The following is a 144,179-nucleotide window of genomic DNA, read 5'->3' as shown; positions in this document are numbered from 1 at the left end:
ACAAGAGCTCCTTGCTGGCCTACCTACTTCCACATTGGCCCCTCAATTCTCTCCCCATAGCCAGGAGGTTCTTGCTAGGCTCTGCTCTTTCTGGCCCTACAGTGCCATGCCAGTCTGCTTCTCGCACCCACTCTCTCTACTGTCCAAGCACAGTGGCGTCAGGTATACCCAGACTGCCTGCTCCATTCCACATAGGCCCTTCACCTATGCTGTTACCTGGACCAGGACATTCTTCTTCACCTCTTTATCTCTAATTCCTCCTGTCCTTCAGATTTCAGTTCAAACTTCACTACCTCAGGGAACATTCCCTGGTCAATGAACTCAGTCAAATCCCTCTGAAGCATATCTGCAGAGGACCATGAACCTCCACTCCAGAACCCTCTTTACAGTTGTACAAGTAAGTTACTATCTCTACCTTTAATAAGGCTGCAAGCCCATTAGAAAGGGCTTGCATTTGTTTACTTTCCTCAGCAATTATGGGATCTCTCGTTACGCCCATTAAAAAAAAAAAAAGAAAGAAAGAAAGAAACGAAAGTCTCAAGACGTTACATGTATTTTGTTTAGTGCCACACCACTCCTAACTGATAAACCTAAAATTTCAAACCCAGGCTCACACAAAAGGCAAAATGGCATGAACAATATGATTACATCTTGGTAGGAATACAGACACCAGTGGTCCAGAACTGAAAGATAATATGCAAATACAAGAAAAGTTATGTTAAGTTGGTAAGACTGTAAGGTGTTTTTTGGTGGTGGTGGTGGTGGTGGTGGCGGCGGCTGTTGTGTTTTGTTTTTTGTTCTCCTGTTTTTTTATTTTTGGGGGGATGAAAAAAATTATCATTGTAAGAGTTTAATGGCCCTGGGCGCCTGGTGGCTCAGTTGGTTAAGCAACTGCCTTCAGATCAGGTCATGATGCCAGGGTCCTCGGATTGAGCCCTGCATCAGGCTCCCTGCTCAGTGGGGAGCCCGCTTCTCCCTCTACCTCTGCTGCTCTCTCTGCTTGTGCTCTCTTGCTCTCTCTGTCAAATAAATAAATAAAATCTTTTTTTTTAAAGAGTTTAATGGCCCTTCAGAGCCACTTTCTTCATCTGTGAGCCAAGCCACCCACTTAGCAACGTGCAACACAGCAGGTGCTCCCCGCCTCTACTCTAAGCCTAGTGCAGACCTGTGCTGGATTGCAGATCTCCTACAGAGAATGCTACTGCTTTTGGGGCACCTGGGTGGCTCAGTGGGTTAAAGCCTCTGACTTCGGCTCGGGTCATGATCTCAGGTCCTGGGATCAAGCCCCGCATCGGGCTCTCTGCTCAGCGGGGAGCCTGCTTCCTCCTCTCTCTCTGCCTGCTTCTCTGCCTGCTTGTGATCTCTGTCTGTCAAATAAATAAATAAAATTTTTTTAAAAAAAGAATGCTACTGCTTTCAGTGAGTCTCAGGAAGAGATGACCGACTGTGGGGCAAGCTGCACACCCTTTTACTCTCCTATCCCTGGAATCTCCACTATACTGATAGATCAGACTTTATTAACAGGTTAGATATAACCAAAGGAAATTATAATGTGGGGGGTAAATGTTTTTAACCACATGGTAGATAAGACTGCCATTAAAATCTAAAGGGAAAGCAAAAAGTTAAAACTCTTCAGTGCTGTCTGTTGGTTACATCCTAGTTTCTAACCTCATTTCCTTGTCTTCAACAAACCCCTAGATTGGGACTCTCCATCTACTTTTGGATAACCTTATCCTCGATACTGTTAAGAATTGATCTTGTTGTTCTCACCATCTTTTTAAAAGCATAATCTAGTCCGTCAACAGATGAATGGATAAAGAAGATGTAAGGGGTGTGTGTGTGTGTGTGTGTGTGTGTGTGTGTGTGTGTGTGATGGAATATTATGCAGCCATCAAAAAGCTGAAATATTGTCATTTGCAACAACCTGGATGGAACTAGAGGGTATTATGCTAAGCAAAATAAGTCAGTCAGAGAAAGACAAGTATCATATGATCTCACTGATACGAGGAATTTGAGAAACAAGACAGAAGATCATAAGGGAAGGGAGGGAAAAATGAAACAAGATGAAACCAGAGAGGGAGACAAACCATAAGAGATTTAATCTCAGGAAACAAACTGAGGGTTGCTGGAGGGGAGCGGGGTAAGAGGGATAGGGTGGTTGGGTGATGGACACTGGGGAGGGTATGTGCTATGGTGACTGCTGTGAATTGTGTAAGACTGGTGAATCACAGACCTGTACCCCTGAAACAAATAATACATTATATGTTAATAAAAAATATAAAATAAATAAAAAGGGAAAACATTTTTAAAAAGAAGGAGAAAATAAAAATAAAAAATATAAAACCACAATCTAGCAGTTGTATTTGTATGGGGTCCTCCCTGCTCTCTTCCATCTTATCGTTCCATGAAACGTCCATTGTCAGAATGTCCCATTCCACCAACTCCCAAAATACATGGCTCCACCCAGGGTCCCCCCAAGACACAGAACAAGAAGTTTCCATAATATTACAATGCCCCCACCCAATCCCAATAAGAACAATGAGGTTGTGAAAATAGCTTAAAAAAAAGGAGAAAATGTCCAAAAAAAAAAATGAATTGTTCTTGTTCTAGGGTACATCCTTCCAATTTCCCACCCACCCCAGCTTGGAGTAAACTGTAAGATATAGTAATCACTCAAGAGAATATTTCCCTAAATCTGAGTTATTCAAACTAGAATATCATCACTGGGGACTACTTTACAGCCATTCAAGGTAGGTTTTGGCAGCTCACACCTGGCTTTTGGAGTCTTCCCACAACTGTGAGAGGCAAGTGTGCCTTCTTATACTTCCTAATCATCCAGTGGTTAATTACGGGCTCAAAAGCATATATATTCACTTCCCAATGACAAATATTAAGCCTCAGAGTAAATATAGCCCAAACCTAGACAAAATAACTCTAGTGGCTTTCCCTATGTATATAATCTCTCCCTCTGTCCAAGTAAAGACAACAACTTACATTACTGTAAAGAATTATTTCTGTTCATCCTCTTACTTTCATCCTGGGGTTTACAAATGAATAAGAAACACCTAAGAAACAAAATCCATTAAAAATCCATCTATCCCTTGTTGTTACTCCTTAGCTAAACAAATCTCCAGATGAAACCATGAAATTAAAATGCTTTAATTTAATTTATGGATTAAATTTTTGAGACAAGTACTCTCCAACAATCTGTCAGCTTACAGTTTAGTTGAATATGTAGAATCATAAGTTGGCATCTATTAAGTTATCTTGCACTAACATTTTAAAGATGACATTCCATTTCCTTCTGGCATCTATTAATGCTGAGGAGAAGTCACTCTCAGTTTAATTGCCTTTAGTAAGTACTCTCTATTTCTCCTCTCTGGAAGAGAGAGAAAATTTCTTTATCCTTGATCTACAGATGCTCCACAATGCTTCCAGATAGAAATCTGGCTTTATTTACCTTGAACAAGACTAATAGTCTCCTTTAATCTGAAAATTCTTTTTTTTTTCAATTCTAGAAATTATTAGCCACATCTCTTCAGATCTTGCCTCTTTCTCATTTTCTCTATTCTTCTGCTTGATCTTATTAGATACATGTAGGAAGTTTTCAGTTTAATTTCTCTTGGATTTTCTCTTTATATACTATATTGAGTGATTTTCTCAAATCTATCTTCCAATTTATTAATGTTCTATTCAGCTATGTCTAACCTACTACCAAGTTTTCATTCCAATGTCTCATATTTCCAAAAGTTCTACTTAATTCTTTTTCTAATCTCTTGGTTCATTTTTCATACTCTCTTGTTCTTCTATTAGCTTCATTCCTTGTTTCTTCTCCTTAAAAATGTTAAATACAGTAAGTATAAAGTCTATTTTAGATAATTCTATTACCTCCAGTTTCTGTGTTAACTCTCTTATTAGTTGTATCTGCTGGTTCCCCTCCTGGGTGATTCCTTTCCTTATGGGATTTGCCATTTCTTTTCTCTTTAGTAAGGTTGTTTCTGCGGGAGTCCCATGTATGATCTGTGATCATCTCTAGAGAACAATTTCCCATTTGCCTCTGCTGAAATTCAGTTTTTAAATCAGTGTATATGTTAATTTTTCAACTTGGCATCCCACCAGAATGATAAATCAGGATGCTACTCCCAGCTGGTGAGTCACATTTGTCCCATCCCCATTCAATGGGCTGGGCATAGTTCTACAAGATTTCCAGCTCCATGCAGCAGTCTCAGTTCCAGTTCCCTATCTTGTACAGTCCTGAGACCTCATCTACTGACTTTGAATGAGTGTTAAAATTCCAGACTGTGGCCCAAAAGGACTTTACCATATCTAACAACCTCAAGTTCTACTTCAGTTTCACAACCCATTGACACTTTAGCTTTATATTTCCTCTACATTACTTGCACCTGAAGATTTCCATTATTTTAAGCCTGGCTCCATCTTTTTAATTTAAATTATTTTAATTTATATTATATTTCTGTTTTTCAGAGTTAAATGCTTTTTCTTTATATTTGGTATACTGTATTAGCCAAAAATTATTCCATAATCTCTATCCATGTGGAAAGATGGTGTGAGGATTGACCTTTCTCAAGAAATAAATGTTCCTTACAGTTGGAATTAAATTTTATGGAGAAAGCAAGAGGCAGGACCTATCTCTGAGTGAGTAGGTCCCAAGGCTCAGGTTGAAAACTTTATATCCCAAACCTCTGTAACACTGAACATAAATGAAATGCCTTGTCCTTCATCATAGTCCAGCATAACCAGGGGCTGTCAATCTAGACCCTCCATTGCCAGAGGAGTAATTAATTATCCCAATACTGCAATATCTCCAAGACTATTAAAATTTTTTTCAAAATGCAAAAAAAGTTGGGGTGCATGGGTAACTCAGTCAGTTGAGCATCCAACTCTTCATCTCAGCTCAGGTCTTGATTTCATGATCATGAGTTCAAGCCCCACACTGGGCTCCATGCTAGGTGTAGAACCTACCTAAAAAAGAAAGAAGGAAGGAAGGAAGGAAGGAAGGAAGGAAGGAGGGAAAAGGAAGAAGTAAGTGTTGGGGATTTTTACTATCCTTTGTAATGTAGAATTTAGTCATAGAAACAGAAGCCACACTAGATTTTTTAGTAGGAAAAAGCTTAATATAGGGAGATAGAGGTTTTTACTACTAGTGGAAGGCTGGGGATCAGCTTTGTCAAGAATGTCAATTCCAGACATCTCCAAGTACAGGAAGTTCAGACACCTGCAGCAACAAAATAAGCAAACTTTAGAAAGTTGCTATTGCTGGTGGAAGCCAACACCAATAACCCCAGGACAATATTCAACCACCATGAGCAAAACTCAACATCCGCCAACTGCTAATGACTATAGGCCTGATGTAAAATAATGGCTTCTTTCCTTCCATCTTCTAAATCTCAGTTGAGATTTCATGTGTCTATTAACCACTTGTGTATCTTCTTTAAAGAAATGTCTGTTCATGTCTTCTGCCAATTTTGTAACTGGATTATTTTTTGGGGGGGGGTGTTGATTTTGATGAGTTCTTTATAGATTCTAGATACCAACCCTTTATCCAATATGTCATGTGCAAATGTCTTCTCCCGTTCTGTCAGTTGCCTTTTCATTTTGTTGATTGTTCCCTTTGTTATGCAGAAGTTTTTATTTTGATGAGGTCCCAAGGGTTCATTTTTGCTTTTGTTTCCCTTGCCTCCGGAGATGTGTCTAATAAGAAGTTGCTGCAGTCAAGGTCAAAGAGGTTGCTGCCTGTGTTCTCCTCTAGGATTTTGATGGTTTCCTATCTTATATTTAGGCCTTTCATCTATTTTGAGTTTATTTTTGAGTATGTGTAAGGAAGTCGTCCAGTTTCATTCCTTTGTATGTTTTTGTCCTGTTTTCCCAACACCATTTGTTGAAGACACTGTCTTTTTTCCATGGCTATTCTTTCCTGCTTTGTTGAAGATTAGTTGACCATATAGTTGTGGGTCCATTTCTGGGTTCTCTATTCTGTTCCATTGATCTATGTGTCTGTTTTTGTGCCAGTACCATACTATCTTGATGATTACAGCTTTGTAATACAGATTGAAGTCTGGGATTGTGAGACCTCCTGCTTTGCTTTTCTTTCTCGACATTACTTAGACTATTTGGGATATTTTCTGATTACATACAAATTTTAGGATAGCTTTTTCTAGTTCTGTGAAAAATGCTGGTGTTACTTTGAATGTAATACCCACAGTTCTTACTTGTCAAAGAATTATTTGACAAGTTTAGAATCTTGTTTAGGGGTTTAGAATCAGAAACTATTCATGTCTACTAAGAACAAATTTAGGCTAGGGTTTATCCCACACATTGTTGTCATGATTTGTTTTAGGTGGAGATGGAAACCGACAAGCCTAACTATGTCACTGAGAAACTACAAATCAGCAGAGATTATACTCTACAAGGACAGTAGGATCACAACAATTTGACAGTTCTGCAAAGACATAGTTCAGCACACACTAGATAAGTGTTTCAGAGCTAAAGTCTTCTCAAGAATCTCCCTCTTGGGGCACCTGGATGGCTCAGTGGGTTAAAGCCTCTGCCTTCGGCTCAGGTCATGATCCCAGGGTCATGGGATCGAGCCCCGCATCGGGCTCTCTCCTCAGCGAGGAGCCTGCTTCCCTTCTCTCTCTGCCTGCCTCTCTGCCTAATTGTGATCTCTGTCAAATAAATAAATAATCTTTAAAAAAAAAAAAAAAAAAAATCTCCCTCTTAATGCCCTAACCCTTAGTTTCTTTTAAAGTGGTGGAACAGTCCCAAAACAACTATCTCCCAAGGTGAAATTTATGGTACAAACAGTCATGGAAAACAAGGATGGCATATAAGTATAAGAATAGCTGAGGAAAACAAGAAGGACTTTGTTGAGCTTTGTTCTCAGCAGGAAAAACAGTGATAGGAACTGTTGGGGGAAGAGGGTATACATTTATTCATTTTCTAGATATGAGAATAGATATAAAGTACCAGGCATTACAACAGATGATGAAAATGCAGTGATAATGACACACTGTCTCTGCTCTCAAGGGGCTTACACTCTAGTATGGTAGGAAGGCATAAAAGGTGACAAAGGCAAATTGAATTATTTATCTATTATTTTCTTTCTATAAAATAAAAGCAAGCTTTGTTCTGCATAGGGTTTGTCTTGTCTACAATAAATTGTCCAGCATCTCACTGCAGATGGGGCAATCCAGTTAGTCTTGTTTTGTATCACAGAACCTATTCAACAATGTCCAGGTAGTTCAATCAGGGCATTTAACACAGAAATATCTCATCTATAAACTATCTGCAAAAACTGAAGCTAAAAAGATGCATGCAGAAAGATAAGAAGAAGGATTAGTAAATCATAGCTTCAAGGAAACTGAAACAAATAAGCAAAAGCAATTAATAAATATACATCTACCACATAAAGAAAGGAAGCCAGATTAATGAAAAAAGAAGATGCAGGAAGATACAACTAAGAACTTTAACTTCTGGTCAAGATGAAATAACAGGACCAGATTACCCTCCCATCTGAAAGAACCAAAAATCCAGATAAATATATTAAACAATGGTTTTCAAGATACTGGACATCAGGCAATGAGAGACACTAAACCCTAAAAGATGGGAAAGAAACAAAGTGAGCTCAACAACTGCCCCCAGCTTCATGCCTCAAGAGCGTTTCCAGACATTCAAGAATGGGGCACCCAAGTGAAGCCTGGCAGACTCTGTGAAGTGATGAGACAGAGCTGGGGATAGAGGCAGCCAAGTCAACAAGACCTCACATGAGACGGTACCAGAGAAAGAAAGTTAAACAAATTGATAATTCTGGACATCTAAAGAGGGTTCTCCTCTTTAGAGGAGTACTGATCAGAGCATGTGTGTGAGGAAACTACCTAAAGCGGAAAAAAGACACACCAGAAATTAGAAGTAACTGTTAAGGTACTCCAGAGAAACAGAACTAATAGGACATGAATATATAGAGTGAGAGATTTGTTTTAAGGAATCGACATAAGCAGCTGTAGAAGCTTGGTAAATCTAAAGTCTTTAGGGTAGGCCAGCAAGCTGGAGAACAAGGGAAGATTTGCAGTTTGAGTCCCAAGGAAATCTCCTGGAAGAATCCTTGTTCCAGAAGTCAGTCCTTGTTTTATCAAGGCCTTCAACCAACTAAATGAGGCTTATCCACATTATGGAGGGCAATTTTCTTTATTAAAAGTCTACTAATTTAAATGTGAATCTCATCCAAAATCCAGCTTCACAGAAACATTCAGAATAATCTTTGACCAAACATGGCCCAGCCAAGTTGACACATAAAATTAGCCATCACAGTAACAATACCTGGTGCTCACACCTGCCCAGGAACAATGACTTTTTCTACCAGCCACACTTAAAAACAAACAAACAAACAAAAAGCTCATAATTCATACAGCATCAAGTAGAGTGCTCAGAAGGGTCTTCCCTCAGTAGTTGGGAAAATGTAGCCCTAGACTGAACTCTACTCTGTTCCTATCTAAAAAAGATTAAAAGCAGGACCCATGAGGATCAAAGTGTTTCCAAGAAATGCAACTGGAAAACAAACAGAAAAACAGAAAAAAATTAAGAATATTTATAGGAATATAAAAATATCTCACACCCAAGAAGTTAAAACTCATGATGTCTGAAGTCAATTAATAATTACCTAGCATGCAAAATAAAGTAAGAAAATATAGCCTATAAAAAGGAAAAAAAATAATCAAAACTGGTACATGTATTCAATTCATACAAAGTACATTCTCTGACCACAAAGGAAATAAATTATAAATTAATAACAGATAAGTGGAATACTCCCAAATATTTGAAAACTAAGTAACACTCTTCCAAGTAACCCACAGATCAAAAAGAAAACTGAGAAAAGATATTTGCAAATCACATGTCTGATAAAGGTCTTGTAACTAAGCTATATAAAGAATTCTTAAAACTTAATAATAAAGAAATAAATAGTCTAAAAATATATGGATAAAACATTTTAATAAGCACTTCACCAAAGAAGATATATTAACAGCAAATAAGCACATGACATGTTCAACATCATTAGTCATTAAAGAAATACAAATTAAATGACAATGAGATGCCACTACCCTAGAACAACGAAAAAATTAAAAGACTGACCACAGCAAGAGATGGAGAGAATGTAAAGTAACTGGAACTCTTACATACCTCTGGTGAGAATGTTAAATTATACAACCACTCTGGCAACAGTTTGGCAATTACCTGAAAAGTTAAGTCTACACCTACCACGTGATCCAGGCATTACATTCCTATCTATTTACACAAGAGAAATAAAAGCCTGTGTTCACATATAGAAAGACTTGTACACAAGTGCTCATAACACCTTTATTAGTAATGGCCAATATCTGAAACACACATGTACATCAACATGTGAATAAATAAAATGTAAAACAAACATGCAATGGAATGCCACTCAGCAATAAAAAGAATGAACTAGTGATACATAAAATAATATGGATGAATCCCAAAGCAAGTATCCCGAGTGATAGTCAGTCCAAAAAAAAGGGCAGACTATGACTCCATTTATATAAAAGTCTAGGAAACACAAATGAATCTACAGTGACAGAGAACACATGGGGACAAGAGTAGGGGGAGGCAGGGAAGTTATACTTCAACAAACCTGTTAAAAAACAGACAAACAAAAAGACACAGGAAAACAGAGCAAGTGAGAGCGTCACAGTCTCAATTTACAGAGTCAAAAGCTGATGTGATGGTAGATAGAAGACCTTCGAAATGCTGCTGCTTAGGACATGCCCACAGACAAAAGCCTCCATAAAATTCACTTCTCTGCTCTTATGATCTTTTCTGTCTCTGCTACATGTAAGCTTCTCCATAATCTGGAGTTAACCTGACTGATTCTGCATTTCTTAAAACCAGGGATCCAAACTAAAAAGCTCTTCAATGTAGAACTAGAAAGTCAAGGCAGGTGGGCATATTATAAGAAGTACCATTTAACTGGTTCATTAAAGGAATTTGAGTTTTTAAGCTAAGTGAATTCCTGTCCCAGAAGCCAAGAACTTGTAAATATGAATGAAGTAAGTACTATTGTATGGTAGTCAATAAATGTTGAACTATTGTTACTCTCTGAAAAAAAAAAACAGTGTGAACTAGAAAAGGGTCAAAAGATAAAAGATGGGAAACTGTTATCTTAATTTCCCAAATTTGAAAAAAAATAGTTCTACAGCTTTCAAATCGTGAATTTGACATCAATTCCAGGAAGAATTGTGGGAGACACAAAATAAAGCAGCACTGTGAATGCATTCAAAGGGAGCATCACTAAAAACCAATTTAGCAAGTCATAGCAGTCCAAAATTGTTTACTTTATGAAAAAATTCACATTCTGGAAGATCAGCAGCATGTCTTTCTCTTCCTGTTAAGTGTTAGTTTTTCTCTAGAATTCTATCTTTACCACTGAGACAAGTAGTTAATTCGGTAAGAAGTAAACATGGAGCTTCTAAGAAGAAATATGTTGAGACCCCTTCTGGGAGTGAAGAAAACACAAAGAAAAACGGAGGTAAGCAATGAACACAGAGCTCAAATGATAAATGAATCCCTGGATCTCCAGCTGTACCTGAAGGTAGACCTACCTCTGACCTTTTAGTTGTTAGTCAATATCTCCCCTCCCCTTAATTACTTACCTAATCTGTTTGTTTATATATTTATTCATTTTGGTAAGTGGTCTCTTTGCACTTCATTTTATCAGACTCAGTTAGAAGCACTGTGTGGGGTGCCTGGGTGGCTCAGTGGGTTAAGCCTCTGCCTTTGGCTCAAGTCATGAAAACAGGGTCCTGGGTCATGATCTCAGGGTCCCAGGATCAAGCCCCACATCAGGCTCTCTGCTCAGTAGGGAGCCTGCTAACCCCCGACCCCCCGCCTGCCTCTCTGCCTACTCATGATCTCTGTCAAATAAATAAAATCTTCAGAAAAAAAATTAGAAGCACTGTGAATCATTTTGGCCACTGACTTTTTTTTGGGGGGAGAGGGGAGTTTCAAAATAAGATTCTTGTTCCAATGCAATGCTTATAAAAATGCAAATGAATAAACATGAATAGAAGAAGAATCTAAAATCCTACGTGAAGTTTTTATAGAAACATTAAATCAATTCTGAAGTCATTAGAGATATCAGATATATCTAAGCTAAATTTCTTTGAAAAATTTCAAAATAAATTTTTTTAATGTAAAGCATTTATTTATCATAATACGTGGAACAACTGTAAGTCTCAGTATAGGCCAACTGCTATTACTCTTTTTTTTTTTTCATTTTATTTCTTTTCAGTGTTCCAAAATTCATTGTTTATGCACTACACCCAGTGCTCCACGCAATATGTGCCCTCCTTAATACCCACCACCAGGCCCTCCCAACCCTCCCCCCCACTCTCCTCCAAAACCCTTAGTTTGTTTCTCAGAGTCGACAGTCTCTCATGGTTTGTCTCCCCATCCAATTTCTCCCAACTCACTTCTCCTCTCCAACTCCCAATCTCTTCTGTGTTATTCCTTATTCTCCACAAGTAAGTGAAACCATATGATAATTGACTCTCTCTGCTTGACTTATTTCACTCAGCATAATCTCTTCCAGTCCAGTACATGTTGATACAAAAGTTGGGTATTCATCCTTTCTGATGGAGGCATACTACTCCATTGTATATATGGACCATATTTTCTTTATCTATTCGTCCACTGAAGGGTATCTTGGTTCTTTCCACAGTTTGGTGACTGTGGCCATTGCTGCTATGAACATTGGGGTACAGATGGCCCTTCTTTTCACTACATCTGTATCTTTGGGGTAAATACCCAGTAGTGCAATTGCAGGGTCATAGGGTAGCCCTATTATTTATTTCTTAAGGAATCTCCACACTGTTTTCCAAAGTGGCTGCACCAACTTGCATTCCCACCAACAGTGTAAGAGGGTTCCCCTTTCTCTACATCCTCTCCAACACATGTTGTTTACTATCTTGTTAATTTTGGTCATTCTAACTTGTGTAAGGTGGTATCTCAATCTGGTTTTGATTTGAATCTCCCTGATGGCTTATATGATGAACATTTTTTCATGTGTCTGTTAGCCATTTGTATGTCTTCTTTGGAGAAGTGTCTGTTCATCTCTTCGGCCCATTTTTTGATGTGGTCATCTGTTTTGTGTGTGTTGAGTTTGAGGAGTTCTTTATAGATCTTGGATATTAGCCCTTTGTCTGTAGTGTCATGTGCAAATATCTTTTCCCATTCCGTGGTTGCCTCTTTGTTTTATTGACTGTTTCCCTTGCTGTCCAGAAGCTTTTGATCTTGATGAAGTCCCAAAAGCTCATTTTTGCTTTTGTTTCCTTTACCTTTGGAGACATATCTTGAAAGAAGTTGCTGTGGCCAATGTCAAAGAGGTTACTGCTTATGTTCTCCTCTAGAATTTTGATAGATTCCTGCCTCATATTGAAGTCTTTTCATTTTGAGTTTATATTTGTGTATAGTGTAAGAGAATGGTCAAGTTTCATTCCTGGTGCTGGGAAAATTGACTTTTTTTAAAAAGATTTTATTTATTTATTTGACAGAAAAAAAGCAAGCAAGCATAAGCTGGGGGAGTAGAGCAGGAGAAACAGACTACCTGTCGAGCAGAGAACCTGATGTGGGGCTCAATCCCAGGTCACTGGAGTCATCATCCGAGCCAAACGCAGATGCTTAACGGACTGAGCCACCCAAGTGACCCTGGCCACCGACTTTTACAAACTACTTTGTAGGGGCACCTGGATGTCTCACTCAGTTAACCATCTGCCTTTGGCTCAAGTCATGATCCTAGGGTCCTGGGATCTAGCCCTGCTTTGGGCTCTGTGCTGAGTGTGGAGCCTACTTAAGATTCTCTCTCTTCCTGGGACACCTAGGTGGCTCAGTTGGTTAAGCATCTGTTTTAGGTTCTGGTCATGATCCCCAGGTCCTGGGATCAAGTCTCGCATGGAGATCCTTGCTCAGTGGGGAGACTGCTTCTCCCTCTGCCTGCCCCTCTTCCCCTTGTGTTAGTTCTCTCCCTCTCCTTCTCTCTCTGTCTCTCTCTCTTTCTCTCTCTGACAAATAAATGAATAAAAATCTTTAAAAAAAAAAAAAAGATACTCTTTCTTTCCCTCTGCCCCACCCCCTTTGTTTTCTCAAAAGATAATAATAATAAATATAAAATAAAACTACATTTTAAAGTTGTATTCCATCAAAAATAGAGTGGCCACGGTGGTGAAGATTCTTAAAACTAAGCTAGATAAGAAACTGAGGGTGCTTACCTTATGGAAAAGAAAACACAATTGCTATCTTCAAATAGTTGAGAGGATCTTAGGTATAAAAGTAAATAGATTTGCTCGGGAATGCCAAAGAGTAAAATTTAGAGCAAGGCAATTTTAGCTCACTTTTGCTGATTTTGTGCTTGATTCATTTTCTACCCATCTGTGAAGATCCCTGAAGAGGATATACATCATTCCAATCCTTTCTGACAGTGAGATTCTCTGATATGAATGTATTTTTATTATATATTCCTCGGGTAAGAATAGCCCTAGGCAAAATTCAGATATTTCCTGAGTGTTTCCTTTGTGCCAGAAATCAGATGTCTTTACACATTATTTCCTACATCACTCCATCCCCAGTAATATGGCATCTCTGCAAGACTAAAACCATTTCAAGGCTACCAACTTCCATATAATCCATAAAAATACACTAATTTTCTTCTTGTTAAAAATAAAGCAAGTTCAGGAAATAAAATATAACTCCCACTTAATTTGCATACCAGATTTGGGAAAAGACTCAAATACTCCTCAATTAGTCCATAATCCAATTTTTCCCTATGTGCAACCAGGCATTTTAGAATCCACATCAGATATTGTTAACTGCCATTCAATAGCTATTCTCCCTTCTTTCTTGTTAGGAAAAATGTGGTGTGATTAGATCAGCAAAGTCCTTAGTCTCAATTGATGAATCATACATTCACTCCATAAATATTTATTGAGTACATACCTCCTATGTGCCAAGAACTCAAGATTCTAAGGATGTGAGTGGAAAATCAATATCTTGCCCTTTTAAGTTACTATTCTAGTAAAGAAAGAGAGATCAGAAACAATAAATATAATACCTAAGTAAATTACATGGTTTATTAGAAGATCAATGGCATTATGAGGAAAAAGTAGAGCTCAGTAAAGGGAATGGAAGTGCCCGAGAAGAGGCGGGAGGCAGGTTTCAATATTAAATAGTGTTATCCAGACAGGTCTTACTGAGAAGGTGAGATTTAAGTAAAGACTTGGAAGATGTACAGGAGTGAGCCACGTTGATGTCAAAAGGAAAAGCATTCTAGACACAAGGCTCAGCTAGAGCAAAGACCCTAAGGTAGGAGTACAACTGGCATGTCAGAGGTAGAGCAAGAAGGCTGGTCTGGCTAGCTGCAGTGCAGAGAAAGCAGTTGATGACAAGATCAGAGATGTCACAAGGGTCCACATGAGGCAAGACCCCATGGGCATTATCCAGTCTTTGGTTTTTTACTCTCAATGGAATGGGGACACTTCAATGACTTTTGAGCAAAAGAGTGACACTCCTGAATCCAAAGCCCAAGTTGGTGACTCCTTCCACTTTGCATTTATCCAGCTGTTCCTCTAGACCCACCATCCAAAAATCAAAGAAGTCATTTAGGTTCAACCAATCTGCAATAAAACACCAACTAGGAACGTTCTTCCTTTTATTTTTTTTAATTTTTTAAAGATTTTATTTATTTATTTGACAGAGAGAGATCACAAAGCAGGCAGAGAGGCAGGCAGAGAGAAAGGGGGAAGCAGGCTCCCTGCTGAGCAGAGAGCCTGATGCGGGGCTCGATCCCAGGACCCTGAGATCATGACCCGAGCCGAAGGCAGCAGCTTAACCCACTGAGCCACCCAGGCGCCCCACGTTCTTCCACTTAAATGTGTAAGTGTGGTAGAGCAGGTTTTCTTCCTCCCTGCTTCCCATTTATACATATTAATACATTTAATCATCACAACAACCCTGCAGATTAAGTATTATTATAATTCTTGTTTTATAGATGAGGAAACTGAGACAGAGAATTTAAGTCAGACAACTATTAACAGGAGAGCCAGAACTGAAATCCTGGCTGACTGGTTCAAGAGACTGGGCTCTGAATCATTACACTAATCAGCTTATGCTCGGGTAGAGACCTGCCAAGAAGATCCAGAGATACTTTCCTGACCCAACTTCTCTCCCTTCCAATAACCATCACCCAGACCAGAGACTGAGCAGACAGACGCAAGTCCCTGGACAAGCACTGTCCGGTGCAGGAAGGCACTGCGAGAGGGGGCAGGATTCCACAAGAGAGAGGGTCCAAAAGAAGGAGAGGAAATTTTTTCCCTAATTACCATAATAGATATCACTACATGGCATGACCCTGAGTGTCTAGAACAAAGAACTTACTCCCTCTGACTCAAAGTATAGTTTTTTACCTCTTCATTAACAATCTTGTATGATTAACTGGCATATAATATTGTTAATAATAGGTGGTAAGACATCTCTCGTACAGAAAGGGCAGAGTCCTGGAGTTACATAAGGAACATTGTCATGCAAGAAAGTCAGTAGATTAGGGCATTTTGTCTGAAGCCCCTCTGATGGCGGCCTTCTCATAACAATTAGTAACAAGGAGCCCTCTGGGTTGCAATGTGAATGTCTCACATAGTTATTTTACCTTCAAAGGGATATTTTTCCCAAAAAGAAAAAAAAAACAAACCTGAATCAAAAGGTTTTTTTTCCTGCCAAGGTCATTCCTTCAAATGAAAAGGACAACTCTGTCCAGCCAAGAGGACAAAAATTAACTTTAAAAAAGTAAAAAAAAAAAAAAGGAGGTCACCTGAAAAGCCCTACTCCTTGGGTAAATTAGGTTAGATATCTTGATTCTGTGCCTAACACAGAATATAGTCTCTTAAAAGATTTAATAACTCTTTCACATCAGGCTCAGTGCTATTGCCCTCATAGCCAATAAGCCCTTCAGGGAAAGTCAATAACTCTAAGGTCTTCTTGCAAAAATAACTCTGCTCTTCACTGATTCCAAATACTCATATCTCCCACCTCAGTGGTTCTCAAACTGTTAGATTCACCCTTTTCTATAGCAAATATTTTTCAATACACTTATACAGTCCTAAAATGAAATCCATAAAAATTGTAACCTACCTACACATACAACTTTTAAACAAAACCAAAAAAATGCCCTGACTATAACACAAAGGAGAAAAAAATAGAATTTATAGTAGAAGAATGTGCATGCCAATATGCTCAGACATAGCCATACCAGAAGACTAATGAAGCAATCAATGTATCTACATGTGAAATTTATGGGAAGTTGATATCTGCTAACAAATTAAGGTATGTTGTATTGAAGATCCAAATACCAAAAGCAGCATGGCCATTGGGCAATGTGATTTTCCAAAATGCAGAACAACTCTTGGTAAAGTCTGAAGCAAATCAAGTATACTCTTCCTTCCATTTATAGATGTTTCAGTTATGGAAAATTCAGCCTATTTTTAAACCATGCAAAAGATATTATGAGGTAATGTAAAATGTTATTATGTTCTAGACTCATAATTATAAACAAGTTTTCATCTACCCAAGTAATAGGTGATTCAGTCAAAGTTATGCAGAACATCAAACAATTCTTCCTTGTGTAGGACTGTCCTACAAATTGTAACTTTCTAATATCCCTAACCTTTGCCCAACAGCATCCCTTCAGACAACAAAAATACTCCTCAATTTTCCAAAATGCTCTCTAGGGAATAGTATCATTCCTATTGGTGAACTGGGGGAAAAAAATACTTATATATATGTATATATGTATACATATGTATATATACGGGTATATACATATATACATACATACATATATATACGTATGTATGTATATATACATACATATGTATAATTTATTGTATTATGTTAGTCACCATACAAGTACATCATTAGATTTTGATGTAGTGTTCCATGATTCATTGTTTGTGTGTAACACCCAGTGCTCCATGCAATCTGTGCCCTCCTCAAACCCAGGAATGACTGCAAAACTTAGACATGTTTCCACTCTTCTGATATCAAAGCTAAATCTGAGAAATTGAACTTTAAAGTGAGATTTCTTTTGAAATGTTTTATTTTTGTAAGTGCATGAAGAATATGTCTTATAACCAATAGGAAGCCTCATGGGGGTCATTGACATGCATTAGGAAGTTACTATTGATCTCAAGAGAATAACCTTCATCATTGGAAGCCTTTTGCTTGGTCAGGAATAACGTCTCTACGTGACATCAGCCTCACCCCTACTATGTTGGCTACAGACTGTGGCGAGACTACTCTGTCCCTCACCCAATCTACTGACCTGTCTGTCCACCTGCCTTGACAGGGCACGGTGGGTAGGTGGTGCCTTGGAAGTCCTACTGGTTCTTGTCACAACATCTATAAAACATTGGAATTAGAAGCAGCATAGGAAAACAAAGCCATAGTATCTCCTTCTGTTTGTAGTGCACAGCCAAATTGTTGTGGTCATACCGCCAAGCTGGTACAGGTGAAAAGGACAAAAGTGAGCTTTCCATGGCCCCTAACTTGGAAATGGGCAATATCTCTCCTCTTTGTTCTTATAATTACTCTCACTTTTGTAACACAAATTCTTTCCAAGCCACAGAGGGAAGTTACAAGACACAAATCTATATCTTCTCTTTCTATTCCTTTTCTACAGTCTTCTTGGCCAAAAAAGGTATGTATATGAAGGAGGGAAGGTGGGAGGTCTTTACTTTCCTAACATCATATCCTCCTACTTCTTGATGCTTATCTTGTGAAGACTTAAGTGTGTATAATGTTGTCTTCTCTATACAGTGGATGACCCTCTATGATCTGGACTTTCTGGGCTCATCTAGTGATGCACTAAATGGGAAATAAAGTAATTAAGTAAACCCCCTATCTGCACAACACCTGGCTAAGAGGTCAAGAGATCACTTTCTCTTTCTCTACTATAGTAAATCTCATGGTTCTCCCATAGAACTTTTGCAATAAAACATGATGTAAGAAGGAAATTCAAATGCATCCATAAAACATTTGCAAAAACATTAAGCCAAGAACATTTATTTTGTAGGCTGGTTTCAAGTTTTGGTTTTTAGGTTCTTTCTAATTACCCTATCTTTTACTTTTGCAATTCTTGAGTTTATACAATATCCAAAGCAATTAGAAAAGAGAACCTGCACATGACTATTCAGGGATGGAATTAGCTCTGCTCTAAACCTCCTGCCTGGATCCCAGCTCTATACCTTTCCCTGAATGGCCCACTAGGCCCTCAGACTAAGCATCTCCACAATTGAATCCATTCACCTTTTCCCAAAACCAGCTTTCCTTCCTGACTTTTTTCTTTTATCAGCAGTAGCAAATAAAGTTAAAATAGCAGCTCCCAAAATTTCCTCCCAAAATTTCACAGCATCCTTAGTATCTTGTTAATTTTTTCAGTGTCCCTAGACCAAAAGAAATACTTAATACTTTCATTTCCTAGGCAGTCAGGTCCAAACAACTTTGTAAGTATGCGTGCCCTAAAAACTTAATTACATTTGAATAATAATACACATGTATTTTTAACATATTTTATTTCATCCTTAAATAACCATATTTATTTAATAATCAGATCTCTGCACCTGCTGGGCACTGTACCACTTCTGCAATCTTGGACTCAAATTGGGCATCGTCACCCTTACTCCCTCTTCCACAGTAATTTTCATGCAATACTTTCTTTTTATCACAGTAACCATGAAAAACCCAGCTTTGCAAAGATACAACAGCACCAAGAAGAATGTATCAGTATGATGTTGACAGCGTGACCTACATCTAGCTCATTGTTTGCATGATGTCTAACGATGATGGAGTATAAATAAGTTTCCCTGGAAATTTCTAAATGCCCCATAATTCCCCCTGTGAATTCACTGTATTCACAGGGGTTATTATGTGAATAGGGGGTATTGCAGGGTTAGAATGATAGTTCAGAACATACTGTGATGAATCATTGCAGTTATGACCCCAATAAATCACATCTCTTTGTACTCATGCATTAGAGCCAATGTGACTTTGTTTGGCTAATGGGATATCAGTAAATGTAACAGAGGCAGATATTTGAAAATTACCTATGCTTTAGAGTTTTCCCTCTCTTGCTGCTGGAAGCCCTTCTGCCACTGTACGACACATGGGCTAGCCCCCTCAGAGATAAAAGACCTCACAGAGAGAGGCCCAGTCATCTCACCCATCCCAGACACTTGAGGAAAACCTAGACCATCCACCTCTAGCCAACCTGACTCAGACCAAAAGAGCTGCCCATTGAGCTACAGAATCTAAAACACAATGAAACTTTATTTTTAAATCACTGTGCTTTGGGTGTTTTTTTAGGCAGCCTAACTGACAGAATGTTAAAGAAATTGCACTTCATACTTTAGGTGATGGAAAACCAATAAAACAATCATTTTCTTAATTAAGTTGAATAGAGGGACACCTGGGTGGCTCAGTCAGTGAGAGTCAAACTCTTGGTTTCAGCTCAAGTCATGATCTCAGGGTCATGAGATCAAGCCCCACCACAGGCTCTGTACTCAGCAGGGAGTCTGGTTGAGATTCTTTCTCTCTCGCTCTCCCACCCCCTCCCCCAGCTCATGTGCACATATGCACTCTCTCTCAAGTAAATAAATCTTTCTTAAAAATTAAGTCGAACAGAGTTAAAATGAATGAACATGATCATTCAGTCGCCTCCTCGGAATTCTCTTACAAATAGCTTGTGATTTCCAGTTTTACAGCCTCAGGAGCAGAACCTGAAATTCATAAACATTTCAATTTTATTATAAACAAAACTAGAAAATTGACTTCACTTGTTTGAACCACAGTTTCTACAATTATAATGTAAGTGATCATTAATCTATAAGGAAGCCTGTTTGTAATGAAAATGTGATTTTAATTGGTTTATCAAAAAGGTGACTGAACATCTTGTAAAATACAAGGATGGCCCATTCATCCACAGTTCTGAGTATCAACCACTTTCACCACAGTGGCTGAGACCCAACAGCAAACCCAAAACCAAACGAAAATGGCCTCACAACAGCAGAATTGTGTCCGTTACAAGATACTACATCTTAATGCTAATCAGAGCCCTTATCAACCAAAAGCTAATTCAACATAGCAGGATCTCAACCAGAGCTCACAGAGGATCAGTGGAACAGTTTTCAGCAGGGAAGTAGGCTGACCATCTAAAAAACACAGGCAGGACCATGAAATTAAAACCAGGAACTGCTCTTCAGGACTACATAGTTTAATGTAGTCAGAGAGCATCCCCATTCTACAGAACAAGAGCACATGTTTTTTATAAGAATGAGACTGAGTCATTAAGAAAATGTTGAATGTTTATGAAAATAAATTGAAAGCCCTTTAGCAAGATTTCCATTAAAAATGATTAGGAAAAACAGTATAGGCTCTTAAAGTGGTAAATGCTAGCTATCTAGAAACTTCACTTATTTGGAAAATTCCAGTTCCCAGGAGCCTTTGCAAATGATGATGATTTTGGCACCTCCATGAATTGGAGGTAATTCTGTACATCATCTCACTCTGGACTTGGTGTTATCTACAGTTTTATCCTCTTGAGTAGGAGAATTCTCCCAACCCTCAACAGCACGAAGATGACAGAGGCACTGGTTCTTCTCAGACAACAGCTCCAGCTTCCTGAGCAGAAGACAGAATAGGGCACTAGAGGAATAAGATGATACCACTGCCTCATTTGGGCCTACAGATGAGCTCCTTTCTGACTAGATGAGTCTCTGCCGAGAAGATAGAAAGTGAAGCCAGTAACCACAGATCACCAGCGGCCAGACATCCTGTGAAGCGTGTCTATGTAACAAAGGTGTCTGACTGGGATAAGTTGACCCAATTCCAGATTTCCTGTTCACTCCATCAGGGAAACTCCCTGTGGGACAAAAGAATAAGAGAAAGCACACACCAGCCACCATAAACACAACAAACATGGCCATAAGTACAGCCTATACAGCAGCAAAACATGCAATTGGCCTATTTGTATGTGGTTACAGAAGCTTTAGAAAACAGAGGGGAGGAAAGAGAGAGAGGAAAGAGTGGTCTACATACATATATAATAAGTGCCTTCATTTGCAAAATGCTGTATTAGAATCTTCTTCATTTATCAATATATACATCAACAGAATTATTTTGGATTGTTGCATTATTTCCAATTTTACAGCCTTACCCTTCTAATCAATCCCACACTTTTGGATGTCCAAATTCTATTTTGCTGTTGTTCATACTCCTTAGGGGTGTCAGGAAGCCCTGGTTCAATACTAAATGATTAGGTGAGAGGAGTCAGACAGATAGAAATCAAAATATCAGCCTTGTTTTTTATAAAAGTTGGATGGAGTACATGGATCAGGTGTGCAGCCCAATGAGATTCCTAACACAGTATGTGGAGTTCAGGAGTTTCCTAGACAGGCACAGGTAGAGTTGGAAAACTTCCCCAATGTGGGGAGGACTTCCCCATAAAAGCTGCTCTTGGCAAAGAGCCAATGAAGGCAGGTGCTCTGCAGGCAGAGCGATCAAAAATGCCAGAACAGAGACAGCAGAACCCTGAGTACAACCAAGCAAGTTGCTCCTTTCCCCTGGGGTGGAGTGCTCAGTGGACAAGGGCCTAGGAGGATTCCAGAAGTGGCTGTCCCTCCACACAGAAAGGCATAAGCAGGTTACTCACCCAATGCCATTTCAAAAACAAGGCTGCAATAAATATGCTTAAAGGTATGCCATTCTGCACTTCTCCTATTATTTTCCTAGAACAAATTCCTACAAGTGGGATTCCCAAGTCAATGTTAAAAGCACTTTTAAAGCCTTTCACACATAACTATCAAATTGCAGAGAAGACTACAAATTACACTCCCAACAGCAATGGATGAAAATGCCCACTTCTTCACACCCTTTACTGTTGAACTAGATTGAAATGGTATCTCAATATTGTGCTGGTTTGCATTTTGTTGCTAGTACTGCTAAAATTTTCCCATATATTTATTGGCCATTTTTATTTTTTTCTGACTCCTTTAATAATGCCCTTTGCCCATTTCTTTAGGGAGATTTTCATATTCTTATTCATTTGTAAAATGCAAAAATATTTAAGCAAGTCACTCTTCTTAATCTTACAATTATGATGTACTGGATAGCAGTTAGAGTCATAAGCCTAACAAAGCAGGATACTGAAATTGAGACTGATCATTTCCATCTTTATTAAAACTTTTCCTTATATCAAAGCAAGCACCTATTTGAAGAAGGGACAGGTTTTTGGAAAAGGTCAACATCTACATCCCACAGAAGTGCTTAGATTTAATATCCTCTGATATTTAATCCACACACTGACATTTTTTTCTTTTTTACATTTTTAAATTTTTTTCAGTGTTCCAAAATCCATCATTTATGCACCACACCCAGTGCCCCATGCAATACATGCCCTTCATAATACCCACCACCAGGCTTAACCAACCCCATACCCCCGGCCCCTCTAAAACCCTCAGTTTGTTTCTCGAAGTCCACAGTCTCTCAAGGTTTGTCTCCCCCTCCAATTTCCCCCAACTCACTTCTCTCCTCCCAATGTCCTCCGTGTTATTCCTTATGCTCCACAAGTGAAACTGTATAACTGACTCTCTCTGCTTGACTTATTTCACTCAGCATAATCTCTTCCAGTCCCATCCATGCTGATACAAAAGTTGGGTATTCATCCTTTCCGATGGAGGCATAATACCCCATTGTATATATGGACCATAACTTCTTTATTCATTTGTCTGTTGAAGGGCATCCTGGCTCTTTGCACCGTTTGGCGACTGTGGCCATTGCTGTTATGAACATTGGGGTACAGATGGCCCTTCTTTTCACTACATCTGTATCTTTGGGGTAAATACCCAGTCATGCACTGACATTTTTATTTCAAACTTTAAGAAACCTAATAATTATTGATCCAGAAATTTAAAAATTAAAAAAATTCTTAACAGATAAACTTTATTTCAAACATATTAAGTTTAAAATTCGACATTTTAAAGGAAAAAAACCTCAGTGTTACTTGTTCTCTTTATTAAAAGATTGCCATCAGAAACATCAGGTATAAATTACTAAGGTAAGGTCCACTGTTAAAATGATTAAACTTGGGGCAGCTGGGTGGCTCAGTTTGTTAGGCATCTGACTTCTGCTCAGGTCACGATCTCAGGGTCCTAGAATCAAGCCCCTGCCTCGGGCTCTGTGCTCAGCGAAGAACCTGTCTGTCTCTCTCCTACTCCTTCTCCCCCTCCCTCTGCTTGTGCTCTTGTGCCCTCTCAAATAAATATTTTTTTTTAATGATTGAGGGGTGCCTGAGTGGCTCAGTAGGGTCAGCATCTTCCTTTAGCTCAGGTTGTGATCCCCAGGTTCTGGGATCAAGTCCCGCATCAGATCCCTTGCCCAGGAAAGAATCTGCTCCACCCTCTGCCCCTACCTCCTGCTCATGATCTCTCTCTCTCTCTCAAATAAACAAATCTTTTTTTAAAAATGATTGAACTCATACAGACCGTTTTAGAGTTAACAGGTACTTCTGTGGATTTTGGTCCATAATTTCCCAAGGATAGCTACTTTATGATTTTTGGTAATACAATTAGCCACTAACAAACAGAATACTCTTTAAAGAACTTTTAATGCATTATTCAATAATATTTTTGTTATTTAAATTCCAGTTAGGGGGCACCTGGGTGGCTTAGTCAGTTAAGGTTAAACATTGAACTCTTGATTTAACTCAGGTCATGATCTCATGGTCATGGGATCAAGCCCCAACTAGGGCTCTGCACTCAGCCACTCAGTGTGGAGTCTGCTTATCCCTCTCCCTCTGTTTCTCCATCTGATCCTCCCCCCACCCACCCACCCACTCACACTCTTCCTCTCTCTAAAATAAATTTTTTTAAATTTCACTTAGTTAACAGTGTATGTTAGTTTTAGGTGTGCAATATAGTGATTCAACACGTCCATACATCACTCTGTTCTCATCACAAGTGCACTCCTTAATCCCCATCACCTATTCCACCCATCCCCCACCCAGACACCCCCAGTAATCATCAGTTTGTTCTCTATAGTTAAGTCTTTTTTTTGTTTGTTTGACTCTTTTTCCCCCTTTGCTCATTTGTTTTGTATCTTAGCTTCCATATATAAGTGAAATTATGTGGTATTTGTCTCTCTCTGGCTGACATATCATTTAACATAGTGCTCTCTAGCTCCATCCATGTTGTTCCAAGTGGCAAGATTTCTTTCTTTTAAAGGTTGAACAATATTCTATTGTAATATACACCACATCTTCTTTATCCTTTCATCAGTCAATGGACACTTGGGCTATTCCCATAGCTTGGCTATTGTAGACAATGCTGCTAAAAACATCAGGGTTGCATAAAAATTGGGGTGCATGTATCTATTTGAAATAGTATTTTTATATTCTTTGAGTAAATAACCAGTAGTGTGATTGTTGGATCATAAGGTAGTTCTATTTTTAACTTTTTGAGGAAACTTCATACTATTTTCCAAAGGTGACTGCACCAATTTCATTCTCATCAACAGTGCAAGAGGGTTCCCCTTTCTCCACATCCTTGCCAACACCGGCTGTTTCTTATGTTGTTGATTTTAACCATTCTGACAGGTATGAGGTGATATTTCATTGTATGACAGGTGTGAGGTTATATTTCATTGTAGTTTTGATTAATATTTCCCTGATGATCAGTGATGTTGAACATCTTTTCGTGTGTCTGTTTGGACATTTGTATGTCCTCTTTGGGAAAATATCTGCTCATATCTTCTGCCCATTTTTCAATTGGATTATTCATTTTTGGGTGTTGAGTTTTATAAGTTCTTTACAGATTCTAGATACTAACCTTCTATCTGATATGTCATTTGCAAGTATCTTCTCCCAACTCATAGGTTGCCTTTGGTTTTGTTGGCTGTTTCCTTCACTGTGCAAAAGCTTTTTATTTTGATGAAGTCCCAATACCTTATTTTTCCCTTTTATTCCCCTTGCCTCAGGAGACATCCTAGAAAGAAGTTGTCACAGCTGATATCAAAGAGATTACTGCCTGTGTCCTCCTCTAGGATTTTTATGGTTTCAGGTCTCATATTTAGGTCATTAATCCATTTCAAATTTATTTGAAATTATTTTTGTGTATAAGAAAGTGGTCCAGTTTCATTCCTTTGCATGTTGATGTCCAGTTTTCCCAACACCATTTGTTGAAGAGGCTATCTTTTTCCCATTCGATACTTTCCTGCTTTGTTGAAGCTTAACTGACCATATATTGTGGGTTTCAATATCTTTGTAAGAGTTCTTAAAGTAATGGATATGGAGCTAATGGTAGTAAACAACACCTTAACCAAAAAATGTCTTTAGTCATTCTTTCCATTAAGAAAATTTACATTCTTGGTGCTATAGTAAATGGAATCGATTCTCTAATTTCCCTTTCTATATTTTCATTGTTAGTGTATAAGAAAGCCACTGATTTCTGTACATTGACTTTATATCCTGCCACATTACTGAATTGCTGTAGTAATTTGGGGGTGGAGTCTTTTGGGTTTTCCATATAAAGAATCATGTCATCTGCGAAGAGAGAGAGTTTGACTTCTTCATTGCCAATTTGAATATGTTTTATTTCTCTTTGTTGTCTGATTGCTGTTGCTAGGACTTCTAATACTATGTTGAACAAGAGTGGTGAGAGTGGGCATCCTTGTCGTGTTCCTGATCTCAATGGCAAGGCTGCAAGCTTTTTCCCATTGAGGATGATATTTGCTGTGGGTCTTTCATAGATAGATTTTATGAAGTTCAGGAATGTTCCCTCTATCCCTATACTTTGAAGTGTTTTAATCAGGAACGGATGCTGGATTTTGTCAAATGCTTTTTCTGCATTAATTGAGAGGACCATATGGTTCTTCTCTCTTCTCTTATTGATTTGTTCTATCACATTGATTGATTTGTGAATGTTGAACCATCCTTGTAACCCAGGGATGAATCCCACCTGGTCATGGTGGATAATATTTTTAATGTGCTGTTGGATCCTGTCTGCTAGGATCTTGTTGAGAATCTTAGCATCCATATTCATCAGTGATATTGGTCTGAAATTCTCCTTTTTGGTAGGGTCTTTGCCTGGTTTGGGGATCAGGGTAATGCTGGTTTCATAAAAAGAGTCTGGAAGTTTTCCTTCTGCTTCAATTTTTTGAAACAGCTTCAGGAGAATAGGTATTATTTCTTCTTTGAAAGATTGGTAGAATTCCCCAGGGAATCTGTCAGGTCCTGGGCCCTTTTTGGGGGGAGGTTTTTGATCACTGCTTCAATCTCATTACTAGATATCGGTCTATTCAGGTTGTCAATATACTATAGGACCAAGAATCATAAGATACCTGGGAATAAACCTAACCAAAGAGGTAAAGGGTCTGTACTCAAGAAACTACAGAACACTCATGAAAGAAATTGAAGAAGACACAAAAAGATGGAAGACCATTCCATTCTCTTGGATTGGAAGAATAAACATTGTTAAAATGTGTACACTGCCTAGAGCAATCTATACTTTTAATGCCATTCCGATCAAAATTCCACCGGTATTTTTCAAAAAGCTGGAGCAAATAATCCTAAAATTTGTATGGAATCAGAAGAGACCCCGAATTGCTAAGGAAATGTTGAAAAACAAAAATAAAACTGGCAGCAACACGTTACCTGATTTCAAGCTTTACCACAAAGCTGTAATCACCAAGACAGCATGGTACTGGCATAAAAACAGACACAGAGACCAGTGGAACAGAGTAGAGAGCCCAGATATGGACCCTCAACTCTATGGTCAAATAATCTTCAACAAAACAGGGGAAAAATATACAGTGGAAAAAAGACAGTCTCTTCAATAAATGGTGCTGGGGAAACTGGACAGCTATATGTAGAAGAATGAAACTCGACCATTCTCTCACACCGTACACAAAGATAAACTTGAAATGGATAAAAGACCTCAACGTGAGACAGGAATCCATCAGAATCCTACAGGAGAACATAGGCAGTAACCTCTTCGATATCAGCCACAGCAACTTCTTTCAAGATATGTCTCCAAAGGCAAAGGAAACAAAAGCGAAAATGAACTTTTGGGACTTCATCAAGATCAAAAGCTTCTGCAAAGCAAAGGAAACAGTCAACAAAACAAAGAGACAACCCACGGAATGGGAGAAGATATTTGCAAATGACAGTACAGACAAAAGGTTGATATCCAGGATCTATAAAGAACTCCTCAAACTCAACACACACAAAACAGATAATCATATTAAAAAAATGGGCAGAAGATATGAACAGACACTTCTCCAATGAAGACATACAAATGGCTATCAGACACATGAAAAAATGTTCATCATCACTAGCCATCAGGGAGATTCAAATTAAAGCCACATTGAGATACCACCTTACACCAGTAGAATGGCCAAAATTAGCAAGACAGGAAACAACATGTGTTGGAGGGGATGTGGAGAACGGGGAACTCTCTTACACTGTTGGTGGGAATGCAAGTTGGTGCAGCCTCTTTGGAGAACAGTGTGGAGATTCCTCAAGAAATTAACAATAGAGCTTCCCTATGACTCTGCAATTGCACTACTGGGTATTTACCCCAAAGATACAGATATAGTGAAAAGAAGGGCCATCTGTACCCCAATGTCTATAGCAATGGCCACGGTCGCCAAACTGTGGAAAGAACCAAGATGCCCTTCAACGGACAAATGGATAAGGAAGATGTGGTCCATATACACTATGGAGTATTATGCCTCCATCAGAAAGGATGAATACCCAACTTTTGTAGCAACATGGACGGGACTGGAAGAGATTATGCTGAGTGAAATAAGTCAAGCAGAGAGAGTCAATTATCATATGGTTTCACTTATTTGTGGAGCATAATAAATAACATGGAGGACATGGGGAGATGGAGAGGAGAAGGGAGTTGAGGGAAATTGGAAGGGGAGGTGAACCATGAGAGACTATGGACTCTGAAAAACCTGAGGGTTTTGAAGGGGCGGGGGGTGGGAGGTTGGGGGAACCAGGTGGTGGGTATTAGAGAGGGCACGTATTGCATGGAGCACTGGGTGTAGTGCAAAAACAATGAATACTGTTACGCTGAAAAGAAATTTTTAAAAATTTCCATTCTTAAAAATGAAACAAGATGAAAACAGAGAGGGCAACAAACCATAAGAGACTCTTAATCATAGGAAACAAATTGAGAGAGTTGCTGGAGGGGAGGGAGGGTGGGGAATGGAGTAACTGGGTGATGGACATTGGGGACTGTATGTGCTGTAATGACCACTGAGTATTATATAAGACTGATGAATCGCAGACCTGTACCCCTGAGATAAATAATACATTGTACGTTCATTGAATTTAGGTTAAAAAAAAGAAATTTTTCATTTATTTAAATTTCCATTCTTAACAGCAACATACATACTTTGAAATCTACCAAATCACTAAACTTCAGAATTCTAAAATTCTTGCTATTATGCATTGTCCCAAAATATTCCATCATTTTTATATTTTCCCATAAAGCATAACAATACCTCTTAGAGCCCTCATCATTCAACATTAATTCAATAAACATTTTTGAGAACCTGCTAACAAACATTCTTAAAAACTAGTCAGTGCTACATTAAGAACTAAGGCTAAAAAGACAGGTAAAACATGGTCAAGCAAAACGTGGTCTAGAGTTTAGACCAGAGTTTAGATAGTCTAGCAGGAACAAGAGTCTATAGTTTACAGTGGGGAAGACAGAAAAAGAGAATTCACTGTGGTATAATCAAGCACTGACACTGAGACAGCCCAAGGGAACCGTCACTAAACGTCACGAACTGAGGCTGAAGGAATTAGAGGAGGCTGCCAGAAGGAAAGTGATGAGTCACTGAGTCCTGGAGAACGAGGAGGATCTAGCCAGGAAAAGAGAAAAAGAGTGATTCAGGTATGTATAAAGGTACAGAGGCAGGATGGGGTATAACAAGGAGAACTAGTAGTAGAGGAGTTCAGTTCAGACGAAGCATAGAGTTGAGGTGGGCACTAAGGAAGGAATATTATATTTTTACATCTCAATGAATGCTGACAAAAGTTAATGAGGAAAGTACTATTCTCAGCCTCCTCCCCCATTTCATAGTTAAAGAAACAGAAACCCAGTAAGAGTCAGTGACTTGTCCAAAGTCATACATTGGAGAAGTGGATAAGATAAAATTCTAACTTAGAAATTCTGATTCCAGGGGCACCTGGGTAGCTGAGTCATTAAGTATCTGCCTTCAGCTCAGGTCATGATCCCAGGGTCCTGGAATGGAGCCCCATGTTGGGCTCCCTGCTCAGTGGAAAACCTGCTTCACCCTCTCCCACACCCCTGCTTGTGTTCCCTCTCTCACTATCTCTTTCTGTCAAATAAATACATAAAATCTTAAAAAAAAAAAAAAGAAGAAGAAGAAGAAGAAAAGAAAAAGAAAAATTCTGATTCCAGAGCTCAGGCTCATCTGTTAATCATTAATGGATTGTATGCTATGCTAAGGAATTTGAATTTTATCCTGAAGGGCATGAGAGGCCAACAATTTTTGGCAGGAAAATGACAGGGTCCATTTTGCCTTTTAAAAGTATGACCCAAGTTACTGAAGGAAGCAGAGCTAGACTGGAGATGGAACTATGTACAGTTCTGCATGTTGTACCTCAAACTCTAGGAAGAGCCATTAAACATGTGGTCTATGAATAGCACCCATGAAGTTGTGCAGTGCACAACCTACATGACCATTTTGATGTAATCACAAGTTAGGGGCTACTAAAGTATTCCAGTCATAAAATGTATGAGCAATTAAACTAAGAAAGAACAATGGCAGAGAAGGGAATGGCTTATAATGCAGAAATAATGATGTAGAATCACCAGGAGTTGGTGGCTTGTTGGATGAAGGTGGTGACACAAAGAAAAAGAAAATGGTTTTATTTTGTCTCAGTCTAAGTTGGGACTATATTTTTTCATCTTCTTCCCTATTTGGTTCTGGGTTACAAACTTGCACATGATTTGTAAAGTGAAATGAAGCAGCAGCCTTTATGCTCTGAGGGTCATCATGGTTAGAGGTGAGAAGAAAGAGATGCAGAGAAGCAAACAGGTCCCAGTTTGTACTTGCTGTTCCCCACTCTGCACTCTCTTCTGCTTCCAGGTCCAGCTGTTCAGGTCAGATGTCCATGTCCATCTGCCTGCCCTGTTGACCAGCAGCAACCCACCACAATACCCAATGGAAAACTCAGAAAGGCAACTATAAGAACCAGATCACAGCCCAGCACAGACTTCCAAAGTCCTCTTTGTGGACCATTTCAGCAGATACCCCTTAAGCTCTGATTTGTCCACCCTGCCAGTGCTTTGGGAGGACTTCTTGGTGACTTCCTGCTCCACCTACTCTCCTCTCCTCCCTCTTCACCTACTTCTCCAGCTTCAGTTCCTGATCTCAGCAGAGGTTTTTTCTGTAGCAGTTGAGAAGATTAGTCTGAAATTTATATGGAGCTTCAGCATAGAGTTGAGGTGGGCAGAGAATATATAATAGTCAAAAAAGCTTTGGAAATTTAAAAAAAATGGAAGATGTCAGGACTATTATAAAGGACTCTATCACAGAGTTGTAAAAATGAACACCCAAATTACACAGGGACAAAACCTGTGTTAAACTGGCCTAGGATAACTTGGAAAGTAGACCACATGCCCACTGAGACTGTAACTCTGGGGGAAGCGGTTGGCAAGAGAATAACTCTGGGCATACGTTTATTTTGTATGTCAAGCAAAGTATTGTAAGAAAGGAGCTCAGGGAATAATTGGCCAGTTTGTAAGAAGCAATTGAGGGTCCAGAAATTGGGGGGGGGGGTCTGACTAGGAAGGATATATGAAAACTATTAGAACCCAAATTTTAAGACAATTTTTGAGAAAAATATTTGAACACAAAATCCCATTGAAACCTAGCTTTGCTGCTGCTATTGAGGCTAACAAAGTTAGTTGTAGTGGGGTTTGGAGGTAAGGACCCTGACTGAAGATGTAGGACTATCTCCCACTGTCCCTGACACCACTGCGAGACTTCCATCCTCTCATCATTAGAGAAACACAGTCCTGATGCAAAGGAATATGGATCAGAGAAAACGTATTCAAGGGTCATGCCACCCTCTAGGAACTGTGGACAACGCAGCAGCATCAACCTCCCAAAGTGCTCATGCAACAAGATAGACAGGAGAAGGCCTTGCCTTCATTTCTGAGATGTTCTTATTTAGATGATCCCCATGCCTAAAGGATGTGTGGAAAATCGAAGCTTCAGAAACATGGGCTTCTAACAACTTCAATGTATGCCAACAAAAGCACTGTAATTTGGGCTTTTTCTAAGAAAAAGTGCCCAAAGATTCAGTACACTTGGTTACTTGTATTCTTGGCAGGATCTTTTTTTTTTAATCTTATTTTTTCAGTGTTCCAAGATTCATTGTTTATGCACCACACGCAGCGTCCTCCTTAATACCCACTACCAGGCTTACCCATCCTCCCTGACTCCTCGCCCTTCCAAAACCCTCAGTTTGTTTCTCAGAGTCCACAGTCTCTCATGGTTTGTCTCCCCCTCCAATTTCCCCCAATTCGTTTTTCCTTTCCTTCTCCTAATGTCCTCCATGCTATTCCTTATGCTCCCCAAGTAAGTGAAACTGTATGATAATTGACTCTCTCTGCTTGACTTATTTCACTCAGCATAATCTCTTCCAGTCCCATCCATGTTGATACAAAAGTTGGGTATTCATCCTTACTGATGGAGGCATAATACTCCATTGTATGTATGGACCATATCTTCTTTATCCACTTGTCTGTTGAAGGGCATCCTGGCTCTTTCCACAGTTTGGAGATTGTGGCCATTGCTGCTATGAACATTGGGGTACAGACGGCCCTTCTTTTCACTACATCTGTATCTTTGGGGTAAATACCCAGTAGTGCAATTGCAGGGTCATAAGGTAGCTCTATTTTTAATATCTTAAGGAATCTCCACGCTGTTTTCCAAAGTGGCTGCACCAACTTGCATTCCCACCAACAGTGTAAGAGGGCTCCCCTTTTTCCTCTTCTCTTTCATTTTCAGTCACTTTATTACAACTTAATCTTTATAAATCCTACTTTGGGTCATTCAAGCTTCTGGAAAGTACTTTGGATTACCGGAACTACAGTCTTCATTCTGAAAGTCTTTTTCATAGGCTTGAAATGCCTTATTTTATTGGTACCTTCTTTCATGATGCTTTTTAAATCCAAGAATTACTGGTATGCGTTCTTAGAAGAATTGTATCAGTATAAGTGAATTTTGTTCCCATATCTGTTTTGTTCCATTACCTTATTAACCACAGGGAGTTTGGTAATATAACTAGAATCTTCAGATGTTACTAGCTTTATTCTACCTCATTTTAATGTTTTTGGATTTTTTTTTTAAGATAAGGATTTTCAGACAGGTTTTGTGAATATTCTTTACATGACCAAGCTACAAAGTGACTTGTTCAGATGATATTTGACCAATATGTCAAGCAGAATTTCATAAGATTATTTTTCCCATCTGTCAGTATATATTTCCCAAAGAATGCATTACCTCATGGTTTCGTCAAGAGAATGTCCACTAGTCAGAACTATGATTTCAAACCACATAACCAAAAGGAAAGATGGAGCTACTTCATCACACCTTCAAACATAATTAAGTCCTATAAACTATTAAGACCATGAAATAGTAATTGTATTTGGTTGTAATGACTATTACTAAAGTCACTGGGATAGATTTCTTTGTTAAAAATTAAGAAAAATGTTTCCAGTGGTGTCTGGGTGGCTCAGTCAGTTAAGCATCTGATTCTTGATTTTGGCTCAGGTCATGATCTCAGGGTCATGAGATGGAGCCCTAAATCAGGTTCCACATTCAGTGGGGAGTCTGCTTGAGATTCTCTCTTCCTCTCCCTCTGCCCCTCCCCACCACACTCTCTAAGATAAATAAATCTTAAAAAAAAAAAAAAGTTTGCAAACATTTTTGGAGCATTAGAATAAGATTTTAGTATCTCATTTTAAAAAAAGATTTTATCTGTCAGAAAGAGGGCACAAGCAGGGGGAGTAGCAGGCAGAGGGAGAAGCAGCTTCCCTGCTGAGTGGATGCAGATGCCTAACTGACTGAGCCATCCAGGAATCCCAAATATTTCATTTTTTTAATTCAAATGAGTGAAAAAAAATTGTTTTAACATATGTAAACAATATTCCACCTAGTATCTATGTCAACATTTATTCTATTCTAATTATTTGACATATGATTACAGTATAAAACTGTAAATGTATTTTCTTACTAATGTTATTGAAAAGAGCCACTGGATAACTAAATAGAATTAGTGGTTTCAGAAGAATTCAGGTATTCTTTTCTGATAATGTTTCAAAATAATAGTTATAATAAAATTTATAGCCAAAATCTCAAAAATTCTTAAAATGTTCATAAAATTTATATTTTTAACTTTAAGTCCTGTATATATTACCTGTAAAAAGATTTTCTAAGTGAATATTAATTTATCAAAGATGATATATTTTAATATACTACTCTTTGAAATATTAGCAAACAATAATATAAATTGTTTGAAATTGTCAATATTATTACAAAGATTACATTAATGGTATGACCTCCACCCAAATCTACTGACCTCAAGGTAGCCACCATTAAATTGAGAAGAAAGGTCTTGGGGGAAAAAAGCAAATAAGACTTGAGAATGACATCTAGGCAAAATTTTGGATATATTAACTGGCACATGGAACTCACTAGACACTAGCAAATTGAAAGCCTTCTATGTTTCTGAGTGAATTGTACTGCCAAATAAACATAATCCCAACCTGAAAAAGCCTTGGACTACTTGAGCATCAGAACAATCCTCTGGACCTCACACTTGCACAAACAGGACACAGGCTATGAAAGTTATATAGCCTTCAAGAAGAATACACTCCCAAATGTACTCCTTTAGGTATAGCCATGGAAAATAGGACATGGAAGACCCTCCCAGAGGATGGACCAAGGACCATGGACAAGGGAGTTCTACCAGGAGAGCAAAATCAGAATCTAATCTGGGAAGGAACTTCCCACCCCATCTTGTGAGGACAGGATACTATCCTTCATAATGCCTGTTCAGGATTTCATATATACTAGCAATGAGAGATTGCTAAGTGTCTTGCATTCTTCTGTTTTCCAAAAGAGGTTGGGGGAAGGGGGTTGTTTGGATTTTTTTAGCATCATCCTGTACCTGACTTAACCACTGTACATTGAAAAGGAGAAGGGATGAATCACCTTTTTATTGACAGATTGCCACAAGAAGCCACATCCAGACACCATGTTCATCATCTGAAGATCTGAAATTTGTGCCACTTTACTGACTTCATAGGTCTTTGGGTTATCAAGAGAAATGTGTATGCTCAATGAAAGAAAGGAGGAATGGAATAATTTGTGACCAGAAGGAAAGACTGTGGAGGATACTGGTTAGCAAGTCACCAAAAAACATTTCCTTTTTCTCCTGGAGCATTGCCAGATTATGCTTACCAGTCTCCCTTGTGGCTAGAGATGGCCATGTGTCAGTTCTGACCAATAAAATGTGAGAAGTAACATCTGTTGTTTCCAGGCTTGGCCTGTTTGGCCCCATGACTCATGACTCTCATGCATTTTCCCTTCCAGCTGGCTAGCCTGGAGATGATGAGGACAACCTTGGGAGTCATGGTGTGAACATGGGGGAGCCACAGGATAGAAGAAACCGGGATCCCTGAAAACACGTGGAGAAAGGACACCCTCTAAGAGTGATTGCATTCCACTCTTATCTTAGCAAAAATAAGGATATTTTAATCATATTAAGCCCCTGAGTTTGGGAAGTTTATTACAGTCACTAACGTATATACAGCAGAGGGAACACCACAAAGATAGGAGGACTGAAAGAGATGATGGCACCTGTGGAGGGTGAGGGGTTCTCTTTAGCTAAAACGTAAGCACAAGAGGGAAAACAGCAAGAAACAAGAGGTTATTTGGGCATATTGCTATGGGTCTTAAATCCCATGCAAAATTTTGGACTTTATTCTGTAGAAATGGGGACCATCAAAAGTTATAGATAAATGGATAGTTAGATAGATAGATAGATAGATAGAAATATATCTTCTATTTAAAACTAGTAGAGTGAATGCTGCCAGTAATCTGTAATTTCTGAGACAACTGAGTCCAAATCTTTCACACACTGTTGCCCCACAAAATTGAGAATATAAAATATAATCACCAAGCTGACAACAGCTTTTGCAGTCTTCAAAGCTGCAACTCATACAAAATAGATCCTGCCAAATTCAGTAAGAAAACTGGGAATCAGTAACCTTCAGAGGAAAAAGTCAGCTTTCAAAACATGTTTCCTTTGGAAAGTGTGTGTGTGTGTGTGTGTGTGTGTGTGAGATGGGGAGGGACAAGGAAGGTGAGAGGGAGACGTCTTTTCAGGTCATGAATGTTATTCCTGCAACAAAACAAAACTTAAGATGGGCTTCAATCAATTCCACATGGACTAAGCACCTTCCATGTGGTAGGTGTCCTGCTAGTTATCTACGATATAAAGATAAACAAATGACTTACCAGGACTTCAAATTACTCACAAAGTAATATAATTAGTAGGCATATAAACAGAATAACCAGTATACATTAGTACACATACTATTAAAAAAAAAAATGGGACCCTACAGATCTACAGGGCTTGGGGAAGAATCATGGATCACAGAACTTTCTTAGCCTCATCCTGAAGATCCTCCCTCCTCAGACACAACCTACCATGGCAGACTGAAATTTCAGTACCTTTCTTCACACAATCACTTGCTCTCATACCTGTCCTCCACCTTCCCACCTCCACTGCCTTGCCTTCTGCATCAAATGCTCTCCCTGACCCACCGCCGGCCACCCCTAAGGCTCCACAAGTGAAATCTTCCCTGGTTCCAGCAGGGTGGGTTCTCCCCCTTCGCAGGGTTCCCATCTGCGCCCTCTCTCAAGAGGTTACCACTCGGCATCAAAGTTGTTTTCCGATCGCTGGTCTCCTCCGATCTCCATCCTAAATTATAAGCCCCTGAGTATCAGGAATGTTGCCAGAATAGCACCTGGTACATACATAGTTGAAGTTTAATGAGTATTTTCTGAATGTTAGATTTTAAACCCAAAACCTACTCCCTGCAGCTGCTGACTCTGCACTCACCAGTAATCACTGCATTTTTTGGTCCAGAACTAAACTGTTGGGTACATGGTCTTTTCTCATGGGAAGACTGTAAGAGCATTCAGTAATGACAAACAGAGGAAATAAAAATAATGCTTACACCCCTGGTTTTAACTAGTGCCTAGTTTATACCACAAAAATTAAAATTGTCCAGTGGGCCAAAATTTTTGCTTACTGATTAGAAGAGATTGAAATCTCCAAGTTTTCTTTACTGCAAAACAAATCTTTCACAGAAGAATTTCTATTAATGTCATGTCAGCATTTTCTCCTAAACAACCCAGAGAGGAGAAAATGGACAGATGCCTTCCTTTCTAATATCAATGCAATTAGCAAAATGTATTGACATGAGAGCAACTGAAAACATTGACTATCTGTAATATTCCCACGCTGGTACCATAAGAGCTGGAAGCTAAAACATGGGGACAAATCAGCATTATTCAAGATGGAACAGCTAAAGCCAAAGGTAGAAAAGATCAATGCCTATAAAATATTGAAGTATACTGAATGTGTTCACTAGGGCCTGGAATGTAATAAAGGAAATACATGCTTAAAATTTAAGTGGAGACAAGGGTGCCTGCGTGGCTCAGTGGGTAAGCCTCTGCCTTTGGCTCAGGTCATGAGCTCAGGGTCCTGGGATTGAGCGCCGCGTCAGGCTCTCTGCTCGGCGGGGAGCCTGCTTTACCCTCTCTCTCTGCCTGCCTCTCTGCCTACTTGTGATCTCTCTCTCTCTGTCAAATAAATAAGTAAAATTTTTTTTTTTAATTTAAGTGGGGACAAATTTAGGGTAAATGGAAATATGCACAATTTTTCTTAAGTGGGATGAACTTTAGGTTTTTATTAAGACACAAGAGCAGATAAGAACGAGAATATAAATAAATCCATGGACAATGTCTTCATAAAATATCAATAGTGGAGAGATTTTTGTGAGTGGTCCCCAGTCTGTTAAGTCCTGGGGCCCCCTGGTCACTGTAATTAGTACCCGGAGACCTTAAATACATACAGAAAGCAAGCCCTGTCTGTGGTTTGTATAAACAATATGCATAACACATAACTACTATCATTGGACGCAAACACAAAAATGTTTTTACTGATGAATAACAGAATGTCAGACAGGTTGGGGAAGCTAGGCAGTCTGACCTAGTAGGGACACACTCTTTTGAGAAGAGCTGTCAGAGGGAGGGAAAACTCTACTTGTGGGAAGATGGGGGGCACATGATCTTTGGGAAGGATCCTGGCAAAAGCATGGGCTTTGAAAGGCCCTGAGCAGAAAACAGAGGGCAGAGCACAGCAAGCAGGCTATGAAGTAAAGGAAACTCTCAGCTCTTTAGGAAAATTACCACATTCACAAACTCTTTATGGTTGATTTTTTTGGGAGCAAATGGCCAAGGGGCTGAGCTTCTGGACTTGACCCAGGGCTCATCACAAATGGCATAAAAGTGGAAGTAAATGTAAGCATGAGGAATTAAAGAATGGGAAATTCAAGGAAACAAGAGGAGCACTGTGCTGTTATAGGCTCTACAAGAGAGCTCAAGCCTCATGTAGTCTGGCATGGAGGCCTTGGGCAGTATCTGAGTCTCTTACATAAATTCACATAAAAGTGCTCCTGGTGGCCCCTGGATGGCTCAGGGGGTTAAGCCTCTGCCTTCGGTTCAGATCATGTCTTGGGGTCCTGGGTCAAGCCCCGCATCACGCTCTCTGCTCAGCGGGGAGCCTGCTTTCCTCTCTCTCTGCCTGCCTCTCTGTGTACTTGTGATCTCTGTCTGTCAAATAAATAAATAAAATATTTTTTTTAAAAAAGTGTTCCTGAATTCTTAGAAGCTGTTTGTCATTATGGGTTTCCTTGATTAATGGAATAATGCAAAAAAAAAAAGGGGGGGGGGAAGTGTTATATTAAATAAAATGTTTATACTACAGGAGTTCAGAACCACTATTTTCAGAGTACTGGCCTGTTATGACTTAGCTTCACCAGAGAGGGAAGGCTGAACTGGGCCCACCAGAGAACCATGAAATGCCATGTAGGCCATTGTCTTTTCTGAGAGTATCCGCAGACCACATCGAATAAATAGGAATGCTGGTCACAGGAAATCGTCTGCTCTCCTTTCCTTTCTCCATCTTATTTAATCCTCACAACCACATTATATGGAAGTTAACATTATTATCCTATTACTAAAGATGAAGAAACTGAGGCACAGAATTGACCAAGGTCACACAGCTATAAGTAGCAGAGTCAGAGTCCAAAACTTTGACTGTGAAGCCTGTAAGCATAATAATTAATAAATCAATTAGTTAATTACTTATTGGGCATCTGCAGTGTGCTATGTGTTAAAATAAGCATATGTTATATTTGCTTATAGCAAATGTTATATTACTGTATTAGGGTTCTCCAGAGAAAGAGAACCAGTAAGATGTGTGTACACACACACACACACAGATTATAAGAATTTTTTCACGTGAGTATGGATGCTGAGAAGTCCAAACCTGCGATGTGGTTCCAGTCTGAAGCAGGTGCAGGCCCAGGAAAACAGATGGTACAGATGAAGTCTGAAGGCAGTCTGCCTGGAGACTTGTTCCTATTACTCCAGAGAAAGTCAATCTTGTTATGCTGTTTAGACCTTCAACTGATTGGATAATACCCACCCACATTATAGAAGGCAAAAGACTTAACCCTTTAAAATATTAATCTCATCCAGAAATATCCTTGCAGAAATACCCAAGATAATATTTGATGAAATTCTGGGCACCCTGTTGCACAGTCACATTGATCCATAAATTAACCATCACAATTACTTTCAAAATGAACTTTCTGTCAACCCTTTCTTATCCTTACAGTACCTTTATGATTTACATACTTTACTAGTCTGGAATTTAATAGAAGTACTTTTTAGTCTCAAATACTTAAGAACCCACAATTCCCTTTATAGCAATTAGGGATATAATTTACATTTGTATCTCTTATTTTTAAACTTTAAATTAGATTTTAAATGTAGACTTTCAATTGCTATGTCCTCAGGGAACTCCTAGACTTAATAAGACATAAATTTGAAATTAACGCTTTCAGAATTAAGCTCCTTTCTGATAAAGATGAAGTCTGAAGGCAGTAAAATTTACTTACTTAAGTAAATTTTATTATTTTGCGCATTTACTATAGAGATAAAGATAAGGAGCAAAAATGTCTCAGTCAGGGAAATGAGTTCTGAGGAAGCAGAAAGGGCTATTTAAATCAGGAAGTGACAAAATTACAAACAACAAATAACAGAATTCCTGGTTTAAAAAAAAAAAAAAAAAAGGAAGAAGAACTTCAGAGCTATGAGAATGATACCTAGAACCAACACTGAATCCTACACCTTGCTGTCAAGAGCTAAGTGTTAGTGCTAGAGTTAGGGCTAGGTCTTCCCTAAGGCAAGAATCACATCTTTATGTCTCCCTTTCCACCCAACATGAGATGTAATACAAGCCATGCATAATAGATGCTCAATAATCTTTTGAAGTAAAAAAAAAAAAAGAATAGATATTTGGAGGAAAGTAATTTAGAAAAGGGAATAAAAGAAAAAAGAAAGGCCTATGCTCTCTAGGCATGTGATATGGCTTGTTATAGGCTTATTAGGTAAAAAGGCTGAGATCCCAAGACCTCTTTGGATTATCAAAGCAGGATTTACATGAAGGCACATTTCCAAGATTTGAAATGCTTACTTAGTTCAAGAAATACTTACATTCTTCCCTATGGCAATAAAACATATCAAAAATTAGTCATTTAAAAATCCCCACTACATCCCCCACCCAACAGGCCTTTTTTTTTTTTCCTTAAAAACCTAGTAACTCTACTAAAGAGTAACTCTATACTAGCTTTTTACTTTACTTTTTACTTTACTAGCAACTCTCTAGGTTACTTAGGAAAATAGAATCTTCATTTGCAATTCTCCTTTTCTAATATTTCTACTACCTTCAAATATTTGGGTTTTGCTTTTTTGGCTTTAAAAAAAATCTTTTTTGAAACATACACACTAGGATTTATGTCAGTCTCAGTTCTGATTAGAAAAACAAACTCCCCCCAGGTGGTGGGTATTATGGAGGGCACATATGGCATGGAGCACTGGGTGTGGTGCATAAACAATGAATTCTGGTACGCTGAAATTAATTAAAAAAAAAAAACTTAACTCAAAAAAAAAAAAAAAGAAAAAGAAAAGCAAACTCAGCTTCTCTTTATATGCAGCATTATGGGAATCCCAATGCAATCAGAGATCAGATATTCCTTCAAAGCCACAAGAATTCTCACGTAGACATACATATAGCAATCTAAAAACCTTTTCACTTTGTATAGTACATTTCCTGGGAAGAAACCCAAAAGTTCCATAAACCACAGAAATTGGTAAAGCAGCCATTAAGCAAAGTTATTGTTTCAAAGCTTTCAGAGAAAGAGTAAAACTTCCTGCCTAAAACACAAGGTCCAGATCTTTATATCTGAGAAAATTGCCTTGAGATCCTTAAAATTCCAATATTCCATCTGAGAGAATACACACAGCCAATCATGTGGACACAGAGTCCGCAAATACAGGAGCGCCTAGCTGGCTCAGATGGTAGGGCATGCAAGTCGGTGTTCGTGAGTTCGAGCCCCACGTTGGGTGTGGAGATCAGTCATTTTTCTAATCACTCTTACAAATGAAATCACAGAATCTCTAGGATTGGAGAAGGTGTTAATATGTAATCCAGATTCTAGAAAAAACACTGCATCAGATGTATGACTACCCACATTTTGTTAATTCAATTCTTATGCTTAGTGAAATGTATTTGGAAACAAGCAAAAAAAAAAAAAAAAAACCTGAATTTAGAATTTCTTTTTAAAGACTTTATTTATTTATTTGACAGAAAGAGATCACAAGTAGACAGAGAGACAGACAGAGAGAGAGAGAGGAGGAAGCAGACCCCCAGTCGAGCAGAGAACCCGACTCGGGAGTCGATCCCAGGACCCTGAGATCATGACCTGAGCCGAGGTCAGCAGCTTAACCCACTGAGCCACCCAGGCACCCTGAATTTAGCATATTTTAAGGTATTGACATTCTTACTTGAAGTTTGAATTTTAAAAGAATGACCTGCCAAAAACCAACGAAGTATGAAACATTAAGGAAGATAGTTATTTAAATATTTTTTAAATTTTCCAACTATTTTTTTTAAATATTTTATTTATTTATTTGACAGACAGAGATCACAAGTAGGCAGAAAGGCAGGCAGAGAGAGAGGAGGAAGCAGGATCCCCGCTGAGCAGAGAGCCCGATGCGGGGCTCAATCCCAACACCCTGGGATCATGACCTGAGCCAAAGGCAGAGGCTTTAACACACTGAGCCACCCAGGTGCCCCTTAAATTTTCCAACTATTTTTAGACTGATTTTAGACAACAGAGAAAGCGGCAAGATTAAAAATCGTAAGGAAGAAGGCTGGAAAAGCTATGTGTACTACTACTATATTAAATGTGAAACATGATCATGACGTGCGTCCCTGCTGCTTCTAATGCCCACAGTGAGATCTCTCCCCCACTGAGAAAGGTCAGCTACTTGATCCTTCAAGCTCTGCTAAGGCCAACAGATGCAGTATTTTATTATAATATTTCTCCTTTTCTTTACAACAGCTATATTTCAAACGATGATTTGCTTTTCCCCTGCAATCCAACTGAGACTTTGTCTAAATGAGGAGGTCATAGATGCTCAATACTTCTTAAGCTGACTTCCACTGGTCAGTCACTTGGTTCAACTATTTAAGCCTTTTTGTTTAATACTGGATAGAAATGGCCCTGATGAGATCTTCTGGAGAATAATGTGCTATTTGCCTGGGAGAACTAGCCTTAAAAATTACGCCCTCCTTTAGCTCTGAAAATTTATCATTTATGTCTCAGAAATAAAGCACAGCATGAAACAAAACACAAATGTTATCCATGTAACCTTGATTTTCTGGTATAGTCCAAACCTCATGTATTAAAATACAGTATTAAGTGTCAAATAGACATTTGGTTAAATAAATTATAATATGTCATACAATAAGTAACTCTATAGCCATTTAAAAGATGTGTGGAAGAAAATGAAATGGAAAATGTGATATGTGTTTAGGTTAGAAACCAGGTTATTATAAAACATTATTAAAGTATCATCCTGATTTTGTAGAGACAGGGAGAGGACTGTACACCAAAATAATAATTGTAGTTCTATTTGGGTAATAAAATTATATGTGATTTTTTACTTTTTCTTTGAACTTTTCCATATTTGCTAACTTCTATAGAAATGCTTATTAAATAGACAAAAATAATTGTAAAAAGAAAACACAGTCACTATTATCCATTCAGCAAAAGATACCCGAAAGAGTAAAAGCTGTAGTGTTTCCTATGACCTTCATATCTGTATCTTTTCTATGATCTTTGAATTGCCCCTTTTTCCTGATTAAAACTGTATTACTTTCTCATGTTACGTTAACAACTTACCCCAAGTTAAGCAGCTTGTAACAATGCACATTTATTATCTCACAGTTGCCGTGGTTCGTGAGTCTGGGCACAGCATATCTGGATCCTGTGCTTCGTGGTCTGTCAGTCAGGGTTGGTCCAGGATCTACAGTCTCACCTGAAGGTTCAACCGGGAAAGATCGACTTGCCAAGCTCATTCAGTGCTTGTGAGCAGCCTTCAGTTCCTCCTAAGCTGTTGGGCTAAAGACCTCAATTCCACACTGGCTATTGGCCATAGGTTTCTCATTTCCTCATCACATATGCCTCTCCCACACAGCAGCTTACTTCATCAAAGTATCAGGCCAAGAGGACAACAAAAACGATTTTCTAGCAAGATGGAAGTCACCATATTTTGTAACTGAATCACAGAAGGGACAGCCCATCATCCTGCCATAGCTATTGCTTAAAACCAAGTCATTAAGCCCAGCCCATGATCAAGAGGAGAAGATTAAAACAAGGACTACAACACCAATAGGTGAGAATCACTGGGAACCATCTTAGAAGTCTGCCTACCACATTATTCTTTCTAATTAACCTTTGTGTAATTTCTCTAACATACCTTAGAATCCATTCTTTCAAATATCTTCCTTCACAGACTACAAATTTATAAAACCAGATATAACAAAAATCAAGTTTTCTGTTTCATACCTTAAGGATTTTAAAGAAAAATAATTTTAAAATATTTTTCTAATGAGAAATTGATGGATTTTTTGTATGTGTAGGTCTTTCAGGGATTTTGTATTCCTTTAATGGGAAAAAGAAGAACTATCACCATGTTACTTGTAATACTGACAAGCTATTTTAAAAACCTCAATTTTCATATAAATTATATATGTGTGTATATAAATTGTGATATAGTAATCAGAAGGAATAAGACATAATAATTAAAACTGTGTTGTGGAAAAACATTTGTGACATTAGAAACACCTTCTATATTGTTAAATGAAAAAAGAAATCAAGATCTAAAGCAATATGGAGAATATGATCACAATTTGTTAAAATATATAAGTAAACAAATAGGAATATTACTGGAAGTATGCATAGTAAAATATTAACAATGTTTATTTTTGAGCATTAAAATCTCAAGTAACTTTTCCCCTTCACAATATCTTCAGAATCTGAATATTTCATTAAATTATCATATTTATTATTATTTAAGTCAGTGTTTTCTTCTTTCCTGTCAACAAAGTAAAACCTAAAATTACATGTTTATTGCGAGCATTTAATACATGTGATCAATATTATCCATGAATTCCTATAGAATCTTTGAATAATCCTTACAATGCCAATCCTTATAATACCAAATTTTGAAATTCAAGTAATACAGATTTTTTGAGAGAGAGAGCATGCAGGGTGGGGAGGAGCAAAGGGAGAGAATCTTTTAAAATGTTATTTATCTTGGGGCACCTGGGTGGCTCAGTGGGTTAAGCCTCTGCCTTCAGCTCAGGTCATGATCTCAGGGTCCTGGGATCGAGCCCCACATCGGGCTCCCTGCTTGGCGGGGAGCCTGCTTCCCCCTCTCTCTATGTCTGCCTCCCTGCCTACTTGTGATCTCTGACTGCCAAATAAATAAATAAAATCTTAAAAAAAAGTTATTTATCTATTTATTTTAGAAAGAGAGACCATACATGTGGGCGGGGAGGGGTAGAGGAAAAGAGAGAGAGATAATCTCAAGCAGACTCTGCATTGAACATAAAGCTCAATACAGGGCTCATCTCATGACCCTGAGTTCACGACCTGAGCCAAACCCAAGAGTCAGATGCTTAAGTGACTGAGTCACCCAGGCACCCCTCAACTTTTAAAAGTTGTAAACTGGGCGCCTGGGAGGCTCAGTCGTTAAGTGTCTAACTTTGGCTCAGGTCATGATACCTGAGTCTTGGGATCTAGCCCCACATCAGGCTCCCTGCTCAGTGGAAGCCTGCTTCTGCCTCTCTCACTCCCCCAGCTTGTGTTCCCTCTCTCGCTGAGTCTCTCTCTGTCAAATAAATAAATAAAATCTTTTTAAAAAGTTGTAGAATATTGGGAAGCCTGGGTGGCTGAGTCAGTTCAGCTTCTGCCTTGAGATCAGGTCATGATCCCAGGGTCCATCAAGCTCCCTGCTCAGCGGGTTGCCTGCTTCTCCCTCTCCCTCTGCCACTCCCCCTGTGTGTGCATGCATGCTTTCTCTTGATCTCTCTCATTTTTTTTTAAGTTGTAGAATACTGAGAAAGCTACAATGATCTTATACAGCAAAGAGAGTATTATCTGTTAATACTGAGAACAAAAAGGACAATAAATACTCTACAATTCTTCCAGATTAAATCTCTTGGAGCATGAGTGAGTAGAGTACAAATTAACATAGCTTGCAAACAAATTTTTTTATATACTATTTGAATGTCTATTGTGTGCAACTAGGTACCTCTAAAGCTCTAAATTCAATTTGTTAACTCAGGAACATAAAATCTAAGTTACATGTAGAATTATCCTATTTGCTATTATAAATCCTTTTTAGCTGGGGTATCTGGATGGCTCAGTTGGTTAAATCCTTTTTTAAATGTCTAACATTTCCTAATTAAAGTACTGAATTTTTGTTCCTACCTTAAACTTTCTTTTTAAGATTTTATTTATTTATTTGTCAGAGAAAGAGAGACAGAGAGCATAAGCATGGGGAGAGGCAGGCAGAGGGAGAAGCAGGCTCCCCGCTGAGCAAGGAGCCCAATGCAGAATTCGATCCCAGGACCCTGAGATCATGACCTGAGCCGAAGGCAGACACTTAACCGACTGAGCCACCCAGGCATCCGCCTACCTTGAACTTTTGATAGAAGTTACTTGCTTTTCAATTTTCAATAAGCCAACCTTCTTCCATTTTTGTCACATTATGAGAAGGGATCAGACCAAAAAATTAAAAGAGAAAGCCCACTCATCACCTAGAGAACACTGTTAAATTCCAAATTCAGTTCCTCCACAACTTTTAACAGATAAAACTCATTTGCTTAAAAAAAATTCTTTTCTTAATTTTTTAAGGAACTAAATAGAAAATGAAGCAAAAAAAAAAAAAAAGCTCTCTGAGGATAAAGTTAACCAAGTGAAATTATCTAACCAATCTTTATTCATAAATATTATGTTTTATTATATCCTTCATGACTATATTTTGATACAGCCACTGTCTTCTTTTTGATTAATGTTCCTTTTCTGATCATAGAAATAATACATAATCAGGGGCGCCTGGGTGGCTCAGTGGGTTAAAGCCTCTGCCTTCGGCTCAGGTCATGATCCCAGCGTCCTGGGATCGAGCCCCGCATCGGGCTCTCTGCTCAGCGGGGATCCTGCTTTCTCCTCTCTCTCCCTCTGCCTGCCTCTCTGCCTACTTGTAATCTCTGTCAAATAAATAAATAAAATCTTTAAAAAAAAAAAAAAGAAATAATACATAATCATTGTTGAGATTTGGAGAATAAAGGTACAAGGAAGAACAATTGTACTGCCCAGATTTTACTGTTGTTTGTATTTCTATTATTACCTTTGTTTCATTGTTTGTTTGTTTGTTTGTTTGTTTTTTACTCTGTAGCAGCTTCTTTCTAGATAGCCTTTCGGCCAAGGGAAACAAAAGCAAAAATGAACTATTGGGACTATATCAAAATAAAAAGCTTTTGCACAGCAAAGGAAATAATCAAGAAAACTAAAAAGAAACCTATGGAATGAGAGAAGATATTTGCAAATGACATATCCAATAAAGGGTCAGTATCCAAAATGTACAAAGAACTTCTAAAACTCAACACCGATAAAACATATAATCCAATTAACAAATGAGCAGAAGACATAAACAGACATTTCTCCAAAGACACCCAGATGGCTAACAGACCCATGAAAAAGTGCTCAACATCACTGATCATCAGGGAAATACAAATCAAAAACTGCAATGAGCTACCACCTCACACCTGTCAGAATGGCTACAATTAATGACACAAGAAGCAACAGGTGTGGTGATGTGGCGAAAAAGGAACGCTCTTGCACTATTGGTAGGAATGCAAACTGCTGCAGCCGCTGTGGAAAACAGTATGGAGTCTACTCAAAATGTTAAACATGGGTTTACCCTATGATCCAGCAATTGCACTACTGGGTATTTAGGCAAAGAATACAAAATCACTAATTCAAAGGGATACATGTCCCCAAAGTTTAAAGCAGCATTATTTACAACAGCCAAGATATGGAAGCAGCCCAAGTGCCCATCGACTGATGAATGGATAGAGAAGATGTGGTATATTTCTACAATGGAATATTATTCAGCCATAAAAAAGAATGAAATTTTGCCATTTACAACAACATGGATGGAGTCAGAGAGTATTATGCTAAGCAAAGTAAATCAGAGAAAGACAAATACTGTATGGTTTCATTCATATTTGGAATTTAAGAAATAAATGAGCAAAAAGAGAGAAACCAAGAAATAGACTTTTAAATATAGAAAACAAACTGATGGTTACCATAGGGGAGGGGTGCAAGGGGCTGGGAGACGTTGGTGACAGGAATTAGGGAGAGCACTTGTCATGAGGAATACCAGGTGTTATATGGAATTATGATTCACTATGTTGTACACCCAAAACTGATATAACACTGTATTTTAACTAACTGGGATTAAAATGAAAACTCAAGTCAAAAATATGTTTTTTAACAATTGGATCCTACTGAACACAAAGTTACGTTCCCACTCTTTTATCTTTTTTAAAAATTTTATTTATTTATTTGACAGACAGAGATCACAAGTAGGCAGAGAGGCAGGCAGAGAGAGGGGGGGAAGCAGGCTCCCTGCTGAGCAAAGACCCAATGTGGGGCTCAATCGCAGGACCCTGAGACCATGATCTGAGCTGAAGGCAGAAGCTTTAACCCACTGAGCCACCCAGGCGCCCCATATTCCCACCCTTATAAATAAATAGTATACATTTTCTCAGACATTGTCTTTTGAATACAGTATTTTAATGATATTCCATCATGATACTCATCTCTGTATTTAAATCTCTATTCAAATATTCAAATCTTATCAAGTTTTATACCATTATTATACTACACTTGTAAAGTAATTGATAAAATTTTAGCATGATGTGTCTATGCTCTGCAACAGTTTCTATAAAATAAAAATTGTCTTTTTCTAAAATAAAAAACTTGGGGAGCCTGGGTGACTCAGTCATTAAACATCTGCCTTCGGCTCAGGTCATGATCTCAAGGTCCTGGAATCTATCCCTTCATTAGGCTCCCTGCTCAGTGAGAAGCCTGCTTTCCCCTCTCCCATTCCCCCTGCTTGTGTTCCCTCTCTCACTGTGTCTCTCTCCATCAAATAAATAAAATCTTCAAATATAATAATAATAATAATAAACAACTCACCTTTTCTGTCTGCACATAGTCATTTAGTAGATGAAGGGAATTTCTCCATGGTTATTGGACTATTCAAGTTTTCTACTCACATTGAATCAATTTGGGTAATTTTTTCCAGAAAGTTATATATTTCAACTACGGTAGAAATTCCTTCTCAAGTAGGGCAGATTGTTGCTGAATTGTCTGTTTTCCACATTCTTCAAGATGATTTAAATGGGAAGGTCAGAGAAGTCAAATCAGGCACTTCTAGCTAGCTCCTATCATATTCAGAAACCTCTCTACCAGTTTGTGAAAATTCTGCCTGGATGTATATCAACAATAATAAATAAATTTATTAAATATTTACAATGTTCAAGATAATACGCTGAGCATTTTAGGTGTATTATTTAATGTAACCCTTACAATGACCTCACAACACGTTATTATTATTCCCATTTAAGATATGAAGAAATGGAATGTTGGAGAAGTAATTTATCTAGCCTGTAAATGGTGGAGCTAGTCTAGCGTCCAAGTTTATATAACTTCAATCCATTTCCATATGCACTATTTCATTATGTAGTATTGTCTCCCATTATGAGCCATTTTTCTCTACTATTCTTTAATATACTGCTTAATTTGATATGTTTAGTGGTATTAACTATTTCTCTCTTTGGTAGATGATAGAAGAATCTGAACTAGAAAAGAAGGATAAAGAATCTGATGCTATTAGATACAAAGACTTTACCATCATGTTACAAGAAGGACAGACTAAGAAAACCCCAGACTTTTCTAACAAACTGAAAATGTTATACATTCTACAACATGTTCTAGCCAAAATAAAATTATAAGTGCAGGGCATTAGAATTGTTTGTAGCACTGTAGCATTAGAAGATATAACAAAGATATTTTCACTAACCTTTATATCTTAGAGTCAAGAGATTTCCAGTAACATGAATTTCTCAGTGTATGGAACATTTAAAACATTAATTATCTACATTTTTTTCCAAACATTCATTCATTCTAGAAAGACAGAGGGAAGGAGAGAGAGAACAAGGAGGAAGGGCAGAGGGAGAGAGAATTTCAAGCAGACTCTGCACTGAGCACAGAGTCAGACACAGGGCTCAGATCTCAGGACTCTGAGACCATGACCCAAGCCGAAATCAAGAGTCAGATGTCCAACCAACTGAGATACCTAAGTGCCCAAACTATCTACAGTTTTTAAAACAAAAGTAAAAATACCTATTATGAGAATGGCTGAATGAGTGTCTCAACAACCAAACAATGAGGGATGGAATTATACTAAAAGCCAGTGACAAGGGGCACCTGGGTGGCTCAGTCATTAAGTGTCTGCCTTCCTCTCAGGTCATGATCCCAGGCTCCAGGGATAGAGCCCTGCACTGGGCTCCCAGCTCAGCGGGAAGCCTGCTTCTCCCTCCCCCACTCTCCCTGCCTGCATTTCCTCTCTTGCTGTGTCTATCAGATAAATAAATAAAAATCTCTTTAAAAAAAATAAAAGTGACAAAGAACAGTAAGTATTTACAGAGATCAGTACTTAGCACAAATAAAGGAAAAATCATATGTTTAGCATTGCTTATAAAATCCAATTGGGAAAAAAAAATCCAATTGGAAAGAAATATGTAATTCATTGAAAAGATGCTTTAAAAATACACAAGAGGGAGGCAAAAAAAAAAAGCCATTTGTTCATTTAGATCAATTAACAGTCTATTAGTTCCTTAATATGATTTGTCTATTTCTTTTGCACCAAGACACTATAATAATGAAGTAAGCCTAATAAAATTCTTTCAAGCAAACCATTATTTGTGTAGGAACAAAGGATTATTTTTTTTAAGGAAAAGAAAACTGGAACATTCTAATCACCCAGTAGGGAAAGTAAAATGCAAATGTAACAAAAATACAGTGGATGGTTGCCCACTGAGTCCCCAACTAATAAGCAGCCATGAAATGGGTCATATCACCAACAAGAAATGCAGAGGAAGGAGCATACTACCAGGTTCCCTCATGCCAAGCAACTCAACAATCTATAAAACTCACTTTTACTTCATGTCTTCAAGAACAAAATCCTCTAACATAGATTATGTTGTTGCAAGGCAATAGTATCGGCTGGGTGGTATTGTTTTATTCTATGTCCAATATTTCACCAACTTTCACATAAGCCTCAATAAAAGATGTTAGCTATTTCTTATTCATTAAACTACTGATGTTTAAAAAACAGCACTGACTTTTAAAAACTAGTTTACCAATCTATATAAATTTATTTGGGCTATCTGCTTACTATGCATCATGCCAAAAAAGGCTGGCTGGTTTTTTGTTTGTTTTTACCAACTAGAGGAGCTGGGTTGCTTAAAGAGAAGTCTGACTTAAATGGAGACTATTGGTAGTAGCAAATATCATGGGTTGGCTTGCTCAACATCTATTCCAATCTCACTGTGTTATCCTTCTGATTCTACAATGGCCAAAAAACTTTTTTCCCCAGGGTCCCTTGCAGCTACAGATTCTGGATATGACAGGTCTGCCAATCACATGCATTCAAGATTTGAATTCAGAAGGTTACCCATGAGAGAAGCAGGGCACGTGACATCGTTTGTGCTGAGGCAGATACAGCAGAAGTGGTATGGCCCAGAGTTGTCACAGATTTAGCAGAAACAGCTTCCTGACCATGGCAGCAGCTCCACCAGCAGCCCAGTTGGGGAGGAAAGCTTTGGGAATTCATCCTTGTGTCTGCCTCCTCAGCCTAGAGACTTAACTCTTGAGTCCTAACAACTCTGGGACCTACCCAATAAACCATATTACATCACTTTCTGTGTACAACACTTTGACAGATTATGTTCTCTGTAACTGAATCCTGACTAACAAGATAACTTATATAAAATTCAACCTAGAGAGACCCAACGACAATGAGATGTCTCAGGTCATCAATCAGGAGAGGCACTCTCTCACCAAGACAATTGAGATGGAAGCTCGAAGTGGAGAGCTTGAAGAGATGAACCATAATCCCCCAGATCTGCAGAAAATGAGGCACATGGATAGACTTCTATGAGTGTCAATAAGAGACATGGTCTTTCACAGGCTAGTGAAATCCAAATCCAACATTTGGTTTGTATATTTGGTTTCAACCATGTGGAACATGCCATATTAATAAAATATTGCGGACAGAGGAAATAAACAGAAGTGCAAAGATGAGCCACAAATCAGCTACATTAAGGAATCTAACAATAGATTAATGACCGACATTCACTACCTAATTGTCTATGTTTTTCCTGGAATCAATTACTAAGCTCCAGAGGTTATGAAATCCTTACTATCAAGGCAACATGAAGAATTTGGGCATTTAAAATAAGACTAATGCTTACAACGGGGCTTTTCAGGAGGTCTAATAAAGGGACATTTTCTAGAAGCCACTGATTCCTTCCAACTTCCTCTTTGGTTTAATATCTCTGCTCTTCCCTGTGAGTCTCTATTATACTGTGACCAGTTATAAAGCCCAGATAAATTATTTTTAATTGTGATTCAGCTGCTTCTTTCATGGGCCACTCTACTTCATACACCAGCAGGAAATTACTCATATAGACCCTGAATCTGAACTGACAAGGATGATCTATAAGGAAGCAGTTCTGTATTATTATAATTACAGGAAAATTTACAATTCCAACTTTAAAAAGTCTTGTTTCTAACAAATGTCATTTAACTGTAGCTAATGAGTGTCCTGAATAACACAGTTGATCATAGATAGGATATACAATTATTAAGGGGAAAATATCCTATGATAAGTACAAAGTATCTTACCTCGTAAGTATTGGCAAATTGCCTAAATATAAAAAACATTAGAGAGAAGACAAGTTTGTTCAAATGGCAGCTGTTTAAACAGTAGTACATAAATCAGTATCTGACCAGAAATCCACCTCCGTGGAAAGAAGGTCTTTTCATGATGTGAATCATCCACACAATGTTAATTACTAAATATAAAGAAGCTTGCTTTCTTCATTCAGGTAAAGAACAAATTCACTATTAACTGTTTGCTTGAAACTTGTTTAAAAGTTTTGAAGTCATTAATAGGTTTTAAAGTTTTTAATGTACCTAATTTTATGCTTGGTATGAAGCTGTCCATAACTTTTACAGGATATTAACCATAATCACCTCCTACAGTACGTCGGTGCTCAGTCATTTCTTTGCCTCTCAGATCTAGAAGAGCCTTGGTTGGTTTTGTAGAATTAGTCATTTGCTATGAACACTCTCGCAGACCACATGATATAAACTCCAAGATTCTGAGGAGAAACTCGGTTTCCAAGACACTTCCACTGTCAAAAAGTTACCCTTAGTAAAATTACAAAAGAGCTCAAAAATCAGGCTGGACAAGTCAGAACAGTTACAAGAAGAAAATAAAATACCTGACTTGGTATTGAGGGTTACAGAAGCAGCAAATGAAAAAGAGGTAGCCACGAGGGCAGGCAATGCCACCTACTGGTCAGAGGAGGCAAATTTTTTAAACTGCCTGGTGAATTCCCTTCTGCCATCAAGTGACAAGGTGGTGAAAAGCTGGGTAGTCTCCTTCTGAGCACTATATCACCTGGGGTAATCTTTCTGGAAGCTAATTAATGTATTTTAAAATATTACACCAAGGTGACTAACAATGTTTATCAAAAAAGTCAGAAAGGAGAGTCACAGACATACTCTGTAGAATTTTAAAATGATCAGTCCTGAAAACACCACCTATCTCTATTTCAGTCAGTATATCTTCTTCAGAATTTCCTTGGACCTCATTTTCTTTTTAAAGAAGGCTCAAGGGGCACCTGGGTGGCTTAGTCAGTTAAGCGTCTGCCTTTGGCTCAGGTCATGATTCTGGGGTCCTGGGATCAAACCCCGTATCAGGCTCCCCACCTCAGTGAGGAAACAGCTTCATTCTCATTCTCTCTCTCTCTCCCTCTCTCTCTCTCTTTCCCCTTGCTGTTCCTCCTGTTGTGCTCTGTCAAATGAATAAATAAAATCTTTAAAAATTTAAAAAAAAAAAAAGAAGGTTCAACACAGGGCTTAAACTTACAACCCTGAGATCAAGACCTAAGCTGCTGTCAAGAGTTGGACATTTAACTGAGTCACAAAGGCACACCTTGGACCTCATTTATTTTTTTAAAAGATTATTTAAAGATCCTCTGGAAAGGTACATGATTGACTTCATTTTTTAAATTACTACAGTTACAAATAGTCTTACTTTGGGTTTAAGATTGAGGGAAGCCTCACAAATATTCCTTACTCACTAACTCATAAGTTAATATGTTGAAACTGACCACTCTTCTGTATAGAAAAGAGCTGAAAGGGAATATATCCAGGGTATTTATAATCATCTCTGTAAACTCAACCCTTTGGCATACAAATTAGAATTTTTTTTCCAGAAATGGACTTTTGGAGCAATGTAACTTTCCAATTCATTTCTCAGAACTCAAGTATCTTAGTCTTAAAAATGGTTAATGATAAGATTCCATGCTCCATGAAACCTCAAATGCTAATTATATTCTCAAACAGTAAATGGCACACAGAGCATTTGATAACAAGCAGCTTTATTCAAATTTGTTTCACAATATTAAAAAAAAAACAAAACTAAAGAACGCAGTAATCATCCCTTAGTAGTTTTCTGAAACAACGACTCCAGAAGCAAAATACCCACAACCCAAGTCAAAACAACTAAACCACAAAATCATTTAACCATATTTGAAGGATTTCTAAGACTGATCCTCATTCTCTAAGAATGGTCAAGAACTTTCTTAATCTTTCTTTTTCCTTAGTTACACCAGGAAGAACTTATTAAGCCAGTGACTACCATGTTTTTTTTTTTAAATCCAGACTTTACTATTGCCAGTTATATTTTTTTTAACCTAAAGAACCACCAAACTCTCTCAGTACATGGTTTCTAACCCAAAATCCATCACTCAACCATTTAAGTCCACTTCTTGGCCTAACCTCAGAGTAGCTGCTCCCTTACTCAGGCTGACAATAGCAGCTAACTGAATCTACAAACTTGTTCTCCCAGCTTGAATCCCCTCCACAGCTTTCTTCAGTTGAGTGACTCAGACATTGCTCTCTGGTAGAGTATTAACAGGATCAATTTGGAAGAGAGCTCAGGACTTAAAACTGGGTTCAAATCCTTTCTTTGCCACTAATGAAACATGTGCCTTAGAGAAAGTTATTTAATTTCTCTGGACCTGTTTCTTCATCTTAAAATGAAAATAAGCATTACCTTCTTCAAGGGGTTGCTGAAGATTAAGTGAGTTGGTCTACTTCCAGGAATTGAGCACACAGTAGGCACTCAATTTTGCTAAAGTTCCTCATTAATGATTATTTTGTTAGTGTTTAATATACACCAGACTCCCTGCTAAGTGCCCAGGGTATAATAGTGAGAGATATAAACAACCTCACTCGCAAGAAACTGATATCCAAATGGGAAATATAAAATAAAAACTAATAATTTAAAATAATAATGAGCTAAGATGAAAACAAACAAGGACTGAAATCAAGAATATGGAGAGGAAAAAGGTCAAAAACATCTTTGCCAAAGAAGTGGCATTTACACTAATAAATGAAGGATGACAAGGACCTGGCCATCCAAATAGGAGGAAGGGTTCAAGACAGAGAAAACAGAAACTTCCTTCTAAGGAAGGAAGAACTTAGAAGTGAAAAGCAAGTTCAGTGTAACCAGAGCACTGAGTTTGGATGAGTATGGTGAATGACGTGGGTAGGGCTTTGAAGGCCACTGTAAAAAAGCTGGAAGGGAAGTGATGTGATTCCATTAGCATCTAGCAAAAATGCCCATGTTCCCATCAAAGCTCTTGTGCTGGTTCAGTTCATCTTTCCAAGTATAAAAGCAAAGGTTCCCCCCAACACTCCACTAGACGCAAGCAAGGGACTGTCTCTCTTTTCTACAGTTTATGTGTGGATCAGGTCATTGCCCAAAATGGGAAAAAAAAAAAAAAAAATCTGAGAACAGGGCATCCACAGGAATAAGCCAGAAATTTGGGCTGGTGTGGTGACTCTCCTGTTAGACAATAATGGGCAAAACTATGGACAAACACTAACAGAAACAAATAGGGGATGGGAAGTGCTGATTCTATGAAGGCTGATGGGCTCTGCTCAATGACTCAAGCTTTCACAAGGGAATTAGGTACTCAAACACCACCCCTAACTGTGTGTCTTACTGCCTCTGCAATGATGAGACACCAGGAGTCTTTGGAAGGCTCTTTTTCCAGTTGGTCTAAACACTCTATCGAGCCATCACAAGCCTGCAAGAAAACGAGGCACCATCTTCCTCTGTTAGGACCTTTAAAGACCTCTCTCTCCCTTTCCCCAACACATCCATACATCCCATAGCCTTTAGTCTCTGTGAGCCCTTTAGCAAAAGCAGAATCATCCAAAAACTAGTGCCCCTTCCCTCAAAGACAAAAATGAGCATAAGGTTAAGTCCCTCCAGAGAAGAAAACAATAAGACCCTTATATTTTCATTTTCAAGAAAGCTGAACACTCATGGCCTACAATCAATGTTTTCAGAGCACTCGCATTACCAGGTGGAGGAAGGCAGGAGTGGAAGGTGGGACAGCCATGCAGAGTCTGAAGCAGCAGCCCAGATGGAAAAGAGGCATGGACTGAACAGGTAACACTGAAACAAGAAAGAAGTAGATATTTGGGAGATATTTCCAGAGATACAACAAAAAGAACTTGCTGCAGAATTAGACATAGTAGGTGAAGAAAGAAACAGTGAATTATGATGACACTTTCTGTCAGAGAAAATTGAAGACAATAAGACAAAAAAACTTGGGTGCCACCTGGGTGGCTTAGTCGGTTAAGTGTCCCACTCAATTCTGGCTCGGTCATGATCTCAGGGTTGTGAGATCAAGCCCCATGTTGGGCTCCACGCTGGGCAGGGAGCCTGCTTAAGATTTGCCCCCTCCTTCCCCCTCTGTCCCTCTCCCTTCCCTAAAAAAAATTTAAGTTTCATCCTGGACATGTTCAAGTTCTGACACACAAGTTGAGATGTCAAGGAATCAGTTGAACATCTGAGTATAGAGCTCAGAAGAGAGATATAAATGGGAGATATGTTTGGGAGTTGTAACTATAAAGATGCTTAAAGCCACAGGAAGAGATGAGTCCTCTGAAAAGAGGGTAGAGTCTGAGGCCTGGGGACCCATGGATGGAGAGTGGGTAGGGAAGACCCAGGAAGGGATGCATGGAGAAGAGGGAAGGACATTACAGGAAGACAGCAACAATGTTCCCATCTTCCCTTTCCCAAAGCTAACGCACCCTATAGTTCTTCCACCATTCCTTAACCTTGCAGGATTTTACTTCATTTTTCTCCAGTGCCATTGCAGAAGAAAAAGTATTCCTTTTGCTTTATGGGGAAGAGTTTGGTTTACTTCATTTTTTATATCTCTATTTACTTTTCACTGGAAAGCCATAAAAATAAAATTAAAATCATATCAAATTATTTTTATAACAACATCCGAATTGGGGGGGGGGTAGAAATTCTTAGAGAAACCACTTTTTCAAAGCTAAATTCATTTATTGGATCTACAATTGTCTTAATCATAAATATTATTCTCAACAAATTTTTAGATGACACATAAGATAATGAAACATGAATCATATTCACTCTACCCCCTACATGAAGGAACCTAAGAGAAAAATCCACACAAGGAGACTACAAGCAGCATTTTTATAAGCTTAGTTTCTCCATGATCAAAACCACAGCATAACCACAGGTTACTCCCATTGAGAGAGATCAGTCATCATGCATGTCAATCCCACTCTAAAAACCGTGTCTAAAAGGATCTTTATCTACAAAACTAGAAGAGAATACCTAATAAGGGCAAGATAAAGAGCCAATTTTTATTTGTATCACTGGTAAGCATCAGATATTACATATAAACAAAGGCAAAACTATCACCTGGATTAATCCATAGTGCACCAATTGGTTAGTCTACTTCTCCAAGAACAAAGTTCTCTAGCATACCAATTTACATTTAGAAAATCACCCACTTGGTGAAATTAAAAGAAATCTTACTGTCATATATAGCTTCTTCCCATACAATTTTACATCCATTTTAGCACTTACCTAATCCTCTTGGAGAGCTCTTTGAAATCTCTATCTTGACAGATGCTGAGTTCTTGAAGTCATGTCTATTGTTCCTACCCAGTGCTGGTCCTGATTGTCAGGGATCTCAAAGCAAAGGTCTAGGATTCACTTCCATTGGAATCATCTGGAGGATGGGTCAAAATGCAGATTTCTGGACCCCACCTCCCAACAGTTGGAATTAGCATATTTTTAAGGATTTCTAACAGCTCTAAGAGAGCCTTCAAAATGCATCAAGGAGAAATGAATCCAAAAGGCATAACCACCTAAGAGCTACGGGCTGGTATTTCTTCTACTTATGCTATTGTTTGGAAACTACTGCCATAAAATTGGTTGAATAAAGAAGAAAATGTCACCCCGGGTAAACCTCTATTTTATAAACAGAAACAACTTATGACTATTTTACCTTAGAGTATTCTGGCAGTGCGTAGCTCATATATTTTTACTGAATCAAAACACTTAATTTTGGGATTTTAAAACTAAGAGACCTTAGAGATTATATCTCATATGAAATACATTGAGAAAAAAAAAATTCCAAAATGTATTAAAAACATAAAGGCCAGGGCACCTGGGTGGCCCAGTCAGGTAAGCGTCTGCTTTCAGCTCAGGTAATGATACCAGGGTCCTGGGATTGAGCCCCATGTCTGGGTCCCGGCTCAGCAGGGAGTCTACTACTCCCTCTCCTCCTGCCCCTCCCCCATCCGGTGCGAGCACGCACCCTCTCTAATAAAAAATCTTTAAAAATAAGGAAAAAAAAGACCTAGACATTTACTTGTGTTATCCCTGAATCATTTATTTAAATAAAACTAAAAAGTCAAACATTTAAAACCCCAAATATTTTTTTCATAAAAACATTCATCATTTTTTTCATGAAAAGGTTATTTTAAGGAGTTATATTTTAAATATTATAAATTATGCCTCTATAATCACTCTTTGATCAATACATAAACATCTGTACAATCTATAAGTAGAAATACAGTAAAGTTTTAAAAATATGTTATAATTTTACAAATTAATAAATTTCCAAAATTCAATCTCAAAAACATTTTAAAGTATATGCTATGATTTTTACAAAGGACAGAAGCTTTTTTTCCTCCCAAAACATAGAATATTTTACCTGCATAGAGTCAATACCATTGTATGACACAAATAGTTCAAAATATAAAATATTTAAAACTATTAGAAAATTTATTTTCTTTTTGTTATGGCTTTAAAAAATATCTGTGGCTATACTTAAGTTTTATAGAAGCTTAACATCTCAAATTGAGATAAGGATGTCATATGCAATTTTCACCCTCCCCGCAGATAATAACCATGAATCTTTTCTTAGAACTAGGTTTTCAGGTAAGAGGTGGGGACAGGCTGTGCCATTTGTACACTTTGAAATCTTAGAAACATAACCATGACATGCGTAAGGACTGGTAATTACTCTGATGTCCCTTCCAATCTGTATCAAGAAGATAATAAATGTACATTTTACACAAAGCATTAGTTCTTGGGACTGTGAGCTGAACAGCATCTCCTATCTTTTTATTCACTCATAGTTTGGGTAGAACATCGAACGGTCCTTCTAACCCATTACTTCCACCAAAATAATAACAATGCTATCAGTATTCATATATTGCTAAATGTATCAGAGGGTGAAAGGGTCATTATATGATCGATCTTTTACATCTTTGGCAGATAACTGTGCCCTATTTAGAAGAACCATTATTTTGAAAACTCTTTTTGCAGATGACATTCATTTTGCAACTATGCTAGAGAGGCAATGGTAACTAAAGGATGCCAGGAAGGCTCTCTCTAGACTTGATGAAGGTCTAGCAATAACGTGGACCTAAAGAAAGTATGCTTCACTTGGAAAAAATCTCTATTTGTTAAAGATATGGGGGAAATACAGCAAAATAGTCATTTGGAAAAAATAAGTTGTTGTTTTTTTTTTTTTGGTCAGTGATGGCTTTTTTTTTTTTTTATAAACATATATATATATATATTTTTTTTTTCCCCCAGGGGTACAGGTCTGTGAATCTCCACGTTTACACACTTCACAGCACTCACCATAGCACATACCCTACCCAATGTCCATAACCCCCCCCAACCCCCCTCTGCCCAGCAACCCTCAGTTTGTTTTGTGAGATTAAGAGTCACTTATGATTTGTCTCCCTCCCAATCCCAACTTGTTTCATTTACTCTTCTCCTAAATAAGTTATTTTTAATTACCTGTTAACATTACAATATTGGATACAGCGGCCCCAAGTAGAGGTTAACTGATTAGTGCTTTTATAATTTAATTCTTAAAAAGTTTCACATCATGTAATTATATATTTTTGAAATATCACAGAAACCCAAAATATACCTATTTGGAATCATCAGAATGTGTATACTTGATCAGGAGCAAGTTATGTTCAAGGCCCCATTGAGCCCAAAGATTGGTCCCCACCTACATACTCTGCCGCAGAGAACACACAGTGTGCTCTTAGTGCCCCTGAAAAATGCAATTTTGGATGGAGGGAAATCAAAAATAAAACAGTCTTCCTCTACTGGGGGAAAAAAAACAAAATAACAAATAAAAATAATAACGAAATAAAACAACAGAGGCCTTCTGGAAATGTTTACTGGCATCAGTGAAATAGCATGTTTAATGAAAAAAAAAATAGACCTTGTAGCAGAAGGGTAGAAGGGTAGCCCACACTGTAGACAGTGACAGCTAAAATGAGATCTTGCTCTTTTTGTGCACCAAGAGTTACCGAATGGCAGGAAGTTCACAAACAGATATATTTTCAGGGAAGGGAACAAAATAATACAAAGAAACTGACCTTGTTATCAGCTTAGCAACAGAGGTGAGAGAGAAAGACATTTCAAGGAAAAACCTATTAGGAGTAAAGAACCTGTACCCAGCTGAAGCCCTGAATGATGATAACTACCATTTAACCCTAACAGACAAGCAGAGTTACCACTGTACGTGGACACTGGTACCTTACACATCGAGATTCTAGAAAAATCATGGTGAGCACAGCTCACTTTGTGAAAATGAGATTCCATAAATCACAGAGAATCAGTGTCAATCTTCCTGCATGCCCAAAAATGAAGGAGGAAGAAGACATTCATCAACAATAAACAAGGACTCTTCATTTCAAATCTAACATCTAGTGCCAGGAAATTTTTTTTTTGTTAAACTAAAGTGCTTCTATGGGTCTCAACTTTCTCATCTTCAGAAATATCAACTCTTTGGGTGTCCTCCTAAGAGATGTGGTATTAAGAATCAGTAGATATCTTAAAAATAGAAATTAAAATCAAAAATTAAAAATAATTTAAAAAAATAATTAATAGATATTTGGAGAGCTCCCAAAGAAATCCATGAAATGAATAACAACAAATCATAGCCTGAGTTGGGTCCCATTTTCAAATGATGGGCAAGTGCATTAAGACAATCCATGTTCTAACTCCTTTAGTTACACATTAATGACTAAAACAGGGTTTCTGTACAGGACTCAGATTAATGAGACAAAGAGTATCCGCTTCAAAGCATCAAACTTCTGTGAGAGAGGAGTGGATGTTAGCAAAAGTAAAGTTGCGCAGGAAAACAACAGTTACCGAAGCATTAACTCACCATGAAAAGGAAACTATTTCTGATTTCCTGGAATACAGCCCTCGTGGGTCATTATTTCTGATTACCATGGCAGCACACAACATTTTCCATCTAATACTTTAGAAAAATGCTTGGTCACACCATCCTCTGCCTTATTAAATGATCTGTGCTGAAACCATTCATTTCCATTCTCTGACAGCCATAAAACGTCACATAAGAGTGATAAGACAGTCATTTGCCCTCAATTTTCTCAATAATGTAAGGTTTTAGAGAAAGTATGTTAGAACTCTAAAATAATAGACTAATATATTTTCTCAATTCCTCCTGTCCTCCTTTTTTTCCACCGAGGGAAATCGATTTCTGATAGCATCTCCTCTAAAGTTTAGGGGGCTTAAAACGTTGCTCTTTCACCCCCAAAAAAAAAAAAAAAAAAAGTTCTCAAACAAGTTATTTTCTGAGTAAATACCTTTCAAAAGAAAAGTTCTACAAAGACTATAAAAAACTTCCCTGGAGTGCTTATGAAGCATAACATAAAAGTGGGTATGAGTGGAAAAAGAATGCTTTAAGAACTGCTTTAAAAAAAATCAAATTTAAGTGCTTTCTACCCTATCTGCCTTTTTCATCCTTCTTCCACACAAGCAAACACATACACAATATAATAGATTTTAACAAGTTTTTAAAAAGGAGCAATTACAAAGAACCAAAAAAATAAATAAGTAAAATCAGTCCTTGCTTTAAGAAGAAAGAAGGCCACAGATATCAAGAGGCTGTAGGAATCTTCCTCCCCTTACTCAGTGGATTAAAAAAACAAAAACAAAAACGCTTTCTAGACCCAGAGTGGGCATAATTCACACATCCTGAACACACCTAGATCAGGCTGGTATTAAAAAATGAAGATGCTCAGAGGCAAATCATACTCTAATCCCAATTTCCCTGCATTAAGATTTTTAAAAAGAGCTACAGAGCTATTGCAATCAGCTACTTGCATGTGGGTGGAAAAGAAAACACAGACATTTATGGGGAGCAAAATCCTCTCTAGAAATACTTCCTAAAACTTACTTTAAAAAGACTCTTGAATGAATATTAAAATTGATCATATTTTAGGTGATTTATTTTAAGCATACCACATCTGCAACCACATTAAAAGGTACCCAGAAACCAAAAGTGTATTTCAAAGAATGTATTCCATATACATCAGACCAGAGTCTATAACAGTGTCTAAAAATCAGACCTTATGGATATTTTTAAAAAGAATGTTCATTTCTCCAGAGACGGATCATCCACGTCATCGTCATTCTCGTTTCGCATCACCAATGACTCCCCAAACATCAAAGACAAATTCATCTGGGAACGCAAAGTCTCCAAGAGTTTCGTCAAATGCCTCAGCAAATTCATCTGGATTACCTTTGTCCTTTCCAGCTTCAAACATTGTGGTAGCTATCAAAAACAATTTTTAAAAATTAATGATACATGACACAGACCTGTACCCCTGGGGGGAAAAAAAAAATATATATATATATATGTTTATAAAAAATAAAATTATAAAAAAAAAATTAATGATACATGAGACAACATCAGAGAACTGAGAAAAATGGCACCAGAAAAATTACTTTCTCAGTGTAACATGCGTAGATCTATTTCTAGCACAAGTTATAACAGTAACATACTAACAACATACTAACAGTAACATACTAATATACTAACATCTGTCAGGGTAGCATTTAAACAGTCTGTCCACTGTACCCAGATTGGTCACCCCTGGCCTCTCCTCCACCTTGAAGCCCACCAGTCAAGAACTACTGGTATTCCACCAAAAAGGAAACCCTGTGGCTAACCCTGCCAGGAAAGTCAGGGTACATCACCCCTCTTCCATCTGCCCACAGTCACTAGCTCTCTCTGCCCCCTCTACCAGTACCCCACTGCCAACTATAATGGAACCTAGTACTCCCTGTTCCTCCAAAGAACAAAGACGAAGGATAACAGTTCGCAATGGGAAAACCAAGCTAGGGTGAAGAAGAAGGTATTGGTCTACTAATGGAATCAAGGTAACTTTTCCTGAGCCCCTTTCTAGTTTGAGATAGAAAGTGAATGTGGCATCTGTGTTCTGTTTTTCTAGTAAATTGCCTATGCCCGGTTCTTAATCTGGGGAACCAGCATCTTCAAGAGTACACATTCTCACAGGACCTGCTCCAACTGGCTGGGAGCCCATGAGGCTGAGCTGTTTTTTCTCAGCCCCTTATAAGCACCAGCAACTGGAAAGAGACAGTGTGGATGTGATTTAGGACTTGGATGAAGAAACTCCAGGTTAAAAAAAAAGAACAACAACCAAATCTCAGCATCTCTGTTCCTCCCAGGTTAAGGCTGAACAATTCAACACTTGTAAGATTTCTCTGAATGAACCAAGAGGTCTGGTCTTTCAGCTAAAATCCACTAGGGCTCTTAAGAGCATTTAAAAACTGTGCCTTGTCTCAAACAGCTCTGTACTAACACAGGCCAAAGGGAAAGGAGGAGATGTGGCCCAAAGAAATGACTGACAAATGGACAGAAGGAAGGAAGGAAGGTACGATCATGAAGAACAGGATATTTACATAGTTTCAAAGTATCTCTCCACCAAATACTTATTACGGAGAATAACTTTATAATGGAGACAATTAGCAAACACCACTTTGAGCCATCAACATGAACAATATCAGAAATAGAACAAACCAAATCCTATGCCTCCTGGCAAAATGTAATTGAAAAGAAGAGGGGATCACATTCGATATTTTTACAAGAGGTATGACATAAACATAATTCCAAAAAAAAAAAAAATCAGACAAGCCAGAATTGAGGAATATTCTATAAAATAACAACCTGTACCCTCCAAAAGCATCAAGATCATTAAAATTGAGAGTGGGAAACTGTTCCAAATTGATATAAATAATAAAAGTAACCTATGATTTTGAACATACTCTTCTGCTATAAGGGATGTTAATGTATTTAGTGAAACATAACACATGATTAATAGGGGATAGTAATTTATCAATGCTAATTTCATAATTCTTGCTTATACTGTGCTTAGCTAGGAGAATATATTTGTTCATGAGAAATATGCACTAAAGTATTTGGGGGCAATAAATATTGTTCATTTATTCCCATGTTCAAAGAGAAAAAAAGTCTTTGTGCTATATTTATAACCTTTTTCAATGTTTAAGATTGCCTTAAAAATACTTTTTTTTAAAAGATTTTATTTATTTATTTGACAGAGAGAGAGATCACAAGTAGGCAGAAAGGCAGTCAGAGAGAGAGGGGGAAGCAGGCTCCCCGCCGAACAGAGCCCAATGCAGGGCTCGATCTCAGGATGCTGAGATCATGACCTGAGCAAAGGCAGAGGCTTAACCCACTGAGCCCACCCAGGCACCCTGCCTTAAAAATACTTTTAAAAAGCAGTTATGAGTGAGGACGAATTGATTCCTTCTCATCATTATCCCTCTCTCTCTCTCTCTCTTACTCTGCCTCTGGCCTCAGCCCTGACCCAAAAGCTTTTGCATTTATTTTCAGTCTAAAAACAAATACTTCAAAGAGGAAGAAGACTTCAGTTCAGCTCCAGCCAAAACGTTTGGCCAAGTTTATTGCAACTTTTATATATGTTTTATATGGCATGCCAATGCTAGCCAGGATATAGTGAAGCAAACATTCAGATACATACAGGCTTGATTCGTAAACTTAGCTTGTGAAAAACAATTTGACAACAAGTACAATTAAAATCCTCAAAAATGTTCACATCCTAGGGGCACCTGGGTGGCTCAATTGGTTCAGCATCTGACTCTTGATTTCGGCTCAGGTCATGATCTCAGGGTCATGGCATCAAGTCCCTGAGACAGGCTCCATGCTCAGAGGGGGGTCTGCTTGAGATGCTTTCTCTCTCTCCCTCTGTCCCTCCCCACCCTATACTTGTTCTCTAAAATAATAAATAAATAGGGGCACCTGGGTGGCTCAGTCAGTTAAGCATCTGCCTTCAGCTTAGGTCATGATCTCAGGGTCCTGAGATCAAGCCCCACATCAGGCTCCCTGCTCAGTGGGAAGTCTGCTTCTCCCTCTCCCTCTGTCCCTGCTTGTGTGCTCTCAAATAAATATCTTAAAATTAAAAAAAAAAAAAAAAGAAGAAGAAGAAGAAGAAGAAACAACTCCCAACTCATCTTGAATAGCCTACTCAGTCTTTCATGCCCATCGGAACAAGTTCAATGTGTTATGAACTGAACGCGCTGGAAGATGCACAGGAGGCTGCTTTGTAATTATCTTTAAATAATTTTTGCTCTGACACAGTTAACGTATATTGGAGAAAGCAAAACCCAGAGGTCTGGTCCTGTAGCCAGGCTGTGGAAGAAGAGTAACCAAAACTTAAAGGTAAGTATTGCAAAAGCAGAACTCAAGTTCAGAATTTTGCTAAGTCTACCATTTTAAATATTTCCCATAGTCTCCACAGATAGCACTTATTGAGACAGTTACCTAAAGATTATACTAACATGTGGGTGATATACAGTCTAGCAGAGGAAGAAATAAGATGCACACAGAAGGTAAGAAAATCTACAGACTGTTCAGAAGCAAAAACTAACAGTGCAGAGGAATGATGCTCTTAAATGCTGGGGGGACACAAGGACCACAATCATATGTTCACTGATGGGCAATGAGTCAGCCAATCTCTCTCTCACACACATACACATACCTACTTGACTGTAAGAAATAACTTGGTACATGGCTGTTTGGTACCTCGGGAAGCTCAGCAGCATTGTCTAGTGCACTGAGCCCAGGAATGATATATTCTGGACCTTGCCTACTCTGACTTGCAATCTCTGGCTTGGGTTCCTTAGTTCCTCAGTTACAAAATGAGAAAAATGATGGTCTAAGAGGCCCATACCACAACCTCCAACCACAGTCCAAACTCTGTAATCTCACTCATGTGCTCATGCTGGCACAGCAGAAAAGTAAAACTTCCACATTAAACACAGTCCCAGAATTGGTCAGACCTCCAGGGATACAGTCCTACCTCTATTACCACTACCATTAGTACTAGCAATAATTATTAGAGATCAATGCTAAAAATAATAATAGCTGTACCTATTATTTATGATGTAACAGGAACTTTATACCTATTATTTAATTTAGTGTGTTGGAAACCCTGTAAGGTTTTTATTACACCTCTTTTACAAAGATGTGGAAATTAAGGTTTGAATTTAATAATGTGCCCAAAGGCTAAAGTTTCAAACTTAGGAAGTTAGGATTCATACTCCCAGTGAATTCACTATTTTTGTGCCTCTACACAGTCCGTCAATAAACATTTACCAAATATTTACTCTAGAAGTACTGTAGTAGGAGCTGAGATTAAAAGCAATACAGTATCTGCCCTCAAGGAACTAAAATATCAGTAGTTCCTTGGGACACTGTGTTACATATGTAGTTCTAACACCTTAATGAGGTGTTAGAGCAAGTAAAAGTAACAAAATACCAATTAGGCAGCTTCATTAAGGTGTTAGAAATACATATGTAACAAAGTGTCCCATAAATCTTTTAAAATACAGTAATTTGCTATATGAATTTTCAAAGAAATTAAGAATGGAGCATGCATTAAAACACGCACAAATTTTTCCTAATGAATAAAGTATAGGGGCGCCTGGGTGGCTCAGCGGATTAAAGTCTCTGCCTTCGGCTCAGGTCATGATCTCAGGGTCCTGGGATCCAGCCCCACATCGGGCTCTCTGCTCAGCAGTGAGCCTGCCTCCCCCCGCCCCCCGCCTACCTCTCTGACTACTTGTGATCTCTGTCAAATAAATAAATAAAACCTTTTTTAAAAAATAAAGTATAAACACATATTTTGAAAATTCTTAAAGGAGAAGTAAACTGGTATAATTTTATCTTTTTTTTATTAAAACTGTATCTTTAAGAGAAAAGCAAAATGAAGCTTTTAGCAAAAAAAAGCACTTTTTATTAAGTCATATCACATTAATATGACAACTACTAAAATACTTTTCACCTATAATGGATCTGCAATACACTGTAATAATATTTAAAACCTAAATGCAATCCAGGAAAAAAAAAAAAAATCCCCTGAAAGGATAGAATTGTTCTATCACATACAGCAACTAAGTGCTGACCTCTACTGGCCATTTTGAAAATACCTTTGTATCGTTCCCACAACTGAACTTCCATATCATTTATTAACAACAAATTTATTTTTGTGATATAGGGCAATCTATATTTCCCACTAAGTTTTTAAATACATAAACTGAACTTTTAAACATAAGATACTACTGCAGATGAAAAATCTTGGCATAAAAAAATTCCAGAATTGAATCTCAGCTTTTAATTTGTTAGCTGACTTTGGGCAAGTAACCAAACGTCTCTGAATCTGTTTTCAAATCTATAAAATGACACATAGCAGGATTGAATAAAGATTAGTCCTAAACACTGTTAACCATTAAATCTATAGTTGTACCTCCTATGGGAGGTCTTTATGAAAAGTCTGTGGGAAATAAGTGTTAAATAAGTGTTCCATTTCAAGGAACTCAGACAGGAATCAAACATTAAAAACATAACCAATGTTGATTACGGTTTTTTGTTAGTGAAAACCTATTTCCAAAATCATTGGCTTTACCTAAGATGGATGACTTTCTACAGTATTCACTGTTTTGAATTCACAGAAGAAAGGAAATCATCCTAAGAAGAAATATAACTAACTCTATTAAAATACCATTGTATTGGGGCGCCTGGGTGGCTCAGTGGGTTAAAGCCTCTGCCTTCGGCTCAGGTCATGATCCCAGAGTCCTGGGATCGAGCCCCGCATCGGGCTCTCTGCTCAGCAGGGAGCCTGCTTCCTCCTCTCCCTCTCTCTGCCTGCCTCTCTGCCTACTTGTGATCTCTGTCTGTCAAATAAATAACTAAATAAAATCTTTAAAAAAAAAAACAAACATTGTATTTTTTAAAGGAGCTAAAAAAGATTTTATAAGAAAAAATTACTTAGAATCTATCATTCAAATTTATTTTCCACACATTTCTGACCTCTTCATAAATTAGAAATCCTAAAATTCTGACATGGCTAGGGTGAGCTCCAAACTCCTAAACTGGTATCGTCAGGACATAGTATAGTTTGATATATAATTAACACAGTTGCCTTAAATATTCATAAGAAAACTTACAGGATACAACTTTTTCATTAAGTTACCTCAATCTCCTAAAATATGTTACAGGACTCAGAATCTTCCAGAATCCATTTTTCTCCCACCATGGATAACATTCCAAGGCCACATGTTGGCACTGGGTCAGTAGAAAAGTCAGTTCACAGCCTAGCTCTACAACCAAATAAAGTCCTGTCATGTGCAGGGTTACTTCCTAAACTCATTTCAATTACTTTCCATTTTCAAGTGGTAAATACATCCCAAAGCTTTGTGAAGATAGTGTTTTGGTTTTTGTCATTTTATTGCATATTACCTTTCTCACTTTTTAATGTAAATTTATATTAACAACTCTGGAATAACATGATGTGGCTACAATTTGCCTTAAGACTTAACATTTCTGACAGTTAAGATCACAGGACAAAAACAAGCAAATATATTCATTTCTCTATTGAATCAGGATCACATTTGTGATTTCTATTTCATGCTAATCAGATCTGAATAATGACAGAAATTCCTAATTTAACAATGATTGACATTCTTCAAATAATTACTTTCCTTAAACTTTACCTCCCTAGATGACTGATCACATTGCTAATCACGTATAATGATAATGACTTTCCATGTCATTGGAGGAACTTGCTACAGATGATTAACTTTACAATGGGATTACAAGTTAATTTACAAGGAATTTGTGAGGAATGTTTAGTGCCCTGAATTTATCAAAGTGAAATAAATGGATTCTTAAAGAATTGTTCCTTAATTCACCTAGAATTACTCCACTGTCCATTGTTCTTCCATGTATACTTATACATATATATTTTTTTTTAAGATCCTATTCATTTATTTAATTGACAGAGAGAAAGCAAGAGAAGAACACAAGCAGGGGAGGTGGGAGAGGGAGAAGCAGGCTTCCTGCTGAGCAAGGAGCCTGATGGGGACATATCCCAGGACCCTGGGGTCATGACCTGAGCCGAAGGCAGACCCTTAACAACGGAGCCACCCAGCCACCCTGTTGTATACGTATATAAATTTAATAACAAAAGAACAAAATTAATTTATTTAACTATTTCAATTTTATACTTAATTAACTATAAGGCCTATACCCAAAATTAAGATCTAAAGACTATTTTAAATTCTCCCCTTTGAAAAGTGTGGTTCTCCCAGCATGGAGGTTCCTCAAAAAGTTGAAAATAGAGCTACCCTATGACCCAGCAATTGCACTACTGGGTATTTACCCTAAAGATACAAATGTAGTGATCCGAAGGGGCCCGTGCACCTGAATGTTTATAGCAGCAATGTCCACAATAGCCAAACTATGGAAAGAACCTAGATGTCCATCAACAGATGAATGGATAAAGAAGAGGTGGTGTGTGTGTATAATGGAATACTATGCAGCCATCAAAAGAAATGAAATCTTGCCATTTGCGACGATGTGGATGGAACTAGAGGGTATTATGCTTAGCGAAATAAGTCAATTGGAGAAAGACAGCTATCATATGATCTCCCTGATATGAGGAAGTGGAGATGCAACGTGGGAGGGTTGAGGAGTAGGAAAAGAATAAATGCAAGATGGGATTGGGAGGGAGACAAACCGTAAGAGACTCTTAATCTCACAAAACAAACTGAGGGTTGCCGGGGGTGGGGGCGTTAGGGAGAGGATAGTGGGGTTATGGACATTAGCGAAGGTATGTGCTATGGTGAGTGCTGTGAAGTATGTAAACCTGGTGATTCACAGACCTGTACCCCTGGGGCTAATAATACATTGTATGTTAATAAAAAAATAAATTAATTAATTTTAAAAAAAGAAAAAAGTAAAGTGTGGTTCTCCTAAATCTGAGTTCATCAAAATCTAGCACTGATATGTTAGCTTCTGAATCTTGTAATATTCAATTATACTGTTAGAAAACTTCTCAACTAAATAGAGATATATATTATTTTTCCAACCCATACTGCCTATTCTGCGTTTAAGTGACTGCCATTGATCAATCCCCTTTGCTTTCATTTGCATAATTTTCATAGGCCCACCTCACTGATGCAAATCTGTGTCTTTCACACGCAAAAGGGTTGAGGAAAAGGTTTTACAGGAAAGTTTTAAGATGCTGTCTTGCTACAGGATAATCTCAGCTTTAACTTCTTGTCTGTGTGGAGCAAGTATCTATTATATACAAATTTTATACTTTGAATCAAGGAATTAGAAAAAAGAGCATCAATATTCCTTCAATTACAGACAGCGTCTGTATATCCACCATCGAAATTTTATTTTCAAAGTTCAGAAAGGCAAGAAAAATGTAAGAACAGACTCTGTAAGAAAAAAGTAAGAATGAATGGAAGTAGAAGTGGAATAATGAGTTTCAAATATTCTACCTGAGCCAGAGTAAAATTCCTCACACCTGGTAGCAGGGAAACAGAACAGTCCCAAGTGTTCGGCGTAAAAACATGGAGGAAGTACCTGGTCCACACAAACACACTCCCCGCACACAGGGTGCATGCAGACACGAAGCCCACCACAGGGCACCGTTACTGTTTCCCCACCCAGCATCCCTCTGCCCTTCTCAAGGGCACTTTCTTCTGGCTTCTACATGGGAGGGGCCAGGACCTTTCACCAGCTCAGGCCTAGGATTTCAGTCACTCTCAGCTCCAGAAGGAAAGCATCTGACCCAGACCTAAGCATCATCCCCACCACTACCACCTCAGTGAGCCCATCAGAGCAGTCAGGGTCAATCCTCAGCATTTTGTTTGAATGACTTGGAAAAGGCCCTCCCCCTTTCCCATCACGCTTGACACTAAGGTATAGAGGATGGAACCAGTGAAGGTGCCAACGGACACTAGCGAGCCTAAAATGCAGCCTAAATGGAAAGAAGGGAAGCCACATCCTGGTGATAGCATGAGAACTCTGGATCTAGGCATTCTGGAAGCGAGGATCTACCTCTGAAGTTTTCAGGTATAAGAACCAAAACATTTCCCCTCTTTTATCCTGTAAGTCAGTTGGAATTCAGTTTGTTGTTACTATTTTATTATCTGCAGTTGATAAATCAAGACCCTGATATCCTAAGGACGACATAAGAAATACCCATCAATTCAACTTCTCAACTGCCCTGATCAGTCTCACACCAGCTGAGTCCTTTCTCTTCCTCTTTCTGATTCATTGCTCACAGGCTCTCAGTAATCTATTAAGTGCACACAATAACATATGATTTAATCAATGTAGATCTGATGTATCAAATACATTCCATATGTGTCATTTACAAAATCTATTCATACGTAACTTTTAAATCCATAAAACAAGCCTTTGAAGGAAGGCTATTATCATAGTTTATAGTTTTCAGATTAAAAACTGAAGTTTAGAAAAGTTGATTTGACTTGCAACTAGTAAAAGGGTAAGGGCCAGGTCTTTATTCATTATTCTTTTATGTTTTATATCCTTATTTTCATTACATTTTTCTCATCACTTTCCAGTATTTACCTTGAAAAGTATCATTGAGTGTAAATGCAAGCAAAACAAAGAAGCACTAAATTCAATTAAGAAATGTAGAGACTTAAAAAATAGTATCATCTTACCTAAATTGGTATCTTGAATTCCCATGTACAATTCAAGAAGATCATCAATCTTTTCAATTGCTTTTGTCTTGGTTTCAGAGGGCTTTATCAAAGAGAAGAGAAATGAGATATTTTTACATGAAATCTCTTGAATGTCAAGGCTAAAGGTAAGGGAAATCTGATGAGGAGCCAGTTCATGGTTGTATACATCAGCTCATTTGGATGGAAACAGATCTACAGTGTGCTCTGTAGCTCAATACAAATCCATACAGCAAATACTTATTTTTACTCTTACCATTAAGTGTTATGGATTCAAAGAAGAAAAGCCAGAACAGAGTCTCCAAGTCTAGAAAGGGAGACAAATCTGTGAAAATAACTATGTAATAATAAGGAAAAGTTTTTCAAGGATGTAAGAGCCATCTCAGGCAAAGTAAATTTAAATATCTTAAGAGTCACAGAAGACTTGAGAAAGGGGACTTAAAAACTCTTTTCAAAGATACACTGGTGGAAGATAAGCAGGAGAGGGCGCTGCAAATAGAAGTATACAACAGGCATGCCTGGCTGGCTCAGCCAGTGGAGCATGTGACTCTTGATAGCAGGCTTGTGAGTTCAAGCCCCACAGTGGGTACAGAGATTACTTAAAAATAAAATCTTTAGGGGCACCTGGGTGGCTCAGTCATTAAGCGTCTGTCTTCAGCTCAGGTCATGATCCCAGGATCCTGGGTTTGAGCCCCACATCTGGCTCCCTGCTCAGTGGGAAGCTTGCTTCTCCCACACCCCCTGCTTCTGTTCCCTCTCTCGCTGTGTCTCTCCCTGTCAAATTAATAAATACAATCTTTAAATAAAATAAAATAAAATCCTTAAAAAAAAAAAAAAAAGTACTGCAATTGATATGCAATGTCTATGTGAGGTCACAGAGTCTGGTAAAGAGTATAGCCAGGGGGGCACCTGGGTGGCTCAGTGGGTTAAAGCCTCTGACTTCAGCTCAGGTCATGGTCTCAGGGTCCTGGGAGCAAGCCCCACATTGGGCTCTCTGCTCAGCGGGGAGCCTGCTTCCTCCTCTCTCTCTGCCTGCCTCTCTGACTACTTGTAATCTCTATCAAATAAATAAATAAAATCTTTAAAAAAAGAGAGAGAGAGAGAGAGAGTATAGCCAGACAGGACTAGATCTTAAGGGGTCTTGTGTGCCAGGAAAAGGGCTTTGGCCTTCATCTTACAGATGAAGGGTCTCCAAAGCTTTCAATGGCTTACCCCAAGGTGACTCAAAACTTCTGAATACATACTCTTATTATTTGTTTATTTAATTTTATTGTATTGTTGAAATCACTTTTATGCCCAAGATGGATCTGCGCTGTCCAAGGTGTCATGTTATCTATCTTTTTCGTCCCTGTAAATGCTCTGCTTAATCAGAAACACAGTATAATCCAGTTGGCCAATCTATAAACACAAGCAAGCTCTGGGAGTTCTCACCCCAGACAAGACCCACTATGTGGGCCCAACCAGTCAAATATTTTCTATTTTCCTCTCACTTGTTCTTTAATCTTTATCCTATCAAAGCTTCTTGCCTTCTACCCCATTTTGCAATTCTATGAGACTGTTCACATCATGAATAAAGTTTGTTTGTATCACATAAATTGTCTTCTTTAATGTTTCTTTTTAATTTTAATAACATTCTTTTGTATTTGTTTATTTTTTAAAGTAAGCTTTATGCCCAACATGGGGCTCGAACTCACAACCCCAAGATGAAGAGCAGCATGCTCTATGGACTGAGCCAGCCGGGCACGCCTTCTTAAATTGTTTTTTAACAGTATGTATCTTTCATAAACTATACATATTACTATATGATTGTAAACATTATAAAAAGACACAAAAAATAGAAATGTTATAAGGATGAAATGATGAAACAATCATTTTGTTATTGTTAAGATTTTATTTATTTGAAAGAGAGAGAGACAGCAAGCAGAGAGGCTGAGGGGGAGGTAAAGGGACAAGCAGACTCCTCACTGAGCATGGAGCCCAACGAAGGGCTTGATCTCATGACCCTGAGATCATGACCAGAGCTGAAATCAAGAGTCAGATACTCAACCAACTGAGCCACCCAGGCATCCCAACAGCAATTTTTAAGTAATTTTTGTGTATTAATGGTACCAAAATAATTGTGTTCTTCCTAAAACTATTACTAAAGGTTTCAGTGAAAAGCACGATTGGATGCATTTTATCATTCTTTGAAAATCTTAGTTTAATGCTGGCAAAGTCTGGTTCTACATTCAGTTTAATATTTGGTTTTAAATGGCTTCCTAGCTGAAAAAGAAATTACCCAAAGATGTGAAATAATCAACTACCAGTGCAAGTGCAGAATTCAAGATTAGCTTGTAAGAAATTCATAGTACTTTTAATACTGTTAAAAATATATGTTGCTTTGTGTTCTCCAAACTTATTAGAAATATGCATTTTATTATAAATGTCAATTTTTATTTCCTTGTGGATTTTATTACAATTTTCTCATGTTCTTATTTATATGAACTAAGCCTTAAAAACAGTAACAGATACGATATACCACTCTCGCCTTCTTTATGGTATATTTTGGATGTGCTGTATAAAGCAAATTGGTTATGCAAAGAAACTTGAATGTCCACCTTTGTATCCAACCAGCCATACTGTAAGTTTTCATAACAAACATCAGTACTTTGTATACACAATCAAACATCAATACGTTACCGTTTTACCTCCTAAATAGCTCTTGATCTCATCACCTCTTCTCCACTCACATTCTGATTGCCTGGGTTCAGCTCTCATTTTTTGGCATTTGCAGAAGTTTTCTAATTTTTCTCCCTGCCTGAAATCTTCACCCCCCTCAAATCTACCCTGCTTAACAATCCATCTGCTAGAAACAAGGGATTTTTCTAAAATGTAAAACTGGACATGTTCCTCTCCTCACAATTCTTAAATGGCTCCCCCATTTCCAAGACCTTTCCCATTCTGACCCAGGTCTCTCGCCCCCCACCAGGTCCCTCCACACTCCAATCCCATGGACCCTCACAAGGTTCCCCAAGCCCATCATTGTTTCAGGCCTAGAACATTCTTCTCCCCATCTTTAACCAACTCAATCATTTCTTCAGGATGGAAATTCCCCCACCTCTCTCTCTTCCCCCATCCCTGACAGCAGCTGATCGGCCCACCTCTGTGACATTAAACCTATTCCCTGGTTTTCAAAAGTTTCTTTCAACACCTCTTTCCCCTTAAAGGAGAAACAAGGTCTTTATTTAACTTTGTATCACCAGCACCTGGACTGTGTCTGTCTCAAGAAACACCTACTGAATAAATTTATGAGGTATGCAGGTGGAATTCTTCCACAGTTTTCAGGATTTGTGCTGGGTTATAAGAGGGTGACTTGTTTCGAATCTATAAATTCTTTAGATAAGCCATTTGCAAAAAATTAACATGAGTACCAAACTAGCCTTTTCCTTTTATGACGAGCTACTTTCAATTACCCTATTTAATGAAACATGCCATGCAAATAGGAATGGAGTTTTAGATGTTTATCTTTAAATGAATCTTTCCTACCTCCTCAGATAGATCTTCAGCTTCTCTTTCTCACCCCAGCACCTTATACATAGCAGGTGCTGTACACATATCAATTATACTAACTACTCAATGACCCTCCTTCTGAAGGAACATGGAGTTTTCCCCACAGCCTCTGCCTCCTCTTTAAGTGGTTTTAAGATCTGTCGTTTGTTCCTCGCAGCCTGGAATGGGAAGCAGTGGGCATTCTCCTGGCTCCCCCCGCCAGCTCCCTCTCACTGTTCTTCCATTCTCTTCCAGATTCCTTTCTTCTACGCAGGTTTATTCATTCACGCAGCAATATGCCTCAGAGTATGCAGGACACCAGGAAAGTAGAGACTCAGACTGGCCAGATGTCCCTGTCCTGAGTGTTTCACATACCTCTTCATATTTCATTTGCAAAATGCTTCTGGTCCTCCTAGGTCTCTTCCTTGCCTCCATGTCAATCCCTTCACTTACTACCCAGTACCCAGGAACCCAACTCAGAGTCTATCTCTGGAGTCTCCCCTGCTGAAACATCCTGGTTGACTCAAACATTCAAAAGCACAACCTCAGCTTCATGGTTCCTTGAGTGTCTGTTCCAACAAGCCACCCCCATGACTGACCCTGGATATCGTCACCCAACAAGCTCTGGGATCCTGCTCTGTGAAAATGGTCTCACTGTTCACGGGTCTCACTCTTTTGTTTTGTTTTTTTTTCTTATTTTCAAAAACATTGTTTTGTTTTTCAAAAACACAGGAGAATAGGAACACACAACTAGCCAGGTCTGGCATTGTACCCTCTGCCTGCAGGAACTCCCTAGCCTCAGACACAGGCCTGACGCCCCCTCTGCCTATAGGACAGCATCATCACCACTGTCTTCACTGGCTAAGCAGACCACCACTTGCCGCCTTGAGCCCTTACCCTGTCTCCCTTAACCCCTACTGTTTTCTCCTTCTACCTTTCCTCCCTCCGTTTCTCTATTCCCCTTTTGGCATTTTTCACTCAAAAACTGACTGAGTCAATCACAAAACTCTATTATTCTCAAGTTTAAATGCATCATTTATTAATTAATTCAACAAAGGTGTGAACTCCTTTGATATGTTGGGTACTGTTCTAGGTGCTGGGGTGACAGCAGTGAACAAGATGTGAGCAAAGGAACTAAACAGACAAGAAACAAAGGTACAATGTGTCCTACTGTGCTTAATGCTTTAAAGAAAATTAACAGTAAGCAAGATTGGGCAGGGGGAAGGGTGGCAGGAATTGCTAATTATGCAAGATACTCAAAGGCCTTTTAGATAAGGTGATATGTGGACAGAAACCTGAAGAAGTCAGTAGAGCCATGTCCCAAAATGGGCAAGGCATTCAGATAGAGGGAACAGCAGTACAGAGACCCTGAGTTGTGACGCATCCAAAGTATTTAGGGACAGCAAGGAGACCCATGTGGCTGAAGCAGCGTGAGCCAAGAGGAGAGTGGTGGGAAATGAGATCAGAAAAGAAATGCAGAGTCAGACCATGTTCGTCACTCTGAGAACTTTAGCTTTTATCTTGAGTGGCATGGGAAACCACTGGAGAGTGTGGACAAAAAAGTAACCACTTGTGTTTTTTAATTCTGGCTATTGTTCTGAGCACAGAGGGAAAGAGGGAAGGGTGAATGCAGGAAGACTGAATAAAGGTGACTGCAATATTCAGGACAAGATGTAGGTGCCCTGGGCCAGAGTGATGAGGGCAGAGATAGTGAGAAGTTGCTGGATTCTGGTCTATTGTGGAGGTGGACCCACCAGGGTTTGTTAATGAAAGGGACATGGAACATGAAAGAGAAGAGTCAAAGATGACTACAAAATGTTTTACCAGAGGAGACGGGAGTCGTGAGTATCTATCACTATCAAAATCTTAACTATGACTGCTACTACAGGTGGCCAAGAGAAAGTCTCCTCAGAGCATTTTGGTTAAGTTTTTGAGCCATTCCAGATGTTTACAGATTCTACCAAACATTTTCTGCAGGTAGCTGAAGATGGCTATACATCATAATTTCTTCTCTTGTATCTATTTTCTACATTTCCTTCTTAAATGCTTTCAGTAACTTTCACATTGTTTAGGTAGGCAATGAATTAAAGACCATACTTTAATAGGGTATATGGTATTTTGTTTAACTTTGTGGCTTTACCCTTATTTCCAGCTCTAATAAACATGAACATCCACACATTTCCAAGCAGAATGGGAATTAAATAAACATAACCTACCATGTCTTCGATGGAGGCAGGACCCTTTGATCTCAGGCGAAGTGTCTCTCTTCCAGTGCCAATTTTTTCTGATGATTTTCCAGCTTTTGACCTTGGCTCTACTTCTATAAACATACAATGGAGGAAGAAAGGTATGTATACTCAGTTTCAACAGATTGCTATAAAAACAAATGTAGTTTCTATCATAAAACTATATATACAATTAGAGATCTGATAGAAGGTATGCCTTCTTATATAATTTCCTAAACAAAGTAAATTCTCCTGCCATCATTCTTATATTCCACATACAGTCTAGCTACAAAAAGAAAAGGGAACGATTTGAAGTGTACAGTTGGGAAAGACTGGAAATTATAAGGAATAGAAAGTTAGCTTTATTATAAGATTAAAGGGGTGTAAAGGAACAGGAGAACAGTGGCAAATGTTCAGCCAGACTTCCTTAAGGTCATGAAGAAGGAAAAGTCATGTCTTGATAGAAGAGAGGGATGGAGGTGCCACTGTTTGAGTACCTACCTTCTGCATGACGTTCTATATACAAAATCCCATTTAATACTCCTATCAACCCAGGAGATAAATTATAGCCCTCCTTTTACTGAAAAGGAAATTGAACTCCATAAGAAGCAGAGCAGGGATTCAAATCCAGGTCTTGTGACACCAAAGTCTGTATTCTTTTCCCAGTGACACTCCAACACTGTCCCTCTTGCAACCACAGGGGACATATTCAGAGGTGTCATACTGAGAGAAGCAGGATTCTATAGAGGCTAGGACCAAGTTAGGAAGGAATTCCCCTCAGAAGGCAGGAGAAAGAACAGGAAGCAAAATATCCATGCAAAACCACTGCTTTCCTTAGGCCTGTTGTCTTTTATTTTTCTTTTGTTTTTCCTATGCACCAAGAGTCACCTCCTTCCCCAAGACCAAGTAGTAACATAAATGAGTGAAAGGCTAGGTAGGGTGGGGCCCGAGGATAACTCCAAGGTTCACGACCTTTCTAGGCCACTCCAATCATGCACTGCCCTGGGGAAACATAGGCCCTGCGTAACTGGAGGGACATGTATTCAAAGAAACTGGATACTCAGAGTTCTCTACGAATCTCGTCATTTCTAAGTTTTGTCAAATAAGTCAAACTTTTAAAAACAACATATTGGCAAAAGTAAAAGATCTGGGGATCCAATTCTGGCCACAGGCTACCAATTTATAACTTTGCAAATATCCCCCGAGTACTGAGAATGCTATGTGGTAGCAGTTTGGGACAAGGGACAGAAATGGGGGCAGGGAGAGGCCATACGAAGAACTGTAGATAATGGAGCACCAACAAGGAACTACAGGATGCGCTGGAACATGCAAGTAGATAGTGAGACAGATGTCTCAAGACAGACATCAAGTGGACCACAGAAATGTGTTCTAACGGACTTAGAACCTAGAATAATTCCGGCCCTCAGCAAGTACTGTTTTACTACTGGGAATCTACTCCTAAGCGATTAAGGATTTTACATATTAATTGTAACCTGCATTTGGGGAAACAATCACCAAAACATAAAACAAGTCTTCTTCTGAGAATGAAATTATTAAAATTATAAGAATTTCTATACAATTCATTATAAATGTACAAAAAAATTAAAATTTTTACTATAAAAAATTAACAAAAACGCAACAAAGAAAAACCTGTGAGTAACGGCTAAGGATGCTAATGCTAATTATGGTGCTCAGACAGTCTCCAGAGACTAAAGCTTTATTGGCAAGTCCACAGCATTTGCCCTGCCAGTCATACTATGCCCTGAGGGAAGAATGAGTTAATGGAAGCAAGATGCTCTGCACAGAGTTTCCAAAAGAGTGCCCAGAGGAAAAGATGAGGTCTGTCATCAGCACTGCCCAGCAACGTATTCCCAGCTCTGAGTCCCACATAGACCTAAAGTGCTCAAGACAGTCTCAGCTTGGGGTTAAGCGTCTGCATTCTGCTCAGGTCATAGTCCCATGGTCCTGGGATCAAGTCCTGCACTGGGCTCCCTGCCTCCTGCTGCTCTTGCCTGTGCGTGCACTCACACTCTCTTTCCTTCGATTAAATAAAATCTTAAGAAAAAAAAGGCAGTTTCAGCTTAACAATACTAACCTTCAAGATAAACAACCTTACACCCCCCACTCCCTCTATGACACACACACCACCGCGGTGACTTCACCAAGCAACCTACTTAGTGTAATCCATCTTCCCATACAAATTTCCTACAGGGTAGAAAATGAACTGCTCAGCTAACACCTGTGTTTTGGTCTCCCGCTACATACACATTTCTACTTGTAAAGTATTACACTAGCATTCTGACTTAACAAGTTTCTTAGAAGTTTAGTGAGCATGATATAACCCTGGAAAATTGAACACCTCTGGAAATAGTAAAAAAATAAAAGGTTTTTGAGATTTACAAAACTAAGCACCCAGCCTCTGGAATGTGGGAACTCTATCAAAGGACTGTCATCCATACTGGAGAAGTCAGCCAACCCCCCAGATGACGGCTCTGTCTTGCCTTGCTCTTACTTGCAACACCAGTAGCTAGAAGGGAAAATGTAGAATGGAAGATTTTTTTTAATAAGCTTTATTTTTTAAGGCAATTGTAGGTTCACAGCAAAACTTAAAGACAGATTTCCCATATACCTTCTGCCCCCACATATGTACAGCGTCCCCATTATGCCCGTCCACCAGCACAGGGGTACATTTGTTACGATCAACAGGCCTACGCTGACATCGTTACCGGAAGTCTGAGGTTTACGGTAGGCTTCACTCTTGGTGCTGTACATTCTGCGGGTTTGGGAAATGTCATGACCTAGATCCACCAAGACTGTAGCATCCAGAGTCGTTTCATTGTCCTAAAAATCCTATATGCTTCGCCGATTCACCCCAGCTTTTTTTTCAGTCATTATTTGTCAAACCATCCTTCTCCATTATAGAGTAGTTATCTCAAAATCAACCACTTGGTGGCACCAAAAGTTAAATTTTAAGTTCTGTCTTGGCCCAGGCTCCAGAAACCTGGCCTTCATAGCTGAGGAAACAGAAGCCATGCTTCTCTATGATCCTATGATTTAAGGATGTAAATCAACCAGTTTATACATGAAAACAGGCTAGATGGTCCTGTTCACCCACAGGGGAAAAAAAACAAGTTCTGGGGGCGCCTGGGTGGCTCAGTGGGTTAAAGCCTCTGCCTTGGGCTCAGGTCATGATCTCAGAGTCCTGGGATTGAGCCCCACATCGGGCTCTCTGCTCAGCAGGGAGCCTGCTTTCCCCTCTCTCTCTGCCTGCCTCTCTGCCTACTTGTGATCTCTCCCTGTCAAATAAATAAATAAAACTTAAAAAAAAAAAAGAAGAAGAAGAAGTTCTGTACCTCCGTGCTGAGTGTTTCGAAGGTTGTGAACGTTTCTCTCTCATCTGGCCTACTTTTGGGGTGCTGGCCTCAGCATGTCTAACCAACCAGGCCAAGCCCTAAATCAGTCCCTTCACTTTCCATGAACAAGTTTACCTGGGGCCTCTCCCGGGGCCGAGTGAGGAGAGGGATGAAGCTCATAAGGTAGACACTAGAAACCAGCCTGCAGCCGGCTAGAGTCACTAGACCCAGGGCTCCTCACTCGGCTGAAGCACACAGACTACCCGCCTGCTGGTCACGGAGGGCACAAAACACACAGCGTGTGGGACATGGCTGCTCCCACAGCTGAAGTGGATGGCACCAAGAAGCAGTCACATTTGTTCCCCAGCCCCTTTGGTGGAGACTGTATCTGTTACTCTAATTATGCAATTTAATTTAAAAGTACAGGCCCTGATGAAAAAAATGTGAACCAAAGAGTTATTATTGCTAGGAAAAGTAGGTTAACTGCTTTGGAAAGATTCCATGAGGCCAAGATAAAAAAAAAAAAAAAAAAAAATTAGGTGTGGGCAAGACAACACTAGATTACGAAAAATACCTTTAAACACTCAGCATTTCATATAACTAGTTTTTAAAAGTGAAACAGAACCCGCAGGCTTGCATTAAGGTTATAATTATAAAACTTCACAGAACTCCAATTTGTGTTCTCCACTCCAAGAAAGGGGCTTTTATATTAAAAAAAAAAAAAAACTAAAAGAATATATAGGTTTTAAAATAAGATGTTTATACACATTTGTATCATTCTTTATTATACTCCATTTTAAGTGGCATTTTCAAGGTAAAGTGGAGAAAATGGGAAGCAGAGAAGACAGAAAGAGGTCTGTCTCTAGTCCCACCCTGACCTCTAGAGAAATAAGAGGGGCTGACAGAAACTAAAGTCCCGTTTTCAGAAGGAGCACATACAACATGGCCTAGATCCCCAACTGACCCAGGGGGACACAGTGGGGAATAATTCTGCACAGAACGAGGTCTGTTCTGGTCCCATGAGGGCCCTAGCTGGGTATGGGTAGAATACGGATCATCACTTTCATAAGCAGGGACAGAGCCAGGATTTCAACAGGAGGTGGGCACAGGCAAACTCAGCTACATCCAACACTTGCTCAGGGAACAAGATGGACTTCAGAATCCGAAAATGTGAGTTTAAAACCCAGTTCTTCTGTTTACAAACTGTGTGAACTTGAAGAAGCCCTAATCTGGAAAATAAGAAAAACACCTAAATATGGTGTCGTTTTAAACATTCGCATGGCTAATGTATAAAATGTGCTCAGGCCAGTGGTCTGGTTCGTATTATAGAATGCTTCTGCTGATACATTTCAGTCTGGAGAGGAGAAATCTACTCTTCCCGATCTCCCTCCCCATTGGAAGTATTTGCACTGGTTTTCTAAGAATGTTCAGAAAAACGTCACTTCAAATACAGAGGTCTCTTTTTTATTCTATTTAATCTTTTCCATAAAACTATCCTTCCCCCCACCTTTACACCTCACAGGAGGGTGTAAACAGCACATGCCCATCCCACGGCTCCACTCAGATTCTCCAAAGTGGCTGAGGTTAGACCCGGCCCCTCATGGCGGCACTCTGTATGGAGCCCCTCCAGCGTCCATCCCATTGGTCATTTTCTCAGTATCCATCGGTTATTTGAGGATCACTGTGGTTCAGGGGAAGCTAACTGCTCCCAGCTTCAGGGATGGAAAACCTAATGGATTCCCTTCATCACAAGTCACTATTTCAGGGGTGGGCATGTGACCAAAGTCAGGTAAGCCAGAATGAACCTGAGGACTTTTGCTAGAAGTTCTGAGACAAGCACACAGTCCCAACAGTTGCTGACCACCACCTTGGGACACAGTGTCAAATTAACCTTAAAATGATACACAGAAAAAAAAAAATGATACATGAATAATGAAGCAGATACCTCAGGCAGCAGTGCAGAAAAAAAGAGCAGGAAACTGAGTTCCGATCACATTATACAGGCCCCACAGAGTTTTGCTAATGTCAGCATCATTCATGGACAACTGATTTATAAGATTCTCTTTTCTGCACAAGCCAGCTTGGAAGGTTTTCCACTGTCTCCAGCTAAAAGCCATCTCACAATGCAGAATTCTGTCTAAGCAGTAAAGCAACTTCTAAACAAGCCTTCCAATGCTTAGACACACACAGATGGAACTGCCTGTAAACAGCCTAAGTGCTCCCTACCCTATTTCCAAACCCCAACTCACACATGCACAAACGCACACTTCTTGGCACAACTGGCTAAAATCTAGCTTGTGTCCCAGAATCTAAAATTTTAACCGTACGTCCCTCTTTCCCATGTGTCCTTCCTCTCATCAACATTTCTCAGACTCCTTTACAATAGCTGTGAGTTTTTGTTTCTTAATTCAGCTGGTAGGATGCTGGGGCAGATGAAAAAAATGAAGTAGGTGCTACATGCACAAGGCAACAGTTGTCCACTGGGTCAAAAGGGCTGGCCACCTGTGAACCAACCCCACAAAACACACACACACACACACACACACACACACACACACACACACAGAGTTGCTCTTAACTGTTCCTCTGATGAGACTGAACAGTGCATGACATTTATGGGAAATGGAATAACTGTGACCCAAATCTTGTTCCTTAGTTAGGAGGTCATTTAAGAAAAACCCAGCCTTGTTTTTAACACTCTTTGAAATTACAGGCAAAAATTAATGTGTACCTCTGGGAAGAAGGTTTGTAGCTTTAATCCAGAGAGGAATGTGTTACAAAAGAAATTACAAACCTCCTATTGGAGAATAGGAGGGCGAAAAACTTAAGTGCTGGCTAAAAGACGTTAACCCTTTTAAATTTATTTTATTCCACAGTATGATTTAATCATAAGAATTTTTTAAAAATCAAGAGTTATTGTTTACTTTTATTACTGGTTTACTACATATTTTTCTACCAGCTTTCAAAAAAAAGGTATGAAAAGTACTTATAAAAACATACTTGGGGCACCTGGGTGGTTCAGTGGGTTAAACCTCTGCCTTCAGCTCAGAGTCCTGGGATCAATCCCCGGATCGATCTGCTCAGGGGGGAGCCTGCTTTCCCCTCTCTCTCTGCCTGCCTCTCTGGCTACTTGTGATCTCTCTCTCTCTCTCTCTGCCAAATAAATAAATAAAATCTTTTTTTTTTAATCTTAATTTAAAAAATTAATACAATGGAATATTCTACCACATTTCTAACACAGAACCATTTATAATATTAAAGAAAACTGTTTAAAATGAGAATAATCAGGGCACCTGGGTGGCTTAGTGGGTTAACCACCTGCATTCATTTCAGATCATGATCCCAGGGCTCTGGGATAGAGCCCCACTTCCAGTTCTCTCTCCCTGCTCAGGGGGAGCCTGCTTCTCCCTCTCCCTCAGCCCCTTGTCCCTGCGTGAGCACGTGTGCATATGCACATGCGCACACACACACTCTCTCTCTCTCTCTCTCTCATGTGCACAGTCTCTCAAATAAATAATTTTTTTAAAATGAGAATCCTATAATTAAAAATTATAAAGCCATTAAAGTAGAATGATTCAGTTTCCCTACTTCCTAGCCAGAAATGTTATCCTCTTTTTCTAAATAATTATTTTCTGGTTATGAAAGTTAGTATGCTTATTTTATACTAAATATGAAAAAAAAAATACAAGAATCCTAAAGAAAGAAGTCAAACTCACCACCTAAACCATTAAATTTCAATATACATACACTATAATTCATTTTTCTTCTACATTTAAAGATCATTTTTAGGCGGTTCCACAATGTAATGGTGAGCATTCTGGATTCTAAGGATCATTTTTACAGAAATGGGATATTACCACCCATTATTTTTATAATCTGCCTTTTCATTTATCAATCATTTTCCATACACAAAAGGGATAATCTCCCTAACTTTTTCTGAAAACATACCCTTACCACAATTTTGAGCGCAATTTGTTCGATCCATTTTCCTGTAATTATATGACAACTCTCATTGTACAAATAGTCTGGCAGAATATGTACTATTGCTATAATTGCTGTTTTTCTAATAAGTTAGATTATATTCATTTTTTTAAGTTACATGATATTCATATTATTAAGCCATATTAAGGAAGCCACTTATATTTTAGCATCATTTTTCCCCCTTCCTCCTACACTGTTATTACTAAGTTTAAGACCAGTTGAAAACAGGGGTTGCTGGGTGGCTCAGTCTGTTGAGCAGCTGCCTTCAGCTCAGGTCATGATCCCAGGTCCTGGGATCGAGCCCTGTATCGGGCTCCCTGCTCCCTCTCCTTCTGCATGCCACTCTGTCTACTTGTGCTCTCTGTCAAATAAATAAATAAAATCTTAAAAAAAAAAAAAAAAGACCAGTTGAAGACAGTCATGTCTTCTATTCATGGTTGTTGTTAACTCCAAATGCTCCTGAAACATTATAGTTCTAAGAAACCAATCACTGTTTAGGGTTAGTGTCTGGGAAAACAGATTACAAAGTTCTTAGTATTGTGGATTATAATTTCTCTTTTCTCAATTAAAAATGTCAGCATTTAATAAATTTTCTTTTAATGACAGTTTACAACTAGAATGGAAAGAGTGCATATTTAGCCTGAGTCTTTATTCAGCTGAAAACACATTTATCAGTTACACTCCGCATTCATCTAACACATCTGCCACACCCCCCAATAAAACGGAACTTAGCTCCTCATTTATCTTCTCCCATAGTAACTTTGTGGTAAATGCCAAACCACATCTAGCTGGAGAGAAGGACAGAACAAACTACGACATAAAAAGATGATTAAATGGCATGTTCTATCCCCCCGATTTATCACTGTGAAGACTTTAAACCTTTGCCAAAAAAAAATACGTGAAAGAGAGTGCCACTGTCAGATAAAATGCAACATATCAAAAGCTGAACATCTCTCACTGACTTGCCCCCAAACAATTTCCACATCCAAACCACCTCATTTCTAATCACTCTTATTACAGGGGCTCCGAGGATGGACATCTTGGGAGTGACATTTGCTTCTCAGCACGCTCTTCTCTTCACTCTTCTCCTTTAAGCAGCATAGGTCCACCCCCTCACCGCCATTTCTGCCTTGGCAATATTACTCAAGCTTTTTTCTCTCCTTCAAATGCCTGCTGCTGCCTCTAATCCCAGCCCTTATCCCTCACTCAGGCACTGATACAGGAGCCTGCTACAGTTTCTCCTCTATAAAGTATGGTCACATTGTTTTTCTAGGCTTAATTCCCTAAAAATCTACTTCATCGTATCATTCTTCAGTTCTAATACCTAAATGACTCCCTATTGGGCTCAAAAACAAGCTCAGATTCCCCCACCGAGTTTATGGAGCTCTTCTTTAAAGAGCCCAACCACTCCATCCGCTCACCCACCTCCCTTCCAGCAACCCTCCGCCTACTGCCTATAAGGTGCCTGGGTGGCTCAGTCTTTAGGTGTCTGCCTTCAGCTCAGATCAGGAGCCGGGGGTCCTGGGATCAAGTCCCACATTGGGCTCCCTGCTCAGCGGGAAGCCTGCGTCTCCCTCTCCCACTCCCCCTGCTTGTGCTCTCTTTTTCTCTCTGTCTCTGTCAAATAAAGAAAATCTTAAAAAAAAAAAAAAAAAGTCTCCCATCATTTGTCTCCCTCTGTGTCAGGAGGGCACTTGAAGTGATGAGCATTGTGTGTGGTATGCAACTGACAAATCACTAGATTCTACCTCTGAAACTAATACTACAGTGTATATTAATTAAATTGAACTTAAATTTAAAAATTAAAGAAAAAGAACCCAGAAACTGCTTTTGCAACCTGATTTGCTCCAATTCCTACAACCTCTTCACTGTCCTGAACGCCTCCCTCAGAAAACACTCCTTGCCTATACTTTTCTTTCCATCTACCAAGGCCAAGTTCAAATGCAATCTTCTCTAGGAATCTTTCTCAATGAGTCCAGCCTACTCCTATCTTTCCCTCCTCTGAACACCAATTTAAATTTCTGGAAAAAATGGATTTAAAATTTTACTCCACAATTCTGGGTATAAGAAATGTCAGATTGAACCAAACTCTGAGTCCCCCACTCAAGGCTTGGTGAGAAACTGACTTTTTGTTATGTAAATCTATCTTCCTCTCTGAGGAACAAGAGGGCTAATATGCTCAATCCAACGCAAACCCTACTCTGAAACTCTGTGTCCAATTCAATGGGTCCACTTGCAACCCAAGCCCAGGACACAGGTGTCCTTCACCTCAGATTGCAAGGCTGTGCACAGTTTTGTTTTGTTTTTAAGATTTTATTTATTTATTTATTTATTTATTTATTTATTTGACAGAGAGATCACAAGCAGGCAGAGAGAGAAGGGAAGCAGGCTCCCTGCTGAGCAGAGAGCCCAATGCAGGGCTCGATCCCAGGACCCTGAGACCATGGCCTAAGCCAAAGGCAGAGGCTTTAATCCACTGAGCCACCCAGGCGCCCCTGTGCACAGTTCTTAAGACTGTCCTGTCACCCCTCATGGGGAGCTCCATGGAAATAGGACACTGGCTCCTGATACTGTTGGGAACTACTGAAAACCATGGCTTTCTCTTTGCGAAAGTACCATCCCAATCTTACCATTTCTTCCAGCCCCCAGCACTCTCTAAGTTTTAGAACACTTCCCAGTCATGGAGAAGTCAGCTCTCAGCTGAAGCACACTTTGTTTAGGTCTGTATGACAGCACATGTCCTAGCTCACATCGTATTCTAGAAAGACAGTGCCATATGCTGCTAAGAATACATGCCTCATGGGGCGCCTGGGTGGCTCAGTGTGTAAGCCTCTGCCTTCAGCTCGGGTCATGGTCTCAGGGTCCTGGGATCGAGCCCCGCATAGGGCTCTCTGCTCAGCGAGGAGCCTGCTTCCTCCTCTCTCTCTGTGATCTCTGTCTGTCAAATAAATAAATAAAATATTTAAAAGAAAAAAAAAAAAAGACTACAAGCCTCAGGAACAAACAGGAATGAAGTACTGTACTTGCACTTCCTGTCCACCACTGGGTGACCTCAGCAAAGTATTTAACAGCCCAAAGTCTCAGTCTTATCTGAAAATGCCTCTCGGGAAAGGCAGGAGGATTAAAACAGGCCATAACAGTAGTCCTATTAAGGAATGACTTACATTTATACAGCACTATGTGCCAAGCACTATTTTAAGTGCTTTACATATATTAACTCATTTAATCCTCACAGCACTTTATGGATAAGGAAACAGGAACAGAGGAAGTAAGTGGTCCAAAATCACATAGGTAATAAGCAGCAGAGACAGGAATTTCACCCAAGCAATTTGTCTCAGAGTCTCTGCTCTTTATTGCTTCTTATAAGCATTCAATAAATGGCAGCTATTATTGTAATTAATAGAATTACCTGATTCTTAATGTACCTACATCCTTATATAAATTGTAAGCTCCTTGAGGACAGCAAACATACAGACTTATCCAAAACAGCTGTTAGAGAGCTGGCTCTGAAAGTTCCCTGCATGGGTTAGAAGCCTGCCTCCATCACGTACTAGCTGGCTCTGAAGCCTTGAACAAATGGCTTAATCTTTTAGCATGGGTGAAAGGATTACATGAATTCGTACTTAGAAAGTACTTAGAAAACAGAATGGCGGGTAGCTACCACTAGGACATATTTGATAGGAGATGTGATCTGGAACCGTGCCAGATTTCCCAACAAATACTTGCTAACCAACTCACCTGCATCTGAACTCAACTCATCTGAAGTTGAACAACTTCAAGAAAGGCTACCCTTCATAATAAGAGTAATAACACTTTTATTGAATAGTACCGTGTGGCAGGGACTAATCTATGATTTTTTTTCATGTGTTTAATCATTTAATCCTCAATGTGATAAACACTATTACCATCTTCTCTTTTGATATGAAAAAACCAAGCCACAGAAAGTTTAAGTAATTCATCCAATGCCACATTATCACACAGCCCATATAGGACAGAGTCTATACATTTAACTACTTTTCCTTTCTTCTTCTTTAGTAACTTTTATCATATTCCCCAGTATATTTTGTAGAATTCAGTATACATGAAAAGGCACAAAACATATTTGTTGGTTGAAACTTTTTCACTAGAAATAGCATGAAAAATAGACTTTTCTAATATTTAATACTTTCTATCTAAAAAATTATCTAAAACTTAAAAGCCAAAGTTTCTCTCTTGATATAAAATAGATTTCATCTTTGAAAACAAGTACATCAGTGAGCTGAATCACGAAGATGAGGTCCGAGTTTTCCAGCTGTGAATGACTCAAAGGACTCAGGCGTACTTCACATACTGAACATCCTATTCCGATAGACACATAGCACAGAAATGAATCCTCTAAAAGAAGACATAGTCCAGAGTTCTATTACAAAATCTAACCCCAAAATAAAGACTACCAATGTTTTAGGAGGTAAACTTTTTCTTTCAACTCCCTCTGATTTTGGAAACAATTTACAAAAATATTTTGGGTCTCCTTCTATAAACATCTTTCCATAAAAGGCAACACTTACAAACAAAAGAACTCCTCCAGGATAAATACAGACTCATCCAAGTAAAACAATCTAAGTTTCATAGATTTAACAGTTATTTTTCTGCAATTAAAAGTCCTCACAGGAAACAAACCAGTTGAACTAGTCTGGTCCTAGAGCTTAAGTTAAGAAGAGTGGGTTTTCATGGCCTTGGGAAAGTGTAGGTTTACAGGGCAAACCCTGCAAGGTTGAGCTCATTGTGGAGACATGTTCCTTTTCATTGGCAAAAGGGAACGGAAGTGAGCCATGCCCTAAAAAAAATACCACCAGAGACATTCCACCCGATACTTGATAAGGACTGGGAAGGCTGCCATCAACTCATGGCTAGAAGGGAGAGAATTTGGATCAGAAAGCAGCTGACCAGGAGAAACCATGTTAGGTATGGGAAATATTTCCCAAACTACAAATTTTTAACAAGGGAATCATTTAAACCAGTGGCTTCCAAATTTTATTTTTTGCTATGACTCATGATGGGAAATATATACATTATATCATAACACAATTATACAGATGCACATACATATATATCTGGAACACAAATATACAAAAACACATGTAACTTTTATGTACAATGTAACCTACCCTTACTACGCACAAAGCACTACGAAGTTTTCAATTCTACTCCCTGTTCTACACAGAGGTTGAGATCCCTAGATGAAAAACAGTGATATAAACTCTGGTCAACACAGGACAATCCGAGGGTGTGCCTTAAAGCAGCCTTTATTTCTCCCTCAGAGCCTGTCACCAACTTAGGAAAGTTGTAGTGAAGCACCTGCTCTTGGGACAAGCAATAGGTCCTTGAGTGCTTGGGAAAAGGCCATCCAGAGGCTGTCTCTTCTGTGTCTGGCCATTCCTCACTATGCTGGCTCCTCCTCTTTCTACTCCTTAATGCTGGGCTTCCTCCACAACTCTAGGCTTGGTCTTTTTCTTACTATTCTGAGTGATTGGATTTCCACAGCTTCAAATTACTCATAAATCCCATTCCCTAGGCTCTAGTTCTCTGACACATTTCCAACTAAATTCTCTCACAGGTATCAAACTCAGCAGGCCTAAAATTATATTGTAAGTACAGTGTCTCTCTTCTAGGTCTTCACCCAAATCTATTTCTCTTCCAGTTTTCCTCATCTTAAAGAAAAGCACTCCATTCCATTCCTCACCCAAGCCACAAATCTGTGGGTCGTCATTTGCAGTCTATTTTACTTCTACATTCAATGAATTTCCAACTCCACCTTTTTAATATTCCAACCTTCCAACTCTACCTTCTTAATATTCAGTGGTATGCAGATAAATGTGTAACCATCAACTCTCCAGGAAAAAAAAAAAATCAAATTTGCTGTACTTGTCTGTGTCTGTGATATAAACAAGCCACCACAGCCAATTTCAAGCCCCTAAGATGAGGTCACTGAACATGGAGTTTGGAAAAGATGTATACAAATGGCTCCAGCACACCACTGTCTATTCCTCCAATCTGTTTCTGCCTTCATTTAGGATTTCGTCTTCTCTCTCCTCAACCTACACAATAGAATCTTCAAGGATTTCCTTGGCCACGTGAGCTTATAAACCAATCCCATGTGACATAGTCTCCAAACTCTCTCACTAAAAGCCAAATCTCATCTACCGGCTTAAACCCCTTCAATGCCCACTCTTTATCGTCACATATAAGGCTCTTGATTATTTGGTCTCTACTGACCCTTGAGCTTCATCTCTTGCCACACAATCACCTAGAACCTCTATTCCAATCATACAGACATACGTGGTATTCCCATGCACAGGACACTGCTATACACCTCTACACCTTTGCTTATTCTATTCCTACTCCCACGACCTGGGACCACCTTCCCTAATTTGTTCACTGACCACACTTCTTAAGATCCAGCTCAAATATTTTCTCCTGGAAGCTTTTCCTCAACTCCTTAGGTTGACTTGATGTGGCCGACTTTTATGCCTCTGGTACATATTAGCACCACTAATTCTCTTTATTGAATTTTTTTTAAGATTTTTTATTTATTTATTTGACAGAGATCACAAGCAGGCAGAGAGGCAGACAGAGAAAGAGGAGGAAGCAGACTCTCCACTGAGCAGAGGGTCCGATGTGGGGCTCGATCCCAGGACCCTGGGATCATGACCCGAGCTGAAGGCAGAGGCTTTAACCCACTGATCCACCCAGGCGCCCCTGAATTTCTTTTCATATTCATCTCCTCCCACTAGATAAGAGCTTCTTGAAGGCAGGAACTAGTTCTTATTCATGTGATATACCAGGCAGGTAGTATGGTGATGGAATACAGTAGATGTTCAAGAAACTATTATTATTCCAGCAACTAATACTCTAAAACTAGCATGTACTAACTCCTCAAATATTTAGTCAATGAAAACATCAGTATGTTCCTGCCATCTACCCAAGGCTAAGGACAGCTAAGACATTCCATCTATACCTTCTAGATTATTAGGGAACTCATACTGCCACAGTCAAAGAATTTACACTGTAATTTTTCTTTAAGCCTAATGGCCTCTATGTTAGTTTCCTAGGGCTGCCACAAAGGACCACATGGCTTAAACAAAAGAAATCTATTTCCTTTGTTCTAGAGAAGTTAGAGATCAAGTCATCCCCAGGGTTGCTTTCTTCTAAGACCTCTCTCCTTGGTCTGTAGAGATCTACATGGTCACATGGCATTCTCCTGCTATGTGTATGTGTATCCAAATTTTCTCCTCTTAGATCAGTCTCATTGGATCAGGGCCCACCCTAATGATCTCATTTTAACTTCATGCCTACTTAAAGAGCTTATCTCCAAATACAGTCGCATTCTGAGGTGGTGGAGATTAGGACTTCAACACATGAATTTTAGAAGGGCACAATTCAGTCAATAACAGCCTTCTGCTAAACTGTGAGCTCCTCAAAAGGCAGTAGCTATGGCTTAGTCTTCTTTCTTAGTATCCACTGGGCCTAATGGAGCACATGGAACACAGAAGATTCTCAAGAACTTATTTGGGGGAGACATAAATGAAAGACCGTCCCAGGAGTATAGTCCCAATCTGGATTGTTGTCCTTTCCAAACCTGGTGGCCAGCACCAAGAAAAACGTGGCTTTTACTCTGCCTTAAAGAAAGCCTGATGCAGCCTGGCTGGCTCTGTCAGTAGAACATGTAACTCTTGATCTCAGAGTTGTAAGTTCAAGTTCCATGTTGGGTGGAGAGATTACATAAAATCTTTTTTTTTTTTTAATTTTTTTTATTTTTTATAAACATATAATATATTTTTATCCCCAGGGGTACAGGTCTGTGAATCGCTAGGTTTACACACTTCACAGTACTCACCATAGCACATACCCTCCTCAATGTCCATAACCCCACCCCCCTACATAAAATCTTTTAAAAACTTAATGCTATCAGTACCTCCAGAGAGTCCATTGCCAAAATGCCATTTACGCAGCACCCACAAACAGAAAAAAAAAAAAAAAAAATCTGTAAGACCAGACACCCAAAGCCAGCTGACAATACCCTGCCTCCCTCCAGATCCATTCTGATATATCCAGACTGACAGTATCATGCATGGATACATTCAGACTCAAAGTCAAGAGAAAACCAACACACTCCACTAAACAAGGTATATTAACTTAGGAGAAATGGCAAAACAGACATCTGCTACTTTTTTCCTACCCAAACGGAAACTTCTCCCTCACTGTTCTGCATGATTTTGGTGGCCCTATTAACCATGCCTGCCTTCCCACTATCAAGATGGGACATGACCTAATCAGTTTCCCCAGCTCTCCCAGGAATTTGAATCCTGAGTGAAGTGATATAAAGATAGGAAATAACAGGAAGGAGTTAATCAGGCCAGGGCCATGAAAGGTGCCTGGTTCATACATTCCTGAAATGGCCTTTATTCCTGACCTTCCTGAGGCATGACTGACACAGTCTTTGTTTCTGAGACCTACTTGATAATCTACCCCCAAAAAATGCCCTTTCATTAACCTGGAAAGTGTTTATTCTATAGCTCTCAAAGAATCTCAGCTCACATAATGGCTCCTGGAAGTGGGATGTGACTGGTGGTGGACCAAAAATATGCAAATAGGAGCAGGCTGTAAAGATTTCCCTATCCACAGCTGAAAGTTGTATTCATCATCCTTGTTATACCATTCCAAAGCAACCAACTATACTACTACTTGCATTTTAGGACACAGTCCACATGACTCCCCAGGTGAAATCTTTACGGAAGTTGGTAAGGAAATGTCAAACTACTAGAGTGTATGGCTATTTCAACAGCTTTTGGTAAAATCCTAGAAATGACTTCACTTCAGCCTAGATGGCCTGTGTGATCACAGAGACCAGAACATTCGGCCTCACCTACATTGGTCCTTTTCTCCTCTAGGAATCCAAGGCAATGAGAGACAGATAATCATGAAGGACTAGGAATTTGAATCAGTTCATTCATGATAATGCTTAAAACACAGGAAGGAAGGAGACAGAAAAAAATAAGATTAGAACCAAGAGAACTGGGGGAAGCTAAATCCCTCAAGTACCTTTAATGTATACTCCCTTCCAAGAAAAGCACAAAGCACTGGGATGAAGTCAAAGGATGAGAAACAAACTAGCATTGCCTTTATCCCAAGACAAAAATCAGCAAAACTGAGGCAGAAGTATGGGCAGAGCAGCAAGGCCTACTTCTAAGAGGGAAATCCCCAAGCTATGGCCCAAAGTCAAGTTCCGACCCAGAGTGGAAAATGCATATGGCCCAGCAGATTTAAGTTGGGCTGAGTTAAGTTGTCAGAGGAACTTCAGAAGATAAAAACCTATCATTGCTCCAAAATCAATTTCCACATATCCTAACCCACAGCACCACCAGGATTTGGGATGCTAAAATAATATACCCCCACTAGGAAAATTCTACACAGTGTCCTTCTCAAATGTGTACATGGAATTCCTATGGGGCAACAGAGAGCAGGTTTAATAGTAGTCAGGCACATAAGGCAGAGCAGCACCCCAACCATCTACACGTGTCTCAGATACTGAAGGAAAAAAATCTAATCATGGAGCAATAATAGCCAAATACAATGATCTCTGTAACGTCCAAGACTAATATCAACCAAGCATCCAAGTTAAAGTATACCAGCAACTTTCTATCAAGATACAGGGACCACAAGATTTAGATGCAGACAATATGAAAAAATAGAAAAAGATTAACTTTGGAAAATAGACTAAGCGGTAGAAATAAAGGTGGAAAGAAATTATACTCCTTGAGTTGTATTGAGAATGACTGATTTACAAGGAGTCTAAATCAAATAAAAATAGCTCAAACTGCTTACATCCTATCAGTTTATACAATAATCAGGGAGTTGGTTAGCAAAACACCCACTTCAAAAGGAGCGTAGACAGAAACCTGAGTGCTGCCCACCTTCTGTGACAAGTGAGCTCAGAAGCTGGGTTGCACTCCATGCAGAATCACAGTTTCTATAGTCCTGTCTCCTAGAATGAATAATTCCCTCCAGGAACAGCACTGGCATAAGGCATTCTCCCTCCCCCGATCCCCTGCCACCCCGTGTTTTCTTTTTGGGGTTGCTTTCTTATTTTAATTCCAGTATAATTCCAGTATAGTTAACATACAGTGTTCTATTAGCTTCAGGCATGCAATATAGGGATTCAACAGATCTATACATAGCTCAGTGCAAAGCATTCTTTTCTTACATCTTCTATGGAACTCTTTCTGCCCCAAGTCATATAATCTACACTGTATTTCTATTAAATGGCACAGAAACCCTTGGAAGCAGAGAAGAATTTACATTTCCATATGGTTAGTATCTGTCCCTTACTTGCTAAGGGAGGGAAAATGTAATTGCCCAGATCCATTGTTTTCTCCTATCATTTTTATTAACTGCCCTGAAAAAACATTCATTAGAGACAACCTATAAGGAATATTTATCTACTGTGAGCAAAGGAAAGAACCTAAGTTGGGTGGGGTCGTGGATGAGTAAGGGCAGCCTAGAATGATTCTGCTAAAGATATTTCAACACTGATGAACACCAGGCCGTCATTTGGCTTATTAAAATAGTGCTGGGTAGTGAGAGAAAAGCTGGCACATTTTCCTGTAGATGAGATGCCCCTTGGGGTTTGAACAGTTGGGACACAGCTGCCGTGGCTAAAACCAAGCGAGTACAGATGTCACCAAAGTGGAACCAATTTCATACCATCCGATGCTGCCAAATCCAAAATGCCAGTGGAGGAAAGGTATTGAGGGAAGCCTTTAAAACAGACTAGGTAACTATTTTAAATACCAATTCTGTGTGCAACTGAAGTTTTTGCTGTTGAGGTCCATGAACCAACAGTTATTATGGCTTAGAGAGCTCAATCAAGAATTTTATTGCTCAGCAAGATAAATGTAATATAATGTGCCCTTCTTGGAGTTTGGAACAGCCACAAAGTCACTGGACGTGAGACTTTGTAACTCCAAAGGTCTTTCAGAAATTGTCCTTTTACACAACTTTTTCCTCCTTGAATTGTTGTTCCCCTTGTCAGTAGTGCTGCTGTTCTCTATAGTCTCAATGGACACGCTGTATCACATGGCATCACACCTCAGAACTTACTACCCTTAGAAAGACAAGGCACAGAAGGGAACACTTCATACTCATACACAACCACACCCAACTTACCAAATGCCTTCTTAGGTTCTATTAACTTCAAGGTAAAAGATTCACCTTTTTTTAATTCCTTTAATTTTTTTGCAACATCATAATGACGCCACCCAGTGATATTTTCTCCATTTACGGATTCAATATGATCCCCCACACAGATGGTTTTAACCGCATCAATTAGGCTACCATCTTTAATTCTCTGAAAGAAAATTAAGGATAACACATAACACAAAATGGAACTGCATAACATTACTTGTCATGCTCCTGAGACATTATATATGTTGACATATTAACAACGCAGCTTAATGCTCAGTTAAAGATGAAAGACCAAGCAATAAAGGACAACCATTCTTACCTCATTCAGAATTATGCTCCATCAGTGATCAGCAACTTCTCTGAGAAATTTCTGACATCCCCTGGGGGGACACCCCCCAAGAATGGTCACAGTGTCACTCTCATGCTTCTAAAGTAGGTCTTGCCACATATTCTGCTGCCATCTCATTTAATTTTAACAACCTTTATGAGAGTCTCATGTCATAGATCAGAAAAATTAAAGCTTGGGAAGATCAAGTAATTTGCCAGTTCAGCATACTATAGAGCAATTGTTCATTCACTTCTCAATCTCCATTACCAAACTGTAATATCTTTGGAGACAGAGATGGTGTTATTCACCATTATATGCTCTGTGTCTAACACAGTTCTACACAGAAAAATCCCTCCAAAAATGGTTGTTGAATCATTTCAAACTGAAACCCAATACATGAGAATAGACCTTAAGGTGTTTGTTTACTGGCTACATTTTTTAAACCTTAATAACAAATGTAGTGATTCAAGAATTGGTACAACCTCAGCTAAGAACATTGATAACTAATAAGACACAGATGTGGTTACCATTTAGGAAGCCAGTAAGAGTGATTTTATACTATCATTTTTCATTTATACATTTTAGATAAGGAGAACTTAGGACTCACAGGAAAACTTCAAATTGGTCTTTCTTATATCTATTTTACTTCTATACAATAAAGAGTATCAAAAGAGTATCAAAAGGAGAGTATCAAAAGGAGAGTATCAAAAGGAGAGTATCAAAAGGAGACCTAACACTCCCTAAGATAGTACTAAGATTTTATGGAACAATTCTAGGGATAAGAGGCCCAGAAAAAACTGCACAGGTAACAGCCCTGCACAGTTCGCTTCTTCCACAGTTGGGAGGAACAGGGCAAAAGAAAAGCCACAGTCTGCCTCAGGAGTCCAATCTTTCATGCGGGCAGATAGGATAGAAATATGAGAGGCTACTAGATGTATAACAAAAGCCTGTGCCATTCCCCACTCTTACCAGGTGGGAGAATAACATCTTCTGAATCAGTAGGGTAACCACTGCATCTAAGAGTTAAGAGGAAAACTGATCTCACATACCCTAGCATCTCCATAATATCAACAGAATAAAGAAAATTGTAAAAGACTCTTCTAGGAAGGTTGGACTTTAAGTTTTAAGTTTTATTGCTATATACCAAAACTCGGTTTCTTTTTTACCCCCAAATTTTAAGAACGTTCCTATTTTCATTAAAATAGTAACTATTAATATACTTTATGCAAGTGAGATAATGTCAATTCAGAGCTTATTATCATTAAAAAGTGAAATATAAAAAAATGAAAAATTTCATAATCTGATACTGTTTTATTAGGATTTGATATTACCATTATAACAGAATTAAGAGTTACTACAACATACCACCAAGTGCAACTGGGTTTTCTAAAGGGTTACAGAAAAATAAGCAAGATTTAAAGGAAAACTAGAGTCTAAAAAAACAAACAAAAAAAACTATTAAATAGCCTATCATCTACCTATTCTTTTTTTTTTAAGATTTTATTTATTTGACAGAGATAGATCACAAATAGGCAGAGAGGCAGGCAGAGAGAGAGGGGGGAAGCAGGCTCCCCACTGAGCAGAGAGCCCAACGAGGGGCTCGACCCCAGGACCCCAAGATCATGACCCGAGCCAAAAGCAGAAGCTTAACCCACTGAGTCACCCAGGCGCCCCACATTTACCCATTCTTAAGCCATTCGAGAATGTGGGCGTCTGGGTGGCTTGGTTGGTTAAGCAACTGCCTTCAGCTGAGGTCATGATCCCAGAGTCCAGGGATGAAGTCCTACATCAGGCTCCCAGCTCCATAGGGAGTCTGATTCTCCCTCTGACCTTCTCCCCTCTCATGCTCTCTCTCTCTCTCTCACGCTCTCTCAAATTAACAAAGTAAAATCTTCTAAAAAACAAGCCATTCGGGGTGCCTGGGTGGCTCAGTGGTTTAAAGCCTTTGCCTTCGGCTCAGGTCGTGATCCCAGGGTCCTGGGATTGAACCCCTGGGATCGAGCCCCGCATCGGGCTCTCTGCTCACCAGGGAGCCTGCTTCCTCCTCTCTCTCTTTGCCTGTCTCTCTTCCTATTTGTAATCTCTGTCTGCCAAATAAATAAATAAAATCTTTTTTTAAAAAAAGCCATTTGAGAATGTGAAAATCTATATATAACTCTCACTTCCTTGATTTTTATTCTAATTTCTCTTAATGACTTCCGAACTTATTTTTTTTCCTTTGATCAACAACACCATATAAATTTCAGTGTCCCACCTCTTACTTTTAAGACTTGTCACAATTTTATTAAAAGTAAGCAATATATAGGGGCACCTGGGTGGCTCAGTGGGTTAAAGCCTCTGCCTTCGGCTCAGGTCATGGTCTCAGGGTCCTGGGATCAAGCCCACATCGGGTCTCTCTGCTCAGCAGGGAGCCTGCTTCCCTCTCTCTCTCTGCCTACTTGTGATCTCTGTCTGTCAAATAAATAAATAAAATCTTTATTAAAAAAAAAAGTAAGTATATAAAATTAAATGAAAGACTTTACAGGGCACGTGGCTGGCTCAGTCAGAAAACCATGAAATGCTTGATCTCGGAGTTATGATTTCGAGCCCCCATGTGGAATGCAGAGATTAAATAAATAAAACTTTTTTTTAAATGGAAAACTTTACAGACACATATAAACCTTACCAGTAAATTAAAGGTCAGAGTAACAAAAATCTAGGCTGTGCTAGACCTGTGAGGAGCCACAGAGGTCACTAGAAGACTGTCAAGACCGAAGGAGGAAAGGCAGTTACCAGAAGTCAGAGCAATTAGCAGGGCAAGAATCCAGGTGGGCAAGAGAAATGTCAAAGCATGAGTAATCGTCAGAGGTAGCAGATGAGGATCTGGGATGAAGAGATGGGGAAACTGCTGTAAGAAACTTGAAGAACACTGTGAGGGAAATAAAATACAGAAGCAAAGGGATGCCTGTGTGGCTCAGTTGATTAAACGTCTGACTCTTGATTTCAGCTCAGGTCATGCTCCCAGGGTTGTGGAATCGAGCCCCACGTTAGGCTCTGAGCTCAGTGCAGTGTCTGCTTCAGATTCTCTCTCTCCCATGCATACACTCTCTCTTACATAAATAAGTAAACTCTATGCTTTGAAAATCTTAACATGAAAGAGAATAACATTGCTAAAAGTGCTACTCAAACACAAAGAACTGGAAAAGAAAAGTGTTAGTTCCACGCTTATATTTACTGAGTCACTGAGTATAATTCTCTATGACACTTAGAACTTTGTCTCATCTAGCTTAAGAGCTTGATATTGCAAAATGCAGAGAAGACAAATATTTTTTTAAAAGATGGGAGTCACAAACTTCTTAAACTCAGAGGTTCCCAATCATGTCAGACCATTATGATAGTATTTTCCATTATTTCATTGCATATACTTACAGAACTCCGTCTGTTCATCACAGACAGCAGCAGAACTCGAGGGCATTACCCCACCCTCCTCACAGCCTACGTATCAGATTCAAGGTTGTCTGAGCTGCATGCCTTACTGCCATGGTCAGCAGCTCTGAGATCTGTGCTGCTGATCCTCCCAACACTGTCCTCAAATGATGTTCTAATAAACATTCATAACTGCAAATAGCTCATTCATTTAGCCTTCAAAGCAAGCCTCATTCCATTAACAGAGGAGAATATCAAGGTACAGTGATTACATGGCTTGATCAAAAGAACACAACAAACGACAGAATTGGGATTCAAACAGAGGTGGTACCAAGAGACTACATAACCCTGAATTACAACAAGGCCTAAAATAGTTACCATCTGTCCCCTTATATAAATGTTTGCCAACTCATCTTAAACCACTCTAGGAATTTCTGGTTTTGTTAAAAGTATACTCTGAATCTTCTGATTAGGTTATTTATATACTCTGGTTCTGGGAAATTGAGTCTCGCAAAACCTAAAATCACAAATGTTTAAGTCTGTTGTCTTTTCATCTGTAAAGTTTTATCTGTAAGAACCATGCAGTACTAGCTTTTAATTCAATTTAAAAAAAAACGCACAGATTCTACATAGAAGATAGATCATACAGTATAGGTGTTTCTCCAACATTTCACTTAGCATAATGCCCTTGAGATCCATCCATATTGCCACAAATGGGATGATTTCATTCTCTTATTCAGCTAATACTCCATTGTGTGTGTGCGTGTGTGTGTGTGTGTGCATACACACACATCTTTATCCATTCATCAGTGGATAGGCACATAGGTTGCTTTCACATCTTGACTACTATAAGTAATACTGCAATGAACACCGTACACAAATGCATGGTGCATTTGTCTTGATGATTTTATTTATTTTAGAGAGAGAAAGAGTGCGCAGAGGGAGGAGCAGAGAGAGAGGGACAAGCAGACGAAGCACAGAGCCAAATGCAGAACTCGGTCCCACCACACTGAGATCATGACCTGAGCCAAAATCAAGAGTTAGATACTTAACCAAAAGAGCCACCAAGGCATTCCTGTTCATTTAGCTTTCTGAATTAGCATTTTCATTTTCCTCCTAAAATATTGAGAAATGGAATTGTTCAATTGTATGGTAGTTCTAGTTTTAATTTTTTTGAGAAAACACCATATTGTTTTCCATAGTGGTTGTACCAATTTACATTCCTACCAACAGTGCACAAGGGTTCCCTTTTCTCCACATCCTCACCAACATTTGTTATTTCTAGCCCTTTTGAGAATAGCCATTCTAACAGGTGCAAGGTGGTATCTCACTGTGGTTTTGATTTGCATTTCCCTAATGATTAATGCCCTAAAACATCTTTTCATGTACCTGTTAGCCATCTGTAGATCTTCTTTGGACAAATGTCTATCCAGATATTCTGTCCATTTTTTTAAATCCAACTATATTTTAGTTAGATAGTCCCACTTTTTATTTTTCCTTCTGTTGCTTCTGTTTTCAGGTTCAAAAATCATCACCAAAACATACGTCAGAGAGCTTACCGCCTAGCTTTTCTTCTATTTTGTGGTTTCAGGTTTTAAGTCAGTTCTTTAATCCATTCTGGATTAATTTTTGTATATGGTGTGAGATAATGATCCAGTTTCATTCTGTTGCATGTAGCTATCCAATTTCCCCATTACTGGCAATCTCATATTTCCCACACCATTTATTACAGAATATACCAGAGTAAATAAATAAAAATAGAGTGTCCCCTCCTCCATTGTGTATTCTTAGCTCCTTTGTTATAAATTGGCCATATATGCAAGAGTTTATTTCTGGGCTTTGCATTCTGCCCCATTGATCAAGGTTTGTTTTTATGCCAATACCACACTGTTTTAATTACCATAGCTTTGTAATATACCTTGAAATCAGGGAGTGTGCTGCCTCCAGCTTTGTTCTTCTTTCTCAACCTTGCTTGGCTACTCAGGGTCTTCTATGGTTGGTTCCACATAAGTTTTAGGACTATTTGTTCTATTTGCATGAAAAGTGTCATTGGAATTTTGATAGGGATGGCACTGACTCTGTAATATTACTTTGGGTAGTACAGACATTTTAACAATATTAATTCTTCCAATCCATGAGCATGGAATAGCTTTTCATTTATTTGTCTTCAATTTCTTACACTGATATCTTGTAGTTTTCAATATGCTATTATCTTCCTTGGTTAAATTTATTCCTTGGTACTTTATTCTTTTTGATGCAACTATAAATGGAATTGTTTTTTAATTTTTCTGATAGTTCATTATTAGCATATAGAAACATAACATTTTAGCATACCAATTTTATATCCTGCAACTTTACTGAATGTATTAGTTCTAACAGTTTTCTGGATACAGTCTTGAGTTTTCTGTATATACCATCTCCAAACAGTGACCATTTTACTTCTTCCTCTCCAACAGGGATACCTTTTATATCTTTTTCTTGCCTAAATGCTCTGGCTAGAACTTCCAATACTGTGTTGAATAGAACTGGCAAGAGTGGGCGTCCTTGCCTTGTTCCTATTCTTAGTGGTGAAAAGCTCAAAGCTTTTCCTCTAAGTGTGATGTTAGCTATTGGCTTGTCCTATAGGACCCTTATCACATTGAGGTATGTTTCCTCTATATGCACTTTGCTGAGTTTTTACCATAAACAGATGCTGAATTCTGTCAAATATTTTTTCTTATCTATTGAGATAATAATTTTTATCCTTCACTTTGTTATCGTGGTATCCACATTGATTTGTGGATAGTGAACCATCCCTAGAATGAACCCCACTTGGTCATGAGGTAGGATCCTTTTAATGTATTGCTGAATATGACTGCTAATGTTTTGTTGAGGATTTTTGCATTTATGTTATTACGAATACTGGCTCTTCTTGTGTCATTCTTTTCTGGTTTTGGTAGCAAGGTGATGCTGGCTTAATAAAGTGAGTTTGGAAGAGTTCACCCTCCTAATTTTTAGAAGAATTTGAGAATTGGTATTAATTCTTCTCTCTGAATATTTGGTAGAATTTGCCAGTGAAGGCATCTGATCCTAAACTTTTGTTGTTGGGAAGTTTTTCACTACTATCAAGGAGATTAAATCCATCTATTCAGATTTATTTCTTCATCAGTCTTGGTGGGTTGTAGGTTTCTAGGAATTTACCCATTCCTTATATGCTGTCCAAGAGGTTAGGTATAACTGTTCATAATAGTCACTTATGATCTTCTGCATTTCTCTGGTACCCAGTGTAACATCTTTCAGTTCTGGTTTTGAGTCCTTTTTGGTAAATCTAGCTAAAGGCCTGTCAAATGTTTTTCAAAGAACCAACTTTTAGTTTCATTGATCTTCTCTATTGTCTTCTCAGTCTCTTTCTTTTGGGAGAGGACAGACGAGATAGAGAATCCCAAGCAACAATCCCCCCAACATGTGGGTTGATCTCACAACCCTGCAGTCATAACCTGAACCGACATCAATAGGCAGATGCTTAACCAACCGAGCTACCCAGGAGCCATCCAGTGCCCCTGGATATTCCCAGTCTCTATTTTTGCTCTAATCATTGTTATTCCCATCTTACTACTAACTTTGGGCTTCATTTGTTCTTTTTTTAGTTCCTTGAGGTATAAAATTAGGTTGAAACTTGTTTCTTGAGGTGAGCATTTATCTCTATGAACTTCCCTCTTAAAACTGCTTTTTGGGGGCACCTGGCTGATTCAATGGGTTAAGTCCCTGCCTTTATCTCAGGTCATGATCCTAGGGTCCTGGGATCCAGCCCTGCATCCAACTCCCTGCTCAGCAGACAATCTGCTTCTCCCCCTCTCTCTGACCCTCCCCCTGCTTGTGCTCTCATTCACTCATCGTCTTTCTCAAAAAAATCTTTAGCGGGGGGAAAAAAAGCATGGAGCCCAACACAGGGCTTAATCCCAGGATCCTGAAATCACAACCTAAGCCAAAATCAAGAATCAGATGTCCAACTAACTGAGCCACCCAGGCGCGCTAGGCCTGTGTCATTCTAAAGCCCATGTTCCCAGGCATCACAATACACTGCCTCCCTAGTCATGGAATTCTTCCTCCTTACCCTTTTCTAAATCTATACCACACCGTCCTACTCTAACCTACTGATTTCTAGCCACTACTGAAGGGATATCATGTACTCACTTCAGCAGCACATACACTAAAATTGGAACCATACAGAAAAGTTTAACACAGTCCCTGAATGAGAATGACACACAAACTCTTGGAATGTTTCATTATTGAAATTAATGAAAATGATCACTTATAAGGAGTGGGAGAAATGAGTAATGGGATAGAGGGTTAGGGGAAAGAGTGACAGACCTCTGAATGTCTTTTAGTATAGTTTTAACTTTCGAATCATGTTAACATTTGATGTATTCAGAAAAAAAAAAAAACAAGGATGGGGGGAAAAGTCCAATTCAAAGAGAAGCAAATGGATTCAACAGCATTTCAAATAAATAACAATTACCTAGTGGGGAAAGGAGCAGGAAAAAACCTATTCCAAGTAACCTCTGAATAGAATACTTTATTTAAGGACACCTGGGTGGCTCAGTTGGTTAAGTGGCTACCTCCGGCTCAGGTCATGATTCCAGTGTCCTGGGATCAAGTCCCACATCGGGCTCCTTGCTTGGCAGGGAACCTGCTTCTCCCTCTGCCTCTGTCTGCCACTCTGTCTGCCTGTGTTCGCGCGTTCTCTCTAACAAATAAATAAATAAAATCTTTAAAAAAAAATACTTTGTTTATATATGTACATTTAGTTTAAATGGGATATTAGGCAACTGATAAAATAATTTTAAACTAATGTCCATACTGTAGTTTTATCAATATTAGATTTTCTGAATTTCACTGTGATACTATAGTTATATAGAGGAAAAACCCTGTGCTTAGTAAGTATATTCTGAAACAGTAAGGACAAAATAGGTGTAATATATACAATCCACTTTTTCAAGTAGTTCAGAAAAATTGTATGTATTTGAATTTAATATACATATACACATGCGTATGAGAGAACAAAACAGCAAATATGGCAAATGGTAAAAACTGGAGAAATGTGTCAAGGGTATTATGGAAGTCCTTACAATCTTTCAGTAAGTTTTAAATTACGACCCCCCTCGATTTTTAGTCTTATTAACCACATACACCGTAGGATATTCATTTCTCTAAGTTGAATTATATGTCAGCAGTTGGCTTATGCTCCACTTTCTCTTTGCCATCATGTACTTTCTCACAGGACTAGTAACAAGTACAGAGGCAGGCCCATGTTCAAGGAGGCATTAAAAAAATAAAGAACACAAGCTCTGAACATCAGAGGTTAAGATCTAAAAAATCCACACGTGCTTGCAAAACTTTTAAGCCCTTTCCTGCTGACATTAGAAAGGCATTGCTGCATGTGCTTCATGTCCTGAGCTTCCCCCAGATAATCCCACATGACTTTCCCAACTCACGATTTTCCATTTGATCACCCACTCAACCTTCGGCACACTCATATCTTTTGCAGAGCTAAAAATAACCACTCTATCAAATGAGAAGTTAAATAAAGTACTATTTACAGTTTAAAAGATAGCTTCCTTAAGACTTTTTTTTAATGATGACAATGCATCAGCAAAGATTTGGGCAAAATAAAAACATGAAATATGTTTTGCTTATGAAATTTATAACTAGTTCTTAGTGAAGTGGATAGGAATGTCAGTCAGCTCTGAAACCAGATCTCTTGAATTCAAATCCTGAGTTTTTCAGCTACGTGACTTTGAAGCAAGTTACTTAACCTCCCTGATCCTGGTTCTATATCTTTAAAACAGAGGTTAATAATACTGCCTACCCACAGGTCAATCTCCCAGATACCATATTGAACAAAAGAAGCCAGAAACAATAGAGCATAGGATTCTACTTAATGAATTTCAAGAACAAGCAAAACTATGGCATTAGAGGTCAGAATAGTGGCTGCCTTTGGCAGGGAAGCAGAGTGACTAGGAAGAGTCACCAGGGAGACTTCTGGGTGGTAGAAATGAAGTTTCCCTTGATCTAGGTGGTGGTTACACAGGTATGAGTACAGTAAGCTATACATTAAAAATTTGTTGTACATCAATAAGAAAAAACATAGTATCAAATTGAACTGTGAGAATTGAGAAAAAGTACATAAAGTGCATAGTACATGATAAGCATTCAATAGAAGTCAGCTGTTTTGCAGTTGTTTAATAGAAGGATTTAAGAAATGAGCCTGGGCGTCTGAGTGGCTCAGTCAGTGAAGTATCTACCTTCGGTTCAGGTCATAATCCCAGCATCCTGGGATCAAGTCCCACATCAGGCTCCCTGCTCAGTGGAAGTCTGCTTCTCCCTCTGCCCCACCCCCTGCTCGTTTTCTCTGGAAAAAAAAAAAAAAAATCTAAAAAAACAAAAAGAGATAAATCTACTTTCCTTTTTATTATTCCTCAGTTCTTAGCTTTTTCATACTATCTCAAACCTTCTCTCATCTTTGCAGCTCTATATTGCTCTCTTTGTACCTAAACAAAGAAATTGCATACCCTCACACTCTAACATGCTCTCTCTTTCAAAGAAATAAATAAAATCTTTTTTAAAAAAATGTTTACACTTAGGGTGCCTGCCTGGCTCAGCTGGTAGAGCATTCAACTCTTGATCTCAGGGTTGTGAGTTTGAGCCCCACACTGCATCTAGACATTACATTTTTTTAAAAGATTTTATTTATTTATTTGACACATAGAGATCACAAGCAGGCAGAGAGGCAGGCAGAGAGAGAGGAAGAGAAGCAGGCTCCCTGCCAAGCAGAGAGCTCCGACACAGGGCTCAATCCCAGGACCCTGGGATCATGACCTGAGCCGAAGGCAGAGGCTTTAACTCACTGAGCCACCCAGGCGCCCCTAGAGATTACTTTAAAAAAAAAAAAAAAAAAAAAAAAAAGTATTATCTCTCTCTCACTTGGAAATTACCCTAAAAAAAACATTGGAAATCAACACAGAAGTCATCAGATATTAATGAGCTACAGACCTACAAGAGCTCATATGGATGAATGGGCACCAGGACCAGACTTTCCTTTTCAGTAAGTTCTAAATTCTAGAGGAAGTTTAAACTGAAGGTAAGAAATTCAAGGAAAGGGTAAACAAAAAAATGAGGTCTTTGCAAGCTTTTTTAAATGAAACCTTATCAAAACATCCCGGCTAAGCCAGCTTTCCAATCTGAAGATTTCTTCGACCTGGTAGATTTTCTTAAATATTACCCTCGGTTAGGTCACATAGTTATTTTTTAAGACTTACCTTTATAAAAGCATAGCCAGTTCCATTTTCTGTAATGGTGAGACCAAGTGAGTCCTCCGACTTATATACATTCACTTCTTTTTGGTTCCCTTTCACATGGGCAAATATGAAATCTTCAAGACCTACATGCGATCCTAAGAGATTTTCCATATCAACTTTAGGTGTGTTTAAAGTGCAATATAAGATCTGTACGAAAGAAAAAAATAGGTTAGCTCAGTTTCAATCACAAAGCATTCTGATCATTAGTTTATAAATATTTGAGTGAACCAGTCCTCGATTTATGATCTAAGAAGTTACATCATTAACCTCAGGTAATATACACTGAGTACTTCCTATAGGCAAGGCTGTATTCTAAACAATTGACAGCCATGATCTCATTTAATCCTCACACTGACTTTAGAAATACATTATCACCTCCAAATTATAAAGGATGAATTTTAGGCTACTGAAAGAAAGTAATTTGCCTAAGACCACAAAGCCTGTGTTTGTCAAGAGCAAAATTCTGAGTTCAGATCATAGTGATTTAAACACCTACATTACCTGCCATTTACAATGCCAAAACCAAAAGTTGTGTTCCCAAGGGCAAGGCCATGACATGTTTACCACAATGAAAATATAAGCAAGACTGTTTTTGAAAACTGGTGATTTTTTTTAAATGAGGAAAATTATGTATCTTGCATTATAGTGCTTGAGAAAAGTAATGAATGAAGTACTAAAATGAAGAGGTCTAAAACAGACCTTAAAGACCACAAATCCAGTTCCTTAATTTTCAAAATAAAGGAACTGAAGTATGGAGAGATGAATGCAATTTGGTCAAATCCACATGATGGTAGGGACGCCTGGGTGGCTGAGTTGTTTAAGCTGCTGCCTTCGGCTCAGGTCATCATCCCAGGGTCCTGGGATCGAGTTCCGCCTTGCTCGGCAAGGAGCCTGCTTCTCTCGCTGCCTCTGCCTGCCTCTCTGCCTGCTTGTGTGCACTCTCTCTCTCTCTCTGGCAAATAAATAAAATCTTTTAAAAAAAAATTCACATGATGGTAGAAACAGCATGAAGAATTGGAATAGTAAAAAGTGGTGTAGAGATTCTAAAGAGACTCGTGTTCACCACATCTTTATTGAAGTTCATTTTCCTTCAAAAATAGGACTTATTTTACTAAAATCTGCAGGGCAGCTCGAAGTTTGTTCACCATGGCCTGGGTAATTTCTGGGGCCCAAATACAAAATTACAGAACAGGAGGAGAAAGAGGGTTGAAAACACATCATTGGTTCAAAAATTAAGTTCAACAAACATTTCCTGAGTACCTATGTCCCAAAGGAAAACATTTTAATACAGGTGTCTTATACCAAAATGGTTAAATGGATTTTTTTTTTATTCTTTTTTACCGTCAAGTAATTTTGCCACAGATGTTTCCAGCCCTTCCTCCAAACCTGAGCCTTGCTTTAGTCCTCCCTTTCAACCCTTTCCCTGTATCCCTGGGTTTCATACCATTCCTGATTCCCACTGGAACTTAAGCCTTAACATATCCATAAGCCTCATAAGGTTCAGAAATGGTGTAACTACTACTTATCAAATGGCCCTTTAAGCCATATCAGAATGTTTCTAAGTTGGAAGAGTTCTGTCACATGGCCAAAAGGTCCAGTGTGGTCAGCAAAACTCTGATCAAATCTGAGAAGTGTATGAAAGGAGCTAGTGATGAGGACAAGAGGCAACTGGGTACCAAAGAATAAAGGCTTACAAAGAAAAACTGGTGTCCCCACGCTTTCCCTTTTTCATCTGTGGTCAGTTGTGCTAACTGACGGATGTTTGATTTAACCCCTTGTGTTCCTGGGCAGGGCATAATATATTTGCTGATCAGAACATGAGCCCAGGGTCCTGGGACTGAGCCTCGCACCGAGACCCACACCTGCATCAGGCTCCCTGCTCACCGAGAAGCCTGCTTCTCCCTCTCCCACTCCCTCTGCTTGTGTTCCCTCCATCTCTCCCTCTTTCTCTCTCTGTGAAATCAATAAAACCTTAAATAAATTTTAAAAAAAAATGGCCCCTATTCCTTATTCTAACTGTGAAATCAATGGTATAATTAGTCCACTTACAAAAATCATTAATAGTGTGGGTAAACGGCCAAGGGAATATGTAGAGAAAACAGCTATTCTGATTTCCTTCCTCAAACAATGATGGGAAGGTGAAGAAACAGTTTTGTTTTGTGTGGTTTTAAGAAGTCAATCTATTAATGTGTTCACAGTGGATCCCAAACACCGTTAATGTAAAAGCAAGTTATCAGTTAGGAAATAAAACATTAAAATCTAATGATGGGGAGCACCTAGGTGGCTCAGTCAGTTAAATGTCTGCCTTCAGCTCAGGTCATGATCTCAGGGTCCTGGGATTGAGCCCCATGGGCTCCCCACTCAGCAGGGAGTCTGCTTTTCCCTCTCCCTCTACTTTCTCCTGCTCGCACTCTCCCTCTGCTCCCTTTCTCTGTCAAATAAGTAAAATCTTAAAAAAAAAAAAAAAACAACACACACACACACACACGCATGCACACATAATGATGATGTAACAGGGCAGGAGAAAAGCCCCAAAAAGGAAATCCCACACAGAGTGGACTTCTAGTCACTATGCTGCTTCATTCCTTTCAATTTTTCACATTTCACTGCAAAGCAAATATTAGATTTCCTGTAGGTATGACCCCTTTCACTGTGCTTTCTCCCTTGCAGAAGAACGTTCCATTCCAGACAGCCAAAAGTTTGCAGGCAAGGTATCTTTTTTTTTTTTTTCTGGAAGACGTGGAGACAGCTATATCCTTCACAGAACAGAGCTCCACAAGAGGCTATGCTGAAAACCTGCAGGAAAGTAACGGTCACTGAGAGGTAGAGTGCAAGCCCTCTACAACAGCAAGTAAAAAAACGCCCTAACTTCAGGTCAGATCTCCATGGGAGAATAAAAACCTAACACTCATAGAATCTCAACACACAACCATCAGCAAATATATCTTTAAGTACGTGATAAAGGGTTAGAAATTCAAACACATCCTCGCTGAAAAATAAGTGATACAGTGCTTTCTGAATGCTGCAAAATTCTTGCTTAATCATCCATCCACCAATCATCCATTAAATACCTGCTTTTCCCCAGGTTCTGTGCTGCACACTATGTATGCAAAGACACACAGTCCCTATACAACAAGGAAATCCCAGGCTCATATACTGCACTGAGGTACAGTAAGGCAACATGAGTCAACTAAAAGAGAGCAAAAGCTATGAATATTTTAAACCAAAAAGAAACTCAAATACATATCTTGAGGTTTCCTATTTCATTCATACATTTCCCTCAATCCAAAATCTAAAATGCGGGCACCCATTCCACCCCTATAATACCCTTACCTATTGAGACTCTGCTCAAATGTAACTGCCCAGGGGCGCCTGGGTGGCTCAGTGGGTTAAAGCCTCTGCCTTCGGCTCAGGTCATGATCCCAGGGTCCTGGGATCGAGCCCCACGTCGGGCTCTCTGCTTGGCAGGGAGCCTGCTTCCTCCTCTCTCTCTCTCTGCCTGCCTCTCAGCCTACTTGTGATCTCTGTCAAATAAATGAATAAAATCTTTAAAAAAAAAAAAAAATGTAACTGCCCAGATGGAATCAATCTTTCCACTTGCTCACATCATTTCAATCTAGTAAGTCATTCAACAGTCTAAGTCACCTTGCCCTTGGGAGTCCTGCTGTTTTAACACATGTATTTGTCATCCTTAGCCTGAGAGGAGATCTTGTCTTGTCCTCTTTCTCCTACAATGGCTAACAAGCACCCCACTCCCTTTGTATCTGAGTGGCATTGACAGCATACATTCACTTACCTCATTTGATATAATATACATGTATACCAGGTTTTATTGTCCTCATTTTGCAGATGAGAAAATTATGATTTTATCCAATGAGCACAGCTAATAAATGTTTATTGTTAGGATAGAAAAAAAAATGATGCACTGTTCAGGTCATATCTGTGTTCCTTTAAGAAATACTGCTTCCACTGTAAGTATACTAGATAAGAGGCAGTAAGACATAGTATTTAGTATATTCTATACCTTCTTGTGAACAAACTAAACTAAATCAAAAGAAAGTAAACTAAATCAAAAGAAAGTAAATATGATACGCAAGGTATCATATTATAAGGTGAGTCATCCATTAGATAAAAGATTTCTGGTAGTTTTTTAACTCTAAAATGAAATCCTTAATGTCTTCTGAGGTATCCGTATTTAGTGCTTTACTACCATTGTCCATTTTCATAAAATAAATGGAATATTCTAGTTTTGCAGTTGTACTCTCCAAGTTCCTGGCTCCCTGAGCAGATACCAGATGGCCTCCCAGGAGTGCCACCCTACTGCTGCCAGCCACCACTACCCACAAAGGAGTCAGCCCAGTGGGGACACTACATTGGACCCCATAGGCAAGAAGCTGCATCAAAAGCTGATGAAACTTATGACCCTTTTTTCTACCTTCCCTGAATCTGACCACCTCTTCAAATGGGTGGGGACCATCATGGAGCAGCTGGCACAGTATATGAAGACCCGAGGTACACGCTCTCCCTAGAGTTTGCCAGTAGCTACCCTTACAATGACCGATACGGTGAAACTCCTCACACCCTGCTACCACCCCAGCGTGACACCCAGGGTAACATCTACCTGGACATCCTGAAGGACAGTGGTCTATCCTGTATGATGTCAGGACCATCCTTCTGTCCATCCAGAGCCTGCTAGGAGAACCCAACATTGATAGACCTTTGAACACACATGCTGCTGAGCTCTGGAAAAACCCCACAGCCTTTAAGAAGTATCTGCAAAGAACCTATTCAAAGCAGGTCTCCATCAAGATCCCTGACTGCCTAGCCTCTCTCCGTGTGTTGTCTTTTTTTTTTCTTTAGATGGTCTTCATTCCTGTCTAGAACTCTGCATCTTAAGCTGTGGTGTCATTTTTGTTTTGTTTTTAAAGATTTTATTTATTCATTTGAGAGAGAGCACATAAGCAGTGGGGAGGGGCAGAGGGAGAGGGAGAAGCAGACTCTCCGCTGAGCAGGGAACCCAATGCAGGGCTCGATCCAAGGACCCTGAGTTCATGACCTGAGCCAAAGGCAAAGGCTTAACCATCTGAGCCACCCAGGCACCACTTGTTTTTGTTCTTTAAATTAAGCCCTTAAGATTGAGCCGTTGTAATAATTAAATAAATACATTGTAAAGGAAAAAAAGATAAATGGAATACTCATGACAATTCCATTTCCTAAAGCAGCACTGACCAACAGATATGTAACAAGCCACATAATTTTAAATTTTCTCATAGCTGCATTAACAAAAGTAAAAATAGATGTTAATTTATTAACTTATTAATAGATGTTTATTAATTATATAATCCATATATCTAATACATTATTTCAAATAGATAATACAAAAATTGAGATAGTTTACATTTTTAAAGTTTTTAAGATCTTACTCAATTTGAACTAGCCAGAGTGTCCAGGATCTATAGTTTGCTACTAGCTACCACATGGGGCAGCTCAGTTCTAAAATATCCTGTCTTCATCAATTTTATATTTTGCATTTTCCTCATCTCCCTGTATCTGCACATGGCATTTCCTTGGCCAAAAATGCCATAGCCAAAACCCAACTTCTAAATCCAGTATATGTCAAAATCTTCCCCAACCAATAAAGTCCACTACATTTTCTATTATCATCATCCTAGGCTAACTTTTTTTCTTTCTTTTTTTTTTAAGATTTTGAAGTAAAGTCTACATCCAATGTGGGGCTCTAACTCATGACTCCAAGATCAATGGCTGTCTGATACATAGTCCTCTCTCAGAATATTTAGTTACACAAGCCAATAATTTCACCAACCCATTCTAGATTAGATTTTGTTGTTTCCAACTAAACTCTAGAATCATTATATTTTGTATCTTTATAATTCTTCAGTTTAAAAGTTCTACCTACTACTATCTCATTTTATCCTTAAACTCAGTAAGGTAGATGGTGAATTGTGTTTAATACATTGACTGTAACCATCCTTATAGTAATTTCACAACCTATTCCCCCTATCAAAAATTTTAGGCACATGGACACCTGGGTGGCTCAGTTGGTTATCTGTCTTCACTTCAGCTTAGGTCATGATTCCAGGGTCCTGGGATCGAGTACCACATCAGGCTCCTTGCTTAGCAGAGAGACTGCTTTTCCCTCTGCCTGCAGCTCCCCGCTGCTTGTGCACACTCTCTGACAAATAAAATATTTAAAAAAAAAAAAAAAAGAAAAAATTTCAGGCACAGAAAAGTTGTTTCCCCTTCCAATAGAAGCAAAAAAATTTTTTAAAGGCAGGGAGAAGCACGTCTAGGTAGTTCAGTTGGTTAAGTAACAGACTCTTGATTTTGACTCAGATCATGATCTCAGGTTTGTGAGACTGGGCTCCATGCTGGGTGTGGAACCTGCTTAAAGATTCTTTCTCCCAGGTGCCTGGGGGGCTTAGTCGTTAAGCCTCTGCCTTTGGCTTAGGTCATGATCCCAGGGTCCTGAGATTGAGTCCCACATCTGGCTCACTGCTTAGCAGGAAGCCTGCTTCTCCCTCTACCACTCCCCCTACTTGTGTTGCTTTCTAGCACTGTCAAATAAATAAAATCTTTTTTAAAAAAAGTTCTCCCTCTGCCCCGCCCCACGCATAATTGTGTCTGTAGGTGTGTGTCTCAAAACAAAAACAAACAAAAAACAACCAATGGATTAAGGGGTAAGCAACTTGGGGTGCCTGTCTGGCTCCGTCAGAAGAACATGCAACTCTTGATCTCAGGGTCGTGAGTTTGAGCCCCACATTGTGTGTAATTTTTTTTAATAAGCTTAAAAAAAAAAAAAAGACATAAGAGTCTGGAATCTAGTCCCAATTCTGTACTCAATGAGCTAAATTGTTTGACCTCCATAGTCCTCAGGTACATCATGGCATCATTAAAGCTTGGTCTACATCATGCAGTTGTAATAAAATAAAAAAAATTTTTAAATTTAAAAAATTAAAAAAAAAAATCAACAACCTCAATAAGACACTATATATAACGTACTTTTTAAACTAAAAGGCTATTTTTAAGGTTATTATTCCTGGAATATAAGTGCTTCTTGAACAGTAATATTTACACTGATGCTTACAAGCTGCTTATACTGCATAAGTTTTCCTGAGGAGATCAGATTATGCTCCTTTTTAATGTCATCACCAGGAGGGATTTCTTTTTCTCCCATTAATTACATTATCCTTCAACTTTGTTGTTGAAGAGTAACTCATGGACATGCATAATATCTGAACTGTTATCTTCCAGTTCTTACCATGTGGTTATGATTATTCACCCTTAAAACTCGGCTAGGATGATAAGTCTGAACAACTATATAGAATCATTAATATAAATTAATATTGTCTTTTCTCTCCATTATATACTTTACAATGTGCTTTGTGTAAGGTTAAATAAATCATTTGTCATTGGTGTTTCAAAAGATATTCTGTTACCACAGATCTCTCCAAAAACACATTAAATGCCACCCCCCCACCTTTTTTTTTTTTTTTTTTTTTTAATCCAGGAAGCCCATTTCCAACTTTCTTTTGTTTGATGCCTTCCTTAAACAGGAACTGAGCTGGCCAAGGATCCCACATGTTCCAAAAACCTGTGGAAGAAGTTATGGGCTTGTGTAGCTGGCATTACATTACTAGTGGATGTGATTTTAAATGTAAGTAACTGGAACTGTAACCTCTTAAAGGTTATCTAAAGTAGCAGTATTAATATTTTAATACAACTAACTACTTTCCTACATCTCAATCTATCCCAAGAATCTTGCTACTTTTTTTTTTTTTTAGATTTTTATTTATTTGTCAGAGAGAGTAAACACAAGCAGGCAGAGAGGCAGGCAGAGAGAGAGAGGAGGAAGCAGGCTCCCCGCTAAGCAAAGAGCGTGATGCGGGACTCGATCCCAGGACCCCAAGATCATGACCCGAGTGGAAGGTAGCGGCTTAACCAACTGAGCCACCCAGGCATCCCAATCTTGCTACTTTTCACATACTTTCTAAAATAAGCATTATAGAAATACCAATATTATAGAAAATAAAGAGAAAGTACATAATGACAAATCTAATAAATAAACCATAAATTTAAAAAAGTTTTCTTAGGTAATCTCTGCACCCAATATGGGGCTCAAACTCATGACTCTGAGATTAAGGGTCATATGCTCTACGGACTGAGCCAGCCAGGCACCCCAACTTGACCATACTTCCATCAGGAGTTAATACCTTGTCTTTATCCATTAGAACACCACTTGGATTGTTTCCTGTGTTAATGACTACGGTTTTCTCTGTGCTGTTCTCATTATCTAAGTCTCAAAGACTTTTTCCTCAATAAAAAAAATATATATATTATACTTCCATCTAGTTAATTGTCCTTAAAATAGCAGGAATTAAGATCAAACTAAGAACAAAATAATTATGGAGAGGAGGGGAGAGGGTTACCCAATTACCCTGAGTGCTTGAATAGAAGGGAATAGCTCTAACCAAGCCAGTGACAAAATTGTTACTCATTACTCTTCCAGGGTGCCTGCCTATCTCAGTATAGCATGAGACTTTTGATCTCAGGGTTGTGAGTTCAAGCCCCACATTAGGCATGCACGGAGCCTACTAAAAACCAAAAACTTTCAAAAAGCTCTGAGTGTCTTATGGTTCCCCAAAATATGTGGTAAATGTACTGTATCAAATAACTTCTACAACTCAATTCTTCAATTATAGTCATAAACTGGGCCACCTGTTCATCCCTCTTAACTGTACAGATTGGATACTGACTTCTGCTTCCAGAAAAACACTCAGAAAGTGAAGGAACTGAGGAGATAGCTCTGGAAGAATGGAAAAATAAAATCAAAATTCAAAGTCCAAGAAACATTACATGCACCAGGCACTTTCATAAATTACTTCCTTTATTCCCTATGGTAATTCTAGGTGAGAAGTATTATATTACCACCACCCTTTTATATATATACATATATATAAACAGACTAAAAAATAAAGGCTTAGAAATGGCACCATTTGCAACAATATGGATGGACCTTGGGGGCCTTACACTAAGTGAAATAAATCTGACCAAGAAAGACAAATACTATATGATCACACGTATACATAGAATCAAAAAAAAAAAAAAACAAACTTCAAAGATACAGAACAGACTAGTGATTGCCAGCAGCAGGGTAGGTACAAGGAAGGCAAAACAGGTGAAGGTAGTCAAAAGTTACAAGCTTCTAGTTATAAAATTAACAAGTATCAAGATGTGATATACGGTATAGCAACTATAGCTAATACGGTATTGTATATTTGGAAGTTGCTAAGAGAGATCTTAAAAGTTCTCATCACTAGAAATCATAACTATTTGTGTTGATGGATATTAACTAGATATTGTGGTGATAATTTTGTCATATATATAAATATTGAATCATTATATACCTGAAACTAGTAATATTATCTACCAATTATATCTCAAAAAAAAATAAAATAAAATAAAGAAAAGCCTTATAGGGTCACATCAGTAGTATGTGGTATAAATGAGATTCCAACCCTGGATGTCCGAGTTATTTTCCCTGCAATGTTACCTCACTTGACATTTGATATCTGTAAAGAGACACCAAAGTTACTGATCACTTCCCAAGGCATTAGCTCAACTAATCCTTGTGAGTCAGGTCATGGGGGCAGGTATCACTACACCCTGTGCAGAGGAGAAAACCAGTTCAGACCCATTAAGTGATTTATCTAAGGTCACATAGCTAATGAATGACAAAACATGAATTCAAACTTCTGGGCTTTTTCTAACCCATGATACTATAACTAATGTAAACATAAATTCAGCTTTGAATTTAAAACAAAGGCAGAAACTATATATTTTGTGTTCTGTATAGAGCCAAATAATACCATTTATCTAATAAACCACCCACTTCCTAAAAGGAGTTAAAATAGATTGCAAAAAGGAGCTATTTGTAATTGGACTTTAAAAATCAAATATTAGATGATCAGTAAATATCAAAATACTAACACATTGTTTGATTTGATTTACTGTAAGTTTAAAATTATTTCTTCCAGATAATTTGGAAACTGACTAGTTACATTTGTTTCTTTGTACTATAAACAGCCATTTAAAATCTCAAACTTATTATTTTCCCAGCATAACATATGTATTAAATTTCTAAGATTTGTTTTTAAAATATACTTGATTTTATATAGTGCCCCTACCCTCACCTCGTCAATGGCTATAGTCATCTAGAAACAAGTTCCAGCATTTGCAAAAGATAAAATTGGCAACAAGACAGATATTTAGAAACCTGATACTGTATGCTCTATTTAGACCTTCATGAGGATATTGTACAAAGCCCTGCCTCGAACTGTGTAGAACTTTCTATAAATGATTCACTTCTAAATTAGCTGCCCTGGGTCAGCAGTGGCAAGTCCTAAATAAAAGGTGAATCATCCTTTGTACTCTTCTTCTTAGCGAGAAAAATAATAGGACAAAAATAATTTTATCCAAAAAAAGAAAAGCAGATTTATATTTGTTAATCTACCAAATGACTTCCCACAGTAACCAAAAGCACACTTTCTTTTGCTAATGAAAGCTAACCGAAGCAACTATGTGACCAAAAGAGCCAAAAATCTCAAAGCAATTCTTGAAACATGAGTTTAAAAGGATAAGGAGAGGTTTTAGTCTTGCCTTTGTGGACATTATAGAAATACTAAACCGAGTAAGATAAATCAAATGTGTATGGCTATATATATCATCCTTTTCCACAATATTCTTCCAGTCAGAACTTTATCCTAGTCTATTAATGCTGCAAGGTTACATGCCAATTTTAAAGACATCATAAATCACTGCTATTCCCCTGGTCAGGTGCTGTCTCAAATTTTCCAGCTTCCAAAACCTACTTATCTTCTTAAAAGCCTCCTCTTATTTGACACATGAAATGGAAAAGAATGTAAAAAGACAAAGACTATAACAAGGAGACATTTTATATCTAAGAACAATGTAGTAAGGTGGCTTGTAAAATATTATAAATTACATTAATAAAGAGATTTATGGTTAAGCTTTCCAGTTTACCAAATACAAAACATAATTTATAAAAGATGGCCATTATATCTCAAAAGGGACCCTAATCAAAATTTTAAGATGTGTTTGGCAGAATGCTCATGTAACACTATGTTCATATTAACCCAGGCAGCAGACTTACAACCCTTACAATGAAATGGCTACAAGCATGTTGTATTTTAAAAAAACCCTAAATAGGGGTACCTATGTGGCTCAGTCATTAGGCATCTGCCTCAGGCTCAGGACATGATCCCAGGGTCCTGGGATTGAGCCCGCATAGGGGGCTCCCTGCTCGGCGGGAAATCTGCTTCTCCCTCACCCACTTCCCCTGCTTGTGTTCCCTCTCTCACTATGTCACTCTCTATCAAATAAATAAGTTAAATCTTTTTAATTAGTTAATTTAAATAAATACACATATACATACATACCACCTAAATGGGGATGCCTGGTTGGTTCAGTCAGTAGAGCATGCAGCTCTCGGTCTCAGGGCTGTGAGTCTGAGCCCTATGTTGAGTGCAGCTTACTTTAAAAAAGTACTAAAAAAGAAGCCACCCATATAAATCATGGGAAATTGGAAAGCAAGCACGGTGAGCCAAGAAGGTATCAAGTGGGAGGGACAAGGGAAGGTGGTCTATTCCTTACTATTTCCTAGGACAGAAATTCTGAAAGAGATGAGCACTTTATGTAAAAAGTGGGCCATTTAAAAAACTATAAACATCTTGAGAGAAAGACTGAAACTGATTTTTATTCTAAACTAGGACACCTAGAAAGACAGGAAATTGTACAAGGTGATAGGGTGAAAGGTGACAGAAGAAAACGTACTACAGGGTTCCCTAGATGAGAAGTAACAAAGGATGGGGGGAAGGCAAACCCACTGACCACCTCAGACACTTAAATTGTTCAGTAGCAAGTTTGAGAAACATGGCGGGGGGATGAGGGGAGAACAGAACAAAACAAAACAAAAAAACCTCTACAGGTAGGGTCAGTGTGACACAAGTATGTGCAGTCCTAAATTTAGAGGAACTGAGTATATGTGTGAGAGTGTGTTTGTACATGCTCATGGGCACATGGTGTGCATGAAGATTCTTCAGCTTGCTTATTCCTGAACCATCTCCCACCCCAGGGAAAGAGAGCCCCAAGAACAGAAACTGGGAAAAAGTGGAAAGGCATTGCCAAGAATAGAATTATGTCACAGACTCAGAGACACTTAGGCACAACCCTGGCTGGAAAACTCTCCCTTCTGCTTGGATTAGTTTATGAGTAGTTCCTCTTCCCCTGCTCTAAGCAGCTTCTTCCCACCCTCTGCTTGCCAACATCACTGCCATTCTGGCCTATAAAACTCCTGGGACTACAGCAGGCAGAACAGTTTAAGAGGGGAGGAGAACCCGGCAGTGTCCAGAGGCTTCCCGAAGAAGCTGGCAAGCTACCACAGGGTTCTCTCCTCGACTCCCAGGAATGTGTCACCCAGCCAGAGCCAGGACGAGGAGTACCAGCATCTCCCGGCTCCAGGCTTGCTGCTGACACTGTGCCCTTACTCTCAGCTTCTATTTTTATAACCACACTATCCTCTCCCCACCCCCTCCCCGAATGCCTATAATTCAAAACCTTCCCTACTGCCTAGGAAACTGGCTTGTATATTGTTGGTGTTTAATTGGCAAATGTATGAAATGTTCTTACATTTTTCTTCTTTCTCCTTTTCTAGTAGTCAATTTGGTTACAATTAGGCAGACTGCAGGTCCCAGTTTACTACTATTGTCCCAGAGTAATTTTTTTATTTTATAAGTAGGCTGCATGCCCAGTGTGAGGCTTGAACTCAAGACCCTATGATCAAGAGTCTCATGCTCTAGCAACTAAGCCAGCAACGTACCCCCCACCACCCATCAGAGTAATTCTTACTATCATCCCTGTCACCCTCTGAAGTGTCTGGATTTGGAATATAAATTTTTTGGCCATCTATTTATAATACATCTCCTATTAAGCTGATCAAATAAGCATATTCCCATTTCAGAATGGCATGAGTAAAGACAGCATGGAATAAAAGGAAAAAGATAAATTTGGATGTTGAAGAACAGCAGTGGTAGAGTTCTTCCTCTATCCTTTAACATCTAAGTAATCTTTCCTAGAAGCTACTTGGAAGGAAAATATCAGCATCTAGGACTTGAGCACAATTAAGATCCTAAGAGACTTGCATGTGTGGAGAGTTGAAAATGAGCTCTATGTGTTCGGTGAGAGAAAAGGGTAAAATATAATTATATGCTGAGACAAATTCTGCTACAGGTATGCTCTATGCCTAGAAATAGGGCACAAAGAAATACAGATATTATTAAAGAGTTATTTTGGCACATGAGAAACATTGCCAAAGCAATGCTGAATTAACTGGTATATTTACTATTTCTCAAGTTTAACTGAGATCTTCAACTTTGTTGAAGTAATAAATGAACATCATTTATTATGTTTATACTAAACTTTATGGAAGAAGCCCTCATCAGAAAGGTCCAATTAGTTACTATAACACAGAATTCCACATTGAGATAACTTATTTTGAGGATCATGTATATGATCACTTTTAGATGAGCCTTCTTTATTTTGGGGGATTTGGCCAAGGATAGGAGAATAAAAAAGGTGGAAAGCTAGGTGGAAGCAACATGGCAGAGGAGTAGGAGACGGAAATATCATTAGGTTCCAGGAGTTCAGCTAGATAGTTATCAAACCATTCTGAACACCTACAAACTCAACAGGAGAGAGAAGAGAAGAGCAGCAATTCTAGGAACAGAAAATCGACCACTTTCTGGAAGGTAGCATGTGCAGAGAAGTGAATCCAAAGTGGTGGGAAGATAGACTTGGGTGGGGGGGCGGGGGGGCCTGCCTCCTGGCAAGCGGTGGAGGAGGAGAGCACAAAATCAGAACTTTTAGAAGTCTGGTCGCTGAGGGACATCGCTCCAGAGGCTAAGCGGGAGTGGAGCCCTCGTGGGGACAGTGTGGTCTCAAACCTGAGGTGTCACAGAAGGATCGGGGGTGTCTGAGTGTAGCAGAGTTCTCAGGTATCAGATGGGGAAAGCCAACTACAGAGACGGAGCCGAGGAGTGAGCTCTCAGCTTGGGGTTACCTTAAACTGTGATCTAAAACACAGTCAAGCCACTACTCTTCAAGCAGGCATCTAAGTGGCAGTTCCAGAGAGACCCCCTCCTTCCTCCTCTGGGAGGAGTGGCGCGGGAGCACACAGCAGGAATCTGCTGGGTTTGGAGACTCCAAACAGGGCTATGCACCAAAGACAGAAATGCTCAGTCACAGGCTGGGTGAGCATACAGCGCGGCCGGAGACCAGGAAGATGGGAGGGATTGACTGCTTTTCTCTGAAGGCGCACTGAAGATTGGGGCCCTGAGCTCTCAGGTCCTCCGGGCTGGAGATTGGGAGGCCACCATTTTCATTACCATCCTCTAAAACTCTATGGAAAGTGTTCAAGGAACAAAAGCTCCAAGAGCAAACCTAAGCAGATTACTTGGCCTGGCCCCTGGCAATGGCAGTGCAACTCCGCCTTGAGTAAAAACATCTGAGAATCACTGCAACAGGCCCCTCCCCCAGAATATTAGCAAGAACATGATCAATGAGAACTGCGGAACTCCAGAGCAAGAGGAAAGCAACACACAGAATTCATGACTTTTTTCCCCATGATCTTTTAGTCTTGCAAAGTTAAATTATTTAATTTTATTTTTTTCTTATTCCATTTTTTTAACTTCTCCTCTTTCCACTTTTAATGTTTTTTTAAGAATTTTATCTTAACAAACCTTTTAAAAATATATTTTTAGGTCACCTGGGTAGCTCAGTGGGTTGAGCCACTGCCTTTGGCCACCGCCAAAGCCACTGCCTTTGTGATCCCACGATTCTGGGATCAAGTCCTGCATCGGGCTCTCTGCTCCAGCAGGGAGCCTGCTTCCCCCCTTCTCTCTCTGCCTGCCTCTCTGCCTACTTGTGCTCTCTGTCAAATAAATAAATAAAATCTAAAAACAATTTTTTTAATTTTCATTGTTATAGTCATCTTTTATCCCTTCATTGTATTTAACCTTATTTTTTGCATACGTATAGGTTTTTTTTTAAATAGTGGGATACAATTTCTTCTAATAGATCAAATCTACCTGAAATCTAGTGCATGACTTTGTTCTAGTCTCCAGCCTGATCACATTCTCTCCTCTTTAATTTTTTTCTTTTTCCAAACAATTTATCAATTCCTTTTTTAGAATCTTTTTAAATTTTCATCTTTACAGTCATATTTCATCCCTTCATCATGCTTACCCTTATTTTTGTATACAAATGTAAGTTTTTATTTCTTTAAAATTTTCAGAGGTAGTTTCTTCTAAGAGACCAGAATACACCCAAAATCAAGAGGGTAGCTCTTGATTTTCTATTCACCAGTCTAATATATATATTTTATTATTTTTTATTTTTTTAGTTTTCCCCCCTTCTTCTCTGCCTGGTTTCTGATCACTTCTGATTTGGTTAGTGTATATTTTCCTGGGGTCATTGCTACCCTTTTACTATTTTATTCCCTTGTACATATATTCTTATCTGGATAAAATGACAAGGCAAAAAAACTCACCATAAAAAAAAAAAAAAAAAACAACCAAAAGAAAGAAAAAAAAAAAAAAAAGAACAAGAGGCAGTACTGATGGCTAGGGACCTAATCAATACAAACATTGGTATGTGTCAGAACTAGAATTTAGAATGATGATTACCAAACTGCTAGCTGGACTCAAAAAAGGCATGGAAGATATTATAGAATCCCTTTCTGGATAAATAAAATCCTTTTCTGGAGAAATAAAAGAACTAAAATCTAAACAAGTTGAAATCAAAAAAGCTATTAATGAGGTGCAATCAAAAATGGAGGTTCTTGGGCGCCTGGGTGGCTCAGTGGGTTGAGCCGCTGCCTTTGGCTCAGGTCATGATCTCAGGGTCCTGGGATCGAGTCCCGCATTGGGCTCTCTGCTCAGCAGGGGGCCTGCTTCTCTCTCTCTCTCTCTGCCTGCCTCTCTACTTGTGATCTCTCTCTGTCAAATAAATAAATAAATAAATAAATAAATAAATAAATAAAAATGGAGGTTCTTACTGCAGGGATAAATGAAGAAGAAGAGAGAATTAGTGATATAGAAGACCAAATGATGGAGAATAAAGAAGCTAAACAAAAGAGAGACAAACAACTACTGGACCAGGAGGGGAGAATTCAAGAGATAAATGATACCATAAGAGGAAACAATATTAGAATAATTAGGATCCCAAAAGAAGAAAGAGAGAGATATACAGAATGTATATTGGAGCAAATTATAGTAGAAAATTTCCCTAATATGGCAACTGGAACAAGGATCAAAATCCAGGAAGCAGAGAGAATCCCCTTCAAAAATCAATAAAAATAGGTCCACACTCCATCATCTCATAGTAAAACTTACAAGACTTAGTGACAAAAAGAAAATCCTGAAAGCAGCTCTGGACAAGAAGTCTGTAACATACAATGGTAGAAATATTAGACTGGCAGCAGACTTATCCAAGAGACCTGGCAGACCAGAAAGTTCTGGCATGATATATTTGGAGTGCTAAATGAGAAAAATATGCAGCCAAGAATACTATATCCAGCTAGGCTGTCACTGAAAATAGAAGGAAAGGGGTGCCTGGGTGGCTCAGTGGGTTAGACCTCTGCCTTCGGCTCAGGTCATGGTCTCAGGGTCCTGGGATCGAGCCCCACATCAGGCTCTCTGCTCGGCAGGGAGCCTGCTTCCTCCTCTCTCTCTCTCTCTCTCTCTCTCTGCCTGCTTCTCTGCCTACTTGTGATCTTTCTCTGTCAAATAAATAAAATCTTAAAAAAAAAAGAGAGAGAGAGAAAAGAAGGAAAGATAAAAAGCTTCCAGGACAAACAAAAATTAAAAGAAGTGCAAATACCAAACCAGCCCTAGGGAAATATTGAAAGGAGTCCTCTAAGCAAAGAGAGGGCCTAAAAGTAGTAGACCAGAAAGGAACAGAGACAATATACAGTAACAGTCACCTTACAGGTAATACAATGGCACTAAATTCATATCTTTCAATAGTTACCCTGAACGTAAATGGGCCAAATACCCCAATCAAAAGACAAAGCGTACCAGAATGGAGAAAAAAACAAGATCCATCGATATGCTGTCTACAAGAAACTCATTTTAGACCCAAAGACACCTCCAGATTTAAAGTGAGGGGGTGGAAAACAATTGACCATGCTAATGGACATCAAAAGAAAGCTGGGGAGGCAATCCTTACATCAGATCAATTAGATTTTAAGCCAAAGACTATAATAAGAGATGAGGAAGGACACTATATCATACTTAAAAGATCTATTCAATAAGAAGATCTAACAATTTTAAATATCTATGCCCCTAACACAGGAGCAGCCAATTACATAAACCAATTAATAAGAAAATCAAAGAAACACATCGACAATAATACAATAATAGTAGGGGACTTTAACACTCCCCTCACTGAAATGGACAGCTCATCCAAGCAAAAGATCAACAAGGAAATAAGGGCTTTAAATGACACACTGGACCAGATGGACATCACAGATATATTCAGAACATTCCATCCCAAAGCAACAAAATACACATTCTTCTCTAGTGCACATGGAACATTCTCCAGAATAGATCACATCCTGGGTCACAAATCAGGTCTCAATCAGTACCAAAAGACTGGGATCATTCCCTGCATATTTTCAGACCACAATGCTCTGAAGCTAGAACTCAATCACAAGAGGAAATTTGGAAAGAACCCAAATACATGGAAACTAAAGAGCACTCTACTAAAGAATGAATGGGTCAACCAGGAAATTAAAGAAGAATTGTAAAAATTCATGGAAACAAATGATAATGAAAACACAACTGATCAAAATCTTTGGGACACAACAAAGGCAGTCCTGAGAGGAAAGTATATAGTGATACAAGCCTTTCTCAAGAAACAAGAAAGGTCTCAAGTATACAACCTAACCCTATACCTAAAGGAGCTGGAGAAAGAACAGCAAAGAAAGCCTAAACCCAGGAGGGGAAGAGAATCATAAAAATCAGAGCAGAAATCAATGGAATAGAAACCAGAAGAACAGTAGAACAAATGAACAAAACTAGGAGCTGGTTCCTTGAAAGAATTAATAAAATTGATAAACCCCTAGACAGACTTATCGAAAAGAGAAAGGACCCAAATTAATAAAATCATGAATGAAAGAGAAGAGATCACAACCAACACCAAGGAAATACAAACAATTATAAGAACATATTGTGAGCAACTATATGCCAGCAAATTTGACAATCTGGAAGAAATGGATGCATTCCTGGAGACATATAAACTACCAAAATGGAACCAGGAAGAAATAAAAAACCTGAAGAGACCCATAACCAGTAAGAAGATTGAAGTGGTCATCAAAAATCTCCCAACAAACAAGAGCCTAGGGCCAGATGGCTTACCAGGGGAATTCTACCAAACATTTAAGGAAGAATTAATACCTACTTTTCTGAAACTGTTCCAAAAAATAGAAATGGAAGGAAAGCCTTCAAACTCATTTTATGAAGTCAGCATTACCTTGATCCCAAAACCAGATAAAGACCTCACCAAAAAGGATAATTACCAATATCCCTGATGAACACAGATGTGAAAATTCTCACCAAAATACTAGCCAATAGGATCCAACAGTACATTAAAAGGATTACTCACCAAGACCTAGTGGGATTTATTCCTGGGCTGCAAGCTTGGTTCAACATCCATAAATCAATCAATGTGATACAATACATTAATAAAAGAAAGAACAAGAACCATATGATACTCTCAATAGATGCTGAAAAAGCATTTGACAAAGTACAGCATCCTTTCTTGATCAAAACTCTTCAAAGTGTAGGGATAGAGGGTATATACCTCAATATCATCAAAGCCATCTATGAAAAACCCACAGCAAATATCATTCTCAATGGGGAAAAACTGAGAGCTTTTTCCCTAAGGTCAGGAACACAACAGGGATGCCCATAATCACCACTGCTATTCCACATAGTACTAGAAATCCTAGCCTCAGCAATCAGACAACAAAAAGAAATAAAAGGCATCCAAATCAGCAAAGAAGTCAAACTCTCACTCTTTGCAGATGATGTGATGCTTTATGTGGAAAACCCAAAAGGCTCCACTACAAAACTGCTAGAACTCATACGGGAATTCAGTAAAGTCTCAGGATATAAAATCAATGCACAGAAATCAGTTGTATTTCTACACACCAACAGCAATCCTGTTTACAACTGCATCCAAAGCCATAAGATACATAGGAATAAACCTAACCAAAGAGGCAAAGAATCTGTACTCAGAAAACTATAATGTACTCATGAAAGAAATTGAGCAAGACACAAAGAAATGGAAAAACGTTCCATACCCATGGATTGGAAGAACACATACTGTAAAAATGTCTATGCTACCAAAAGCAATCTACACATTTAATGCAATCCTTATCAAAATACCATCAACGTTTTTCAAAGAAATGGAACAAATAATCCTCAAATCTATATGGAACCAGAAAAGACCCTGAATAGCCAGAGGAATGTTGAAAAGGAAAGCCAAAGTTGGTGGCATCACAATTCCAGACTTCGAGCTCTATTACAAAGCTGTCATCGAGATAGTATGGTACTGGCACAAAAACAGACACATAGATCAATGGAACAGAATAGAGAGCTCAGAAATGGACCCTCAACTCTATGCTCAACTAATCTTCAACAAAGCAGGAAAGAACGTCCAATGGAAAAAAGACAGCCTTTCCAACAAATGGTGTTGGGAAAAATTGGACATCCACATGCAGAAAATGAAACTGGACCATTTCCTTACACCACACACAAAAATTGACTGAAAATGGATGAAAGACCTCAATGTGAGACAGCAATCCATCAAAATCCTTGAGGAGAACACAGAGCAGAAACCTCTTCGATCTCAGCTGCAGCAACTTCTTCCTAGAAACATCACCAAAGGCAAGGGAAGCAAGGGCAAAAATGAACTACTGGGACTTCATCAAGATCAAAAGCTTTTGCACAACAAAGGAAATAGTCAACAAAACCAAAAAACAACTGACAGAATGGGAGAAGATATTTGCAAATGACATATCAGAAGGACTTGTATCCGAAATTTATAAATAACTTATCAAACTCAACACCCAAAGAACAAATAATCCAAAAAGACAAACAAACAAATAATCCAATCAAGAAATGGGCAGAAAACATGAACAGACATTTCTGCAAAGAAGACAGCCAGATGGCCAACAGACACATGAAAAAGCGCTCAGCATCACTCAGCATCAGGGAAATAAAAATCAAAACCACAATGAGATACCACCTCACACCAGTCAGAATGGCTCAAATTAACAAGTCAGGAAATGACAAATGTTGCTGAGGATGCAGAGAAAGGGGAACCTTCCTGCACTGTTGGTGGGAATGCAAGTTGGTGCTACCACTCTGGAAAACAGCATGGAGGTTCCTCAAAGAGTTGAAAATAGAGCTATCCTATGACCCAGCAATCACACTACTGGGTATTTACCCTAAAGATACAAATGTAGTGATCCGAAGGGGCATGCGTACCAGAAAGTTTATAGCAGTAATGTCCACAATAGCCCACTATGGAAAGAACCTAGATGTCCATCAACAGATGAATGGAAAAGGAAGATGTAGTACATATATACAATGGAATACTACACAGCCATCAAAAGAAATGAAATCTTGCCATTTGCAACGACGTGGATGGAACTAGAGGGTATTATGCTGAGCAAAATAAGTCAATCAGAGAAAGACAATTATCATATGATCTCTCTGATATGAGGAATTTGAGAGGCAGGGCAGGGGGTTTAGTGGGTAGGGAAGGAAAAAATGAAACAAGACAGGATCAGGAGGGATACAAACCTAAGAGATTCTTAATCTCAGGAAACAAACTGAGGGTTGCTGGGGTTGGGAGGTAGGGAGAGGTTGGTTGGGTTGTGGACATTGAGGAGGGTATGTGCTATGGTGAGTGCTGTGAAATGTGGAAGCCTAATGATTCACAGACCTGTACCCCTGGGGCAAATAATACATTATATGTTAATAAAAATATTTTTTTAAATGTATAGGTCTAGAAGAGAAAAATTTAAAAATTAAAAAAAGTATCCAAAGAGTTATAAATATATATATATATATATAAATATCAATATATATATATATATATATCTCCAAAGAGTTGTTAAAAAAAAAAAAAGTATCTTGTTTAAGGAAAAGAAGATACCTAATGTGCTATTTCATTCAACTCTTACAACAAATCACAAAAAGCAGGTATTATTTGTACATTTTGCCAGTGAGAAAATTTAGGCTAGAAGGTGGCATCTCCAGGAGTCAAACCCAGGGCACACCATACCACCCTGAAACCCACCCCCCACTGTACGGTCCTGAAAGCTTTTCTATCATGCCACCTTGACTCCCTGTCTTTCAAAGGATTCTATGAACCCTTCAAAAAGCCACAGCAACATATGTTGCTTTAAGATATAAAAGGCTACGGGCACCAGGGTGGCTCAGTGGGTTAAAGTCTCTGCCTTCGGCTCAGGTCATGGTCCCGGGGTCCTGAGATCAAGCCCCACATCGGGCTCTCTGCGGGGAGCCTGCTTCCCTTCCTCTCCCTCTGCCTGCCTCTCTGCCTGCTTGTGATCTGTCTGTCAAATAAATAAATAAATAATCTTTGAAAAAAAATAAGATATAAAAGCCTAAAATGTTACAAATCTAACAAACCACTCTCCACTCTACATAATTACAATCCTATAAGATTAATCCTAAAACTGAACATATAAAACCAACAGGTCTTTCTGCTGGTTTTTCCCTTCTTGCTTTCCCACTTTTTTCCCCCTTAGCACCTAACTTCACACGTAGAGCAAGTACTTTATCTCAAGCGCTGGTTATAAAGCAATGTTGTTGGTGGGAAGGGGGGATTTGGGCCCCTAATGAAACAATCTGAAATTTTGTGGAGGCCTTTTTGGTTGTTAAAATGATTGTGTGACCCTGCTGGCATCTAGGCGACAGGGGCTGATGTAGGGATACTGTATGAACTCTAACAGAGAAGCCCAGCTCAGTTAAGAACTGTTTGGCATTCCACATGATTTTTAAATGTCCCCCCAGACATTCACTTTGGGGAGAGGAATACAAACAAAGATTTATTTAAGCCTAAACCCTAGGTGTGTTAGAGCTGAAGTATTTTTGGTTATCACTTTCCTAGACTATAATTACCATGTAAATCAAGGAAAAGACTTAACCTGTTTGTGCTGAACTTTACCAAGCACGGTTTATCATTTTAGAAAACCAAGGCACTCACAACAATGCTATTCACGTAACATTTTATGTTAAAAAGTCAAATATCAATCTATGCCTATTGTTACATTACAGTAATTTTACAAACATCAACAAATATCATTGATCCCTTATTTCTTTACATGTTATATAAAGAAAGTCAAAACATTCAGTTGAATATTGTCTTATTCTTTAAATCCAAACTTATTCACTAAAAGTAGATACAAGCACCTAACTGCTCCATTAGGTCTTCTGTGGTAGTTTTCCCCATACTGAAATCCATATTTGTTTTTAATATTAGAGTTAAGGGGCACCAGGGTGGCTCAGTTAGTTAAGCATCCGATTCTTGATTTTGGCTCACTCAGGTCATGATCTCAGGGTCATGAGATCAAGCCCTGCATGGGGCTCCACACTCGGTGGGGAGTCTGCTGGAGAGTCTCTCTCTCCCCCTCTGCCCCTCCCCATCCCCTGCAGGCATGTGTGCATGCTCGCTCTAAAAATAAATATTAGATTTAATATAATTTTTTCAATTATGTGTATAGGTTGGTAAAATTTTATTTCACAGTAATAAAAAGGGTGTTACTTCAAGTCCAACAAGGTTAAGAACCACTGTATAAAAGGAAAAGGTATGGGTTTTGGGGTCAGACAAACCTAAGATCAAAGACATCCCTTTAGACTGCATGACTTGAATAGTTTACTTTTGCTCTGAGCTCCAGTTGCCTCATCTACGGATTGTAGCCATCTCTAAGGCTCTGGGTAGGAACTGTCATTTCCCATAGGATGGCATGGGTTAAATGGTAAGGGTAGATATTCAACAAAAATTCCCTTCTTAGTTCAAAATATGTTTCCCTTTCCCCCACACACCTCCACATGAAGACAGGAAAATTAAGACAGGAAGGGGGAAGTATAAAGAAAACAGAAGAAAGTAACAGGAATCATGACCAGCCCCTAATACCCAGCCACACCCAGAACAAACTGTTAGTACCAAATGTGAGAAGCCACAAGATGTTAAATTAAGATTCTGGCACTGGGTCATCAAGGACATAGTGTTAATGCCAATCACAGAAACTACTACTATATTAATGCAGTATGTGGATATGTGAGTTGTCTCAAGAATAGAAACAAAATTATCATTTCCTCAGCCTTGTTACTGTACATCCCTTTAAGGCCTCATAAATTTAACACTACATTTTAAGAATCTGTGACTTTTATAGATGGAGATGATCTACAGGATTATCCTGGATTTTAGCCATTAAAAAAAAAGAGTTGAGGGGTACACAGCTGTCTCAGTCTGTAGAGCAAGTGACTCAATCTCGGAGATCATGAGTTCAAGCCCCATGATGGAGGTAGAGTTTACTTAATAAAATGAAAACAGTAGTAGTAGTTAAAAGAGAGAGAGAAACAATTGAAACTGTTCCTCTACATGTTCTTTATTTCCAGGGAGATTTTTTTTTTTAATAGAATAGCAAAAACACTTTTTGAATGCTTGAGTTCTTGAGTCTCTTAACCACCACTTATGGATGGCCATAGGTTTCCAGCATGACTCCTTAAGTACCGCTCACCTGCTTTTTGTTCCACATGCCTTACAGGCTGGACCAGAGATGAGCCCCTGATCCACAGGCTCACAGGTCCTGTCCTACCTGTTCTGTACACAGACTTGCCAACACAGAGACTCACTCTCAGGGAGTCTGAATTTGAGACACAATGGGGCACAGAAAGTAGAGCAGTAACAAAACAAAGACACAGATGAGACAACAGGACATAAAAGGAGCAAAATCAAAAGGATAAGAGGCATTCATCAGTCAAGAAGAGATGTGGGGGGAGAGGGAGAGAGAAAGAGAAGCTAAAATGGAAGGTGAAGGACAAACAGACTTGCTCTTGGTTCTTCAAAGTCTAAAGCTACTGCTTTCACCTGGTCAGCATGAATGATCCTACAGTTGTGCATGGAAAGGGACTACCCACCTACAGAAGCTGTCCTGAGCTTCTTTACCTTCCTATATACAACCTGATACAAACAAATACATACATACAAATTGCCTAAGGTAATCGGAGTGTTCCATCTCTTGCAATTTGCAAGAGCCTTTCATGTCCACTCAGAATGGGAGTGGTGGGAGGGAGTGAAAGAAGGCAGAGGCCAGCTATCAGCCTCTGACATAGCACGCTGGGAGTGGTTGGCCTCTGCTCAGGGTTTCAGACTTTACTCTAGGATTGTTCACATACTAACTTCAGGGGATTTCCAGCAAAAGTCAACAGTTTTATTCATTTCTTATCTTCCTGATAGCAGTGAGGTCTACAAGGCAGCTACTTACACTCTCCCACTTCTCAAAATAAGTTAGTGATTTTTGTTTCCAGTTTTTAATCTAAAAATGAAGCTTTAAAAAAAAATGGTGCCCATGAGAGATAGCAAACATAATGATCATATTAGAATTTATCAGCTGGTACTGTACGATTCCAGAAAATACTATCATTTTCAACTTACAAACATTTGCAAGACAAACAGCAAATGAATGGTAAATTGTATTTCTACTTTATATAAACAGAAGTCAGTGATCATTCCTCTGCTGAAAAACATCTGAGTTCTTCTCATTGCTTATAGAATAAAATCTATACAGCTTCAAGGATGTTTATAGTCTCATCATCTCCATCTTCAGCTCCTACTGTATCCACCATTCAGTCATTTAATTTTATTTATCAGACTTCCATGGGGCAGGTAACCATCTAGCTACTGTAGAGACAGGACTTAAGAAACAAACAAACAAAAAAAAGAAATGAAAAGAAAAAGAAAAAGTCCAAGCCCTCCCTCCCCCAACCATCCTGGGAGAGGAAGAGAGGAATAACTAAATTCAATTCAGTGTGCTAATGCTAGGCTAAAATCATGCAACAGTGGATATTATAACTAATCTAGACTGAGAGATTCACAAGGAAGGCTTCTTGGAAGAGGTGGCAGTTAAGACTGGAAAGGTGAATAGTCTACCAGAAATGAGAAGGCTTAGTCAGTTAAACATCCAACTCAATCTCAACTCAAGTCTTGAACTCAGGGTCATGAGTTCAAGCCCACACCCAGCATGCAGCCTACTTTAAAAAAATGAGAACAGTATGAGAAAAGGCACAGAGAAAGAGGGGATGGTTAGAAGAGGAGATCGGAGAAGCAGGCACAGGACAGAACTCAAGAGGGAGGAATAGGAGACATTGTTTAGCTAGTGGGGGTTATTTGTAAGTTCTTTCATCTGAATATTTGTGTTTCCCTCCAAAATCAAATGTTGAATCCCCACAGGTGACAGCATTATTAGGTAGGGCCTTTAGAAGTTGCTTAAGCCGGAGGGTGGACCTCGTGAATGGAATCAGTGCCTTACCAGAAGTTCCAGAGAGATTACCAGTTCCTACCCACCATGTGGGGACACAGCAAGAAGGTGCCAACAATGAACCAGGAGAGGGCATTACCAGAAGGTGGTCATGCACCAGGCTCTAGAAATGTTAGCAATAAATTTGTGTTGTTTAAAAGCTATCCAGACAGGGACGCCTGGGTGGCTCAGTTGGTTAATGAGGCTCAGGTCATGATCCCAGTGTCATGATCCCAGCATCCTGGGATCAAGTCCCACATTGGGAGCCTTGCTCGGCGGGGAGCCTGCTTCTCCCTCTGCCTCTGCCTACCACTCTGTCTGCCTGTGCTCACACTCGCTCTCTCTAACAATAAATAAATAAAATCTTTGGGGGGGGGGAAGCTATCCAGACAGTGATTTTGTTATAGCAGCCAACAAGGAATAAGACAGGGAGTAACTGGGAGCTCTGAAGGTTTCTAATAGGTATGCTCAGACCATCAAAATATAAAATAGAAGATGGGTAGGATCAGGAAAATCATATCAGGGTGCTTCTTTTGAGGCACCATTGTAATAATCCAACAATAACAACTGTCAACGCCCTCCAGCCAAGGATCACCAGGATTTCTCACCTCTAGTTTACTGTTCCTAGCATCAAGGGAGACAGCATGCCATGGAGAACCACAGAGGGGTCTGAGTAAGGGGATGCTAGAAAGGACTTGGGAAAAAAAAAAGAAAGGACGGACTTGGGAGTACATGCAAGGAAACATGGGTTTGCCCTGGATAGGTTAGCATCAGGAGGTGGGGCAATTCTAGGACTATCTTAGTAAGGTGGGAGAAGTTATCAAAGCTAAAAGCTAGAATTATGGAAGGAACAGCAGTGATTTTATCAGTCACCTGGTCTGGGGGAAAAGGGGTGCGAATCTGGTCATTTTTGAGGTGTGAACAATGTTCATGTTTTGGTTTCTGTCCAGACAGGATTCCAGAGTGATGTTTCTGGTTTCTGTTTTAAGATTTTTAAGTTTTATTTAGGTCATCTCTATACTCAATGTGGGGCTCAAACTCACAGACCTGAGATCAAGAGTCACATGCTCTTCCAACTGAGCCAGCCAGGCACCCCAAGATTTTCTTTTAAAGTAATCTTTACACACAACTTGGGGCTTGAACTTACAGCCTCAAGATCGAGTCACATGCTCTTCCAACTGAGCCAGCCAGGCACCCCCAGGGTAGTCTTACTTTTGACTTGCCCGATCAGTCACAGAGTGATCTTATCTGATTTTGATGTTCTGTGATACCATTTATGCCCAAAAGGAGAAAGCCAACTCCTACCTGTGAGTGTCAAGCCAGCTCCCAGATGGCAGGGGCTGCTTTTCTCACTCTTACACTCTTTTATTCAGTTCTGTTGGGCTTGTTTCACAGTTCTCATAGCTCAATGGTAAAAATTCACACTGGATTCCCAAATTCCTTCATTTGGTATGTTTGTTGTTATTCCTAGGAGGGACCATATGCAAGTCAGTGAAGCTCATTCTGCTCTAGTCTTCCTGGATTTCGCATTTGTGAAGCAGAAAGGCATGGTTCCACTAGCCAGTTAGCTGAATTGCTGGGAAATGATAAAGTCCGCAGTACAGTTCATGTTCTCCAGAAGTGCCACATAAGTACAGAATATTGACTTTCACAAGAGCTCAGCACAGATGCCAGCAACTTGGAAACAAAAGGAAGCAGTTTCTGGGAACCTTTACAAGGCAGCTCCCATACACTATTTCAGCTAGGAAGGAATTCTGCTTGTAAACAGAGCCTCCAACTTCATAATTTCTGCAATTTTTAGAGATACAAGAAATGCATAAAAATCTTCATTTCCATACTTTCTAGTCAGTGTCCATACTTCACCCTCTTACTCCCCATCCTCTTCAAAGTACAAATGATGCTCCTCATTCCTACCGCCATCAAAAGCTAGTCTTTCTTCACACGGCAGTAGGAAAAGTTAACATCTACAAAAGATATCATTATTGTGGGGCACCTGGGTATCTCAGTGGGTTAAGCCTCTGCCTTCAGCTCAGGACATGATCTCAGGGTTCTGGGATCGAGCCCCGCATTGGGCTCCCTGCTCAGCGGGGAGCCTGCTTCTCCCTCTCTCTCTGCTTGCCTCTCTGCCTACTTGTGATCTCTGTCAAATAAATAAATAAAATCTTAAAAAAAAAAAAAAAGATATCATTATTGTAACTGGTACTAAAGCTGCATACTGAAGCTACAGGATTTTAACTACTGTGTGAAGATTTTTTTAATTCAATGAATACTTGAGCTCCAATCAAGTTTTAGGTAGAGTTCTAGGCCCTTTGGGGCTGTATCAGTAAAAAAAAAAAAAATATAGACAAAATCCTTGCCTTTGTGGAGCTTATATTCTACTACATGGGAGAAGAAAAAGACAAATCAGTTACATATACATAGGATGTGAGTATGCTATGCAGGAAAATTAACTGAGGAGGGGAATTTTAAATGGGATGATCAGTACCAGCCGGAGAAGGGGAGATTCAAGTAGTCTTAAAGAAGGAACTGCATTCTGCAGGAAGAAGTCCTGGTAAAGACAACAGCCCCAAGGCTCCAGAGTTCAAGGAATGGCTAGGCCACACTGGCTGGAACAGGAGGAATAAGGGTATTAGAGAGGCAACATGGCCTATAGCCCATTGTAAGATTTTGGCTTTTGCTGTAAGTGAGATAGGGAGCTATCATAGAGTTCTGATCAAATAGAAAAGATTTGATAGGTCTCAGTGGAGACAACAACTTGTGAGTTTTGCTAGAAAAAGGAGAAATAGCAGGAGATGGGGCAGGTGAAAAGGGAAGAGCTGTTTTGTTGAGAGAAATCACAGTATAACTTATTTATAAACTACTGCATATAAAGCTTGAAATTAAAAATCACAGTTCTCAAAATTAAAATCTGATCTTCCCAAGAATACTAGTTTTTTTGGACGGCTTTATGTATTGAGAAAGAAGAGGCTACATTTGCTTGACCCATTCAGTCAATGAACTAGTATTATACATAAATGAACGAATACAACCAAGTCAAAGGAAATTTTAAGGATTTTATTTGTCAGAGAGAGTGAGCACACAAGCATGCACAAGCAGGGAGAGAGGCAGGATCCCCGACGAGCAAGGAGCCCAATGTGGGATTCCATCCCAGGGTCCTGGGATCATGACCTGAGCCAAAGTCAGACACCTAACCAACTGAGTCACCCAGGAATCCCAATAATTTCTTAAATCTTTAAAGACACTGAGCTTTCATTTCTTGGACATGTGAGGTATCGAACTACAAAACTGATTTTCTTAAAAGCTTGTTCGAATTACTGTTTTCTACAGTCGTTCCACATAATAGGGAACTAAGAAAACATGTCACGGCACCATCTACTGTCAATCACAGTGGTCACATATTCAGAATGCCCCTTCAGTAAATGTTACTACTGAAGCTCAAGAATGTAATGCTCAATTCCCTTGTATAACCTGAATATTTTTAAAAATGGTATCAAACTTTTGTAAAAGTGTCCCTGCACTTACAGAAATTAACCGCTCTTTTAACCAAGATTTACTTTGTTCTTTTTGCTGAATTGTTCATTTAGTTGTTTAGAAAAAAGTACCAGCTCAAAGGGATTTCTGCATAATTAGCCATCTGTTTCAAGGTAATGATCACAGGCTGCACCCTGAAAGTGATTCAGAGCCTAGATTTATAGTTTCCTTAGTTTCCTCCTTCAGGGACCTTGAAATAGGTGAAACCCGCATTAGTTTCACAAAAACTAATGGGTCATAGTTTTTGCCAGAGAGAGAGCGCGCGAGTGCGCGAGCGAGCACAGGCAGGCTGAGTGGCAGCAGAGGCAGAGGGAGAAGCAGGCTCCCTGCCGAGCAAGGAACCCGATGTGGGACTCGATCCCAGGATGCTGGAATCATGACCTGAGCCGAAGGCAGCTGCTTAACCAACTGAGCCACCCAGGAGTCCCCACAACAGCATTTTTTGAGGCAATATTTTTGTGGTGGGGTCTGAGGCTTTAACTGAAAAGACCCTTTGTTTTAAAAACGTTTTCCTGGGTTTGTATTTGAAATTTGAATGCAGTTACCTAGAACCTCATAGCTGCAATGTAATAGACTTGGAACCAGGAAACCTGCATTCAAATCCTGACCCTGCCCCATACCTGCTCAGTGACTCTGGGCAAGCTACTTAACTTCTCAGAGCCTCACTTAGCTTTATAAAGTGAAAAGAACCCCAACCTCGGTGCTATGGTGAGGATGGAACGACCATGCTGCAAACTTATTTACATGCCTAGTACGGTCATGGGCACATTATGAACTCCCAGTATATCTGCCCCACCTGAAATCAGGTCAGGCCAAGCCCTTCCCTTTTCCTCTCCCCCTTAGGAAAGAAGGTTCAATTCTATACAGAGCTATTTATAATCCTAAAGCCACTGCTCTAGAAAAAAAGGCAGGAATTCTGAGCTAATACTCTACTGAAACTATTAAAGGGGGGAAATTTGTTTTGTTCTCACTGACAGCTCAAAAGTTTATACTGTAATTCCCCTTGCTGGGGGAATGACACGAGAAATGGTTTTAATTAGTTACTTGTTTCAAAATAACTATTGAAATATTTAGGACATACTATACTATGATGACCAATACTTTATCTTGGATATATTTAAATATTCTTAATCCAAATAGAAAACTTGTGTTAATGTTGGTTACATGCATAAGTATACCAATACATATATTTGGTGTTATAAAAATATATGAAGTTTGATATAGCAGGATTATATTATCTCGGAATTTTATCTCCTAATTCAGTGTGTTGGAAAGTGAAAACACTGAAAATGGTTGCCCAGCTATCCCAGAGACCATGGAGAACTTGGGAAACAATACAGAAGAGAAGTTCATGGAATTTGGAGTCAGAAAACAAAAAGCAAACACACCTGAGTTTAAACCCAGGCTCTGCTACTTACTATGTATAATTTTGAAAAGTTTGTGAACCTCAAAGCCTGTTTCCTCTCTGAAGCAGTGATATCAATAATATTTTTTTCCGGAATTAAGTGGATTGAATAAAGTCATGCACCTTAATGAGGAAGGCTATTAACACAAAGCAACTAAATCTGGAGTCCCTGGCTATAGAAGAGACATTTAAAGTTGTCAGTTAAGTGTGTTAACAAGCTCACTTAGCATAGAAACCAGAATATTCAAATTTAAATAACATTCCAGATTTTTTCTTGCTAATTATGTGACCTTGGCCAAGACCCAATTACTTTGTACCTCAGCTCCTCACTTAACTGTTAGGTATCAGTAATACTAATTACAATTTGTTAAGCATTGACCATACACCATGCAATCTCTTAAGTTTATTTATGAGTTCCAGTCTTTACAACCCTTCAAGGCAGACGTTCTCATTTGGGTTTTGTTGTTGTTGTTTGTTTGTTTTTCAAGATCGTATTTCAAGATTAAGTAATCTCCACACCCAATGTGGGGCTCGAACTCACCAACCAGAGATCAAGAGTCACAGGCTCTACCAACTGAGCCAGCCAGGCACCCCCCTTCTCATCTGTCTTATACATGGCTGAAAGTGAGGAAAGTTAAACTTGTTCAAGGCGACACAGCCAGTAAGTGGTAGAACTTGGACTCACATCCAGGCGTAGGTGTCTCCAAATCCTGTCCTTTAGCTACCCAATGACCTACATGCACCTGCTTCTCCTAGAGAAAAGGACATTCATTAGTCCCATGAAAGTGCCTTTTGAATTGAAATGTCCTACAGGAGCGTGAAATACTGTTACTACTCCAGGTCAACATAAACCATTCACAAAATGGGTTTGTGATTTGCCCCTCAGTGCCTAGGAACCCAGAAGGAACAAAAGGTTAACACTTCAAGCTCTCTCTCACCTCCCCTTAGAATTCTGCCGCGATCTCAGTTTTACTTGAGCAGACCTGATAAACAGCATTAAAGAACAGAAATCCAAGTGCAGCTGTGTCATTCCAAAGCCGCTCCCTACACTCCCTGGAGTCCGGGGCAACATCTCATGCTTTTCCTCCAGTGTGGACAAAAGACTTCCTTGGGCCAGCTTCTCTTGCATCTGCAGTTCGCTGGGGTAAGCACAGAGCAGTCCCATGACTGCACACTAGCGCTTTCCACATCGTTCCCACAGCAAACTTCGGTTCCGGGCGCGCATGCAGTCAATCTAATTAAGGCGAGGTCCAGCCTCTTTTAAAGGACAGGGTGTAAAATTTAGAGCCGCTTTCCCCTCTGACCGTGTCGTTAACTCATCCCAAGGAGTGAGCTCTAACTCTCTTCCGTTATGCACCCTTGGTATAATCAAATTCTAGGGGATACTACCAAGGGGGCTCTGGTGTTGGGGGCCAGACAACACACCTGAGGGGCTAAGGGGACCTCGGTGTGCTATCACCCAGCAGGCCCTTTTCTCTCCCTACCTTAACCTGGGAGATGCTTCCCCCAGCAGAGGAAGGAAAGTGAAGTCCAGGCGAAGCGGAGGGCGTTACCTTGCCCAGTCAGATCTCCACTCCGCGGAGGCGCTCCTGCCCGGAACGTCTAGGAACTCCAGGACAAGGGAAGCATACTCATTTGCATGAGGAAGAAAAGTCGCCGGGTTTCCCAGAAGCCACGGGCCCGGGGAACGCGACTTTCTGTGGTCCCGGACTTACCTTTCAGCTCCTCACTTCAACGGGGGCGCTGCAAGCAGACGCCGCGCCGCCCCTCCAGCTCCCGCCGGCTTAAGCCAGCGCGGCACGTGGGAGGGGCGGGGGGCGCGCGCGCCAGCCAGAGCCTGGGCGCCCAGCCCTTACCTCAGACGCCGAGATCCCGAACACTCCCGCGATCTTGGCGTAGAGCTCCTGGACGCAGGTGAAATTCTCCACTCGGCCGGTGGCGCTGCCGTGGGCCAGCTGCGTGTAGAAAACCAGCTTGCGTGTGGGAGGCGGGGGGTCCGGAAGGCTGCAACCGCCCGCGCCCACCTGCTCGACCTTCACCAGCTGGGCGGCCTCCTTGGACTTGGCTTTCACCTTTCTCCGCAACCCCAGGGGCATCTTGCCTGGCCGAGGGCGGGAGCCCACCTGCACTGCGGACGCGGCTGCCTCTCCCGCAGGATGTCGCGGACTTTGAGCTCGGGCCCCCGGGCTCCGCGCAGGTAAAAGCCGCCGCTGGGCCAATGGCAGAGGTGCTTCCGCCCGGCCACGCCAGGTCCGGGCCCCCTCCGCCGCCGCGAGGAGGGACACCTGGACAGCAGCGGCCACCTGCCCTCCCTCCGGGGAGACCTGCAAAGAGGAAAAGTTGGCACGTTCCCGCATCTCATCTCCCCGGCTTCTCTCCTCGCCTTAAAAAAAGGGGAAAAAAAAAAAAGAAAGAAAGAAAGGAAAAAAAGGCTCTATTTCCGTAAAAGCCTCAAGATGCTGAAGCTACAGAACACGTCTTAGAATACAAACACGGTGGGCTTTCGGGGCTTTTCACGAATCTGAGGTAGGCGCTCACAAGGATGGGGCCACTGGGGATAGGGATTTAAGTAGAAGTCAACCTTCATCGGTCTTCTCGGCACCTCACACCCTGCATGGCAGAGTTGGAAGGGAAAGTTTTGAGATTGGTGCCAAAGGACCCTGCTCCTTTTTCCACAGAGAAAATTGAAGCCGTTCTGTTCAATGTGTGAGCTCCCTCAATTCCCCACCCCTGTGTATAACTACACCCACCTCCCGTTTCCAAACTCTTAAGAAATCTCTTATTTGACCCTTGCACTGATCTCCTCACTCTTCTAGGATCTTTTTTTTTTTCCCAATTCCAGTATAATTAACAACTAGTGTTATGTTTCAGGTGTACAATATAGTGATTCAACCATTTTTAGGATCTTTTTTTTTTTCTTGAAGATTTTTATTTATGCATTTGACAGACAGAGATCACAAGTAGGCACAGAGAGAGAGAGAGGAGGAAGCAGGCTACCGGCAGGGCAGAGTCCGATTCGGGTCTCGATCCCAGCCAGAACCCTGAGACCATGACCTGAGCCGAAGGCAGAGGCCTCAACCCACTGAGCCACCCAGGTGCCCCAGGATCTCTGTTTTTAAGCTGTGGGCTCTTGCCTTTCTCCCCATCTGGTGCCACTCACTGGTGGTCAGAAGCCCAAATCTTTTACACTGTTTTCAAGTCCTGCCTTTGCAATGGCCTATAGCTACATCTTCACAACAAAACAAAAATAATCTTGAATTATAAGCGGCTTTTCCTCACTTCCCCCTTTGCTCTTAGGCTCGCTGATTAGACTTTGCCGCCACACTCCACTGAAATTGCGTGTACTCTGATCACTTCTTAATCATCAGATATGATTAACTCTTTTCAGTCTTGATCTTACTTGACCTTTTCGAGTATCTGACTGCATTGACCATTTCATTTTTAAAACATGCCTCTGTTTTGACATACCTCTCTCTGTCTGTGCTAACTGCTACTTTCCAGGAACTGTTTTCTCTAACCCTATTATTTTTCTTGGCCATCTTCTCTTACTCTGCATGCTTTCCCTGAATGGCCATCTGTTCTCTTGGTTTCAGTAGATGTTGCTGACCTCCAAATTTATATCTGCAGCTCAGTCTACCACAAAGAAAATGTACTGCAGGAAACTCAAAGTGAGATTTTACAAATTCATCCTTTTCACTCACAGCATTTTTTTTACTCCTGATTATAGAAAATAGGTATTCAGTAACCCAAACCAGACATCTTTGAATCATTATTCCAAACTTTTTCCCCATCTCTCACATCAATTCAGTCCTGAAAGTCCTTGTTTCTCAAATTAAGGTAGGCAGATATCCTGAGGGAGGAAGGGGATCTATTCTTTAGGGTAATTTCAATATTTTTGTTTTATGTTCTATGACTTAAAATTAGTGTAAACATATTCCAGTTCATATGGGCTTTAAAAAGTAATATAAACATATTCTCATTCATCTCCTTAAAAATGGAATACTGCTACAGGATCTCAGAACTTGATTTTGCGTGTTTATGATTGCTATAACACCAAATAATATTACTTTGTCATGTGCTGAGAAAAGAGCAGAGAAAACCTAATGTGTAAGTGATGCATTCCCATCAAGTGAAAGCCAAATAACTTCACAAAATATTGTAGGAATAAAAAACTCACTGAAGTTTGATTAAAGAAAAGTAGGAAGAGAAGTGAGTCACCCTAGGGTATATGGCAGGTATAATTCTCAATATCCAAGCAGTGTGAGGGAAAACAAGAAAGTGTGAAATTAAGAAAAACTTCAAAGAATGCTTCTAAGCTGTGTCAAAATATCAAACAGAGCAAAAGTACTGGCATGGGGTGGGAAAGTAGGATTCCAAAGCCTTTCAATTCCCTTTAATTTCTAAATCCTATCTTTCTTTAGCTTGAGGCCTACATTAACTTCATCTTCATGTACAATCTCACTCAAGGAACCAGCTGTATTAGCCACCATCCCAGAAGAAAACAGATGGTACCCTCAAATTAAGACTATTTGGTGATGGTTTGACAAAGGGACTGGGCAGGTGGTGGTCAAGATATACTTGTAACACATAGTATTATATCCCAGGGCCGTTTCTATCCCAAAGTCCAAAGTGGTGAGGAATTAGAAAGTTCTGTAGACAAAAACACCTTGAGAGGACCTGTGACATTTGTTTGAAGGAATCCTCTAGCAGAGGGAATCTAGAAGAAAAACAACGGAAGAAATGAAAAGTCTGGCCCAATATTCTTAGACCTGACCAAAAGGAACCCCTGCTTCAGCCCTCCTTCAGAGGCACAAAACCCTACAAGGTATGGAGTCCACAGAGTCAAGGGACTGTGGCCACCCAGAATTCATGCTGTCCCTGGATTTCCCTGCCAAAGTGGCCCCAAGTCTCCTTCCAGAAACTATATAGGCTTTCCTAGTGTACAGCAATGCTTGTGGGCTTAACCCTGTGCCTGAGGGTAGTGTAGTCAAGGAGCAACTCTTTGCCAAGGAAAGTCAGTGGGAGGAGGTAAAACTGGGTAAGAGTATAATAGGTAGACTCTAGGTACAGACCTGGTTTTCCCCATGTTCCTACTTTCTGGTTTGGAACTCTGATGAACCGAGGAACTCTATATTTATACTTTACGTTTCAGATTATGAAAATATATTGGTTAAAATAGGATGGAGGGATGCCTGGCTGGTGCAGTCAGTTGAAGGTCCATCTTTTGGTTTAAGTCCAGGACCTGATCTCAGGGTCATGAAATTGAGACCCACGTAAGGCTCTATGCTCCACACGGAGTCTGCTTGACTTTCTCCCTCACTCTCCCTGCCCTTTCTGATCATGCTCTCTCTCTCTTTCTAAAATAAATGTCTTTTAAAAAGAAAAATAGAAGGAGAGAACATATATTATTTAACTACTTGTTTTTTAAGCAATTAGTTTTTGATGGTTAATATGGTATCTGAGCCTCCATTTTGACTCTTGCCATGGGCCCACAAATGTACCTACCCTGACCTCATTCTCCTCCTTCCCTCAGATTACCTATTCAGAGTTAACACTAAACCAGATGTCAGAGGGAAGAAAGTCTCTATCTATATGGCCCAGGCTGCAGATGCCACTTGGAAAAACTGAAAAAGATGAAAGTTGATCTAGAGAGACTGGCACACCAGTCCACCTAATCCCTCACTTTCCTGAATTCCTAAAGTACAATCTAATGTTCTAGAAATAGTTTTTTACAGGAGAGTTTTGTATTTGCATATATGCTGACTTTTTTCACATATGGTAAATTGTCTACCTACCACAGAGTTCCTTGATGGTAGAAACAATGTTTCATATTCCTCTTTAGCATCCTCTCCAGATTCTCACATATTGTGAAGTATGTAACAGAAATCAGTAAATATGACTGATAAAATAAATTGACTGTTCTTACTATCTAAAATAAATGAATTAACTTCAATTATTCAAAAGTATAAAGTCTGCATTTTATGGGGCACATGTGTGGCTCAGTCAGTTAAGCCTCTCCCTTTGGCTCAGGTCACGATCCCAGGGTCCTGGGATTGAGCCCTGGATCAGGCTCCCTGCTCAGTGCAGAACCTTTTTGTCCCTCTCCCTCTGCTCCTCCCCCTGCTTCTGCTCTCTTGCTCTCTGTCAAGTAAATAAACAAAAAAATCTTAAAAAAAAAAAGTCTGCATTTCCCTTCAAGGCTACAGTTCAACCCAGGTTATTGATCTACAGTATTTACACTCTAGCATTTGGCACTTCTAACAGCTTAAAAGTATCAGCTATAAAATCAAATATGAATGAGTCATAAAAATTCTAAGATTAATATAACCTTAAATGTCTGCCAAAAACAATAATATTAACTTGTTTATAAGAAAACATGTAGTCATCAAATGAATCATAAGATAAATTTACTAATCTGTTTTGCTCAGCATAAAATAAAGCCTCTAATTACAACATGTAAGATAAGGTACCCTGAAGAAACATACACTGTCCACCTCTCCCCCAACAGCTTTCCCTCCCCCATTTCTATATTATATATGTATCCAGTAACCAAATACTTAAGAGAAAATAAACACAGGATTTGT

General features: G+C 39.2%; 1 protein-coding gene, 1 non-coding gene and 1 pseudogene across 3 annotated transcripts; 2 read left to right on the top strand and 1 right to left on the bottom strand.

The window, feature by feature from the left end:
• The first annotated feature begins 31,398 nt into the window (after nt 1-31,398).
• LOC116875094 lies at nt 31,399-32,778 on the top strand (annotated as a pseudogene).
• Nucleotides 32,779-62,045: 29,267 nt separating this feature from the next.
• GIPC2 (GIPC PDZ domain containing family member 2) lies at nt 62,046-139,838 on the bottom strand. Of its 2 annotated transcripts, XM_032870183.1 has the most exons (6): nt 139,452-139,835; nt 106,910-107,095; nt 95,861-96,041; nt 77,313-77,416; nt 71,551-71,632; nt 62,046-62,278 (listed from the first exon to the last, which is right to left on the bottom strand). In XM_032870183.1, exons 1-6 carry the CDS (start codon nt 139,689-139,691, stop codon nt 62,133-62,135), a joined length of 939 nt encoding a protein of 312 aa, XP_032726074.1. In that variant the 5' UTR covers nt 139,692-139,835; the 3' UTR covers nt 62,046-62,132. The 2 variants fall into 2 exon arrangements, with proteins under 2 accessions (XP_032726074.1, XP_032726075.1); XM_032870184.1 differs by lacking the exon at nt 106,910-107,095 and having other exon boundaries at nt 139,452-139,838.
• LOC116875123 lies at nt 103,777-103,883 on the top strand. The gene has a single exon (XR_004384143.1). It is a non-coding gene; the product is annotated as a U6 spliceosomal RNA (small nuclear RNA).
• Nucleotides 139,839-144,179: the final 4,341 nt, after the last annotated feature.

The sequence above is a fragment of the Lontra canadensis genome, unplaced genomic scaffold (assembly GCF_010015895.1).
Source record: "Lontra canadensis isolate GAN:19392208 unplaced genomic scaffold, GSC_riverotter_1.0 scaffold40, whole genome shotgun sequence".
In the NCBI taxonomy this organism is placed as follows: domain Eukaryota; kingdom Metazoa; phylum Chordata; class Mammalia; order Carnivora; family Mustelidae; genus Lontra; species Lontra canadensis.
The sequence above is the reverse complement of the archived record's forward strand: the minus strand, read 5'-3'. Positions and strand labels throughout refer to the sequence as shown.

Coding starts and splice junctions, on each gene's coding strand:
- GIPC2 (XM_032870183.1), bottom strand. CDS start 139,691: ATGCCCCTGGGGTTGCGGAGAAAGGTGAAAGCCAAGTCCAAGGAGGCC. Junction 77,417..95,860: donor AGAACCTAAGAAGGCATTTG/GTAAGTTGGGTG, acceptor GTATGTTTATAG/AAGTAGAGCCAAGGTCAAAA. Junction 71,633..77,312: donor CTGCCTCCATCGAAGACATG/GTAGGTTATGTT, acceptor TCTTTGATAAAG/CCCTCTGAAACCAAGACAAA.